Source organism: Atractosteus spatula, chromosome 4 (genome assembly GCF_055471065.1).
Source record: "Atractosteus spatula isolate fAtrSpa1 chromosome 4, fAtrSpa1.hap1, whole genome shotgun sequence".
In the NCBI taxonomy this organism is placed as follows: domain Eukaryota; kingdom Metazoa; phylum Chordata; class Actinopteri; order Semionotiformes; family Lepisosteidae; genus Atractosteus; species Atractosteus spatula.
The window spans coordinates 52,101,342-52,239,604 of record NC_142709.1 but is presented as its reverse complement, the minus strand read 5'-3'; the positions used below and the strand labels follow the sequence as shown (position 1 = coordinate 52,239,604).

General features: G+C 37.6%; 5 protein-coding genes and 1 pseudogene across 14 annotated transcripts; 3 read left to right on the top strand and 3 right to left on the bottom strand.

Moving 5' to 3' along the window:
* Window positions 1-18,018: 18,018 nt before the first annotated feature.
* On the top strand, window positions 18,019-38,948 carry LOC148836527 (glutathione hydrolase 5 proenzyme-like). Its single transcript, XM_088914443.1, has 12 exons — window positions 18,019-18,191; window positions 22,568-22,695; window positions 23,465-23,560; window positions 25,572-25,767; window positions 28,986-29,152; window positions 31,095-31,241; window positions 32,785-32,915; window positions 34,252-34,442; window positions 34,845-34,936; window positions 37,128-37,240; window positions 37,776-37,889; window positions 38,802-38,948. The coding sequence occupies exons 1-12, from the start codon at window positions 18,019-18,021 to the stop codon at window positions 38,946-38,948; spliced, it is 1,695 nt and encodes a 564-aa protein (XP_088770569.1).
* A 4,445-nt stretch (window positions 38,949-43,393) lies between these two features.
* Window positions 43,394-51,841, bottom strand: LOC148836526 (butyrophilin subfamily 1 member A1-like). 2 transcript variants are annotated; one of them, XM_088914453.1, is made up of 9 exons: window positions 51,772-51,841; window positions 51,007-51,081; window positions 50,157-50,504; window positions 49,242-49,523; window positions 48,065-48,172; window positions 46,825-46,851; window positions 46,599-46,628; window positions 45,538-45,564; window positions 43,394-44,243 (listed from the first exon to the last, which is right to left on the bottom strand). In XM_088914453.1, exons 2-9 carry the CDS (start codon window positions 51,077-51,079, stop codon window positions 43,696-43,698), a joined length of 1,443 nt encoding a protein of 480 aa, XP_088770579.1. In that variant the 5' UTR covers window positions 51,080-51,081; window positions 51,772-51,841; the 3' UTR covers window positions 43,394-43,695. The 2 variants fall into 2 exon arrangements, with proteins under 2 accessions (XP_088770579.1, XP_088770578.1); XM_088914452.1 differs by having other exon boundaries at window positions 51,757-51,798.
* A 3,215-nt stretch (window positions 51,842-55,056) lies between these two features.
* LOC148836525 (butyrophilin subfamily 1 member A1-like) lies at window positions 55,057-74,541 on the bottom strand (annotated as a pseudogene). The gene is made up of 11 exons (XR_016090988.1): window positions 74,458-74,541; window positions 69,398-69,504; window positions 66,994-67,148; window positions 65,645-65,719; window positions 62,755-63,102; window positions 61,567-61,848; window positions 60,858-60,965; window positions 58,666-58,692; window positions 58,274-58,303; window positions 57,391-57,417; window positions 55,057-55,833 (listed from the first exon to the last, which is right to left on the bottom strand). The product of XR_016090988.1 is annotated as a butyrophilin subfamily 1 member A1-like (transcript).
* Window positions 70,229-76,700, top strand: LOC148836524 (E3 ubiquitin-protein ligase TRIM39-like). Of its 4 annotated transcripts, none has more exons than XM_088914439.1 (7): window positions 70,229-70,277; window positions 70,939-71,516; window positions 72,934-73,029; window positions 74,152-74,385; window positions 74,501-74,648; window positions 75,545-75,571; window positions 75,885-76,700. In XM_088914439.1, exons 2-7 carry the CDS (start codon window positions 70,941-70,943, stop codon window positions 76,427-76,429), a joined length of 1,626 nt encoding a protein of 541 aa, XP_088770565.1. In that variant the 5' UTR covers window positions 70,229-70,277; window positions 70,939-70,940; the 3' UTR covers window positions 76,430-76,700. The 4 variants fall into 4 exon arrangements, with proteins under 4 accessions (XP_088770565.1, XP_088770567.1, XP_088770566.1 ...); XM_088914440.1 differs by lacking the exon at window positions 70,229-70,277 and adding an exon at window positions 70,331-70,533; XM_088914441.1 differs by lacking the exon at window positions 72,934-73,029 and having other exon boundaries at window positions 70,246-70,277.
* Window positions 76,701-81,631: 4,931 nt separating this feature from the next.
* Window positions 81,632-89,001, bottom strand: LOC148836523 (E3 ubiquitin-protein ligase TRIM39-like). 4 transcript variants are annotated; one of them, XM_088913709.1, is made up of 7 exons: window positions 88,908-89,001; window positions 86,089-86,745; window positions 85,429-85,524; window positions 84,990-85,223; window positions 84,214-84,361; window positions 83,449-83,475; window positions 81,632-83,332 (listed from the first exon to the last, which is right to left on the bottom strand). In XM_088913709.1, exons 2-7 carry the CDS (start codon window positions 86,662-86,664, stop codon window positions 82,761-82,763), a joined length of 1,653 nt encoding a protein of 550 aa, XP_088769835.1. In that variant the 5' UTR covers window positions 86,665-86,745; window positions 88,908-89,001; the 3' UTR covers window positions 81,632-82,760. The 4 variants fall into 4 exon arrangements, with proteins under 4 accessions (XP_088769835.1, XP_088769837.1, XP_088769836.1 ...); XM_088913711.1 differs by having other exon boundaries at window positions 86,089-86,666; window positions 88,908-88,971; XM_088913710.1 differs by having other exon boundaries at window positions 86,089-86,666; window positions 88,903-88,958.
* Window positions 89,002-93,677: 4,676 nt separating this feature from the next.
* On the top strand, window positions 93,678-115,588 carry LOC148836522 (MSL complex subunit 3-like). 2 transcript variants are annotated; one of them, XM_088914112.1, is made up of 13 exons: window positions 93,678-93,961; window positions 95,510-95,592; window positions 96,548-96,643; window positions 97,264-97,364; window positions 101,491-101,588; window positions 101,840-101,962; window positions 103,538-103,698; window positions 104,480-104,638; window positions 106,681-106,943; window positions 107,627-107,736; window positions 108,869-108,968; window positions 109,736-109,820; window positions 113,897-115,588. In XM_088914112.1, exons 1-13 carry the CDS (start codon window positions 93,863-93,865, stop codon window positions 113,994-113,996), a joined length of 1,578 nt encoding a protein of 525 aa, XP_088770238.1. In that variant the 5' UTR covers window positions 93,678-93,862; the 3' UTR covers window positions 113,997-115,588. The 2 variants fall into 2 exon arrangements, with proteins under 2 accessions (XP_088770238.1, XP_088770237.1); XM_088914111.1 differs by having other exon boundaries at window positions 93,682-93,961; window positions 106,678-106,943.
* Window positions 115,589-138,263: the final 22,675 nt, after the last annotated feature.

Genomic DNA, 138,263 nt, shown 5'->3' with positions numbered 1-138,263 from the left:
TATTTTTCCTGCCATTTTCACAGTCCTGGACAGTTTGGTTTTGCTTTTTAACCCCTGGTTTCCATAGCAAACTGTCATATTAAATGCTAGGATGCTCTCAACAAGGCCAATTCTAGGACATTTTGATGAACATTAAAGCTGTTTAATCTTTGAATTAAAAACAGCCTCTGATTTGCTTTATTAAAAATGTTGTCTATATTCTCAGTGTAACTCAGCCTCTGATCAATATGTGTTCCTAGATATTTAACTCTCCACAACCGCTACAGACTGAGTACTATTGTCTGCAAAGATTGCCCACCTTCGGTTTTAACATTGGACAGAAGCTCTAGTCTTGGTCACGTTTATTTCCAATGTGCTGGATTGGCAACAGTTTTCAAGGATACTGATGTATTCAAAGGAAGTTTGCTCACCTAGAGTCTAGTCCTTTAAACAGAGTCCCTTAAGAACCATGTCATCTTAGAATGGCTGTGCTACTCTGAATCTGCATCTCATTAGTATATATATTGAGAACAGAAGAAGTGACAATACACAACTCTGGGGAGCACCTGTATTTAAAACCAGTTCTACAGTCTGAGAATATACTGTAACGCATACGGCCTCCATTGCTTGTGAGCCGCTGGGCTGACGGGAGATTTCCCTTCGGCTCAAGAGGCTGGGTCCCTGTTGAGTGATGCCGGAGGCCTGGGTTTGAGTCCCCGACGGTGGGGGGTCGACCTGATGTGGCAGCGGTGAGGGTGCCCACGTGAACCCCGAAGTGTTACAATACTGTTCATGTGGACTCTCTGAGTTCCATCTGTAAGGAAGTCTTTGATGCAGCGTATAACATTCCCATTCACATTCAACTTAAAAAGATGTAAAAGAACATGAATTTGCATGGTGTTAAAAGCAGAGCTTTTGTTGCATCCTCTGTCCCCCTACATCCTCTGTAAGCAAATTGAAGTGGATGTAATAAGGTGGTTACTGCAACTCTTTCCATACATTTGGCTAAAAGAGTGGTTAGGGCCAGGTCTAAAATGTTTTAGTAATTTAGCCCCTGACTTTTTGGAAAAGGTACAGCTGTAGACTCCTTTCATGTGTCTGGCACAGTATGGACATTGAGAAACAACTGAAAAAGAATATCTTTAAGTTGGCTAACACAGACTTTTTGTCACGATTGTAATCCCTCCCTCTTAAGGGCGCTCCGGCTCTTTCACATTTTACCTGATCTCCTGCACCTGCCTCCTGTTCCAGTCTCCCCTTTAAAAGACAGATGCTTCCACTGTTCCAGGCTCAATATTGGAAGATGGACTCCACAAGACTTGCCTATTTTCCGGGTTGTCCGAAGGCAAGCCTTTAACCCAGCGTCCTGACCATCTGGGTCCGGGGCTCTTCACCAGATCTCGCTCTGGCTTTTAACTTCATTTGTCTTTGTCATGGATGGACCACCCGGCTCTGGACATTTGCCTCCCTACGGATTTCCCTACGAGCACTCTTTGGACTGTTTGCCTGGACCATGCCCCCCTCGAGCAACTTCGTCACGCCCCCCTTTCGTCTACCAGCCCACTTCCTCGTCTCTTCCCCATGTCTGTTCACTCCCTTCCGGATTGTGCTGTCTGTATAGGGTCCTGAAAGACGCTTCATGACACTTTTAGAACTTTACCCCTTAAACCATCAGGTCCCATTGCTTTGTTTGTTGTGATGTGTGCAAAACACGCAGCTACCTACTGTTTCAACAATTGTATGGATGGGTATATGGGAACTTTGTCACAGATCTCCTCACTTTTGCTTTTGGAATCTGTGGAGTCAAACTCTATAAAACTATTAAGTTCGTTGACAAAACTAGCAGTCTGCAATATATACATTTTGCCTTGTCCCCTCTCTCTCCATCATTATATTTAGTCCTTCCTGTGCCTGGTTTGCATTACCATATAAAGCGTATGCTCGACTTTTTAAAATCTGTCTTAGATTTTAAAGTCAAGCTGCTTCTCATTTAGACACATCTTAAATTCTTTGGATAATCATGGCTTATTGTTAGGAAAGATTCTGATAGTCTTCGTCTGTATCATTTTGTCTTCAAAAAAAGGGGATAAACAATATTCATGTGAGCCAATAAACACATGCCAGCCCATGGTGTCAAAGCAGTGTTTAAGTTCCTCCTCACTCTTCTCTGAAAACAGCTGTAAAGATTTTAAAACGGGTTTTCATGTTTAATCTTCTGTCGGTATTTCAGCAGAAGGTGAATAATATTGTAGTCAGATTTACAGAGGGGAGGTTTACACACTGCTTTATAAGCATGTGTATCCAGGATAAGTGTTAAGCGCATTGGACATGTGATGTACTGATGAAGAGTAAGAAGATGAGCAAGCAGATCGCAAGTATTAAAATCTCCGAGCACAAACACCGGCTGATTCATAGATTGGGCTAGCACATCGTTAAAGTACACCTTGATCTTGTCGGCTGCTTCATTGTAGTTTGGACTAGGCACATAATCAAGAATAACTGTGTTCTGTCCCACATAAACAAGAATATCCAAACTCAGAAGAATGTCCAAACTCATGGGGTCTGATTGAAACAGTGATAATCTTATAGTTACAAGTGCAGATCTTTTCGAGTATTTTATTCTGCATTGCCCAGAGTCTGACCTTTTGTTGTGGTCTGCTGTGATGACAGTATAGTTGTCACGCCCGACATCCCTCCCTAGAGGGCGCTCCACTGCTCTCATTATTGTCCGTGTGATTAAGCTGTCCAGGTGTACCCTTTTAGTGTTATTATTTAAAGACCAGCTCCTCCAGTCCTCGGGGCTCATCATTAGGGTAAGATGTCGCGAGGCCCGCCTAGCACCAGGAAACCCTACGTCCGTCTCCTGAGGGCATAGGCCTCATCCCCGACACCTCCCGCTTCCTGAGCCCGGGGTCTGGAGGATCTCGCCCCGTCACCCTTGGACCTCCATGTTTTGTTTGTCCGTGTGCTCCCCCCTCCCGGGGATTTTAACTTTGTCGCGTCCCAGGATGGATTTCTTGTTGATGGACTCTCGGACTGTGCTTTGACCTGCCCTTGGACCCGTTTGGATTTGGATGCCGTTTTGTCTTCCCTGTACACTGTCTCACGGATTGTCACTGTTATTTTGTGCACTATTAAACCCCTGTGTGTTCCCTTTTACCACGCCTCCTGTTTTCTCCAGCTCTTACCGCATCGAATAGGGTCTTCTATAAGATCTGACACGGATTTCAGTTCGTGTTCGTGACAATAGTCTTCCAGATCAACATTGCAGTAATCCTCAGTCAGCCGGGTTTCAGTTAAACATATGAGATTGCTATGCTTGAATAAATGCTCTGTTTTAGCTTTTAGTGTTAATTCATCAAGTCTATCATTCAGGGCTCGAACATTATTAACGGAAGTGGGTGGCAGGTACCACGTCTGCGCAGTCTGTTCTTAACACCACCTCTTGAACTCTGTGACTTTGTTTTGTTTGTCATCTGTATATTCACTTTCCCCTTCTCCTTACTTGTTGTGAGAGGGAATTGTGCATCCAAGGTAAAATGGCTTCCATGGTTCTATTACTGAGAGTAGAAAATCCCGGGAATATGTCCGCACAGGTAATTGCCAGAGCCTCCCAACTCCGCCGTCTCCAAGAGATATGAAATTCGCTCGAATGAATGGGATCAGGATGTCCAAGAGTGGTAAAGTATTCCATCTTTGCACTTGGTGCATCTAACAAAACTAAAAACCATGCATCTTGACTGACAAAAACAAAAACAAACGCAAACAGAGGGAGAAGCTCAGGGTCCGCAGCATGACTGAAACGATCAAAGGTGCTTGTCTCCTGGAATTTGTTGTAATATTTTGTAATTTATTGGAACTAAGATTACATCCCAACCATGAATTATATAATAAACCTACAACTCATGTTCTAGGCATTAAGACATTATACCTACTAATGCACATAGAGCCTGATGTATGCAACAATGAGTTTAGAGATCCATCAGTCCATTTTCTAACTGCTTTATCCAAGACAGGGTTACATGGGAGCCAGAGCCTATCCCATGAGGCAACAGGTGCAAGGCAGAATACACCTGGGTCCCAGTCAATTGCAGAGCACACACAGACACAAACACACTCACACCAGGCAAATTTTCCCAGAAGCCAAAACTGGCAGTATGTCCTTGATGTGTGAGAGAGAACTGGAGCATCCAGACACAGGAAGAACATAAAAACTCTACACCCCAGCAACTGAACTCAGGGCCCTTAGTGTAGTCTTTATTTGTTTTTTTTTTTACAGTATGTATTATTAATGGTAAAGAAAAAAAGGGCAGTTACAGGAAAAAAATGTATACAAATACATTTATACTGTAATTATAAAATACATATTATACAAAGTGGTTCTAAAAATTTATTTTTTCAAAGTAAATGTACATGGAAAAACCTCAATTTAGATTTTAAGGGCACCTTTGTATACCCTTACTCTCTGGTGGTCAAATGAACAGTATAACTCATGTCTCATATGGCAGTATTCACACATTTGCTATACTCTGGGATGAAATTGAACCTGAAAGATTTCATGCTCTCTGTTGTGAGTACAATATAAACAACGAAAGAGAAAAAAATGCTACAACCAAACCAATGGCCCCTCCCCTCCTTGCTAACTTAATCAAGCTTGGACAAAGCCACTCTGGAAAGCCATGGAAAAAGTGAATGAAGCATTAATCTCATTCTTTTTCCAGTAATCTATCATAAATCCACATGTTGCTGTTAGGCCTTGTTATTTGGCTAACAGTTAATTGCCAGAATTTAACAACGGGTTTTTCTTATTTAACTTATTATACAGTTGCTGAGTTAATTTCTCAGATATTAAACGTTGTGGGAGGGGGAACAGTGAGCTGTAGGACCCTGATATGCAGTCCTTAAACGTTTCCAAGTTAAAGCAGTTTTGCAAAGAAGAATGGACTAAAATTATTCAAAACTGATGCAGGAAATGAAAAAAAACAGCTAAGGAAATGTTTAGTTTAAGTCATTTATTTTACTGAGAATTAACAATGTGCTTAGTTTGTGCTGTAGAAAGTAGCATTTGTGCTGCTTTTGTTCCTGAGATAAAGCAGCTTTTTTTTCAGCTCCACTGTAGAAGCAGAGGAGAGCCAAACTCTGTTTTTTTACAGTACAGTTTGTGTTTATTTGCTTGTAAAGCAAGTCTAGTACAGCATGACTAGAAAACACTTTCCATGCTGGAAAGCACTAATGATTTAATATCCATTTATTTGTTATGAAGTTCAAGTACAGTAGGTAGCTGCATCAGCATGCGTAGGCTGCAAAGGAACAGGTAAATGTTTATTCCATGCTGAAAAAAAAAGAAGATAAGGAGAATAGAAGAGAATGGATGAAGAAAAGAAGACTGTGGTGCAGCACAATGTGTCTTTTTTCTTTTCCTTTCAGCACGGAAAAAAAACCTTTATTATTAATATAATATTTACTTATGCTAGGATTCATGGCACCACCTGCCAGTTTTACACAGAAGTGCAAACCTGCATCAAATTATTTGAAAAAATAAAAAAGTGTTGGGCGTCACCTTTCAGTGTACTGCGGCATGTTCTTTGTGGTACGGCGCATTACACCTCGAGCATTCTGAGTGGCTGCATCTGTTAACAATACTGCAAAACCAATAATAAAGCTCAAGCAGGAATGTTCTCTCAGTTCTGTTTTCATAGACTGAGAAAGGGTGCACACATGCAGATGACTCTGAGCAATTCATTATAGCAAAGACACAGTGGTTATTGTAGGCTCATAGTCTGGACAGACGTGGAGAAGCATGCAATGTTGAAGCAGGTCTCAGTAACACAAGTGTGTCTAATGTATGGTCCAAGGGCTTCATCCAGTCTGATAGGCTAATTTGTTTGACCCGTATGACAGTTGGATTCAGAGCCATCACTTGGGATTCAGTTTGCACCTAATTTGCATTACTGCCCTGTAGCCAGATTTCAGAAGCTAAGCAGGGCAGAGTCTGGTCAATGCCTGAATGAGAGACCACCATACAAATTAGGCTACTGCTCTAAGTGGTGCTGTTTAACCAGCAGGCAGTGCTCATCTCTTTGGGCTATTATTTTCAAACCAAATCCCCCGTATGATACCTGGGAGCAGGTGCTGGAGGAATTGCAGTTCTTCAGAAGAGTTGTTAAACCACTTTCCTGACTACTTGGTCACTAAAGATCCAAGGACATTGTTTGTGACTGTAAATGTGAGAACCATGGTGTCTTCGCTAAGTTCTTTTCTGGGAATGTACAGTCTAATCTCCCTAAACATCCCCCTTAATTCAACTGGTGAATTAATTTCTCATTCCACACGTTTATTTTCTCTATAGTGGGGCTGCTGATGCAGAATTGTTACCCTGTGTCACTCAGGTGGGGACTGTACATTAGGACAAATAGGTTAGAGTACCTTCTGTGTACAGTGACTCTCAAAAGTATTCACCCTCTTTTTCACATTTTATTGTGTTACAATATGCAATCATAAATGAATTTAATTGTGATTTTTTTTGTAATTGATCAACACAAAACACTCTATGATATCAAAGTGTAAATAAAATTTTACCCGTCTTTCTAAATTAATTATACATGCAGTATGAAATAGAAAATAACATTTCATTTTTCATTTCATTCCCCTGCAGTTATATTTGAGAGAGGCACTCTTGGCTGAAATTAAAGCCAGGATTCGTCCTGGCTTGCTCTCACAGCCTTATCACAGAGTGAGACTGTGAAAAGCACTTTACAGTTTTATTTTAGTTTTTCATTACCAGAACTGCAATTTTCAAATAACAGCCCATAAAAGATACTTCTATGTGAAGTTTTCAAATAACTACTTGTGAAAAACAAATATTCTATCAAATAGTATTTGAAGCTACTTTCAATTAATTCATTTAAACCTATTTCAAAGTATTTTATTTACCAGATACAATTCAAATAACCATAAATACTATGCCAAGATTTTGGCAAATAAGATCCACCTAAAATAGATTTATGCAATTCTGTATATATAAATATTTTACTGACATTGACTTTAAAAGTTACTATTTTTATTAAATTTATTACATTACATAACATAACATAACTTGAAGAATTTCAAGCCTTAATTTTTGATTGATTTTGATTAATTCATAAAATAACAGATATTTTAAAGGAAGAAAACATACATTCACCATCTTAAAAGATATCTATTTAAAATATACAGTTGCAGCCATCAAGAATGCATGTCAAAATTTGCATTAGAGGAAAGTGAGCTTGGGTATACCACAGTTCTGTTCAATATGCCAAATGCAGTTTACAGTAAATGAAAGAAATTTTGACTCATCAATGTTTTTTATGTCAGAGATGCAATTAGAGAGAGCAGAGACAGACGCTTCAGTGTCAGGTTTTAGTATGGACACAAATATGATGATAATTGCAGACCAAGTGTAAACATGTGAATCCTGAAAGGTTTCGAGCCCTGAGGAACACCAGACAAATTGAGTCCAAATTCAGAACTGTAATCTTCTAGAGAGACAAAATGACAGTGATCAGTGAGGCAGGACTTGAACCATTTAAAAGCAGCATCAGAAACTCCAAACACAGCCTCAAGACAAGAAAGTAAGATATTGTCTTAAAATAAGGTACAGTATCATCATGTATGATTTGGTTTATTATCAAAAAATATATTTTTAGAATTCATGTGTGAGATTAAAAATTATTATGTTTGATTGATCCCTAAAAGTCATTAAGTACTCTCTCACTATTTACCACACAATTTCTGATTGTTACAGCAAATTAAAACCCCACATCATCTATACCATCTATACCAATTATACCAGTCTGGATCCATTTCATTGAAGGCTCTCACACTAAATCCACTGTGTATGGTGAAGTATGGTAAGTACCATACTATAACATTCACATGCTGGAAGCCTGCTTCTTTAAATCCACTTAAAATGTAACTGTGTAACAAACTGGAAAATTTGGGTAAATTAAATTATTAAATTATAAATAAAATGTCCCCATCAATTACACTACTACATATTAAGTAGTGAAAGAACTAAAAATAAAAAATAGCCAAAATATAATAACTTTTCTGAATGATACAGTATGAATGATGTAATCAAATTCATTAACTCAGTCATCTTGACTGACATCACACCATTGTGCAGCAGCATAGCGGTAGGGAAATTTAAATCTTCACTGCACTACCTGACCGTGTTACGGAATAGTCCTGCATTTGACAACTGGGGAAAAACAAGAACAAAGTGCCGTACGTCACCTCTGTACACCAGAGTGACTACAGTGGTATGTCTATGGACACCTTGTGTATTCTAGATGGCTGCATCTGTAGCTGTGTAATTACTCGGGGCTGGAAAGTGGCTCTGCCCAGTTCAAGAGGCTGGGTGGTGTGTAATTTTGTGATGGCTCCAATCTCATTGGAGTAGAAGTGGAGCCACTGCTTAATGAGGTGAATGAGCTTCAGCTGTCCGCAATCTAGCAATCCAATAAGTCTGGCTTATACAGTAAGCTATCCGCTCAAGCTTATTTGTGTGGTGTGTTTGGAGTATACCTTTGTTTGTCTGAGAATCTGTCCTGGCTATTGATCCTTGCTGAATGCCCCTGTCTAAAACAGAGATCACTGAATTTTTGATTACTTGTTTATAAGCTTCTAATGTAATCATACCTTTAGATCCATGACCATAATACTGGAAAATTGTGACACCCCTAAGACCGACAATTTTACGTGATGATATAATGACAAAAGACAACTCAAAAGGACAAGGGACTTCAAAGCTCTTTGCAGGGACTGCAACTTTTCAATATAGTCTCTTACTAACATGCATGTCTATATGTATGTCTACACTGTACTGTGCATGAAGGTACAGTAAGTTCATCCATCCATTTTGTAACCACTTCATCCAATTCAGGGTTGTGAGGGAGACACAGCCCATACTAGAGAACTGCTCTGAAGGTAAGTCATGCAGGTGAGTTATTATTCAAAGTGAAACATTTTTAAGTGGGGGTTATTTGAAGAACCAGGTGTCACAGTGCACTGGCCTTCCTTTTTTCTGCTTTGTCTCTACTCTTTATCCAGGTGTTCCAGGACCATTTCACGCACAATCCAATGTCTCAGCTCCTACATTGGGATAATTGATGGATGTCTAGTCAGAAGGCTGGGGGACCTTGAAAAAAAATTGAAACAGATGCAAAGAGAATAAAGACACACCACACTTTTTTTCAAAAACTTTTACAACAAACCTATTTGATAAGAGAAAAAATAACTTGAAATTAGCAATGGCACAACTGCCAACAATAAGAAAGAGGTGAATAGCTGCAGTAAGTAACCTCACCTCTTTACTGAAATGACAGCTATCTAGAAACTAGAAGAGAAGAAATACTGTAACAAAAGAGATCATGTTGTGGTCAAGAGGACTGTGAGAACAAATTTAAAATAACATTTATGTGGTACATTTCCCAATGGATTAAACCTTTTCTGAGTGGGACAGTTCAGCGTTTGGCAGGAAAAAGATATTGTTCTCACAGGAAAACAAATGTGCAGGATACTTCAAATCAAAATTCCTTGTACAAGAAGGTTGGGTCTATCAGAAATAACACATTGAACAATTAACTCTGCTCTACGTAAAACCATAGACAAACATAATATATTATTAATTGAAATTAGTGCAACACTATCAGAAACAATTTGAGAGAACAAGACTGCTATGTTTTCTAATACGTATTTACTGTACAAAAACTGTAAATACAAGTTAAAATATAATTAACTTAAGTCATACAATTTGATTTATGAAGACATGAAGACTTGTGATGCACAATGGAACTGATAACAGTTTATAAACAAGTTGACAAAAATGTAACTGAGTTCAGTTAATACAAACAGAGTGGATAGTGTACACCAAATGCACTGGATTGACTGATTTGAACCATTTCTTAAGACAGACATGATGGAATACTGTATGTTATTTTATAAAACAATATTAATAAAATGAAGTAGTAAACAGCTGAATAACTACAAAGACTGGTGTTAGGCATTTGTTACAAATCAGCATTTGTTTTGTAATTTGTCAATGTGCAAATTACTGTATGTGCAAAAAAGTCACTGTCATTTTGGCTCTCATAAAGCATATTTGCATTAATTATTGATGTTAAACCTAACTAGCACCCTAGGGTGCTTAGGGAAAGAGTTTATTAGTGGGAAGATCAGAAGAAATGTTTATTTGTGTTACAAACAAATATGCAGACTGGATGAGAAGGCACCTTTAAAGGCGCTATATAAAATAAAGTTTATTATTATTATTTCCTAGAAATGATCACAACATTCAAATGTGAATGCTTTGGGACAGAAGTTTACAGTATTTTATATTTTATAGAAGCTAATGAGAATTAGGGGATAAATACATCAGGACGAATAAAATAAACACAATGACTGTTTATTTATGTGATTTTTTTACTAAGTATTTATAAACTGTCAAGGGTAAATTGAATTATAACAAATGTTATAATTCAGGAGGAAGGAGTAGAAATCACTCAATGATCAGGTTCTTGAAGTGAGCAGGAAAGCAGATATTTATTGTATGCATACAGGGGCACAGTACAGAAAACAGTTCTGAATGTAGCTCAAATAGAATACAGCAATGTTTCCCTTTTTATACAGTGAGAATCACACCAATTTAGTCACATAAGAGGAAGCCAAAACAAAAGCAGATAGTCCAGCAGAAAAACATCTACAAGATATTTTCTTAGGCAGTTTCAGTTGTTTGCGTACTAAGAGAACGTTTAGTTTCCCAACGGAATGTCTGCTAACTGAGAGAGTCATGATTGATTGCAGCTATCAGCCAGCTACTCACCAAGGCTAAGGATAGTTATGAGAACAGAGCCCGTTGTTCATTTCTCAGAGCACAAAATTCTTAACCCTTTTGGATTTCTTCAAAGGTAAGATCCAAATCTTACACACTTCTACGTGCTTGCATTTACAATTACTCTGTTGTACAAGCGCTTTGCATCTCACTCAACCACAGACAGACACGTCTCAGACAGCATTGCCCAGACTTTTATTATGGTAATGCATGACCGGAGTCACTCTTGTCACTTCTACTCTGGGGTGAAGTGCATTTTACCTCTTCAATAGCATCTGTTTGTGTTTGTGAAGTTATTGATAAAAGGTGTGATCGAAATGTTAACTTAAGCATATCAGGAAGATTACTGGGGAAAACAATACAGTTCACATCTACAGTAAATATCTATATTTTATGTTACATTTTTACAACATATTTATTTCTAAAATTGATCAATGAATAAAATAGGAGCATTGCATAGTTCCTTTATGTTAAGAACGTAGGGAGATAAAAGCAAGCACTCGCCTCTTGTTTGACTGTGACAGTGACATGTTCTTATTAGCTGACTGAAAAAGTGTGTGACATTCAACTTAATATATGAATATGCATTCTATTAGTGTTTAAAATATTCCTATACCACATATGCTGTTTTACATTCTGTGTGTTAACTTTTTATGTAGCAATTTGTAGGTCTCCCAGACAGCTTTGGCACCTTTTCTACTGGACACCACCCAGAGACTAGTTAAAACTAACATTATAGCCAGCAGAATCAGTTCAGCAATGGAACTGTGTGGCTACCTCAGTCCATTGCCCTAATGTAACTGGTGCTCTTTCACAGACAAGAAAAATCAAACATCAAATTAAACTGTCACTATCAAAAAGACAACTGACTCAAAGCTAATTGAGCTCGCTTCTTCTGTTTCCTCTGGTTTTGAACTCTATTGTTCATATTCTTTGTTTTTTATTTCAAATGTCAGTAAATAATTTGTTGGAGTGAAGCATATTAAGCTCCTTTCACTTCTGCAAATTTACATGAACTGATGTGACAACAAAGTGCCTACAATGTTTATTTTGTACAGCAGACAATATGCTGTTGCACCCACTTGATGCATTTACTTAACTTTGACTTTTTGTCAAAGTAGTCAATGGATTGTAAAACATGAACTTCCTACAGTAAATGTAAAGTGTGTTGAATTCAATACCACAAAAGCTTAAAATGTACAGCAGACAGAACAAGGTCCAGAATTTTGTGCATTACTAAAATTGATCATCTCACTTACTGTACAGTCCACAGTATCTGAAACAAAAATCAAATTAATTCAATACAATTTACAATGCAGTCTTGAAGAGATACAAATCCAGAGTCTGGGGTGGAAGGTCATGAGAGGAGCTGTATACTAGTCAGGTGCAGCTGTTTCCAGCCATCTTGTCCAACTGAAGGAATGCAAAGGAAAGGAAGAACAGGACATCGTGAGAGAGAATGGTGGGTGTACGGATCAAAGCAAGGGGGGTTAGCCCAAATGGTAGAGCAGTTGCTTTCCTTGTGAGAAGAAGTGGAATCAGTGCCTGCATCCTCCATATATAAGCTTTCAGCTTTATGTGCTTATTGGGCCTCTTGCATGTGACCTTTTTTTAGCATTATTAACACTGTATAGAGAATGTGAAGGCATTAATGACCACACATCTCTTCATTATCAAACTGTAGGAACGTGTTCCCATATTTAATGTCACAAATCCAGCGAAATTGGTGTTGAAATTAATATATATATATTTTTTTAAAGAAGTGCATTTCCTTTATTCCTGAGTATCATATTGCAAAATTAAGTTTACCATTGGAAAAACAGAAATGAAGATGATGATGGATAAATCAATTCAATTCAAGCTTAACAATTTAACAATAGGGGGACGCTCCAAAATGCTCTTGGCTTTATTTTAGAACGCTCTGTTTCTAGAGGGCATTAGGTTAATCTTGTTTTGCTTTAATGATTTTACTGCATATCTTAATTTTCAGTACTGATGTTGCCAAACCAGCATATAAAACATTTTTACTTGATGATTTTTTGTAAACAAATAATGTATATTTCTATGATTAAATCAATAGTGCTGATTCAATTTGTCCACAGGTAGAAACACTTCTCTTAGATTCCCGATGTGGTTGTTGAAAAAAAGTTGTCACTTTTTACCTCTTAGAAAACCCAAAGAAATTTTATGTAAATGTTTACACAGCTATGGAAATTCAACTTAAAAGCAAATCAATCGACTTTTTTCCATTTTAAAGAACAATCACATTCTACTTTTTGCTTAAAATTATCACAACTTGTTGTGACCATATCATATTACTCAGGACACACTTTGGGTTACCTATTTCAATTCAAAGAAAAACATAAACCTCCACACAATTTGCAAGGCAGACAGAATGCAAAGCAAGCTGTATTAATTATAATGACTGTGAGAAGGCAAGTTCCTGAAATAATGAAGCCAGTTAAACTAGAAAGAGGTGTGGCAGGAGAAATTAGAAAGAAGACCTTGGAACAGTATCAGCAGGTTAAGAAAAGCTTTGGTTAGGAAATAATTAATATCTTATAATAGTGCTGAATGCATGACAAGGTTGGTTGTGTGATAGTGTAAGCTCCAGTCCAATTCTCTTTTGCCTTGTGCACAGCATCTAGCTTTGTTGGGGTAGTAGTAGATAACGTATCAATCTCATGATTTGAAGGTTGTGGGTTTGATCCTCATACATTGAGCAAGGGGGCATTCCTTATTTGTGTCTGTTGATTGATGTCACAGTTGTTCGATCACTTGTGTGCTTACCTACTACACCAAGTATGCAATTTTCTAGTCCATATAAACATAGTTAGATCCCTGGTGGTAGACATGATTAGCTCCATGTCTACTTATTCATTTTAAAATAATGATATACTGTATGACAACAACACGTACCAAAGCCAAACTATGGCTTAATGGAGTTTTAACTTTCCAGCAAGCCTGCTTGTCTCAACAATTTACCTCACATTAAGCCATGGGTTGAGTAATCATTACACTAATTCCCTGTTTTACTTTAATAATTTCAATGCAGTAGCCATTTGTCTCTAGGTGCGGGGAGTGGGAGTGGGGTTTATATCTGCCTATGAACAGTGATCTCCTGGACCTTCCAGCTTCTCAGGTCCTGGAGGTCTGGTCAGAAAGAGCATAGACAGTATAAGCCAGTGAACCCTGGAGGTCAGGAAGAGAGGAAGGCAAAGGAAGGCACAGGTGATTTGTTGTGGAGAGTAGGGTAGGTAGGTCCCTTTTAGGGCCAGAAAGGTCCATGGGGAATGGGGGGCCAGGGCCACCAATTGTCTTTGACCATCCGACACTGGAGGTGGAGGTGATGTGGTCAGCATCACGCTCAGCAGGCCTATTATCCCCGGAAGGATTAACCCCCGGTACTCACTTGGAAAGCAGGCTGAGTGGACCTGGGAGCCGTCTGGAAGGAATTAGAGCAAGCTCCAGTACATCACTTGCCCCTACCTGGGATTAAACCCAGGACCTTCCGGTCAGGAGCTAGATGGAGAGTAGGGTAGGGGGAATGTATTGTTTGGGGCCTAAGAGCTAAGAGGATCTTACATGAATTTGAAAGACTGTGCAAAGTTCTGTTTATTTTTTCAGTGCAGTGATTTAAGAAAATGGTGCTAATAATAGTTTTTGGGACTTTTGGGGGTTTTACTTACTGTCTTAATTTATTTCTGTGTGTGTCTGCTGTGGATACATTTTACTTTATTGTTTGTGCATACCGTGATATCAATTTGTAGTAGAATAAAAATGGCATTTATATGATTTAAGATCTTGCACAGGTTTGTGGGTGTGCTGGGGGGGTCCAATGAACCTGTGCAAGGAGAAAGGTCCTATAATCCTTAAAACTATGTATTTGGCTACAGAACCTACATATTGGGATCACTACTGTGCCACCAGAATATAATAATGTGCTGAGTACCAATATGTTGACATTACAAAACCAGCTAACATCAGAAACTAATATGAACATAGTGCAATACTTGCTGAATTAATTCATTTTACATAGCTGAGATGCTATCAGACAAACAAAGTAAACTTAAAGTTAGTAACAGTGATGATGATGATGATGATGATGATGGTGAATAATTCAGAAAACTACACCAACGTAGTGCAACTTGTTTTTGTTTAATTTTTTAACAATTGATAACAAAACATATATCTTAATTAAGTTATGTGTAAATCACTGTGTCACGATTGTAGTCCCTCCCTACGCTCCGGCTCTTTCACTTCGGACTTGATTTTGTGCACCTGCCCCCTGTTTCAGCCTCCTCCCAGTCCACCTTAAAAGCCAGATGCCCACTCAGTTCGGGTCTCTGCATTGATTCCCACATCGTGCGAGCCCAGGACCTGGATGCACCTGGCTCCGTTAGGGTTTTATTTTCTGTTCCTGTTCCCTGCCGCTCCGATCCGGTTCCTGTTTTTAGCCTCTAGTTTAGTTTTTAGTTTCTAGTCTCAGATGGACTGCCCGGCTTTGGACTTTGCCCGTTTTGGATTCACCATTTGGACTACTTCTGAATTGGTTGCCCCGGACTCACCCCCCTGGACACCTTCGCACTTTGGACACGCCCCCCATTTTCATTCCTGACTCCTGCATGCCTTTTTTCCCTGAGTTTTCCTCATTCCACCCCGGATTGTGTCGTCTGCATAGGACCCTGAAAGAACTCATTCGTTACACATTGTCAGTGAGCAGTACAGAAGCACCCCACATAAGATTGCATTAGGATGAGGGAGAGGGAGGGAAGAAGAGAGAGAAGAGAGGAGAAAGGAGGTCATGCAACAAGAGAGGAGTCAGGAGGAGTTGGAACTTAAAGCTTGCGCCAGGTGAGAGCCTGTACTTCATGATCATCCAAAGAAAACCTGACTGGAGCTAGAACCTTGAACTTTGCTAGAGAGAGCTTGCTATTCTGTGTAATTAGGAAACTTGGGATTCCTGAGGAAAAGATACTTCAGTTAAAGATGGTCATTCCTGCTTGTGTGTGCATTTTTAGAATAGGGAGATAGGCTCCCATTTATTTTGTGGCATCCAGGTTTGCAGAGAGAGAGATTTAACTGCAGGTTGTATTTAATTTATTAAGGAGGTAGCTTATCCCTTATTTTAGCTGCTGCAGGCATTATTTAAGAGTTCAATATTTAGTAGCGGTTTGGGGTTTCTGGGTTGTTAGGGTGTTAGGCTTCTGAAATGCCTTGTCTGAATATACTGTGAATATAGTAACTTGTGTGTTGTATGTTTTGTTGTGTGTAGTGTTTGTGTTATCATTGTTAATAAACATTTGCTAATCCAAGAGTGCTTGAATTTTTGCTCTTTCACCTAAACTGTGCCAGAGAATAAAGAATTCATGTACTGTACCTCTAATTATACCAACAGCTTATGTATTTTCTGGAGAAATAATTTACAAGTAAAGGGTTATGAATAATTATTTTACTTATTGACTTAACTACTTGGTCAATTTCTGAAATTCAACATTTTCATAACCTTCCATTTGTAACAATATGAAGCAATAAATCTCAGCACTTTAACCTGGGATTCACATAACCACATCTCTATATCACTGAGAACCACAAGAAAGGAAGGGAAAGTATTTGTTTCAAGATCCTCATATTTGTCACTTACTATTCTTCTCTAATCTAGCACATTATACTTTAACCTATATGTTATTTAATAATTAATATCTCTCAATAACTGCTATTAAGTGCACTCTCCCTGGGCTGTGTAGCGTTCGACTTAATGGGTCTCATTATAAGTTTTTCCATATACAGTACAGTAAGGAGAGGTTACTGTAAATGTGTAAAGAGCAAGTGGTGCCAGCAGGTTATGCCCGTGCATGAATACTGCAGAGTGAGTAAAATATGTCACCAAATGGCTTTTTTTTCACTTCAATCTGGATTTTCTATTGCATGTGTTTTAACCTCTGCATATTATCATGTGCTTTTTTATTGACAATTTGTGCAGACCATAATAAAAACATGTCAGGAAAGTATGTAAGTGATATAATTATTTTTATTCTTAACTTATTATTTTATTTTATGTCTAATGTTACTGTCGTGCTGGGTAAGGAAATGCAGTTCTTTTATGTATTTGTTAAAAGTTAAAAATAAACTCTGGTGAGCATCTGTTCTGCTCTATTGCCCCTCCCTACTCACTCTCCAACACAACTGGGGATATAAAGGATCATTACAAAAATATGAATTTTTACCACACTGATATTAATAAGAAAAATGCATTCTTATTAGGTTATTTTAGCAGAACTTAGGTGCACACTGGCCCAAGAGGGTCTTCAATTAAGAACTATGTGTGAATTAAAAATAAAAAAATTGCACCTTGGCCACATTCATCATGCACCCTCATTTGTGTGAATGAGAAAAATAACTTTCTGAACTTGCATCAGAGTTTCACCCTGCATACCTTTTTTTTTTCATTGAACTCTTAAGTGAATGTACCGTAGCTAAGTCTTTATTCCATGAATGAATCCTGTCATCCTTAGAAAAAAATGTAAAAAACAACCATTTTATGTACAGTATCTAATACAACAATATGTGCAAAATATGTATAAAACAGTTATTTGACAACCCAATAACATTCAACATTGGACATAAAATGTCCTATGTCCCTCTGTCAGTAAATATTGATGTTCAACTGGGAAAATATTTTTAAATTATTTTTTCCTTTTTTGAGCTACTGCAGAAGCATTCCTACTATTGATGAGTGCTTCTTCATTTTTGCTCAACAAAATCAAGAATTCAGGCTTAAGAACATAAAAGCTTAAGTAGGGTTCAAAACGAGGCCATTTTGCCCACCTGGCTCATTGATAATACATTAGCTAATTGATTTTAAATTAAATCCCTTCTAATTCTACCTGTGCAGGACCAAGCCCTTTTAAACTTTCAGTATCTGTGACTGAATCAGGCCAATTGGAGAAAAGGGGTAGTACAGTCTAGAGCGGTTACTGACAACATGTAAACCAAGAGCTCAGTTACTGAAAACTGAATTTGACATTTCTTATGCTTCTACTTCATTAGATATTTCTTTGTCTGAAAGTCTTTAGAATATACTTCCACTACAACTTGCCGTCTAGGTTAGAGAGTGCTAAACTTCCAAAACACCTGAAGACAGCCTGCATGTTTGCATACCTTCAGCCATGGCTAATAAGATACAAGTAGCAATTAGCTGTGTTTCTGCTCTTAATTTATTGATCTTCATCATTTCAGCACTTTTTCAGAAGTTTGAAAAGGGCCCCACTATAAGCTCTACATGTGATTTTAGTCACGCTGCTGTGGCATGTGATACAGAGACGTGTTCTCTTGTTGGCAGGTAAGGATCAATGGTGTTTCCTAATAATTTATCATTTTGTCTGTAATAATCGTTTATCATTATTTTTTAAAATAATCATGCTCATTTGTTTTTGTTAGTAGTTTTTGAAAGTAGTTTTTTTTAACTCATTAGTGCTTTCCTGTGCTAATCAAACAAAAAACACTATTAATTTTTTTATTACATACAATATACAGGATTAATAGTAATTGTGTATAAATACTAATTAGAAAGCAAAAAAAATAGATAGCGATTGTTAAAATATTATACATGATGGGTTAAAACATACATTATTTATAAGAAAATAAAAATGCCTTGAGGTTGCATACTATACATTGCATTAGAGCTGATGCAAGTCTTTTTTTAGTGCTGTAGGGGTTTTGTGAATTTACTGTCACAATATTTAGTTGTAACAGTAAATTTTGCGACTTTACTTTGGCTATTAGGAATCATTTGTCAGAGAAACAAGAACTCTTCACAATGATTTACAACACATGGAATAATTTATTGATACATAAAAACAAAGTGTACACAAAGCATTCAAAATATCAAACTGATAACAGAAACGATACATAAGAAGGGATACTATGTTAGTATACTATTGATAACACTAATGCCCTCATCAGTCACATTAAAATGATGAACATTCAGGCACTCTTAAGTAACTACAGCTACTTAAATTAATTAAATTGATATTAATACTGTATGTGGTAATATAACAATTTTATTCTCGAGAGGGTTAATATTGAATTATAGTTATCTACGACCATGGATCTCCCAAACAAAAGAATGGGGAACATCTGATTGGGTTACTCACAGCACTGTCCAATCCGGGCTCTGCTGGTTCGGTGCCACTCATGTCCTAAGGCAGCTCAAGGTATCAGGGAGAGAGAGAAGCATCCTGCTGTAGCCTCAAACTGACAGTCAACTCAAATTAATTCTCTGGGTCAGTGCTGAGCTGAACTAGGGACAAAGGTCTGTGCACAAGGTGGTTGTTGCTTAGTCTGTCACGATCGCTACTCCTCCTCTTAAGGGCGCTCCAGCCCTTCCTTGTTCTGCCCCATTACCCGCACCTGTTCCTTATTCCAGCCCCTCTTCAGTTCCCCCTTAAAATCCAGACGCAGACGTCATTCGAGGCTCTTCATTGAATTCCGTTTCATGAGAGCCCGGGTCCTGCTGCGTCTGGCTCTGTTATGGTTTTAACTTTCTGTTCCTGATCCCCTCCCCCCACCGGTTCCAACCCGGTTCACGTTTTTTATCCCCCGGATGGATCGGCTGGCCATGGACTTATGCTTCTGTTTTGGTTTCCCGTTTGGACTTCGTCTTGGATTGTTCGCCCCGGACTCACTTCCCCTGGACACCTGCACACCTAGGACACGCCCCCCTGTCTCCATACCCGTCTCCTGCATGACTTTTTCCCCAGTGTTTCCTCACTAATCCGGATTGTGTCGTCTGCATAGGGCCCAGAAAGAACTGTTCGTGACATAGTCAGAGCAAGTCACACAAAAAGGGGAGAAACTCGGTTTGCTCCCGGAATAGTGGCTGCTGTTGAATAATGCTCTATTCGGGCATGTTGATTAAAAGTCCAATCATATTGCTCTGGTGATCAAGCACAGTGTACGAGCATGGTGGTACTGTAGCTAGCTGGTGGTAAGGTGATTGCCACAATCGTCTTCCCTCCTCTTAAGGGCGCTCCGACCCTTTCGTATTTTAGTTCATTACGTGCACCTGCCCCCTATTTAGTCTGCCATTATTTAAGCCTGGCGCTCTCGCTATTCCTGGCGCAGCACTGGGAGATGGAGGCCCGGAAGCCTGCTTACCAGTGGCTCCAGGAGAGACCTGACAGCATAGGCTTCACCACGGTGTCCTTACCATCTGAGTCTGGGGCTCGGAGCGCCTGGCCTCATTACACTGGTTTTACTCCCTTTACCTGTTCTGGATCCCGTTCCGGATTTTAACCTTGTTTGTCTCTCCTCGGTTGGATCTCCTGGTTCCTGGACCCTGGACTGTGCCCCATATTCCCCCTTGGACTGCTTGGACTTGTTTGCCTTAGCCACACCCCCCGAGCACCGGATCACCGCCATCATGCCCCCCTGTCTATCAACCTGTCCTGATCCTCTACGTCTCTTCCCTGTTGTCCTTCTCCACTTACTTCCAGATTATACCATCTGTATAAGGTCCTGAACTACGCTTCATGGGAGCCTGGACCTGCTCCCGTTACAGTGATAAGGCTAGACCTTGGGCAGAATTCTGTCTTTACTTACGGGCTCACCCTCTGACTTAGTGCTTTGGGAAAATTTTAAGTCCCAAAGTTCAGAAAACAAGTGCAGCAGGTCAGCCAAGAGAGGAGGATGGCCAAGTTAGTGGTGACGCATTGCTTTTTAACTGGGGAAAATATGTTGGTAATTGGTCAAGAAGCTACCAAGTAGAGTGGGTACCAATACCCTGGTACCTGGAGGTCTGTGATTGATTGGTCATCTTGTTGGATGATTCACCACGCCCTTTTGCTTTTAGGATAATCTCCAGATGTGTCAACTGTATGTCCCTCCACGCCTCAACAGTGGACATCCATCTTAAAGGAGTATTGATAATGGATCTGAACTGTTCTGGGAAAGATCATTATCCAAAAGATAGACTCATCTCCCTCACTTGCTCACACACAAAGACCACTAGGTCACCCGTAGCTAACCACAGAGAGGGGCCTCTTTCGCTACATTCCTGTGACAGGCTGTCTGGACCAGGAACACAAAGATTTTCAGAAATACTTCATATCACTTGAAATGGAAATCTAATAAGTAAATTGATTCTTAAAATGTAGAGAGCTTTAGGAAAATATATAACAAGAATGTAACTGCTGTGCTACGTGCAGATTTGTAGAAGACAGTGTATCAAAACAGTATGTACTGTCTGGGTCATTAGATTAGCCGAAGATAACTGATAAGCTTTGCAAAAAATCTATTGGTGCTTCTTTTTTTCGTTTTTATGATGTAATCTGTTTTTGTCCTAAGGAAAGGGGAAGTATTAGAAACGACAAAATGCTGAACTTTCCCTTACACTGCAACATCTTATAAAAATCCTGTACTGCTTGTAACGAGTTGAGTCTCTGATGCACTTTGCAGAGTGGCAACAGGGCTCCCAATATTGCAATATTGAAATAAAGACCTTACTTAGGTGAGAACTCTCTCTTGTGGCTTCCTTGATAGTTATATTTCCATGACACACTTTAGTCCAAGTGAAATAATAGACCACATCCATACAGTGTGTTTCTCAGTAATTTTGTGTAGGTTTTCATTCAACGGTTTTGTTATTCTTATCATTGTATTTAGAAACAGTTCTGGTTCATTTGGTTTCATGTCCTCTGCAAGCAATTACTGTATAACATCAGTAGATCTGATTATTTGTTTATATTTAGTATATTATAATGTTTCATTGCAGTGTAATGGAAAATTAAAAGATTAAATCAGACTGATACATTGATGGTTTAGTGATAGAATTCTTGCCTGCCGTGTGGAATGCCTGGGTTTGATTACCAGCCGATGCGCAAGTTGTACTTTTAACAAATTGCCCCTTGAGGTTAATGAAGACTCTTTCCCTAATCATATGTAATATGTAAACAAGATATGCCAAATTATGCTATTGATATATTAAAATGTGTATTAGAAATGTATATTCAACTGTATATTATAAAACCAAATGATTGAATCTTACATTTCACTGTCTACCACTCATAACGTTACGAAGTCTTTATCATGTAAATCAACCCAGAAACCATTATTCTACTGACCCACTGGGTCACACTGAAGCACCTGTCGGCAGTGCTATAGCTAAGATTTTATATATGGAGTGACAGGGACACTAGCGTAAAACAAACAGTGATCTCAATGTTGTTGCAGAAAAAAAAAGAAATTTCAGGAAAGTTATTTAACAGAGAAACCTGAGTGCAGCATTTTGGTATTACAATTATATCATATAATCATATAACATATTTAGTACATTTAGCTGTTCGTGAGGTACAGTATGTGCTCATAATTGTTTGTGAATGGGATTTGATAATTGAGAATGCAGATGTTCCAGTAAGCAAATAAACTGAGATGAATGAGGACAGCAGATCATTCCCAGTGTTATTGGTTTTACCTAGAACCCTAGATAAACAACTTAAAAACAAAGTCTTTGTGTCAGTCCTGCTGGCTGTCTCATTTGACGTTAACACCACAAGGCCACCTCCACGGGGCATAATTCACTGCAATACAAATATCTTAGTTCATGATATCATTACATGTGTTTTTAGAACATTTTGTTAGTTCAAAGATTAAACTTCTAAAAATAGAAGGTTTACATGAAAAGCATACAGCAAAAGTCTCATTATCATCTCCCTGCAGGGACATTCTGAAGGATGGGGGCTCAGCAGTGGATGCCGCCATTGCTACATTGTTGTGTATTGGAGTCGTCCACCCACAAAGTACAGGGCTTGGCGGAGGAGCAATTTTCACCATTTATGAAAATCCTGGTGAGGACAACCTTCATGTCTGAAGAAGATGTACTGTACAGAGAAAGCTGTAGTCAACTGTATAATATCCAGAGAAAATAATTAAGGTTTTATTACTAATATCTGGTCCCCGAGAGAACACACACATGGTAGTAAACAAGTGTATTGTTATGGGAGCAGGTCCTGACTCCCATGTAGTGCGTAGTTTAGGACCCCGTGCAGACGGTATAATCCGGAATTGACTGGAAAAGGGCTACGGGAAAAATACAGTTAGGAAAGGAAGGGATGGTGAACAGGGGGCAGTGCCGACAGTGGTACAAGGGGGAGCGCAGGCAAACAAGTCCAGGGAAGTCCAAAACGGGAAATCCTGGCGCAAGTTAAAAGCCGATGCGGGATCTGTAACAGGTACAAGAGGTTAAAAACAGAATGACGAGGCCAGGCGCTCCGAGCCCCAGACTCAGCTAGGTCAGGACAGCGATCGGAAGCCTAAGCCCTCAAGCTGCGGACGTGGGGCGACTTGATGCTAGGTGGGCCTCTAGGCGTTCATCTTCCAATGCAGAGCCCAGAGCTTAGGAGGCACATTACTTATATGAAACCTTTGAAAGAGTATGGATATTAAATAAAATTAAATACAGTTATTAAATAAAATGCTTTTTAGTTGCATTACGCAATGACAAGATCAAATAAATTGTATGGAAGGCACTTCTCCTTCCTCACCAGAGCCATATTCTGAAATTGTCTGGTAAGGTCTCTCCACATTTTGATTCATTTCTTTTCTCGTCATTTCAAGGCACAGTTAAAGTGATTAACGCACGTGAATCTGTTCCCAAGATGTACAGACGTGACCTGCTGAAGGAGTGCACCAATGAGTACAGTTCTCTGAAAGGTAGAGTAGTTGCCATTTTCAATATTTTGCTCAAATCTTAATTGTAACATACTGTAATACTGTTACAAATAGGGCAAAGAAAATAGAATATGGAGAGAGAAAATCAATAATTAAAGTAAATAATTATAACCTCCATATTCTCAAAGATATACCAAAAATATGCATTAACTATAGTATTGTGGTCATTACATTACAACCATTAATGATGGTTCATTAAAATTATTTTCACTGTTATGAAAACAAAGTTATTGGTTGGATTTAGAGGATAGAAGATATTGAAGATCACTTGCATGTGGAATACTTTATGGAGAGGTATCCCCAGTCATCCAGGAGCCATTTCTGTTTGGAATAGATGTGCTCTTAACCAATGTGCAATATATTTGAATGCCCGGTTGAGAGATTGAATTCAAGGAAGCCCCTTGTGCCTGATGTCTGAAATATCACTTTTTATATATTTCATACTCAGCACACAGTGAAAAAAGAAATATCCGGAAAAAAAAACCCAAAAACACTCTTCTAAAGTCACATGAAAAGTTTTTTTTTTCACTTCTCCTCAATATGTCAAATACTTTGAATAAAAAGTTGATAATTGAAACTATTAGAACAAAGACAAAAAATGGTCTTGACATGTTTATCTTCGAAAATAATATAATACAATTATGATAAAATTATAAAAAAAGAAGAAATGTTCCATTAGTTCTATTATAATTGAGTTTTAGGCAATGCTTGAGTGGTTAGTATATAGTGTTCATGTTTTCTAGCTTGTATGAAGCAAAGTGGTAACAATGAAATACATACTGTAATAAGATAGGTTTGTTCAATTTTTTGATTCGCAGGCAGAGACAAAACGTTTTTCCCTGGGCGTTTTCTTTAAACATCTATGAACTTCCACTATGTCTTTGAATGGTCAGAACTCTCTGAATGACAGCTTGTTTTGCCTACCAGGGCAGTCAAATTCACAGTCTAAAATTCTACCTAATACCCCTTGTCTGTTTAATGAGGATCTGCTTTGATTATATTTTTCTGGTTGTTATTTGTTGAGAATGCAGTGTTAAGGTAAGACATTGGTCTTTACATATTTGGTCAAGGCTTTGTTTTTGTGATGTTATTTTTACTGAAATGAAATTAGTAAAATGAAAATGGAGAGGGCAGGTGAGAGTGACGACCCTTGTAAGGTAATATCTCATGTTTGATATGCTGAAGGCCAAAAAAACTTTGCTGTTATACAGGATGATGCTTTTGTTAAAGTTTTGTTTTCAGTGTAAAAGAGGCAAACTTTTACTTTAGGTTGTTAGTTCACTGGTGACTTTGCAAAGTAGAACAAGACTAAAAATATATTGTTACCCTTCCAGTGACACCACTGCACACTATTATTGGTGTTTCACGAGGAATGACAGCAGCCGAAAGCTTGGGAGAAATTAGAATCGCTTATTGGGATGTGGAGATTTGGCGTAACTCGCTTGGCTGACGGCCAACCTCCCGGCCGTTGGACGGGGAGGATAGGACCCCCATGCGACCAATGGGGTAGCTGCAGAGGTGGAGAGGGGGTGGAGGAGGGATGCAGAAAACGAACGAGGAAGAGGAGAGGGTGATGTTTGATATACAGTATGTGGAGACCGGTTGCTTACGTCAGGATTAGTGAGAATTGCAGCAGCTGTGTCGAATGAGCACGGCTGCCTTCATTCCTCCCGAACTTTAATTAAAAACTCCATTTAAATGTTTATTCTTACTGTGATTAACTAAAGTAATTCTTTGTAAAAAGCAAATTAAAGTTAAACACTGGTTTCTACCCGTTGTTTCTACTTGTTGCTTTAAAGCTGCCACAAAAGATTTAACGCCAACAGTAATAATGAGGAGTGCATTTAAAACACTTCATGCATGTTTTTCAGAAGTGTAAAATGTTATTCTGTTAAATCCTATAAATCATGAGGTGCAATGTGACAAGAATATCATTAAGTAAACAGATGAAATATTTACAAATATTTACTGTGTTTTTTTAACCTTTATAAAGGGCCCCAGTGGATTGGCGTGCCTGGTCTGATCCGAGGCATGGAGAAAGCACACAGTTTGTATGGCAGGCTTCCCTGGGAGAAACTGTTTGAACCTGCAATCAAACTGGCCAAAGAGGGGGTTAATGTCTCTGAAATACTGAGTTGGTATCTTAACAATCCAAATCTAAAAAATGCTGTGGAAACATCACAACTGTGGTAAGACCTTCAGACACTTTAACCATTTCTTTTTTTAAAGAATTATGAATGCACTTGTACAGGGAAAGTCAGAGGCATTCAAGCCTAATTTTTCATTTGTTTTATAAATAGACATTAAATGTAATATAATAACACTTACAGATGCAGCCATTCAAAACGAGCTGGGTACACTGCGGTAAAACGCGGTGGGCATGTCACATTACAACTAGTCATAACGCATAATATCGCGTCATTATGTATAACACCAATGTTATGACAATAGTATCCGGAATCACCGCCAGGTGGAGCTAATAAAGCTTAACCTCTCATGTACAGCATTTGAGCTGTCGCCAGAAAAAACCTGGTTTCGAATCCCGATCACTGCTGAGGGACAATCTTTATTCAATTAAGAATTTAAGTTGTATACTCTTTAGACTTTTAATAATTTTAAACTGTGTATTACAGCATGTTAATCATTAAACATTAAAAAGTCGGTATATTTTATAAAAGCAAGATTGCTCAGTTGAACAAAAGTACACAACCTACCACCTTTCTCATAAATATTTTAATTATGCAGAAATATTTTATGCATCAAAGTCTTTATGGAAGATATTACTAATAGTATTAATAATGAATGACCTTGGACAGGCTGTAAGCTCAAAGTATTACTATGGTCTACTTTCTTTGTAACCGTCTTTGTAAACGAAAATATTTTATTTTTTCATTGACAAAAAGTAACACCACGATACACCACCATAAACGATATTAATTTAGGAACATAAACATATTATGTAAACTCTATATGGCTGGTATTGGTAGTTTAAAGAAAAAATACACACCAGTATTCCATTTTCTTTCTAAACATTTTAAGCATCAAAGTCTTACATGTGGTTATTTCGGAAACATTTTTAGGTGCTCCTTCTGACCATATTAAGTTTATATACTTTGTGAAAAGTCATAATGTTTTAACCTTTTCTGCGAATATGCTCGTTATCGGAGTAAACAAAAGCATACTTTTAGAATTTTAATTAATAGGGAATATAATATGGAATCGTGTATCTAAAAAAATTAATAACGATATAATTATATTCATGTACTGTAGGTCAAATAGTAGTATAATATAATTTCTATTCGTAATTGGTCCTGGTAAGTGTGTGTGAGTCTGTGTTTGTGTCCGTTTGCTCCAGTCTGGCATCCTATACAGACTGGCATCCTATACTGTACATACAGTGGTGTGAAAAAGTGTTTGCCCCCTTCCTGATTTCTTATTTTTTTGCATGTTTGTCACACTGAAATGTTTCAGATCATCAAACAAATTGAAATATTAGACAAAGATAACACAAGTAAACACAAAATGCAGTTTTTAAATGAAGGTTTTTCTTATTAAGGGAAAAAAAAATCCAAACCTACATGGCCCTGTGTGAAAAAGTGATTGCCCCCTAAACCTAATAACTGGTTGGGCCACCCTTAGCAGCAACAACTGCAATCAAGCGTTTGCAATAACTGGCAATGAGTCTTTTACAGCGCTGTGGAGGAATTTTGGCCCACTCATCTTTGCAGAATTGTTGTAATTCAGCCACATTGGAGGGTTTTCGAGCCTTAACCGCTTTTTTAAGGTCATGTCACAACATCTCAATCGGATTCAGGTCAGGACTTTGACTAGGCCACTCCAAAGTCTTCATTTTGTTTTTCTTAAGCCATTCAGAGGTGGACTTGCTGGTATGTTTTGGATCATTGTCCTGCTGCAGAACCCAAGTGCGCTTCAGCTTGAGGTCACGAACAGATGGCGGGACATTCTCCTTCAGGATTTTTTGGTAGTCAGCAGAATTTATGGTTCCATTTACCACAGCAAGTCTTCCAGGTCCTGAAGCAGCAAAACAGCCCCAGACCATCACACTACCACCACCATATTTTACTGTTGGTATGATGTTCCTTTTCTGAAATGCTGTGTTACTTTTACGCCAGATGTAATGGGACACACACCTTCCAAAAAGTTCAACTTTTGTCTCGTCAGTCCACAGAGTATTTTCCCAAAAGTCTTGGGGATCATCAAGATGTTTTCTGGCAAAACTGAGACGAGCCTTTATGTTCTTTTTGCTCAGCAGTGGTTTTCGTCTTGGAACTCTGCCATGCAGGCCATTTTTGCCCAGTCTCTTTCTTATGGTGGAGTCATGAACACTGACCTTAACTGAGGCAAGTGAAGCCTGCAGTTCTTTGGATGTTGTTGTGGGGTTTTTTGTGACCTCTTGGATGAGTCGTCGCTGCGCTCTTGGGGTAATTTTGGTCTGCCGGCCACTCCTGGGAAGGTTCACCACTGTTCCATGTTTTCGCCATTTGTGGATAATGGCTCTCACTGTGGTTCGCTGGAGTCCCAAAGCTTTAGAAATGGCTTTATAACCTTTTCCAGACTGATAAATCTCAATTACTCTGTTTCTCATTTGTTCCTGAATTTCTTTGGATCGCAGCATGATGTCTAGCTTTTGAGGATCTTTTGGTCTACTTCACTTTGTCAGGCAGGTCCTATTTAAGTGATTTCTTGATTGAGAACAGGTGTGGCAGTAATCAGGCCTGGGTGTGGCTAGAGAAATTGAACTCAGCTTTCCAAAGATGTGATAAACCACAGTTGATTTATGTTTTAACAGGGGGGGGCAATCACTTTTTCACACAGGGCCATGTAGGTTTGGATTTTTTTTTCCCTTAATAAGAAAAACCTTCATTTAAAAACTGCATTTTGTGTTTACTTGTGTTATCTTTGTCTAATATTTCAATTTGTTTGATGATCTGAAACATTTCAGTGTGACAAACATGCAAAAAAATAAGAAATCAGGAAGGGGGCAAACACTTTTTCACACCACTGTATCTCTGTGCCTGATTGCTTACTAGGTTATGCTCCAGGTCCACTGATAGAAAATGGATGTATAGAGTATACTTCCTTTAAGTCAATATATTTAAACAAACTCTCATGCACAAACTGATGAAGATAAATATCAGCAGAAATGACAAATACTCTATATAAATATGAAATAATGTAAGGCTGTACTCACTGTTGTTGCTATTGCCAACCTGTTGAGGTGCACAAAACTACAAATTTACTTTGACACGTCAGGTTTCACAATTGATTTCTTTCATGCTCAGATTCATAGGCACTGCCTGGCAGGCAAATTTAGTGAAGGGTTTCACCTCACCAACCAGAATTCATTCTTGGTCGAGATATTTAAACACTTGATTTATTTTTGCAGCCATTCAGGTGTTCTGTGTGATGAGAATGAGACAGTGCTGAAAACAGGGGACAAGATGCGTGCGACAGCTCTGGCCCAAACGATGCAGATCATTGCTGAGAAGGGGGCCAGTGCTTTTTATAATGGGAGTCTGACCAAGACCTTTATACAGGACATACAGCAAAATGGTATCGTATTGACTTGCTATCAAATATATTAAGCACAAATACATTTGACTATATACAGCCTTACTCTAAATATTAAAGATACAGTAAATCACAATCAGTAAGGAGAAGCAGCTTGTGATGTGAAATTCTTACTATTTAATTATTTTTAACTTCTAATTAAAGTAACTGTTTTGGGAGTAGTGATATGAGGGTTTTAATTTACTGTAACAATCAGAAATTTTCAATCGGAAAAAAACTTGACAACTTTTAAGAAGCAATCATACATAATAATTTGCAGTATCACACACGGCTTCCAAAAATACAGTATAAAAGTTATGGGTATAAAACCAAAAACATGATTAACAAATAAAAAGCAGACTGTATCTGTGAAACGATCTGCTGTGATACGAAAGGTTGATCATTCACTCAGGAATTACAAGATGAGATGAGTTAATAAAAAATCCATAATTTTTACTATCGCTGGCCTACATGCAATTCTAGAGAAGATATATATGGTGTTTAAGCTGTGAACAAGTTTCCTTGCTAGCCTTCTGGTGTTCTGGTGTGCACAGATGATAACAGTCTGTGTAATCTTCACTTGATCGACAGACACCACAGTGCATTTAATAACTTGTTGAATATGTTATTTTCCTTTCGTTTCTGTTCTTTCTTCCTTTGTTCCCCCCTTCTTTGGTTATGTCTTTCCTTCACTAACTGTGTCCTTCCTTTGTCATTTCCTTTCTTCCTTCTTGGAGAACCACTCAGGACACATGTAAACCCCCCTTAAGTCTCTGAATAGTCAGACTTTACGGTGTGGCAGCTATTTTTACCTATCAGATCAGCTTTTCCATTGTTTGAAAACAGGCATAGGACCCCTAGGTTATCATCAGCTACAGTATGCTCAAGTCCATCAGGTCATTTTTGCGGGTTCATCTGTTGTGTATGGATGGAATTTACATGATTGCTGTACATGGTAGGGACATTTAGTTTTACTGTATATGTTTGGTGAGTTTTTGCTTTTCTGATTGTATTTGTATCGTAAAAATGGCAAATTATCAGTGGTCTTTGGAACACCTCTGAACTGTTTCACCAGATAAGTGGTCTTAAATATTGTGTTACTGTATCTGGGTTAGAAATACACTATTGTGAAGGTTGTCTTGTTTCTCATGATAGAAAGTTTGTGGTGATGTGTTTCAAATTTTGCTGGTATAAACTAATCATGTTCAGCTATGTTCAGTATGTGTATTTAGTATTGCGGTCAGCACTATCTCATTAATTCATTGGTTTATCAGAAAATAGTTTCACTGCTGTGAAAACAAACTTATAGGTTGGATTTAGATGATATTGGAAATCACTTGCATGTGCAATACTTTGTGAAATGATTGAAAAAATGATTTATGTTGTAATGCAACATAAAATGCAATTCAATATGCAGATTTCTAAGGCTGCAAGTGTATGAAAGTTAATGTGTTAACATATCCTAATGGACCCTTCTGATTATTGTTAACGTATTGCCATGCAGTAGACTGTTGACTGTTCAAGAGCCTGCTCAGTCTGAGGTGCTTCTGTACCTTTCTCTAAATCACTTTTACTCCATATCTTCTTCTTGTTGCTTCTTGTTATGTGAGTCCACTGAAAATAAGAAAAAATCCATCCTTATATCAAAACCTAAAAAACAACTTGATCAGAAGACACATTTTTTTTAAATCTTACATATAAACATTAATTTTGTGAGAATACTGCATTTAATCCAATGGTTGCTTAATTTTTAATTAACATTTTTTCAGACATTTTAATGATTTGGCATTTCTGATTGACCAATGCTATCAGAATCCTTAATTGTATGGGCCTAGCCAATTACTGCTGTCAGTAAGTGCAGTGCTGTGTAAAACTATATTTTCACACTTGACATAATTGGTCGTTTTTACACAGGTCTCTGTTTCTTTTCTTTGGTGCGTTTCAGGTGGGGAGATAACAGCTGATGATTTGGAGTCTTACAGGGTTCAAGTTACAGGTGTCATGAAAGCGCAAGTGGGTGAATACACAATGTACATGCCTCCACCACCAGCAGGGGCTGCTCTTGTCAGCTTTGTGCTCAATGTCATGAAAGGTCAGTGTCGTGCCAGTGTCTTCACAGATGCAGTGCAGAAAGTAGTATTGTTATAAATAAGGTTTATAAAAACTGAAAATGACCAGAAATAGGCTGAGCTTTTTAATCAATAAGTAAAAAAATGATCGTGCAATCAGCCTAATTGCATTTAACACCTAGAGGTACTGAAAAATAACAAAATGTGCATTCCACGTCATTCTGAATTTAAGCTGTAAAATCTCTCAAACAGCTTTTGTATATTCTTGAAATGTTTTCATAGCTTAGCTTAGACACAAAGGACTGATAGAATGAGTTTTAATGGTATTTTTGTTTCTTATTATATAGAATGTTTATTAAAATAACATATCAAATTAAATTATATTATTAAATCAGAATGTATTTTAAGGATTTTTAATTGAAGTTAAAAAGTTGTGCTGTTCATGCGATTTTATAACAATATTTGGTAACTGGCAAAACTAATACTTTTTTCTAATAGCTACACTACCATGTTGGTGCTTCATTCTTAGGGTTAGCTCTTCTGAGTTATTATTTTATGTTGATTACATATTAAAAACTAAAAAAGAATGATTTTCAATAACCTTTAAATGAGACAAAATGAATCATATATCCATTATATATTTTCATCTAAATGTGATAATCACAAATTGGATATACGTCAAAAATAGATTCGTTCAGTTGCTACCGTGATGCTGCTCCATTTTGGGGGTGAGGTCTTCAAAATTTGATTTTATCTTGATGAAGGTTGCACAGCACAATTCGTGCTAAGGATTCAGGCAGTCTCTGACTTTAGTCTGCTTTATACGTATATTGTCGGAAAAAGGAAGAAGAGACTTTTCAGCTTCCTTAATCAAAATGGACTTATCCTTGAGTTCGGACCAAAATTTCAAATCCAGGAGTCTTTCATGTATTATTCAAAATATATACTGTCATAATTTAGAAATATATATTATTTTTAATATATATTATTTCATATGTTATCAAAAATAGGTATTCAGTATATTGTACTTAGCTTTCCTGAAGCTCTATTAATTCTTCTTGCAATCCTGTGATCATTCTCTTCAATTTCATTGCTGTTCATGCTGAACACATTCCTGACTCAGCTATTTTATTGGAGGTCAGTGTTTTGTGGGAAATACCTGTCCATTTTTTCCATGAAGTTTTTTTCTGTTGACCGTTTACTTAGCATCGAGCGTCAGGCTCCTCGGAAGGAAATTTGGCATGTTACACAGGTATTGTACATGACTGACTTGAATGTGTATTACGTGTATAATGACGATTAAATGATAATCCTATCTACTGTCCTTCACTTTTTTGTCATTATTACCATAACTCCTTATCATGCCTCTGTTTCCTGATGTAATTGTCATGGTAATATTTCATAATTTTTCCAAAAATATATACTTTCCCAAGACCTCCCCGCGACCCTTTAAAACATCCTTGCCACTGTCATTTGGGTTGCAACCTGGTATTTCGGAACAACTGATCCAAGTAATATAAAGAAAGGGTACCAGAGATCTTATTGTAATTATTTTGTCTTTTCTAGGGTATAATACAAATTTTGAATCTGTGCAAGGAGATAAAAAATTATTAACCTATCACCGGTATATTGAAGCTCTGAAGTTTGCAAATGGACAAAAGAAACAAATTCGAGACCCAGAGTTCAACGGTTGGAATGTAAGTGACAATATGTGATGCTCCCACTGGGCCAAATATGAGTCTTGACACAACAGAGTGTTATAGATTCACTTGTGCATACTTCTTAGTTTTTTTCGGGGTTTTTTTTTTTCATTTTTCATATTGTTATTACCTTGCTCATTTTTCTCCGTTTTGGCATAGGAGACTTGTCTCTTTTCCAGTATTTTCTATATGTTTCCTCTTGTCTTGCTCTTTGTATTGTGGGTTCCACTTGTCCTTTTACCCTTATGCCTTTTTATTCATCAAGGTTTCACTCTTTATTTTTTTTGAGGAGTGGATGGGTTTAGGAAAGCTGTCACATTTCAGGAGAGCTGGCTTACGATAGATACCAATATTAGATTTGTAAACTAATGCCTAGATTGCTGTTGGTGTTGTACAGACTCGTATTTTTGCTAAATTTGTTATGTGGCTGTATAATGAACTTTACAGTGTTTTGAAGGATATTCAATAAGTTGAACATTTTCTTATACCCTTCCCCTCATTGTTGCTTTTCAATATGCCTATCCTGAATTTACTTTTGTAGTGTTCTTTTGTCTCCATGATGTAGTTTTCATTATTAGGAGCTCTACTAATGAACAGTAAGATCTTCCAGAGATAGGTGCATTTAACTCAAACTATTATTTAACACCTTAATTACACACAGGTGGACTCTATTCAATTAAATATGAGACTTCTAAAGATAATCTGTTGGCACCAGAGCCTGCTTAGGTCCAGTCTTTTTTCAAGGTACTGTATTTACCCACTGTAACACAAATGTTTTGTACTAAGAACATTACAAATAATAAGAAAAAACATAACAGTGAGCTACAGAGAATATAATAATTTCCCACTGAAGCTTCATAGTTATTAAACACTCTCAAACTCCCATCTAGTCTCTATATACCTGATTGCTCATATATGACCATCCTTATAAAGCATTTGACTAATTACTCTCTTAACAAGCAATCTGTTTCAGTATATACAAATTATTTACTTTGAACTCCAACTCACAGTAGAATAATTAGACATCAACACCTTAGCCAACAACTCAGCCAAGTGTACAGCCAGACAATTAGATTTTCTCAATATATATGTAGCAATGTGTATATGTTCACCATAATATTTTCTAACAATTTTACAACGTTTTTACTATATTTGAGCCTGATATTTGTGGATTCTCATGGGTTCTATATTATATGTACAGTATGGACTTTCTACACTGTGTGCTGGCAATTACAGTCACAGTAAATGTTCCTTAGACACTGTTATCAAAGTGATATTTAATTTTGAAGAAATTGTTTTTTTATATTTACCTTTATTCATGTTTTCTGTGAAGGATATCATTAGATTGATCAGTGATGAATTTGCCGATTTTGTCAGAGAGATGATCAGCCCCAGTGAGACACATCCTCTCCCGTATTATAACATCACCCCGGGACCCTCCTCAGACAGGCCTGGCACCACTCATGTGGCAGTTGTAGCTGAAGACGGTAGTGTTGTATCGGTCACCAGCACCATCAATGACATGTAAGAGCTGTACATGACATAACTAGTATGGACATGCGAAAGTGTTGTAGATGTACCATTAAATGTCTTGTCACTGAAAACTGTGGAAAACTGTCAAAATAGATGTTCTGTTGATTGCCCATTTCTACTAGTGGATTCACTTAACCACATGGGCCGATTCCATCAATGAAGGAGTCACAGGACTATTACTATTACTATACTATTTTCCCATCATGATGTTCCTGCTCTGTTGTGGCTGACTAAGCAGAAGAGTACAACAATCGAAATCTAATTTGATAATACATTAATTTAATGGAAAATATTTTGTAGAAGCTAAAAACTTGTATTAAGACTGTTTGTATTTCTTTACTTATGTGCACATTTACAAAGCATATAGCAGTAACAGCCCTTTTTATCCTTCAGCTTTGGTTCAATGGTGTTCTCGGAAAGCACTGGTGTGATTCTCAATAATCAACTTACAGATTTTTGTGGAAGAGCAGAAAGCATCAATGCAGGTACTTTAATTAACGTATAACTTTTTTTTCCTCTTTTAAAATTAAATGAAATCATCTCAGTTTCATTAATTATAATTAAAAATAAACAGTTTGGAAGATTCCACTGTTGTTGGAGCATGAATACTGTATTTAAATAGTTGTTGAAGAGTTTTACTGTAAATTCATTCTCATTTCCTTAACACACTGTTACAGATAAGCAAGCAATATATTTTGCTTAATAACTGAGTGAAAACACTTATTATAGATAAAGAACTTTATGACTGTAAAATCACATTTTAGACATCCATACAAATAACCAACAACTCAACTGTGTAATGACACGCCTAGATAGATAGAGTACAGCCATGCAGGTGGTGATTTGTCAGAACCCAAGCACGAGAGATCGGAGAGTGAAAAGTTAAAGGTGAAAATAAAATAATTGATTACTGGCTGCCAGGGAAGGAACGACGTCTCGTGTATGGAAGAAACAGAATAGAGACACCCCCTTAGAAAAATAGCCCACGGGACTGCCAGGGGTGCAGGTGGTCAACCTCGAGGGTCAACGCGGTCACCAGTGAAAAGAATAAGTGTGGACTACAATCTGAGGCAGCTGCGTCAGGCAATTCAGGGAGCAGGCTAGGAGCTAAGGCTGGTGCACCGGGCAATGCTGGAACTGAGGCTGCTGCACCGGGCAACGCTGAGGGCTGAAGCTACCGTGCAGAGTGAAAAGCTGTCTTGAAGCAGAATTTGCTGCCAAGCACAGTCTGACTGATGGAAACAGGAAGTCTTGGGTAGGGATTAAACCACATGGTGAGCCTCCTGAGAAGGGAGGTGGGTGGATTTAAAGTGCTGGCTTGAGGCTGCAGAGACTGCCAAACACAGTCCGCTGGCTGTGAAATGGGGAGCCTTGGGTATGCATTAATCATAGAGATTGGATAAAGAAATCTGACTGGAATTTGACTGTGACTCAGAAATGTGCTACCTAGACAAACTATATTTCACATACAGTACAGTAACCCTACTGGACTATGTCCTGTATTGCTTTTACCCTGAAAACTATGTGTCAGATGTAACATCACTCAAGGCGTGCTCCACATCTGGTGGTGTCAATTGTGGTGAGCTAGCATGATGGCAAGACGTTGAGACATTATCCCACATATGACTTCTGATTTATTTCTGTAAATAAAAACATAATATGATTTCCTCTTACACAGGACACAAGTACACTAATGTGTTCTAGTGGGAACCAATGTAAATATGCCAGACTAATACATCATTGTAAAACCAACCTTACAGTGGAATCTTCCAGATAGGGTGGCAACTGACTTAACACACCTACATCTCTGCCACTTTTTTGTCACCTGGTTACTTTCTTGTCACTTGGTTACACAGCATCCACTACTGTCACAGTTCCTGTGCTCACAGATGGAGAATAGCCTTGAAAAAATAGGATGCCGATGCAGCTATTTAAAATGCACAAGTTGTCAGGCAGAATACTTCAACAAAGGCCACCAGCGACGAAAAAAGTCTTGCCGTTTTTTTTTCAAATAATCTGATGCAGGACTGCATTATTCTTTAAAACTGCCAGGTGGCACAGTGAATTCTTAAAATACTGAAACTGCGTATGGTTGTCAGACATATCTTATTTTAATAATAAAAAATCAAATGTTTATTAAACATATTTATTATACATTTTATAATGAAGTGTGGTGTTCTAAGCTACAGGTGCTACAGCGGTTTCAAGTGAACTCTGCAGTTTAACGGTGGAATTGAACAGAGAGCAGCCAGTGTGTGATGTAGAAAATACCAACTACAGGTTCACGAGAGACAACAACATCCAAGAATTCGATGCTTTGTGAATGTTTAAATTAATTTGATTAGACAAGTTTGGCTTAACTTACTTTGTTAATTAGCAGCCACCCGGCCATTAGTCAAGGAAGCCAGATGCTCATTCAGAGAGAGAGACGTTAACCAAGGTGGAAATAGGGTAGAGCCGAGATGCCTGAGATGAATGCACAATGACAACAAAAAAAATCCTTGCCATCTTTTTCGTTATGAGCCAGATAAACTCATATGAAACTCTATGCTGTGTTTCTGAGAGGAACCCAAGGCTAAGCTGAAGAGTTGCAAAACAATGGAGACTGATATTGTGCACATTGTATACCCGCTGTACAGCATACTAATAGCCTGGTTTGTGGTGTCTGTTATGCAGGAGAGAAACCTCCTTCCTCGACTTCTCCAGTAGTGCTGTTTTCCCAATCACAAAATGAAATCCTGGTTATTGGAGGAGCTGGAGGAACCACGATCACAACATCTGTTGTGTCTGTAAGGACACCTTATTTAAATGTGCCAAACTCAATCACACACGTTCTCATACAATCCCTAAAACACACACTAATGCAGGTTTCCCCATTCTTTGGCGAGTGACAATTGAGAGAGCTTCTCAGTGGCTGAGCTGAGTTACTAAGAACCAAACAGTGCCAGTCTGGGTCATAATGAGACCAGTGGCACACAACAGGCAGCACTACTGAGGGAATGGCAATTTGGTTGGGAAGGCTATCTCAGCTACAGGTGCTACTGTAACCTCTGTGACTCTTTGTGCACCTGAGGGTTCTCCAGTTAGCTCTGAAATTCCTCTACAAGGGCACTGTATGTAGTCTCTGTTGATCAAATAGAGTGGATCACTGATGGCCATGTTACCATTCCTTACTTTCTCGGTGTGTGTTTGCAACATTCATAGATGTGAGTTTATACATAAAAGTATATACAGTAGTTGGTAACACCAAATAAAGTGGAGATATAATAAAATAATTTTGAAAAAAAATCTAAATCTGTAGTCACATTTTGCTCTATTTTGCAGGCTATCATGAACTATTTATGGTGGGGAAAAAACCTAACCAGTGCAGTAGGCACTCCTTTGGTGTATGTGGACTCCAAAAACAGACTACATGTTGAAGAAAATGACTTCTTTAAGGTAAAACTGTAAAAAAGTGTGTTTTTTCTCAAATGACTCAAACGATTGACAATAAAGCAAAGAGTGTCCCAAAACTAATTTTAATGAGAAAAAATAGTAGCTACAGTAGCGTCTAAGACATTTTATCTACTTCCAGGTGGAGTTACAGTACAGTAGTATCTCTTGCAGCAATGCACTACCTTACCACTCTGTCCAGTTATTGTTTTGTTTTAAGTAAAAAAGGATACAAAGGCAGAATATAAAGAAAGTGGGATAACCACAATATTAGTATATTTTTGCCTTTTAATGTCCATTATGGGTTATCAATAAAATTAAAATGTTTTTACCCCTACTTTAGTCAACAATATGTTTCATAATATTGGAGGTGCTTCAGTGCACATAGCTCCCACGGAGTTGGTGGCTATACAGTATGTATATCTCTTTTCTTATGAGGAAAATATTGCTGAGAGTATCTTTCAGCAATGGTAAAAAACATATATTTGTAAAATTGATATATTTCAAATTCCATTTTTAAAATTGAAAAATAATTGGTAAATGTTTTGTTTACAAATCACCAAGTGAACTGCTGTATTTCCAATGTCACTCGCAGAGAGAAGAGAAAAACACCTTTCTCTGAATCTTAACACCATGGAAACATATATATTTGGTAAAAATTATAGTTACTTAAGAAAAAAGTTACTTAAGTTTTTTTTAATTGTTTGCATATTATGCAGTATTTACATCCGCCTACTACTGTGTATATAAAGAATATACTGTATACTGCCTCATAGGTTTGGTTATTTGGAAGTTACTACTAAATCAAACTCAGTCATAAACAACAGTTTCCCAAGCAGTTATGGATAAACATTGTGTGAAAGTGTTTCCTCTTTTACATGACTTCAGTTAAAAATAAAGATATTTCTTTGTTTTTAGAGTATAAAGGAAAATCTGAAGAAGTTTGGACATAAATTCATGGACACATTACTTTTTGAGAATGCGGTTAATGCAATATCTAAAAAAGGTAACTGTATCAATGCTGTGTCGGATCCCAGAGGGAAGGAGAAACCAGCTGGATATTAAGAATCAACACAAAGACGATTTTCCTTTCTGTACACTGTAATGCTGATTGTTACAGGGTTATCTGTACTGTGTTTTAATTTATTTGATTTATTTATTAGGGTATCTTTCTCTTCCTTTATGGATGACTGTGGTGAAGGCATTATTTTTTATTCTGAGTAAATCTCAGTTTGAACTTGATTTTAATTTCCTCTGTAAATTATCTTAATCTGAGACTGAAACAAAAACTAAGACAAAATTTCTCAATATTATGCTCCTGTGAGACAAACATGTACTGTAAGTACTTCACATACAACAATAGTCATAGTCCACCAATAATGGTTTTTAGATCACTAATAGCTGAGCTGATCATTAGATTATATAGCGAGCTGTTCACTATACATTTATTGATACAGATAATGTGCATATTGTGATGCTGGGACATGATCATCATATGGGTCCTAGCACACAGACACCCCAACACTGGCTATAAGATCCAATTGTCCTCTTATTTACAGTGTGAGTATACCAACCACCATGTAACAAAACAAACTAAAACAAAAGTTCTTCTTTGACCTCCTGAATAAATTTATGTAGTTTCCTTAACAACCGGTTCCAAGCAGCTACACAGCACACCTACACTTGTAATAGAAATAATGGTGTTCTTCAATGACAATGGTTACTCATGCAGATTCTTTAGCCAGGATTACACACCAGAGGCTTCTCTCTCACATGCTCTCACAGTGGCCTCACTCACAGCGATTCCAGGCATCAGCTTCCAGTACAGCAGTGGTTTCCTTAGCACCTACAGCGGGGCGCAGCGGTGGCACTGTGGCTGGAAGATTGCTGGTTCAAATCCCGTGGCTTGCAGAGGAATCCTACTCTGTTGGGCCCCTGAGTAAGGCCCTTAACCCCAACTGCTCCAGGGACACTGTATAAATGGCTGATCCAGCACTCTTCTCTCTCCCCGTCTGTGTGCCTGTGAACTAGCAACTGCTAGCTCAAAAGGAAGATGCTAGTGATTTCCTTTGCCACTGTCGTACCATCTCTCTCTCTCTCTCTCTCTCTCTCTCTCTCAGCAGCTTCACTCAAAGCAATATTTCAACTAGCAGCAGCCAGCGCTTTCCCTGTCAGCTCTGGATGTTCCTTGCACTGGACCCAGACAGTACATTGGTGATTCTATATGACTCTCTACACTTTATGACTGTCTTACTGGTTCAATTGCCGGCTTATATAGACTGAGAGAGAGTAAACAGCTATTCTCCAGCCTAGTGATAACCCACAGGCTCTCTTACAATGCTTACAACTTTTTATATGAAAAAGTCAACCATTTATAAAGTCAAATATAACAAAGTAGGGAGGTAATTTTAGGGGGGCGTGCCATCCTTTGTGGACCCTGCCCCTGGCAGCATCACAATATAAAACCAATAATAGGTAACAGTTGAAACAATCTGTCTGTATACAAGATGGCTGACCATTGACCTGAGGAGTTGATCAAGATACAGCAACATCCGGATTAGGAAGGAAGAGAAAATATAAGGATTAAGATAACATTAATGATAACATTGTTTTTGCTGGATAAGAAATGGGAGAGGGAGAGTATGTGGTAGAATCTGACACTGGTCCAGGCTAGTGAGCTGATAGAGATAACCTCAGCATAGCTGCTACTGCTGAATATTAGTATATTTAGGAGTGTTAACAAAAATCCAAGAATCCAACAAGCATTTCCGTTTCAACCTTCTGTTCAGGACACATCCTTTGAAATGCAAAATGCATCACAGGGAGACAATAAAATCAGTAGTGCTGAGAACTTTTCATCTTCCATTCCCTGAAATTCAGTTGGACTATTTCAGCTGCTTATATTTAAAAGTGATGAATGCTATTTGTTTAAGGCTGCTGAAATGTATTATGATATACATGTGATACACCTCTTAAGATCAGCGATGCATAATCAGGAATATATTAAACGTCAAATGGGGAGGTCTGATGTGGATAACCCAAGCCTCGTTCCGGGAAGAAACTGTACTTTGGTTAGAATATCAGGAAGGTGAGAGAGGAAACAGCTTTGAGATGTGACAAGGCCTTTTACAATAAGAAAGAATCATGTAAAGATTCTTCTTGGGTTCTAGAGAAGTTCCAGTCAGATCAACTTTATGTATTTATTTGACCTGTGTAGCAGCAGCACTTAATAGGCAGCCACAGAATCAAGTATTGCTTCAGATTCCTCCTTGAGGCCCCTCTCTGTGGTCCCAGCCACAGAACAGCTAACAATCTTTGTGTGCTGGAATGTAGGGAGATGATCTTGTTCTTGATAAGTAGAATCTCCAAGGCCAGGGACACTAACCAGTACCAGTGCTTCCAATGTTGAATGTCTGATCCTGGCACCTGGATGTCTGGCATAGTTTTATATATATGATGGTCTTAAAGTCACAGGTTGTGATCAATCATCCAAAAAATTAGCCAGTTATGTTGATGAGGAGGGGTGTGCACGGTGCAATCTGCTGCATTTCCCAGAATGCATTCTGAATGGCTGGATCTGTACATTCAACCTTGTTAATGTCTATAGGAAAACATGTCAGGTCAAATTATAATATTTTCTTCTTTAAATCTCTAAATATTCAAGTTAGTCGAACTTAATTGTAAAGCATGTCCTCGCCATTGTTCTCCTGTGTGACTGAAAAAGAAGAGTTCTTCAATGACGGCAATCTCTGTCAGTCCTCGTCAGTCTCCAAGTTTTCACTGGGTTCAGTTTTTGGATTCCTCAGTCTGTCAGCCATTCTTCACTGGCTTGTTTTGCATAATGTTTGCCAGTTGTAATTGCTGAAACTTACGAAGTAACTGAGGAAGCATTTTTTTAAATCAGCTTTTCAGTAATTTCAAGTGCTGAAATGGAAAAAAAAATCTCATACATGCTTCACTATACATCTTCCAGTAAATGTGTAAGCAAATTCTGAAAAAATATCATCACAAAAGCAAAACCTTGCCAAAATACAAAAACTATTTTCTCACCATTTCTTCATTTTCTTTCATGATTATTGAGACAATATGCAGTTCCTGTGGTACCAAGAAGGAAGTAAGACACAGACTAACTTGCTGTTAAGTTGGTTGCCTTGTTAGGCAGAACAAGCTGTCATTCAGTGAATTCAGACTATTCAGAAACTTAGAAAAGGTTTACACATTGTTATGGTTACTGTTAGGCTGTAAAAAAATGGTTTTATTTGTCTATGCCTGTCAATTGAGTGAAAAGTAAGCAATTACCTCTTGATCTCCTACAAGATAGAATGATTGTTTTTATACCCTAACCCATCTTTAAATAATCCTGTGGCTCTACCTGAAGCTTAATAATAATAGGACCAAGGAAACTTTTATTCTTATTTTTATAATTTTATCATCATTTTATTTTGGAACATAAGCAGTCAGGGCCTGACTTTACCAAACTTCATGCAGATTTATTGTCTTTGCGCAAATCTCAGTTTCAGATTTTTATCTAAAGCATTAGACATATTGAAGAAGAACTGGAAAAAATGTGCCTTTTTATGTACAGTACTAGTTCAGGACATAAAATTTAGGACAGAAAATAAAAAAGTGTTTGTTGTTTTTTTCTGCTTTTGTTTTGGATATTTTTTCTAGTGTGTGTACTGAATTAGATATAAAAAAATCTAATATTTCAAACCCAGATCCCCAAGGGGTTAGCTGCAATTTAAGGCTTGAAAAAGGCCTTTATTGTCTGTACTTACAAAGGTATTACAAAATGTTTAAGGGAACATCATTCCAGTTGGAATATTGCCTCTGGAGGCTTATGACACAAGGGAGTACTAAAAGGGCTCCCTCAGATTGAGTTTTTAGAGGGGCTATTACCATAACCATAGTGTGAGGTATGGGTGTTAGTCATTTAGTCATGACCCGGGTCATCTGTATCTATTACTGAGGACCTAGGTTTGTTTTCTCTTATGTGTTACTATTCAGTGATTGTGGTTGTGTAGGAATCAGATATTTTGTTAGCTCCAGTTGTGAATCCATTTTTTTAAAAATGTGATCCTTGGATCTATAGCTCAACAGTGTGGAATACATTAATATGTATAACACCTGAGATGTTAGGGCATTTACACTTCTTACTTTGTTTTTTAGGGGGAAAAAACTTTATTCAGGAGAATTAATACTGTTTAGACTAGAGTGTCTCCCCCTGCCAGGAAATCGCTCAAGGGTGTGCCACGAAGCCTTTCTTGGCATCTTCTGACCATATGTCTTTGTCAAAATGTAAGCATAGATTCTTCCATTTTTTCTAAAGATTTAAATTATTTATTTACTATTTGTTTACTGAAAAGGGTTTAATCATTTGTACTTAAGTCTGTGCATACAGGCAAATACATCTATTTTTATATATTTACATTTCTATTGTATTTTCTAGAAAATCATTAACACTACAAATGTACAGGTATTTCTTTTTTTTCCCTTTCCTTGCCAATATGTTCTCCCTGAGAAGAATGCAAATATTTTATACTATACTGTATGTCAATATACAGAGTAGAGTACTGTATATTGACAGGACATCTTAATCAGGTATTTTCAAAACATTTGTCACGTAAAAACATGTTTAAAGAGGAAGATCTCGGTCAATTTATATTTTTATTTTTATAGTAATTGTCTTTAAATATCTTAACACTCATGTAGTCTTGAATCTCTCACAGACACTCTTTCTATCCTAAAACACACCTTACTTTTTACAAGGTGTGGTCAAGACTTCACTGTACACCCCAGATCATGCCATAAATTAAAATTGTTGATGTTTGTAATCTCCACAGCAGACAGGAGGCAGCAGCACAAGGTCTTTACAACGATCATGAGTCCTGAAGACTGGATAGATCTTCTCCCCCTGATTAAAGTCCATATCATTGAAAGTGTAGATATGACCTCTGGACTCTACAGTGTAAAAGGAGACCTGCCTTTCTTCTATATCCACACACACTCCCACCTTCCCGTGTAGGCCACTTCGTTGCAGGCGTGTTACAGGGTCAGTGAGAGCACAGAAACCAGAATAGCCAGAGCACAGACCCCAGTAGCCCCCCCGGGGAGTGAAGTTGATCCCCCCTTTCCTCGTGGCAGACTCTCTGGTCACCCCTATTATCCAGTCATCATTCACTTCCACCTCCCAGTAGTGCCTTCCTAAGGTGAAGCCCTCCCTGCTTAGGACACAGGACCAGTAATCAAATCGCTGTGGATTGCCAGGGAGATCCTGTTTTTCTCCCTTTCTCAGTCTCTTCCTATCTGCAGACAGGATGAGTGCAGGATTTGCTGTGTCAGGGTCCAGAATCACATCAGCTGTTCAAAAAAAAAAGTACAAGTTTTGTGGAAGTTTTATTTTACAAGGTGAGTTAACACTCCCTCTTCTCTGTGAGTACCTGGATATACTGAAATAGAAAAAATGCATAAATTTCATACTATATATGCACTATATGTCACGATTGTAGTCCCTCCTCCTTAAGGGCGCTCCGGCTCTTTCACTTCGGACCTAATTTTGTGCACCTGCCCCTTGTTCCAGCCTCCTTCCCGTCCTCCTTAAAAGCCAGACACCCACTCAGTTCGGGCTCTGCACTGATTCCCATATCGTGCGAGCCTGGGACCTGTAATCGCCTGGTTCCGTTATGTTTTTAAGTTTCCGTTCCTGTTCCCCTTGCCGGTTCCGAACCGGTTCCTGTTTTTAACCTGTCTGTTCTCAGATGGACCTTTGGACTTTGCCCGTTCTTTGGATTCCCCGTCTGGATTACTACTGGATTGTTTGCCTTGGCCACACCTCCCCCGAACACCAGCGCACTTTGGACACGCCCCCCCCGTATTCATTCCCCATTCCTGCATGACTTTTTCCTAGTGTTTCCTCACTCCACTCCGGATTGTGTCGTCCACATAGGGTCTGGAAAGAACTGTTCCGTTACACTATAATGTGTACAGTGTAACATAGGATGTGCTATGTGGTATGTAATGTTTATAGTACAAATTAAGGTCCCTATTTGTATGATAACTAATTATAGAAGTTTTTAGAAGCAAACCAATGTTCATCATTTAGTAATTATCAATAATGTATACTCCAATTTTATGATAAAATGTGTTTTTGATATGTTCTATGCTCAATGAAAATTAGACTTAAAGTATAAAGTAGTAAAGAAATTGGATTAAGTGGTTAGAACCTGGAAGAATGGATAGTTGATGGTAAAAGTGCACCTCTAATGGACAAAAAGGGAAACTGTCAAGGCACTTCGTACATTATTTTTTTCCTCTGTGTACAGTTACAGTGTGCCTTTCATTGTCTTATTCTATGGGAGACAATTCCTGAAGCCTTGAATGATCTTTAAGGACTTCCATGTGGATTCCATAAGGAATTTTCCATAAACATGGAACTGCAGTACAGTTACTACTGTTTATAGACCAGTAATGATGATCTTTGATTTCAGTCACAGACTAATTAGGGACATTCTGGTACTGTCCCCAATAACCTCAGATACTGTACCAGGTATTTGAAACAGATCCACTTTGTTCCACCCACTACCATTCTGGATCACAATATTTCAGACACAGCCAACACTGTTTCAGATGTGCTTTAAATACAGAGTGTCCTTACCTTGATTAGGAATGGGCCGCCCTACTCCTGTAAGGTGGAGAAAACAAAAGAATTGTTACTGAAGGTGTGGTGAAAAGTAATTGATGTAGAGTGGTCTTCATGCTGTGAGCTCTACTTCTCATGAGGCTTGTCTGAATAACTAAACACCCTGAGGCAATGACTGAATGCTCTTTCATCTTCCTGAAGAGAATGGGTTTATAGCGCAGAGGCGCAGTTAATACTCTTCGTGTGAGGTCTCTTTCCTCTGCCTGAGAGGGACAGTCAGATTCCAGCCTCTTTAGAAATCAGAGGACATACATCAGAGGCATCAGAGGCTCCAGGGTGGAGTGGTGCCTCTGTCACTAACTGTAACTGGAAGGTTGCCAGTTCCCATGGCTGGCAGAGGAATCATACACCATTGGGCCCCTGAGCAAGGCCCTTAACCCCAGCTGCTCCAGGGGTGCTGTATAAATGGCTGACCCTGCACTCTGACCCCAAAAACCTTGTGTTTATTATTTCTGACCTATATATAATGGCCCTCTTCACTTTCTTTATAAATGCACACCTTTCTCAAATGTACACTTACAGTTTGTAGTGTTATATTTGTAAATGAGTCCTGTCTGTTTCCATTAGTATCCATCAATACTAATCTTTCACTTGTGAATAAATAGTGTCATAGTTTATAAAACTGAAATTGGTACAAAGGTTCTGCTATAATTACAGAATCACAGTTTTAATTCACATGATAAGTAAAGAATAATTTGTTGTTTGGTAATATTGTCAAACTCTTGTCTCAGACATTAGAAAATAATGAATATAACAAATACCAGTGACTGATGAGTGTAAAAGTGTAGTTCAACTCAATACTGCATAGTGAAGCGTAGTAAACTACTGGACAGAAAAGTAAAGCAAACTACAGTATGATACATGAGTAGAACTCAAGGAAAACTCAGTAGTGTACAGTAAACTAAAAACAGTTCAGTACAGGAAACTACAGCATGGTTCACTACAAGGAACAACAGAAAAATATGATTGATTAAATTCCAATTCATTACAAGCTGCACTTACTGTAAACAACTTACCTAGTTCTTTAAGAAGTACTAATGTATCTCCTGCAAATAAAGAAAGATGTACAGTAAATGACAAGTCTATGCCATCACAAAGATATTAATAATCATACAGTACATAATTTCTCAAGTACTACTAGATTTAGCACTGATGTACAACCCTATTTACAGCAGTTTAATGCTGTATGTAATGTTACAGCAGAGCAGCTAGAAAGAATATTTCCAAATGTTGTTCACTTACGTTTGGATTCCCAGAGCATCTGTTCCCCTGTGAGAAAGAAACAGTGGAGTCAGTAATACCAATATAGACTCCTGCACTCATGCTGGCTTTTAAAGTTCCTCATCCCATGGCTACCATAGAGATATTTACTTTTGCTAACATTGGTTGTTGAGTACTCTATTCTCTCCTTAGTTAACTATGGAAATTTCCAAAACAATTTCCTGTACTCCTATTAAAAAAGCAGGGTGTTATGGGCCCTTGAATTCTTATGCAAGCACAAAACTTTACTTTTTAGCAGGTTATACTGACATCCCACCTCTTTTTTATACAGTATACATGCTTGGTTTCGTCATTTCAGTATTGAATACAAAAAAGTTCATTTTAAAAGTTCTTATGTGAACTAATAATAACAACAACAGCAACAACAATAATAATGTTAATGTTGTTATTATTGTATAACATAATCTTATTGTTTTATGTGATATTACATAATAATATAATATTCATATTATGATTGTTATATAATTCCCTACGCTTATATAGTGCTTTTCTGGACACTTAAAGTGCTTTGCAGGTAATACAAAGAGTTACCAATACCACCCACGTTCTGCACCCACCTGGACGATATAACAGCAGCCATAGTGCACCAGTACGCTCATGACACATCAGCAATCAGTGGGGAGGAGAACAGAGTGATGAACCCAATTCATAGATGGAGATTATTAGGAGGCCAGGATTGGTAAAGGCCAATGGGAAATTTGGCCAGGACACCGGCATAACACCCCTACTCTTTTCGAGTAACGCTGGATTTTAAATGACCACAGAGAATCAGACCTTGGTTTTACGTCTCATCTGAAGGATGGCACCTTTTTACAGTATAGTGTCCCTGTCACTATACTGGGGCATTAACACCCACACTGACCGCAGGGTGAGCGCCCCCTTCCACCCCCTCTAATCCCTCTTCTAGTAGCACCCTCAGTTTTTCCCAGGAGGTCTCCCATCCAGGGACTGACCAGGCTCACACCTGCTGAGATTCAGTGGGCTGCCACATGTGAGTTGCAGGGTGGAGGATCAAAACTCTGGACTCTTAAATGAAATGGCTAAATTAAATTTGATTAATTCAGGTGCTAAACAATCAAGCTAGTAAAAAAGGTTTAAGTTAAATGAATTGCTCTCATTTTCAACCTTTATGTTCAGAAGCATTTGTTTTGTAAATAGCAAATAGTCCTGAACATTAAACAGTGTTTTAATTTCTACATACTTTCCATTCTTCTCCACTGGATCACCAGAAATGCTGATGCTGCTACAGTAACAGCTATTGTTAAGAAAAGAGTCACCATCCATCCAGAGGGTCCATGGAAAATGTCTCCTGGAAACAGCATAGAAATATTAACCCAGACAAACAGCTCACCTAGTAACCAGGATTCCACAGAATAAATTCAGGGAAAAAACTACAGAAAAGCAGACATCCCAAAACTTTCCATTAAGGTATGGGATAGTGGGGAATCCAGTGCTTTGATGCTGCTTCTTTTATTCTAAAAAATACTGTAAGACAACTGGAGGGAGTGTCACGATTATAGTCCCCCCTCCTTAAGGGTGCTCCAGCCCTTTCACTAAGACTTTATTCTCTGCACCTGTTCCCTATTCCCAGCCCACCTTAAAAGCCAGGCGCTGACGCTCATCCGGGCTCTGCATCTGATTTCCATATCATGCGAGTCCGGGACCAGGAAGCGCCTGGTCCCGTTAAGGTTTTAACCTCTGTTCCCGTTCCTGTTCCGACCCGGCCTTCGTGGTTTTTATCTTGTTCTGATGGATCTCCTGGTTTTGGACTTACCCTTGTGTTTTGGATTATCCCTAAGGACTACTCTCTCGGATTGTTCGCCTCGGCCACACCTTCCCCGTGCACCAGCGCACCTTGGACACGCCCCCCTGTCTTCAGCCCCGTATTCCTGCATGACGTTTCCCTAGTGTTCCCCCCACTCCGTCGGACTGTGTCGTCCGCATAGGGTCCGGAAAGAACTGTTCGTTACAGGAGTGGTTGCAGAGTTTATTCTATAGTACATTACTGACAGAAATGACTATCTTATCTCAGTAGCTTTATTCATGTTTTGGTTTCAATTTTTGCAGAAACGGGAAGCAGATTAAAAATGAAATAATCTTGAGCTTTCAGTGATTATAGCTTATTACCTGTTTGTCAAAAAAAACTCTTATGGAAGATTTCTTAATAAGAGCAATTTGAAAGAATGTAACAAACATGGCCACTTCCTGTGAAGGATGCAATAGTCATCCTGAAAATATGAGACGTAAGGAACAGCATAGCAATTGCATTCTGATCACAATTTATTCATTTGGATTGTGTTCAAGTGTACATTATATAGTGAGCATAAATTAATTCATTACCTTACAGTTAAGGTCTACTGTTCCTGTATAGTACTTACCAGATATGTGGAGCTGTGATCCACAGTCTGGTTCAGGTAGAACACTTCTAATCAGACAGGAGAAAGTGTTGGATTCCTGTGTGACAGGAATGTAGCTCCTGACATTAAGTAGCCCCAGACTGTCCCTCTCCACTGTGGTGTTGGACAATGATGTCACATCGTTTCCATCCCTGTCTGTCCAGATCACTGCAGGTTCAGGGAACCACCCCTCTGATCTACATAGCAGCTGAGTCTGATCTCCTCCAGGGGAGTGAAGAGACACTGAGGGCTGGGAGCCCAGAGCTGTGGATTCATCATAAAAATGTTTTAATAAACTGAGTTAGATGTTCTGTGATTAATTTAATTTGAATGCTAAAATAAGTTTAAGATATTAAAATAAGAAAAAAGGCATAAGTATATGTAAAGTATATTTTAGTGCTGTATATACAGTGGTGTGAAAAAGTAAGTACACCCCATGAAAAGGTTTGTCTTTTTTTACATTTTTGGACAAAGGGATATTTTTTGCATGCAGACTCTTAGGAGCACTTTGGTGGGGTCTGCAACAACACCATAAATTGTATATTATGGGGCACCAACATTATTACATCCAGGGGCAGGCATCCATATACAGTAAATGTACATACAGTATATATACAGTATATACTGTATACTGTACATGATATACAAATCAACATCCTCTGTGCCAAATCTTTCTCTTTCATTTTCTTTGGTGACCCTCTGCACTGTTGTGCTTTTGCAGTTTTCTGTGGAGAGTTGCCATGTTCACTGTATCCCGTCTATCAAAAATGACACATATAAATCACATTAAGTGTAGATTATTTAGATTAAATTCCAAATAATTATGCTGCACATACAGTAAATATAATGAATTCCAAAGATGTGTAACAATCCTTAAAAGCTTGATTAATTACTCACCTCTAATGGACAGATCAATAAGAGCATCTTCATAATGTTCTGCAGACTCCACCACACATTTATACTTTCCATGGTCAGAGCGCCTCACATCCTTCAGTTTTAGAGACACGTTTCCTTTGGGGAGCTCCTCTGGGAAAAGCTCAGCTCTTCCACTGTAAGAAGGGTTCTGTTTTTCAAAGTTATAGCTCCCATATTGGTATAAACACACAGCTGTTCTGTAATCTTCTCGAAACCACTTGATCTCTAGGTCCCCAGTGCTGATGTCTGGTGAGAGGTAACAGGGCAGGACAGCATCTTCACCAGGGAAAACAACAACAGGATCAGCTGGGCCAAGAACCTGAAACATCTCTGGAAGAGAAATAACATGCCTGGCCTGAGTCTCCCTTTTGTATAAACTCACTGAGACAGGCTGCAGACACTCAATAGTCATGGAGTGTTTTCTGTGTTAATAATGAATTATTTTTCTGTTTGCAAAGAAAAATCCTCACTGATCAAAAGGACCTGCAAGGTCAGGAGAACTAAATGTCATAGGTCTGACAGCCGATTGGAGTAGCAGAATCCTGGATGTCATCAGACATGCTCCAAGTTATTATTCAAAGCCTGTGAAGGTCTCACTAAGGCTAGTCAGTCAATAGCTTCACTCAGTCTGCTTTCATTAACATTGTTCATTGACTGCATATTTCTGTTACATCATTTTCTTCTTTCCCATTCCCATTCATGAAAACAAAGCAAGGGTGTAATAAAGAAAGGATGGGCATAGAGGGTGTGCAGACAGTTGCCCCAAAGGCATGGCTGTGCTAGAGATTCACCCAATACAGTTGTTGGGTAAATAAGTCTTTCTTCATGGTACCTGATCTTGAGACAAACATCTGGTGGAGGAGCTGGAGAACTGCAAAGAGACACTCCCATTGGTCACACTTCATTTCTGGAAGGAAATTCAGATTGATCAGTATCCTTTTTCAAAATAAGCACTGAAATCAGTCTATAATCCCCCTATGAAACTGACATAATGATTCATTATGGCAAGCTGACATTCAGCCTTCAACACTGAAATATAAATACATACAGTAGTAACAGCCCATGTGTCTCAACACAAACAACAAAGACATTTACAGTATGCATACAGCACAGAGAGGAGGAATATGGTTATTGAAAATGGAGTAAATTAGAAAATGCCTCAGTGTCTGTGCAGATCATGGTGCTAATAATCAATAATAATTATTAAACCTTTACCTCTCTTGTGATGGAAGACTAAAACATTTTTTTAATATTCATGTGGATTTGTATTCTAAGGCTCAGCCTGAGATTACGTAATCTCACTGATTCTGATCTCCATTTGACTAAGAAGACCTGTTATTATCCCTGGTAATTGAAAATTTACATACTTTAAACCTTCATTTTAGAATACCAGAATATTTTATAATGGTATATGACATGCCCATCTCCAATACTAAGCTCATTTATGATTTATAGGAATCTGCAGCAAAAATATTAAGTGATTAGTTATTATACATTGATCTGAATCCAAGCAACAGTGTTAAAAACAGTGTTTACGAGTTTCAGAATTACACTACATAATAAGACATTTCCACGAATATACCTTTTCCGTACTAACCATCTTCAGATTGTAATCATTGTTCAGACTGCAGAAAGATTTCTTTCCGATGTTCAGAGACAATGTCTTCCCAAACAGAACTGAAGATCAGGAAAAGAGATTACTGTGGTTTACAGGAAACACAGACAGGAAGTAACCCCTTAAAGAGGAGCTGTGATATTAGTTTTTTTTTGCTTACTGGATATAGAGATAATAAGGTAAGATAGTATTAAATAGCTGTGGACATAATAATATTATTTATTACTGTGTTTAATAGATGTGGATGTTGACTTTGCTTTTTAGACTAATGTTATGTGAATATTTTTTGTCTGACTCCATCAGGACAACGCTTAAACCTGCAAGAAGGTGGGCTGTTAACTGCTCTTAAAATTGACAGGATGCTTACAGACTGGTTAACCTGGTGATGATATTCTATTGTTCCAGAAGATATATAGTATTGCTATTTGAACAGCATTTGTTCAATTTTAATTCAGTGACTTCATCCTGATACCTTGTCAGTTTATTAGAGTAATGGGCTAATCTCGGCTAGTTTATGTAACGCAGGATGCAGGAAGAGATTTAATGGGAGATCAGTAATGGCAGGATGTGATCTTGTGATTGTGTGATTCAAGATCAGCTTTCGAACAGAAAATGCTCCAAGACAGTTTGTGTGCCAAAACTGGGAACACTATAACCACAACATTACGGTCTTAAAAACACTTCCTCATAGAGTTTCTCACTGGGTCTATTCATCTTGTTTGCTCAGCAAAGCACCCCTTGTCACTTTCTGTCCTTCAAATTACTGATACTGTCCATAACACCCTCACTGCGCTGTGTTAACATGTAGGAGTTATCTCTTATAACAGTGAACATGAACATTCTTTCCATCATAATAATCTCAGTTATTAAGAGTATAACACTCCCCTGTGGGACTGTCCTTATTCTCTGACCTGGAAAGCTTGTCCTTCTTATGTCTATCAGTTCTTCACATTTTTTTCCTCTTCTTCCCAGTGACAGACACCCATGTATACAAAACCCTGTTAATTAACACGTCAATATAATTATACTGTACAAACCAGAAGATTAATCACAATGGCTTGGGGTGATGCATCCTCTAGTGGTAGCTACTTTGTTATTGCAACCTGAGCTAGCAGCCTGCGAAACCCTTCCTTGTGGAGCAAAGATCAGGCCCCTTCACAATCTTTTCTGTATTTCCTTCACAGATCATCCAGATCCAAACCCTAGGCAACCCCTGTCTCAATTTGATTTAAGACACAGACGTGCAAAAGTTAAGAACTGCTATTCCGCTCCACTCAAATATTGCTCTATTCTTTGATCATTGGTTCTTTGATCTATGGCAATTACAATTGTGATTCTACTGTTAATTGACAAATATTGCAAGTCATACATGTGTTGTACGAATGATGTGGTTGGTTGTACAGTATTACCGAACAGAATAATTCTTAGCATTTTCACAATGAAAAATATATGCATCTACTCTGTTGAGATAAGTTGTGTTTCAACACCTTTGTTTCCATGTAAACCCATGAAAAATATTTATTTGTGTAAAATAAATAAAAATATATTTAATATTATTTAATCATATAAATAATATATATTTATTTAATATTTATTTAGCCTGAAAGATCTTGATTCCAAATATTTCTAAAGACATAAGACATGATGATAACGACATCTCTGACAACATTTTGAGTGGCGCTCATAATAATTTCAGTGACAAAAGGCTTCTGGAATATCTGCTTGAGATTTATTTTGGCAAGATCTGTATTTTGATTCATATTATAAACTTTTTACATCATACTGTATGTTTTGTTTTAGAATGCCACAGTGGCTGGGTTTCTTCCAGGGGTTCTGGTTTCCTGCATTCCAAAGACAAATTGGAAGGTTAATTGGCATTTGTGAAAATGGACCCAAGTATGAATGTGTGTGTTTGTGTCTCCATGTGTCCTGCAATGGACTGGTGTTCTATTCACAAAATACTACTGTATATCCTGCCTTGAGTTTGTCACTTGCCAGGTTGCCAGCTTGCCAAAATTGGAGCCAGCTGTTCCACAACCCTGTATTGGATAAAGTGGGTCAGAAATGGATGGATACACAGATGTTTGGTTTAACATTCATGTCTGTGCCAAAAAATATGAAAGTTTTATTCATTTCTTTTAATTCTGATGTCAAAATTCCTGTGGAGGCCTTTAGAGAAAGTTATGGTGGATTTCTCCACATTCGATTTTCCACATTTGGCCTGGGTTTCTTTCAGGTGCTCTGATTTCCAAAAACATATTGGAAATTTAATTGGCATTTGTGAAAATTGACCCAGGTATGAGTATGTGTGTTTATGTCTCTGTGTGTCCTGCAATGGACTGGCATTCCATCCATAGAACGGTATATCTTGCCTTGAGACTTGAGTTGCCAGATTGCACAGTGGCTGGCTTTCCTCCTCCAGCACTCTCCACCACTTATCTTCACTAATCCAATCTCGTAGTAGTTGTCTGTTTTACTTACTGTACCTTCTCCCTCTTTCTAAGTTCCTCTCTTTCACTTGTCATGGTACTTACTGCCTCCACCCTCCCACTTCTTTCCATTCTGCTGACAAAGCCTTCCATTCTCACTCTTTCCTCCTCTTCTTCAACTGTTACAGTACTTTCTCTTTGTGACTCACTTTGCCTGTTCCCTGTTGTTCTAGATGAAGAAATACTATCTGAACAACACATATGTTATATAAGGAACAAGTAATAGGTTTATTCCATGCTGAAAAGAGAAGAGAGAAAACACAATGTTTCGGCTGTGAAGCCTTCCATTTTGTTTTTAATCAATGACTTCACCAATGACACTCTGCCAGTCTGTTAGAGTAATGGGCTACGTTCAAATAGTTTATGTAACATAGAAGGCAGGAAGGGATTTTGTAGCCACAGGATGTGATCATGAAATCATATGACTCAAGCTCAGCTTTCAAACAGAAAATGCTCTAAGACAGATGTGTGAGAAAACTAGGAGCACTATAACTACAACATTACAGTCTTAAAAACACTTCCTCATGGAACCTCTCAATTTCCTTTTCAGTCTTACTGGTAGCTGCTGGAGCCTGAAGCTTCCCTGGAGTTTCCACTATTTGCTATTTCAGCCAGACTGAACTGTTTTGTTATACAGTATGTTCTCAGTTTTTCTTGTTCCTCTATCTTGTTCGCACATTTACTCACTGCTGCACTTGGGCAGACAGCTCCTTTACCCCTGTCTTCCTCCTTTTCTAGCAGCAAAGATTGAACAGATATCTAATTACAGACTTGTCAATGCTCATTAAACTCCTCTTGTTTTATTGCCTCTGTTCATAACCAACAACATTATTTTGTTGTAATTACAAGTATTATTTTTATTATGATTTGAAATTATTTATTCTAGTCATATTGTGCAAAATACTCAGTGAATACTTTGAGAATATATACTTCCTGATACTGATGTATTCTAATATACTATATATCTAGAACATTTCTTGAGAGCTATGATAGAGGTCAGTCTGTCTTCATAACTCAGTGATGTGTTTAATCTCCACATCTGACAGGAGGCAGCAGCACAAGGTCTTGACAACGATCACGAGTCCTGAAGACTGGATAGATCTTCTCCCCCTGATTGAATACCATGTCTGTGAAAGTGTAGATATGAGACCTGGAGTCCATTGTGTAAAAGGAGACCTTCCTCTCCTCGATATCCATACATACCCCACCTTCCTGGGCCTCAGACTGGAGAGCAGAGGTGTTACAGGGTCAGAGAGGGCAGAGAAACCAGAGTAGCCACTGTACAGACCCCAGTAGCCACCCTGGGGAACAAAGCTAAACCCTGCTTTCCTCTCTGCAGACTCTCTGGTCACTCCTATTGTCCAGTCATCATTCCCCTCCACTTCCCAGTAGTGTCTTCCTGAGGTGAAGCCTTCCCTGCTCAGGACACAGGACCAGTAATCAAATCTCTGTGGATTGTCAGGGAGATCCTTTTCTTCTCCTCTTCTCACTCTCTTCCCATCTTTAGACACAATGAGAGCAATGTGAGCTGTATGAGGGTCCAAGGTCAAATACTCTGCTGGGACAAAACAGGACAGATTGGTACAAGAGAGGTTACACTAGAAATTAAGCTATGCTTTACAAAGCATCACCCATTTCACCACTTTTCTCTATAGCTTCTCATTCTCAGCCAGCTTCATCTTTTGATCTGTTTTTTCACCATTGTACATTTCGCTAAATATCCAAATCTGCTCCTGCTGTTCCTCTGCTTATAGAATCTTTACCTTCACTCACCATCTCTGTTTCATCTTCAAACCCTGGCACCAAACTACAGTAAGCCATCTGCTTTAGCACTCCAATATCATCATTCCCCCTACATCTCCAATTTAAATATTTAAATATTCAAAGACTGGACTCTCCATAAACATCTTTCCTCCAAAAGGAATGTCCCACAGAATGTTTTTTCCCCTTATCTCTTTTCCTAACTCATATGAGGCTGCTTCTCAGATCTTCCATTCGGCCTTGTCCTTCTTTTTTATTTCTTCTCTTAACATCCTATCTTCTGAATCCGCTTTTCTACTCATTTGTCTACTTTCTTTTTATTGTTCTTGTACTGTCCTTATTCGTTCCTGTTTCTCTCAACCCCCTGCTCATTCTACCATTTCCTCTGTTCTTTATTCTGCCTCTATCTCTGGTGTCAAACATGCACCAAACTCAATATCTTTGGTGCCTTCAGCCCTGGTTTCAATCTTTGTTGCTCCCGATGTCACCAACTTGACCCAAGTTCTGTCCAGCATCTTATCCTGAGCTCAAACAGCAAGCCCTGATATTTGCCTAATGCCACTAAACATGACCTGTTAATTACCTCCAATTACCCATTTCATTCACAATGTATTTTTCTGTTCACAACACTGAAACTCTGTTAAAATCCCAACCCAAAGAAATGCAAGCCCCATGTCTTTCAGACTTTTCTCCTTCAATTCACAGTCAGCCATATCCTGCAACTCTCTTCCAGCAGACAATCTACAGTACTGTACCTCTCTTGTCGAACCCAGTTTCATCCCTTTTAAACCCTGCTGTTCCTGATTCCACCTTCTCAGCCCCAGGTCTTGCATTATATCTTCTATTCAGTCACCAGGTGTCCTACAGCATTCTCATTCCCTCTTTCCCATTCCTTTTCTAGTTTCACAAAACATTCCTTTATTTAATTAATCAATCCCTTCATTCTGACTCCCTTTTAGCTCACATCTCCACTCTTATCATTAAAAATTCCAACTGTACCGCTATTCCAGTCTCTGCACCTACCGATGTATTGATGTTCACTGCACCTCTTATCCCCATGTAATAGCAAATTTCACAATTTGTGGACTTTAACCTCACCCATCTTCTTATTCACTCTACTAGCCCTTCTCAAACTAGAACCATCGATTGTAGTTCTCTTTCTGGAGCAAATCTATAGACCTTTGTTCTTCATCCTTCCTTACCATGACAAATAAGGATTGATGGTAAAATGTATCGCACACTGGAAGAGAAACATTCCTTTGAGTCTTATTGGTTTCTAAGAACACTTTCAGAAAAACAGTTTCCTACTATATTCTTGTTCTCATTCACACCAAAAATGTACAGTACCTACCTTGATGAGGAATGGACCCCTCTGCTCCTGTAAAGAGCAATGAAGAAGATCATTACTGGAAGTGCAGAGAGAAGGTGTTAGAACAGAGTAGGACCTGATGCAATTGAGAGCTGCGCTGCTCAGAAGGCATGTCTCGGTGAGTGAACAGTGTGGGACTGTGGCCACAGAGCCTGTGCTCATTGGTGACACATCTGTCTGCCTGACAGGTACCTCAAGCCTTTTTAGAAATCCCAAGTTCTAAGAAACAACACAATATTGAAAACATACTGTTTTTAGTTTGGATTTGAAAGACACCTAGTTTATTTTCTCTGACGTATACAGTCTTGTGTGTTCAAATGTACTCTCTATTTGCACTGTAAAATATATACAAATTGAGTTGTATCTATTTCCATAAGGCCCACCAACCTTCACCTTCTATGCAATATGTGAGCCAGCAGAGTTACTAAACTTAAATTATTACAGAGATACTTTTCTAATCAGTTTTAAGTCACATAATTGATGAAACAATTTATTGTTTGATGATGTGATTAGTTATTTTTTGCATACCATTTTTGCATTTTAGAATGACATACTGTCATATTTTCCAAAATAACTAATATCAACGTCATCAAGTGATGTGTCTAACAATTCAGTTCACCTCCACTGCATTGTTAACAAAGTGTAGTGGAGTATGGTAAACTACATTGTAGCACACTATAACAGAAAATCCCAAACTACAGGATAACATTCTATACTACCGTATAGTAATTTATAGCAGTGTTTTATATGAGAAAACTGTAAACTACAGCATGGTTTAGTACAAGAAACTACAGTGGATTCATTAAATTCTACTTCATTTCAGGCTGAACTTTTCATCTTACAGGACATACAATGGACTACTTACCGAGTTCTTTAAGAAGTACTAATGTATTTCCTGCAAATAATGAAAAATGTAAATCGTAAGTCAGTGCCATAAACATGATTCTGATAATTATACTATGCTAATAGTATAAGAAACCCAATTCTATAAACAATAATAAAATAATACATGCAATTACATGAGTAATACTTTATATGCTTAAAGCTAAATTTAAAAGGCATGAAACAGTTAACCAAACTAGAACTCAGAATTATTTTTTATGGTATTTTAAGCACTATCAAGAGTAAAAACTACAAGAATCAAAATATCTAGAAACTAGTTACTTTAGAATTTGTATACAATCCTGCACTGTGCAATACTGCATGTAATGTTACTGCAGAGACGTTTCCTAACACCAGCTCTATTGATTCACTTACGTTTAGATTCCCACAGCCTCTCCTCCTCTGTAAAAAACATAGACAGTCACTATCACTGATAAGGCTCCTGCACTGACAGCAGGTGTTTTTTAAAATATTTTCAGTTTGTAAATTAAGAACAAACTTCAAAAAGTCTAAAGTCACTGACATTTAAACACTGCTAAATCATTTTCTCTTACTATCTAGAATTCAGACAATATTCTCTGGTTGAGTTATAAAGCCAAATTCAGTAAATTTGACTTAAAGGCTAATCCATTTTACAAAACTGGTAATTGCAATTTATTGAACATCTTTAGATCATATATATTTTCACTTTAGAAATACAATGTAACTAAAAGCAAAGTATGTACTGTATGATTTCCTCCTTATACAGTATGTGCTGGAATGGCCAAGTACAGTAGGTAGACATCTCAAATACAGAGCATTAACTAATATGTTGTTTTTTGTTTTTGCTAAATCCCCTTGTTGTGCTTTTACATAACAATGAGTCTAGATGTTTCACAAGTACTGTAGGTACACAAATGAAGCAATACATTGAGTGTAAAGTTTTTTAATGGTTCCTTAATATAGTAGTTTAGAATAGTTGTATATGTACTGTAATAATAAATGATTATTCTTTAATCACATATTTGATAAAGTTGTGCATTTCCCATGTCAAGTCAGGACATTAAATACAAAATCTGTTAGTAAAAATGTTCTTCTGTTTGTTAAGCAAACCTCCTGTAAAAGCTGCTTAACTGAATCCTGCTATTTCACTGGTACCAACTGTCAGGTGATTTAGCTACTATTGACTATTAGCTACTATGACTACTATTTAGTCAGCTATTATAGTTATCCTGTAACATACAGAGTGGAGAAGATCCTGTAGTGACTCTAGTCAAGAGTGATGTGCTCAGTAGAGTGTGTGGAAACTGTTTTAACTGCTACCAAACACTGACACACACTAAGAGCTCATTAGAGTTGATCAGTACAACACAGGGCACTGAGGAGAATGAGGCTCATTACCAGCCTGCTCTCATCAGCTCTCACTCTGTGGTACAAGGTGAGAGAGAGTCAGTGTAGATCTTCCGAAATGTCTGTACTGAGACTGGGAAAGCCACAGCACAATGATACAATGATTCCCAGTGATCGGCACTACTAGTGTCTCTGATAAGAATGAGAATGAGGGCTGTTCTTGAGATACGTGTACTTGCAGATTTAAAAAAATATTATCAAAACTTGAGCAAGAACATAATACATTGTAATTTGTAGCTATGTCACACTGGGTGAAGAGCATGTATCACGTCCTCTTTTTTAAGTGGAGCGTTCATGACACAAGAACTGCAAGACCTGTAAAATCTGGTAAATATGGAATCTCCAGTACTGTATTATTTTAATACCTGAAACAAAACAAATAAACAATCTGGCTTTTTCTAGCATTGACTTCATCTTCCTCTCGTTTGCTACCTGCTGATAGTTGATAACCAGCATGGAAAGACTTCTGAAAATAAGATGATAAAAGTTTTACCAAAAAATTATTTTTTTGTCATCAGGGTACAAATCCAGGGAAGATTATCTTTCCAAAAATCAAGTCATGTTTCCAAAAGACTAAAATTACTGTACTTCCTTCAAGCAAATTCATGCAAATGAATCTGACCACAGCTTCCATGCAGACCAAACAAATGTCCATAAATCTTTGTTCTTTGTTGTTTTCTTTTCCCTAGGGGTCTCTTTTGATTCTAATTTAAATGTGTTTGCAATTATCTGTGTTTCTTTGTGCCTAGATGCCTGGTGCTCAGCTAAATGTGTTTAGTTTAGACAAAAGGGAAACAGGAGAACGTTTCTTAACTATGTCCTAAAGGGTACTGTATGTCTAAGGTCAACCCAGGGGACTGCTTCACACTTACCCATCAAGCAAACATACAACGATAAAACTAGAAACCAAATAGGATTTTATTTGAGATGGAAAATAGAAAGTGTTTTATTAAAAAAAATTGTCAATACCGTTATCTTTATCAGGCTTTACAGCCCAGTGCTCAAACTCTTAATTTGTATACGAAATCCTGGATGAAATTTAAGCAACTAAACTTCCACATGAGCAAGACATATTCAACGGCTTTCTGTTGTGTGCAACAACCTTATGTTCTTAAGCAGTCACTGTGAATCATATGAAAAAGCCCTATCCATTCCAAAGTGCTTTATTTACTACATACTGTCCATTCTTCTCCAGTGGATCACCAAAAGTGCTGATGCTGTCATAGTAACAGCTGCTGTTAAGAAGAGACACACCATCCATCCAGAAGGTCCAGGGAAAACATCTTCTAGAAAACAAAATAAAGCTAATTAAAAGATTATTGCTGCAGGTTTAACTCTGAAGCATAAGACAACTGGAAAGTCCAAGTTCTTTTTTTTTCAGCTCAGATCCTGTGTGGCAATAAATGAGTCACGAGAACAAAGAAAAAAAGAAGAACCATGATGACTCAAATTAAAAAAATATATATTTTTTTTAAATTTGAATCATTTCTGAGTCCTTTATTTTACAGCACAGTACTGAATGAGATTATAGTATGTAACTTTATTTAGTTTATATATCCAATTTTGCAGAAAAAGTTCCAATCAGAAGCAGATTTAAATGAAATAAATTTTAAACATTTGGTGTTTTTAGCTTGTCACCCATTACATTTTTATTAGTCATAAAACATCTTATGGGATGTCTCTTAAGTGAGACTTCAAGGAATGTAATATTCCCCTTTCCTATCATGGATTCAATAGTAATCCTGAAAATCAGAGAGTTAAATAACTGGTTTCTGGTAATTATTTCCTGATTTGGGTTGTGTTTAAGTATACAGTATGTTATACAATGGTTATATTATACTTCAAATAATTTATATTTAGACTCCAATGTTCATGTTTAGTACTCACTGGATATGTCAAGCTGTGATCCACAGTCTGGTTCAGGTAGAGCACTTCTTAACAGACAGGAGAAAATGTTGGACTCCTGTTTGGCTGAGATGTAGCTCCTGACATTAAGTAGCCCCAGACTGTCCCTCTCCACTGTGGTGTTGGACAGTGATGTCACATCGTTTCCATCCCTGTCTGTCCAGATCACTGCAGGTTCAGGGAACCATCCCTCTGATCTACATAGCAGCTGAGTCTGATCTCCTCCAGAGGAGTGGAGAGACACTGAGGGCTGGGAGCCCAGGGCTGTGGATTCATCATAAAAAATTGATAAGAATCCTGAGATGGGCTTGTTGTGATTCATTAAAACGTCTTGTAAACTAAGAAAATTATTGTAAGATTTTAAAATAGGAATGATGAGATGTGCATACTCCAATTTAAGTGCAGTGATTTACAGTCAGCTCTTCGAAATTTTCTTAAATAAAATATTTACTTAATAAAATATCCTTAATCTTACATTATTACATATTTCATTTGAAGGCAAATTGTATTTTTTTTAAATGTTCCTGTTATTTGTATATTTATAGTAACAGATCTTAACAACCATTAAATGCTAGCCCTCGTTTTGCTCATCATCATCATTGGACATTCTACAGAAGCACCATTGAGAGCACCTTGACCAGCTGTATCACTGTTTGGTTTGGGAACTGCAAGACCCTGCAACGAATTGTGGAAACAGCTGAAAACATAATTGGAGCCTCCCTCCCTTCCATTTCTGTCATCTATCACAGACGCTCCCCCCCACCCCTCCCATAAACTCTTTGCCCTTCTACCATCTGGAAAAAGATATTGCCTTAGTAATTTGCTCTATCTGCACTGACAAGCATCCATCATCCATATAAATTATTACAAGTCAGCATCCTTTGTGACACTTTTCTCTCCCTAATTTTCCATGGTGTTACTGTGGACTGCTGTTCTTAAGTTTGAATTTCCTCTGTTTAAGTGGGGAACTTTTAAAATAAAGAATTTGAGTTTTAAATTTTGAACTGAGGGGTTATTGCCAGGCTCACTGTATCTCATCAATCAAATATAACAGATATACATCAAATTAAATGTAGTCCTTTCATCTGAATATCTGACTGAATATACTGAACATAAACATTGAATTCCAAAGATTCATGATGATCTTTAAAAGCCTGATTAATCACTCACCTCTAATGGACAGATCAATAAGAGCATCTTCATAATGTTCTGCAGACTCCACCACACATTTATACTTTCCATGGTCAGAGCGCCTCACATCCTTCAGTTTTAGAGACACGTTTCCTTTGGGGAGCTCCTCTGGGAAAAGCTCAGCTCTTCCACTGTAAGTAGGGTTCTGTTTTTCAAAGTTATAGCTCCCATATTGGTATAAACACACAGCTGTTCTGTAATCTTCTCGAAACCACTTGATCTCTAGGTCCACAGTGCTGATGTCTGGTGAGAGGTAACAGGGCAGGACAGCATCTTCACCAGGGAAAACAACAACAGGATCAGCTGGGCCAAGAACCTGAAACATCTCTGGAAGAGAAATAACATGCCTCCATCTTGTATACAAACTCACTGAAACAGGCTGCAGACACTTTGCAGTCATGCATTGTTTTATGTGTTCCTTATTTAACCCTGCCCAAATGGAATCCAAGGTCAATATCCTCCTGGAATGGATGTACTGTACTCTTTAATAATCTTGAATTATTTTGGAAACTATACAGTACACACCTGGTTAGGGTTTTGAGTTCAAGGGAACCCCTTGGTCATCTAGTTTGAACCTTCAGGTTTTTTTGTCTTATTCAATACACACATTAGAAAGAAATTTCTAGAACAAAACCAGAAAAAAACAACATATTTTTTTCCTTTCTTCAAAAGGCAACACCTAGGATGCCCTAATTTTCTTTCCAGGTCTTCTCTAATATATTTACTGGCTTGGATCACAAAACTAAAATAATTGAAGAATATAAAAAAGATTCTGCATGTTTTTTTATAAAGACAGGACTTGGAATGGTGCTTTAAAAAAATTTTAAAAAATAATAAAAAGAAAAAAATACATTACTATAACAATTGCATTAACTAATGGCATTGCTAGATAGGTTATCGTTGTGCTTAGAATGTAAAAAAGTGTGTAACACTTCTGGTTTATATTTATGAAAAAAAGGGACAGGAGTCTTTGGGACATTCACTTAATTGAATTTGCAAAAATACAAAAGTAAAATGCAAAGACCACTTAAGAACCTCCCCTAACAGAATGTGCTGAATGACAGCTGTTTCAACTTATTAGATCAGATATGGATCTTTTGCCATGTTTATGTCTGATCAGATATTGCATATCTAATCTAATCTGATCTAATCGGTCAGTTAAACACATTAGAACTCCTTTGGTCTCCATTTCCAGACAAAGCTTTAAATGTCTCATGTGTAAGGGTATTCAAATGCAATTGAACATGAAATTGTTGCTGAAGTTAGGGAAACTGGGTGCTAGGTATTTTGGCAAATATTTGCTTTTACTGGAGAATTGATAAATTGTTGACCGACTTTGGAGTTTCTCTGGACTACCACACCAGATAAATAGTCGTATTAAAAATATTTAGTTGCTATATCTGGTTTTACTTGGTTGCTAAATACACTGTTGTGAAGCTTAGGTTGTTTTGTATCTTGTGATATATAAAGTCTGTGGTGTTGTGTTTTGATTTTGCTGGTACAAATTGATTAAATTCACTGGTTGTGCTGTTTGTGTGTGAAGTATTCCAGTCATTGCTAGCCCATTAATTTGTTGGTTTATGAGAAAATAGTTTCACTGCTATGAAAACAAACTTAATGACTGTATTTCAAGGATTTTCAAGACCACTTGCATTGGCAATACTTTCAGAAAGGATTGAAAATTATGTTGTTTATAGTAATACCATAAATAGTATAACATTAATAGAAGTAACAGGTAATAGGTTTATTCCATGCTGAAAAAAAGAAGAAAGAGAACACAATGTTTTGGCCGTGGAGCCTTCTTCAGACCTGAACCTCAGACCTGACACCTGAAGAAGGCTCCACGGCCGAAACGTTGTGTTCTCTTTCTTCTTTTTTTCAGCATGGAATAAACCTATTACTTGTTCCTTTGCAGCCTACGCATCCTTTGCAGCCTACGCATGCTGACGCAGCTACCCACCTGAATTAATAGAAGTATACCATTAAATAGAGATTTATGTGTTGGGTTGTATAGGACCATAGTAATAGCATATGGTTATGATTAGTCACTTTTAGTTTTACTTTTACTAGATTGGTATTACAGACACTGAGAGTGATAATCCTACCTCAGTGATGAAGTCCCACTCAGAGAATCCTGCCTGTTGTCAATTCCACATTCCAGAGTGTCTCCAAAACCCTGTTAAGCTCATTGATCTCACAGATCAATTGCTTAACTGCTTCAATAGTAGTTTGAGCTGCTCTAACACGAGAGCATATTTCTGTTAACCCACAATATTATTTTAGATATTAGCACAAATTACTGTTCTGTGATTTTAGATTTTAACGGAGTCTCTGTTGGGACTGGAGGATGAAAAGGAGCTGCCTTTCAAGCTATTTTGGGAACCTCAGCTTTGGACTGAACTAACTACACACTAACTACAAACTACACACCTTCACAACTACAAATACATACAACACCTGCAACCTAATGAATTTACAGCTCAGTATACAAGCATATAAAATAACAAATCAGTCTATTGGACAAAACCTGACACTGGGCTTCCTTCTTGAGCTCTGTCCTCTCTGTTAGGTCAAAGTCATAATCAGGGTCTTGAACCTGGGATTCCCTCAGGCCATAATTGTATGGCTGTGATTTGACTCTTGATCAGATTTAAAAGCAGTGTGAGTTAGAGATGAAATGAAGTACCACCTCCCTGGAGCTTCTAGATTGACTTACAGTACCACCATCATTCTCAGTTGTTTGTCAATTAGCTGAACAAGAAAGACAAAACAGACCATAGACTGTGGAATCCATTATGCATGTCTCAGTCACAAAGATAAATTGAAGGTAAATGAAATGTACTGTAAATGAAAAAAATTCTCACTGTACCTGATCTGGCAACCAAGGTTTTGTGGAAGAACAGTTGAAAGGTAAGAAGACACTCCCAGTGGTGCCACTTCATTTCTGAGATAAAAGATAGCATTTGTCAGTATCCTTCTCACATCATGAGCAAACACTCTTACTAGTCACATTCAGAGTGACAGTCCTAGCTGCAGGGAGGTGTGTAATCACAGTTTTGTAGACACTCAGAATCACAGTCTCACTGAAGACTACTGACAGTTCCGATGCAGTAAGGTGTGTCTCTCTGTGCTGTAACTACAGCACTACAGACATCCAGAGTGAAATAGTAATCAAGTACAACTTGTTAAAATGTATGTTAAAGGGTTATATGGTCTTGAAAATGTATTTTGTATTATGTAAGATACATCTTTATAAATCTTTTGATTTTCTTTAGAAACCAGTCAGCCATGAGCTAATGTAATATGCCATGTGTGGCTGCCACTGTAACTCCATCATTCATCCTTGCTAATATGATAGCTATAGAATTAATTCTGAAGTATACAGGAGCATTTTCCTGTTTGTGTAGAAGAAAGTGCAACTGTAATTATAAATTCTCTTCACTATATTAGAATTAGGTTAAACAATAATCCAAAATATACAGCCAAATCAACCAAGACATTCTTCAGGAGAAAACAGAGAACATCTTACACTGACCTTGTCAATTACCAGATCTAAATCCAATTAAGTAGTATTTTACATGCTAAAGAAAAATAGACTCAATAAGAAATCAAAGTGGGTACAGCAAAGTTACATAAGCTGAGCCACAAATCTCAAATGATTGCACAATCTGGTTAATTTAATGGTTTGGAGACATCTAGCTATTATTGCTGCAAAGTGACAGACAACCAAAGACTAATTTTCACACCATAAATGTCATTTAAATTTAGTGTGTTCCAATACTCATGATCACTTGAAATCACTGGCTTTAAAACAAACTCTATTTATCTGCTCTATTATGCATGGAATTATCACAAAATAGAATATATTTCAGTTTTAATTCACAGTATATTAATGTAATCTTCAAATATACAAATAGCGTTGTTGCTTTAATATTTTTGATGGGGATGCATATAAAAAAGTCTCTGCTTACTTATAAAATTATTCCTTCCGCATCTCCAAGACAATGTGACCCCCTCACAGACATGTTCACATACGGCTTAGCTTAGTACAGTATATGATACCTGACAAGTTGATTTCTACATTAGATTTCAGAGAAAGGATACAGGAAACAGATTAACAGATTTTCCGGCACACACATACTGCAAGTTGTAACATCCCACAAACACACAAACTTTTCCCAGTCTCTTGAATTCTATCACTAGAGTTTAGGAACTTACCGTTAATTTTAATTCAAAACGCAGGTTATTTCAAATCCAACAACGCTAGAAAAGTTGTTTCTGGGGTTTTGTAAGATCCTGCATTTCCCCATTCATCCAGCTTCTGTTTTCTGTTTCATTTTCACCCTCACTCTTCACTCAATGTGCAGAGGAACCTATATCACAGTGGGAGGATGTGCAGCTTAGGCACAAACAGAGAGAAAGGAGTTTTGGCGTATAGTACAAGTACATTGGGATTCAGATTCGCCCTGTTCTCTCGGGATGTGCACAGTGCAATAGACAAGTAATGAAAAAAAAAAACAGTATGAACAGTAAATAATAAATACAGTACAAAAAACACTGATGAATTGCCAAGTGCCTTTGAACCTCTGGCCAGCTGCTGGTTCTGTGACAATCGTAATCCCTCCTCTTAAGGGCGCTCTGGATCTTTCACATATCAGTTGATTATGTGCCACTGCCTCCTATCCTGCCCCTCCTTATTTAAGCCAGCCGCTCTTAATATTCTGGGCTCAGCATTGGAAGATGGACGCCCGGAAGCCCGCCTACCAGCAGGTCCTGGAGTGACCTGACGGCATAGGCTTCATCACGGCGTCCTGACCATCTGGGTCCAGCCCCCCCAAACTGTTGTCATGCCCCCTTGTTTGTCAACCTGCCCAGGTCCTTGTCGTCTCCTCCCCGAGTGTCCGTTTCCACTTACTTCCACATACCGTCTGCATAGGGTCCTGACCAATCCATTGCTACAGGTTCCTTGTGTTTATCTATCTTCAGGTCTGCCTACCTGGCAAGGGAGCATAAATCCCTTCTTACCCCTCTCAGAGCCTGTTCAGATCAGCACTGACTGCCTTCGAGGAAAGAACCAGATAGAACTTGGGCCCTGGTGCAACAGTGTGAGCTAGACCCCTCATGCTATCCTGAACTTTAAAAGTAACGTTGGGTAAAACCTATTGATAATGATATTATTGATAATTCTAATGCAGGCAATTTAACACACATCATGGGAGTTACAGACGCACTGAGAAAAAAATTAACCTGCAATACAAACTTTTTGTTCGAAAAGAATAATATTAGAATACAAACAGAAAAATCAGTATACAGTACAGGTATCTATACTTAGTGGCTAAGTTGTCATATAAGTAAAATGAATAACAGCATTTGCTGTAAATAATCACATCACATCATGAGGTAAGATCATGTACTGCTGCCCTTGAAACAAGGAAATTACATAATTGGGTAGATATTTATGATCTTGGACAGTGGACAGTGGTTCACACACTGTTACGCCTCGCCCCCGGAGGACTCATCATTCCATATTGCTGCTTCACACTCTCCCCTGTGCTCAGTATTAGGGTTTTTCCTGGCTAGAGCTACTTCGATTTTTTTTATAACTTACTACTTGGTTTTTGGCTTCCTGACCCTGGTTTGTTCTCAGAATACGTCTGCTGGTTTGGTTTTGGTACTTTGGTTCTCGTTCTGGTTTCGACTCTCGGCTTACTCATGGCTTATGGCTCTGCTTCTGGTTTTTGTACTTTTGCACCAGCTTGTTTTCCTTCGGCTTTCGGACCTCGGATTGTTGTATCGACTACGCCTCTGGAGATCGCCCTGGTTTTCTAAAGAGGGTCCTCACTACTATTTCCTAACACACACTGCCTTTACAGTTTCAGCATAATCAGTCCAGTGAGTCTCTGAAAAAGAGTTCAGTGTGCACATTTTATTGAGCTTCTAATATTTACTGGACCTGAAAATACCTTACAATATGTTGTGATATTTCTTAGAGGAATAAAGACTTATTTTGCTTCTGTGGATGTTTTGGCTGCTTGGTCCATGCTACAATTCCAGTTCTGAGGGAAATTAGGCACATACAGTACATTGCATGTTCATTGACCTTTTGTTTTCTGGCCTAAACACCTTTAGGATGACCATATTATTGTAGAAGTCATTAGAATGATTGCTGAGATCTGTGAACTTAGGCCATCTCAAAATAAAGCAAACAAAGGTGACTTGTACCAACAGCTGCAACAAAAAATGCCTTGCTGCAAGTGTTAAAGGAGGAAAATAAACAGGAGGAATCCATAAACAAAGAAAACACTGAAAGTGTCAAGTCAACTCCTGTCATGTTAAATTGTAAAGTACTGTAGTAACTTTTGTCTCTCAGTCCGTACTGCATATAAGAGCTGGGAAACCCTTGCAGTTTGTCTTTTCTGCGTGGCAGATCCAGCGCATGTTGCTGTCCTTATTGAGCTCAATAAAACTGAATCTGCACAAGACTGTGTCCTGCTCCTCTGGTGAAGAATTTCCCACTTCCCACACATTGACATGTCTGTCCATTTTCACTCCACAGGCACAAACGCTCACTGCATACATTTTCAATGCATTCTTTAGCTTGCCAGTTCACCAGTGACTGTACCTTTCAGCCTCTGCTGATCCTAGGCATGTTTTTTACTGTCTACCAGAGTCCCAGTGGACAATGTGGAGAGTTCAAGTACTGTAGGTAGCTGTGTCAGCATGCGTAGCCTGCAAAGGAACAAGTAAAGGTTTAATCTATGCTGAGAAGAGAAGAAAGGAAACACAACGTTTCGCCTGTGGAGTCACAAGTGTCACAAGTGTTCATTTTGTTTCTTTTCTTCTGTTTTCAATGTGGACACTATTCCACATGCATTTTTACACCTCCATGGCACCTTAAGCTGACAGCTTCTTTGACTCTCTGCCACTTCATCTCCTTAGCAACTTTGGTTACACCGCATGCACAAACTCTAACATGCTCTTTCCTCGCTGCTTTTCTGGCAATACACCCAACAGTTACCACAGTTTGTCTTAAACTTCTGTGATATCTGCAGCTGGCAACTCTTGCCCCATCAGCTTCCTGCAGAATCAGAGGTATTTTCACACATGAATTCAGTTCTTTGTCCCTCCCCTAACTGGTTAACAACTGAAAACTCACAGGCCTGATGCTTAAAGTGTCAAGCTACGAGCCTGAGATTGGAGAACAGAAAAAGAAAGCAAGAATAAGGATCACACTAAATGGTTAGAGTGCATATAAATGTATCAATTTTGGATATTATTATATTTAAATATTACATTTAATTAATCAACACTTAAGTAGGGCTATGATTAACATTAAAAAAGTATCAATATCACACAATTCCATAAAAAACAAGTACAAAAGCTAACTCTTGACACGCCCCTTCTGAAAGGTTGTTGATCCCTGCAGTAGAGGGTGGAGTTCCACTGAGTCACTGTACAGAAGCGAAACAGAAACTGAACTGCTGATCTAGACGCCATCACTGGTAAGAGCTGCTGAACTCTTTCATTTTCACTAAATGCAGTGCTACACTGACATTCTTCTGTGAATAATTAATGATCTGTGGTTTGTCTCGTTATCAGTGGAGTGAAAGAAGAGTGTTAATAAAGAGCTCAGGAAGCTAAAGTTTACCTGGAACTGGGACTCTCTCATGCAGCTTGAAACTATACAGAGTTTAGCACTGAAACTATACAGACTATATAGGCATGTGGGCTGGGCTGAACTGAAAAAAGTGTTTTGAGGTGAGAACTGCAAGTATCATTAACAATAATATAGAGTTTGAAAATCTGCTGAAGACTGTTTAAGGTTGTTAACAACATGACAAACTAAATATTTAGGGATAGGAATAATATTTAGAGCACAGTTGTGAATATTGGTATTACAAGGTGTTACAATAGGAAAGACACTAGAGAAGGTATGTTTAGTTTCATTAGTGATTTAAGCCTCAGTTCCAAGAGTGCTGTTTTCCCCAGTTAAAATTCTCCCTGTCAGCCCAGTCTAGACTTTCTTATTTTGCTGTGTTCTCATAAGCTACTATAATGGTCTTATAATTTAGTGTAAATAAATATATTCTGTCTATTACCATGTGGATGTTTTTGTGTATGTCTGAAATACCTAATTCTCTTTTACTGCTTCTCTGTTGTCAGGAATGGCTTCATCCTGTCATTTCCTGCCTGAAGAGCAGTTCCAGTGCTCTATATGTCTGGATATATTTACCGACCCAGTGTCCACTGCATGTGGACACAATTTCTGCATGAACTGTATTGGAAAATATTGGGACAAAAGTGATGTGTGTCAGTGTCCACTGTGTAAGGAGACATTTTACAGAAGACCTGTCCTCCGTGTTAACAAAAGCTTTGCAGAAGTCATTGAACATTTCAGAGAGACAAAAGTTAGCAATTATGAAGAACTCTCTGCTAATCCTGGAGAAGTTCCCTGTGATTTCTGCACTGGAAGAAAACTGAAGGCTGTAAAATCATGCCTGGTGTGTCTCACATCATATTGTTCAGTTCACATCAAGCCACACTACAATGTTGTTAAATTAACAAAGCACAGGTTAATTGACCCAGTTAGCAACCTTGAGGACAGGCTATGTGAGAATCATGAGCGACTCCTGGAGCTGTTCTGCAAGACTGACCAGACCTGCATTTGCCATTTCTGCACTGAGTTAGACCATAAAACACACGATGCTGTTCCTTTAGAGAAGGAATGCAGAGAGAAAAAGGTGAGTTTTAGAACCGTTTACTTACTAATACAAAAGTAATATTAAAAACTGTTGTGAAATACAAAATGTGATGAAACGTATTGTCAATCAGTTATAATAATAATAATAACAATTGCTTACACTTATATAGAGCTTTTCTGGACACTCCACTCAAAGTGCTTTACAGGTAATGGGGACTCCCCTCCACCACCACCACTGTGCAGCCCCACCTGGATGATGCGACAGCACCCATAGTGCGCCAGAACGCTCACCACACATCAGCTATCAGTGGGGAGGAGAGCAGAGTAGTGAAGCCAATTTATAGATGGGGATTATTAGGAGGCCATGATTGGTAAGGGCCAATGGGAAATTTGGCCAGGACACTGGGGTCACACCCCTACTCTTTTCGAGAAACGCCCTGGGATTTTAAATGACCACAGAGAGTCAGGACCTCGGTTTTACGTCTCATCCGAAGGATGGTGCCCGTTTACAGTATAGTGTGTCCGTCACTGTACTGGGGCATAGGACCCACATGGACCGCAGGGTGAGCGCCCCCTGCTGGCCCCACTAACACCTCTTCCAGCAGCAACCTTAGTTTTTCCCAGGAGGTCTCCCATCCAGGTACTGAGCAGGCTCACACCTGCTTAGCTTCAGTGTGTTGCCTGTTGTGAGTTGCAGGGTGATATGGCTGCTGGCAGTTGTAGCTCTTACAAGCTTATCAAAGGCACCAGCTTCAGTATAGTCTCCTCCTACAGGATCACACTCAGTACAGTGATTTGGACAGAACTGCACGAATCTGGGGTACTGACTATTTGGAATGGCTGGTTTTGCAGTCTCATTGGCAGTAACTGTAGAACTATTACAAAATCCTTCTCTTCAGGAAAGGGAACAATAAGAAGACACAAGTAGTTCAGTCCATTGATAAATTGGGTAGACATGAACAGCAATGTTGTGCTTCAACGCTAAGTGTCTTTTGTTAAAAAGACAACACTGTGAGATTTGTGGTATGAATTTTACTGAGGCATGTCCTTGAACTCACTGTAAGCTTATTTGGTTTTGCTTATTTTGTTTTGGTTTAGTGAAGCTGTTCTAGTTCATTTATTACATTGAAAACAGGAAGCTTGGAAGACAAATCATTTTTTTCATTATAGGAAAATGAAAAATTATAATATAACATCAAGAATATAATTTCCCAATATGATAAAAATTGTTGAATGCAAAACTGTCTCTGAATACCCTGTTTTAATTACCAAAGCTATATACTATAAATAATTGTTAGTTTCAGAGTCTGGGTTTTACCTGGGTGTCTTGTAGTGAAAGAAGGTCAGTGTAAGTTTCTGTTTACCAGCCCAGTGTCTGTGTGAATGTCTATTAAGCAGCCCATTTGTACTCCAACCGCAGTTACAGAAATGCTTCTAATCCTATTGTTTGTCCGCAGGTTGAGCTGGGAAGGATTGAGGCAGAAGTACAACAGATGATCCAGGACAGACTGATGAAGGTGGAGTATATCAAACAAGAATTGGACCTCAGCAAAGTGAGTCATGTCAAGAGTCATGTGGGGTATTGCAGGCCTTAGATAGTTGTTCTCTCCCAGACACACAAAGGAATTCATGAAGTCTGAGAAGGATTATAATATCATTCTCCAGTTAAAGGACAATGCATTTTTTCATTTTATAGTTAGGATAAATTAATCTATTCTCACTAACAGAAAATAAAAACACAATTTGTATTTTTATGAAGACAACATGAATGTGCATATGGCAAACTCATTGAGAGCATATCTGGTGCCAATGTCGTCTACTAACGGGAGTGACTAACCTGTATCCTGACTTGATCACTGAAGTCTTCTGGACACTGACCAATGTGTGTGAGACCTCTGAATAAGAGCAGGTTGCTATTGTGATAGTGTTGATGGAGTGGTAGTAAGCAAGCATCCTTCCCAGATAGAATGAACATGTCCCAATATTGTGGTATACTGTACCGTCAGAGATATGTTACACTGATCCCATGGCACTCTCAATAATGTTAATAGTACTGATAAACACTAAGCCGTGACCAAATTACATACTGGGGTTGTACAATTTGGCCATCACGAAGCTCATCCTTATTTCAATCGGTAAAGCAATTTCTAATTCTTCCACCTGAACTGCTGTGTAGTGGGACTGCTGTTGCAGAATAACTGTGTGTAACCAAGGTAGTGCACTTCAGTAGTGAATGAAGTGTGTCTCCTTTTATGTGTAAAGCACTTTGTAATCATTTAGTATGATGTTAGACCCCAAAGGAAAAGCAGGTATCACTATCATGTACTCTTCTTGAAAGAGCATTTCCTCCTATATCACAATTTCCATACCACTACCCAACTGCAGTGACTAGAGACATTAATACAAGCCCATGGCACTGTTCATTAAAGTATAGGTGTTAAAACTAATGTCCTGGATACATTCCACTCAGGGTTTGTACAGCCTGGTCTCCCTAAGGTTTTTTTTGTATTTCAACTGGTGAAAGTATTTCCATCTGATCTCCTATGTAATGGTGCTGAATGACTGCTGTGTCTCACCCAGGTCAGGTCTGGGTTATTTGAGGTAAAAGATCTACATTCTCTTTAAATTTGGTAATTTTTGTTACCTCATGATATACAGGTTTTATTCCCTCTCAGAGCTGTGCACAGAAAGAGATTGAGGATAGTGTGTGGATCTTCACTGCACTTGTGAGCTGCATTGAGAGAAGCCAGGCTGAGCTCATTAAGCTGATTGAGGACAAGCAGAGAGCAGCCGAGAGGAGGGCTGAAGAGACCATTACAGAGCTGGAGCAGGAAATCACTGAGCTAAAGAAGAGAAGCACTAAGCTGAAGCAGCTCTCCCACAGTGAGGACCACCTCCACTTTCTACAGGTCAGCACACCACAGAGAGAAGAGATAAATAACCATGTTAACATTAAGACAATAATTTAAAAGCAGACTTACAAGTGTAATAATTTCCTTAGTAATTTAATCTCTCCTGTTGTAGAGTTTTCCATCCCTTTGCTCCCCTCCACACCTCAAGGACTGGTCTGACATCATTATTCCCTCTGACCTCTGTCTGGGGGCTGTGAGGAGAGCCATGTGTCAGCTGGAGGAAACAGTCAGAGCTGAAGTGAATAAGCTGTCAGAAAGGGGTTTGTATTATTTCTGTTTTTTAATTAATAACAAAGAACAGTATTTAACTTTCATTAAGAGAATAATTAAGAGGCTTTTTGTACAGTGGGCACTAATAGTGACAAACATCAACTGTCTTTCAGTTTTTACAGAGACAACTGTATGATAGTTAAGTTTCAGACGTCTCCCTACTTGTACAGTATCTATTCATAAAGTCTTCAGTACTGTAGTATTTGTTATTTAGAAACTCACTTAAATCAATGTGTCATAAATGGTGTTCTTGAAGTCTGAAGTACCAAGCATATTTCTCCTCTACTGCTGTCTGTGATGAGAACAGGCAATGTGAACAGGTTTGTTCCTCCTTAACTGCTATTTGTGTTGGGAAAAGGCAGTGTGAAAAGGTGTGTCTTCATTGCTGTCTGTGTCAAAAACAAGCTGTATGAACAGGTGTTTTCCTCCTTCACTGTTATCTGTATTGAGAACAGTTCACGTGAATTGCTATCTGTGTTGTGAATAGATCATGTGAATAGGTGTGTTGCAGGAAGACTGTGTGTCAGAATATGTGTCTGTGTCCAGTCTAAAATGTGATTATTCTCCACCAGCTGTTGAATTTCACCTGCTTTTTGTCACTGAGTCTCAGCTCCATAACAAATGGATAGCTCAGACATCATGTGAAGAGGGCTGTTGGTTACTCAATGTCTTTAGCTTGGTACTGATGGCAGGGGGGTGGTGTAGGGCTGACTGTGTGATAATCTGTCTGTTGTAGTTTAAAGATCAACAGCTAAACTGGTCAGACAATACAATACTATATATTACTGTACCACCTCAGGAAACTACAGTAAAATATACAAAACCCAAAATAATGTTAAAAAGGAGTGTTCTTTCTGTTCTCTAACATCTTTCTTTCTGTTTCCAGAGTTTGAGAGAGTGTGCAAATATGCAGGTGAGTCTATCTTATTTGAGTGGAATTTGTAACAGCACAGTAGAAGTGGTCAATAAAATCTCATTTTCTAGTAAATGGATGTATTAAAATGTGTTTGTGAGAGAAAAACCGTGTGAGTACTGTATCAGTTTGTATTTCATTCTATAGGTTTCTGAAATTTATGAGATCACTAAAAAAATTATTTCCTTTCAGTTTAAAACATAGCTATTTTTAAATAACATCTGAATATTAGTCATTCCTTCATATACTTTTATTTGACAGATCTGTGAGATACAGATTATGTTATCCTTCCTGTCTCCTGTCTCTTTCACAGTTGATGTGACTCTAGATCCCAATACAGCTCATCCCTGGCTCACCCTGTCCGAGGATGGGAAACGTGTGAGAGATGGAGACACACGACAGAATCTTCCTGACAATCCAGAGAGATTTAGTTCCTGTGTCTGTGTCCTGGGAAAGGATGGTTTCACTTCAGGGAGACATTACTGGGAGGTGGAGGTGGGGGAGAAGACTAAGTGGGATTTAGGAGTTGCTAGAGAGACTATCAAAAGAAAGGGTCAGATCACACTCAACCCTCAGAATGGTTATTGGACTCTGCGTCTGAGGAATGGTAATGAATATGAAGCTCTTGCTGGTCCCTCTGTACTCCTCCCCCTAAGGAAGAAGCCCCAGAAGGTGGGAGTATATGTGGATTATGAAGAGGGTGTGTTATCCTTTTACAATGTGGAGGCCAAGGCTCATATCTACACTTTCACTGACACTTTCATTGAAAAACTCTATCCATACTTCAGTCCAGGTCTCCGTCAAGGAGGTACAAACACAGTCCCCCTGATCATCTCTCCTCCCAGTCGCACACCCTGAATGAAGCAAATGATCTTTAGGAGGAGCAGCAAAAATAATTCCCAGTACCAGTACCATAAATGATGATTTATGATTTTGAAATCATTTAAACCACAGGGAATTAATAAAGGTTTTTGGACTTCCGAGCCACAGGGAGTGATATGTGGTTTAAACGGTTTCTAAAAACATAAAAACTAGAACACATTAAAACTTTTTTTTTCCTGGTTTGTAAAGTAGATTATAATTCTGTATAAAATTCAATGCAATAAAATGCAAAAACATGGAGTGAAAATATTCTGCTTCAAATGTTTCTCTTCAGACATAATGGGAGACAACGTGTTATTTTGGTTACAATATTCTGGGAGAAATCCTTAAATTAAAAAAAGACCATGACCTACCTGATTTCTGTCAGTAGAGACCCCCACCTTTAACTCTGTGTTGTGGGTTTCTTTTGGCTGGTTGGTAAGAGTAGTTTTTTTAAGGATTGTGAAACTATGCTATTCTAACTGAAAAAAAAAAATCAGCACTTCCATTTTCATTCTTGTGTGTTTTTTTGCCTCTGCTACAATATACTACAATAGCTCAGAGCAAGTCATAGCACATTACAGTACAATACAGTCCAGAGCCCAGGAGAATGTGTATCTCTGTCTTGACCAGTCCCTGGTGGGTCACACTGAACACTTGTTGAAAAAGATAGACTTCAAGAAAATCTTTTTTTACCCAGTTTTAAAAATGAGAACATAAGGGGTCCAAGATTGAGGCTTAGGTAATGGTTGATCCTGTAGAGCTTCACACCATTAAATTGACATTTTCATAAATATCTACCAAAAATGTACCCTGTGTGATTTTTAATGTGAGATATGTTAATATGAGCCTAGAAGAATATTTTATGAGAAACTGACAGTATGCCACAAAGAAACAAATCAAAATTTCAAAACAAACATTCTCCAGAAAGCTTGCTCAGCCAGCCTGCTGTTCAACTAAGAACTTCCAGCAATGCTGATAGCACCACTCTGCTCTGTGCTTTGCCAAGCAATTTGAGAGATTACCAAGGTTATATTGATATTACCAAAGTAATTGAGGAAAAACTCAGTCTAATAATGCAAGCACCCCTGTGGACAACTTGAAAGCTATGAAAAGCAGGCTTCTGAAGTCAAGCAAAAGACTTCACAACTGTGGAAGAAGCCGCTGACTTGTTTGAAGATCAGCCACAAGCACTGGAAAAAGAGGTGCAGGAAATGGATGATCATACTGATGATTTGAAAACTAGGGGGAAAAGAAAGAATATACTGATCTTCAACCTTTCTGAGAACTCAGAGAGATCCCATTCAAATTCTTCAAGACCTGGCTGGCTAGGTTCCAGAAAATTGAAACCAAATCAGGTCGAATTAAGATCCAGAGGTCTTGCCACACACTAGCCTCCATACCGTATGGTATATGGTTTGGCAAATGACATGACTTGACTTGACAACTTCGATCAACCACAATAATTTACAGTCTCAGACATGGATTCTCAAATACACTAAATATATAACCAAAAGATGCCTAACAAACAACCACATCAATCACAGAATCTCTCTCCTTTCTCTCCTTACTCTCTATCTCCTTCAGTTTACTGCATTTCTCCGTGTTCATATCACAGTTGTATTTGTGTTTACTCTCTCCTTTTCAGACCTGTTTACTGTCTACATCACTCACAGAGCTCACACCCGAAGAAGGCTCCACAGCTGAAATGTTGTTTCCTTTCTTCTCTTTTCAGCATGGAATAAACCTTTAACTTGTTCCTTTGCAGCCTAGGCATGCTGATGCAGCTACCTACTTGAACTGCTTCAGTGTAGGAATTAATTCCTTTAATTAATTCTTAGAGCACAGGACTGTTGACTTTTCATTGGACTGATTCCAGAGTAGAGGAATGTGGTCTTACTGGTATATTTTTAACATAACATCCAATCATTTAAATTCTGTGTTATAAACAATAGATCTAAAGTTTTGTTGTCTTTTTTACTGTTTCTGCTCATTTTCTGGAACTGGAGGTTTAAGAGTTAAGAGTTAAGATTCACACATTGGTTTTCTATTTGCTACCAAACAAGCAATATGAACCAAATGGTCTCCTACTACAGTATAAACCTTGTTTTGATGTTTGTATATACTGAGAGCAAATATAGTGTAGACCTACAGAAATTCAATTATTAACACATGGTTTAGAGCTTTCTATTATTCTGTATTTATTAAAAAAATAAAACTTCAGATGATTCACAAATAATGCAAAAATGCTGAATGCATGAGAAGCATCAGTTTTGTAAGGGGTTAATATTATTCATTTTTCACAAACGTTTCAGATCCTAGCTATAGTTCTTACACAAGTTTGAAATTTATAATTCATACATAAAACTCAGTAAAAACAAATGTATTAGTTCAATTATTCCAGCACACAGTAGCTCCAATTCTGACCTGACTGTTTACTCACACACTGCAGTATCTGACCTGTTCTCACAGTTACTCTAGCACAAATCAGCTTCAGTCACGTCCTCTGACTCTTCTTCAGCACTGAGTTTATGTACAGTATTTTAGCACATGGTCTTTGCATGTAAACATCAAAGTTGCTCTAAAAAGATGAATATGGACTGCATGATGAAGACTGCTATTCTGCTTAATCCTCCACCTTAACTGGCGATAGTGTTGGATACTAGAGACATGGCACACCTTACTTCTTTCATTGTATCTAAACTGACCTGTTCAGTCTGAAGAACTACATTCTCATCCCTTCTGATGACACCTATCTGGAGTCAGTGACAGTGAGCTGTTCCCACCTGCTCTCCAAGGGTTGGAGAGCAGGTGGGAACAGGCAGATCTGTCATTCATGTTTGAACTAGGTTGATATACTGTAAGATTATCAGGTTCAGTAGAGATTACATTAAAGTTTAAGTGGCATTAATGTTAATAGAATCTTATAAGTGTATCCAATATTTCTGCCTGTATAAAATAAATAACTGAATAGGAACAAAGCCTTTTATTGACATGATATTCTTTAAGTCCTTACCTGGATATTCTATGACATTCTAATAAATTAATTTTAGGGAACAGCAGCATCTTTTTCTGGGAATTGTATAGAATATTTCGAATAATTGTAATTACCACGTTATTTGAAATCTACCAGATAATCATTCTGGTACTATTCATGGGAATATATGATTAAAAATGATAGAAATTCCATTCATTTTCACTCCTGGTGAGGGTCGTGGTTGCAGCAAGCCGAGTAGATCAGCCCAGACTTCCCTGTCCCCAGCAACAGATTCCAGCTCCTCCTGGGAGATCCCCAGGCGCTCCCAGGCCAGCCGAGAGATATAATCCCTCCAGCGTGTCCTGGGTCTGCCACGGGGTCTCCGCCCAGTGGGACATGACCGGAACAGCGCCACCAGAAGCTGACCGGGGGGCATCCTTACGAGATGCCCAAACCACCTCCACTGGCTCCTTTCGATCTGGAGGAGCAGCGACTCTACTCTGAGGCTCTCCCGGATCGCCAAGCTCCTCCTCACCCTGTCACAGAGAGTCTGCCGCTTGTATCCGCGATCTCATTCTTTCGGTCATTACCCACAGCTCATGCATGACTATAGATGAGGACAGGGACGTATTTCGACCGGTAAACTGAGAGCTTTGTCTTCAAACTCAGCTCCCGCTTCAACACCACAGCCCGGTACAGTGCCCGCAAAGCAGCTGACACTGCCCCGATCCGCTTGTATTTATATTATATATGTTATAATATATTATATTTATATTTTTCTTGTATTTTAAAGGTCTTTTCATCCCAGAACATTTAAATTCAGGAGTGGACCCATTTCACAGCCACTGAAGTACAGCATCTACCTTAGTAGACAGGGTGAGGAGGAGCTTGGCAATCCGGGAGAGCCTCAGAGTAGAATCGCTGCTCCTCCAGATCGAAAGGAGCCAGTTGAGGTGGTTTGGGCATCTCGTCAGGATTGCCCCCCGGTCAGCTTCCGCAGAAGCTGTTCCGGACACGTCCCACTGGGCGGAGACCTCGTGGCAGACCCATTAATATACAATTGTTCTCTTGATCTCATCTAGCTGTGTCTTGAAGGAAAACAAAGCCATTAAGTAAACAATAGTGTCATAAACAAGTTGTCCAAACATAAACAAACTCTGCTGGAACTTTTATCAAAATGTTCTCCTTAGATGTACAAAGGCAGCTAAGGTACTTACTGGCACCAAAACAAAACAAATCTTTTCCCCAAAACTCACAAGGTCAATTCCAATGTACTTGAAGATTTACTACCTTAGTCAGCTGTTTAGAGAAGCCCATGATTGTTGAGAGTAAGCACAATGTCCTGAGAGGTTAGAAGGGTCGGAATATTTATTCAACTCTTGAATTGTCTTTACCTGGATTAATTTAAGGCCTAACAAGTCAATCGACTTTTGAGGCCTTACAAAACTATTAATGAATCAAAACTTTTGCACATGCCACATTCAAAGTTTAATTTTTTCAATCTGTTAAATTCAGCAAATCATAATTGTGCTGTAAAATGCCCAGAAATATGTCATATTTAAGTTTGTAAGCCACTCTCTTAGTTTAAATACACAGGGGGCAAGGCAAGCAGTGAAACTGTCTTCTTTCAATATTCTTCAGATCTACAACAATCCAGTGAAAATAATACCTACAGGGCTATGAATAAATGTAACTCTTTTTTCTGGATATTATTTATGGACTTTGCTTTTTCTGATGCTATTGAGATTACAGTATTACAGTTTTAGATTTTGTGAGGCAAGGTGCATTACCAAGTTTTATGTTTTTTTTATATTTCAGAAAAGGCATTAATAAATGTGCAGTATACAGTGCCATAGAATAGAGGGTATTCTCATTGTACACAGCAGTGAACAGCTGTTCAACATGCAGAAAACTTAGAAAAGGTTCAATTTAAATGTGAGAGATATAGTATTTTATTAATCAGTTTGGATTCCTTACAAAACCTTTCATTTTCATTTCATTCAAACCTTTCAACAATTTCATTTTCCTGTTTCAGTGAACACAAAACAGCAATGACAATTTACTGAACTTTGAGGGTGGTGTTGTAAATAATTAAATGGGATTTTCTTTCTTGTATGCTTTACTCTATGCATTATATATGAATCAGGGTCTTGACGAATTAGTAGAAGTTATAAGAGTTATAAAGTATGACATAACAGAAGTCAACAGTAGACAGACAGGTGTAAAACAATATTGCAATTTATTCAAAATGTTTAACTGATTATACCCACAGCCTTTTAGACTTTTAAACTTTTTTAGACATTTGTATTTGGAACCCTGGGCAATGTGGTAGCAGGTATACATCAACAGCCCTAATACACAGAATCAGAAGAAGAGACTTTATAAATGTCTTCATTGCTGAGTCAGGAGAAACAGTCATGCAGACCAGATTTGCAAGCAAGAGTGGAAGAGTAGAAGACAGCTGGGTTCAAATTTCTACTTGTACTGTGTCAGAGATAATGCCCTAGCAGTCAGACAGCACCAACTATAGCTCAGCAGCGCAAATTTATTTTGAATATTGTCACCCAGGTAAAAGAGTATTACCCCCGTTTCACCAACACCACTTAAATGTTAGTTAATCTGATGTTAATTAGAAATACACTAAAGCTACAAACTGTAATGTGCATTGCAACCAGAACAGGCCAGGCCCTGAAGTACACCTAGGAAGTACATAAGAACTTAAGAAGGGTAGAAAACAGTGGAGGCCTTTCAGCCTATCTAGTCCATTTGGTAGCAGGTAGCTACACAAGGATCAAGATCTCATCCATCTGTTCCTTTTAAATAAGACAGGTAATCAGATTCAATATGGCTGGGAAATACGTTCAATCTTTCTACAGCCCTTTGGGGTAAAGAAGTAAATGCAGTTTCCCATCTCCCACTTTATCTGGCTCAGATACGTCACTTTATAATGCTAGTATTTACCTCTCAGGACAAGTCTGAAATTCCTTCTACTTGATTTCATATCATCTACGTTTCTGTGCTACTTTCCTTGCTCTTCATCAATTCAGCAACACACTTACCATGCTAAACCCCCCACTGTCCTGCTCTCTTTATGGTGAAACACTTCCAAATCTAGACACATTAAGGAAACGGTGACATCTGAATATTTCAGAAAATACAGTTTGCATATACCTAGAAATATATGGTAGCCTCAAACAAATTTCAGTTATAAAGAATCTTTTCTAGAAATAAACCATCTGTTTTACAATTTCAATATCCTTTGTGGCATGCTGCTGAGAGCTGATTTAGAGTATATTAAATAATATACTGTAATTTTTATCTGTTTATTTTATTTGTATTATGCCTCACTGGTTAGGATTCTTGCATTCCATTCCACTGATAATCTGCCTGACTGATGGGGGAGATAATCAGTGGGGCTGTGTTTCTACCTCCCTCATGTGCACCAGGGCTGAAGTGAGGATAAATTTTCTCCTTGAAGGTATCAGTGAAAGTATAGATATGTGTCCTGGCCTCTGCATCATAAAATGAAACCTGTCCCTTTTCATAATCTACATATACCCCGATCTTCCTGGGCTTTGTGCTCAGGCAAAGGACAGAAGAAGGACGAGAGAAAGCCTTGTACTCGTGAGCATTCCTCAATCCCACAGTCCAGTAACCTTTCTTAGGACTCAGTGTAATCTTCCCCTTCCTCTCAATTGTCTCACTGGCGACTCCTAAAGTCCATTCAGTCTTCTCGTCCACCTGCACCTCCCAATAGTGTTTCCCTGAGGTGAAACCATCCTTTCCCAAGACATTGACACAAGCATCAAATCTCTCCGGATTGTCATGGAAAACCTGCCGTATGTCTCCATGTCTCGCTTGCTTCCCATCAGTAGACAGTATGAGACTGGGATGGGCCGTATTGGGGTCCAGAACCACGTCAACTGTGGAGTAAATGCACAACAATCATGCCAACAGTATTTTCATATCAATTTTTTTGATAAAATCAACAGTAATGCAGAATGAACACGAACAGGAAAAGAGAAATTAATTTACAAACCTGCATTTTGCCGCATCTTCCTCATCTCTGTACAAAAACAGTGAAATAAAGACCAATATAAGATCATGTGAATGAACGGAACCCAACAAAACAATTTTGTGTAAATGTGAACTGACAGAGCGCTATAGCAATACTATCTGCTTGATTAAGAGCCCAAGAGAGAGTTCAATGTCTTTGCCTAGCCTTGTTCTAAAGATGGCTGGCCTTAAATGACAAAAGAATGATATGCTTGAAATACCCCAAGTTGTATGCACAACACTGTCTGAAGCGGGAGAAGATGGAATGCAGTGACTTAAGTGATAGCAGACACGATGGACATTCAAGATATGAAGCGACTTGGGTGTCTAAACACCATGGCACAGAATGCTTGTCACAATTAAGCATGAAAAGGGAAGGCAAACATGAAAACGGCACTGCCGAAAACATAACGACTACATTTCTTTTGAGGAAATGAGGGTCATAATGACAATAGACAAATTCAGCACACCCAATGGGTATGAACATTAACTACAGGACTCTACAACATGGTAAACAAATGGCATACAGTATAAATATTAAGAAAGGAAGCTGTTTCTTATTTTATAAAATAGTGCTGAGGAGCTCTTTCATATTCACCAAAAATCATTAATCTTAAAAGGTAACTTTTTTCAGCAGCCTAAACTAACAAAAGAAAATGTAAACATTTTAGACATTTTTTTCCCAAAGCTAAGAAATGTTTCATAGCATTGTTATTATTTGTAGGGTAAATTCTTATTCCATTCTTACTGATTTCAGGCAGTTTTTCTATTTCCTCGCTAAGTCTGTCCTCCAGCTGACACACAGCTCTCCTCAAATCTGCCAAGCACAGGTCAGTGTGAACAGTGATTTCTGACCAGTCCTTAGTGTGTGGAAGGGAGCACAGAGATGGTAATTTCTACAACATAGAAAGAAAATATTCAAAACGTGTTAGCCTTCTGATTAAATAAATTATTTTTCAAGCACAGCTTCAAATACCAAGTCATATGCAATAAGTTCCGAGATGTCCATTTACTAAAATGCTTCTGTTTCTCACAGTGAATGTGAGAAATTATGCAGTGCAACACACTGCATTTCAACAGAAAATACATAAGAATTTACAACTGTATGCCACATACAACTCTGTGATGTGACAAGCAGGCACTCAGGGTTTATATATAGGAGTCTATTTCCACTATTTTGTCACATCTCAGCAAAAGAAATGAGGGCCAAAAACAACTTCCATTGTGTGATTCTACAGCAACAGAATTATTCGAAATCCAGAGGTTTACACAATAATTTGCCCTGAATATCCCGCAGCCTAGCTATAATCTAGTTTTATGAAAATGTCTTCCAAGAGCATGATAATCAAAATAAGTAGTAGTAAACCACCTCAATTTTTTTAAACAATGCAATTAGGTGCAGTCTCCCCTGCTGCAGTAAAACCATTATTTTATCACCCGACAGTTACAGCTTGAGTAGACATCAAAACTCTCTTGGCAGGTCACAGGTTTTGTGACTTTTCTACATAAATAGAATCTGCTGACCTGCAGAAAGTCAATGTAGTCCTCAGTGTGTGAGAGCTGCTCCAGCTCAGCATGTCTCCTCTGTATTTCAGTGATTTCATCCTCCAGCTCCTTAATGAGACTTTCAGCCAGCCTCTCTGTGGCTTTCTGCTTCTCCTCACTCAGTTCAAGGAGCTCAGCCTGGCTTCTCTCAATGGAGCGAATTAAGTCACTGAAGACCTGAAAACTGTTCTCAACCTCTCTGCATGCACGGCTCTAACGGGACAGGAAGGCAACAGAGGTAAACACAATCAAACATACAACAGAGAAAGGTACAACTTTGATTTACCCAAGGAAAGTCACAAAAAATAAGTTAACTTATCCAGGGAGATAATTTATGTGTGTGAAAGACAGCAATACCCCTAACACAGCACTTAGTGGCATACCCACCCAGTTTGATAAAACCCATAATGAGACTTACTTTGCTGTGCTCCATGGATATTTTGATCTCTTCCATCTTTTTTCGTCTGTACTGGATCATGTGCTGTATTTTTATTTCAGTTTCTCCCAGCTGAGCCTGTTGAGAAACATGGGAACAAAGATACTTCACATCATTGCAGAAGTGTGCTGCTAACTGAATCTGGCAAACGTTTTCGAGGTTATTCAATGAAAACCGATGCCAATATAAGGATATACTATTATCATCTTCCCGTAAAAGTATCTAATTTAATCTACAGGTAGGGGATAAAATGGATAAACCTCTGTGAAATCATTTTAAAGAGCATCACGCCACCACATACAATCAAACCATCCTGTAGGCAATGTGGCATAGAGTCAACCAGTGTCAGGAATTCTGCAGGAGGGAGGCGGCAACATAATTCCACACAAAAAAAGTCCATCAACTCAAGCATGGTTCATGGAGGTGGAAAACTGCCTCAGGCATCATTCCAGAATATCTCATAAATACAAGATGGAGTGAAGATGTGGGAACTGAGAAGCCATGACAGATAATTCTCTGAATATGATTATTCATATGATTCTGTGAATTTAATTTCTACACATAGTTGAAATTTTAAAAGAAAGTCAATAAAATCTACAGTTTAAGACAAAGTAAGACATTGTTAAGAACTGTGCATTTCACCTTTTTCTCTGACCATTCAGCCTCCGCTGAGACAGTATTGTGAGTCCTGTGGTCCGTCTCTGTACATAACTGACAAATACACATCTGGTCAGTCCTGCAGAACAGCTCCAGGCATCGCTCATGTTTCTTGCAGATCCGATTCTCCAGGTTGTTCACAGGGTCAATCAGTCTGTGTCTCCTGAAAGCTGTTCCTTGATAATGAGGTTTGATATGCTCATCGCAGTAAGAGGCCAGACACACCAAGCAGGATTTCACTGCATTAAGTCTTTCTGTGGTGCAGAAATCACAGAGCACTTCTCCTGGGTTAACAGAGAATTCCTCGGAGCTGCTAGGTCTTGTTCTCTTGAACTGTTCAGTTATTTCTGCAAAGCTTCTGTTCACACGGAGATCAGGTCTCTTATTGAATATCTCCTTACACAAAGGACATTGGCACAGAACACGGTTTTCCCAGGATCTTTCTATACACACCATGCAGAAGTTGTGGCCACAGGGAATGGTTACAGGTTTATCAAATATATCCAAACATACAGAGCAGCGTAATTGCTCTTCAGACAGGATATTACTGGATAACGCCATTCCTGAGAAAGACAACAGATAAAGGATGATTGTAGGAGAGGGTCAGCATTTGATCTTGCTGGACAGAAGGGTCTGAACTTTCTGGAAAGATAGAAAGAAATTTTAAAATATTTTTATTTACAGATTTGACAACTTCATAAACTGCAGTACTAACTATAGCATAAGGACAATAAAAGTTTTTTTTAAAAATGAATGTCAATATGTATCCAAGTGATATTTTTAGCTGCCAAATGTTTTTAGTTACATGATTCTATATTAATATTATATATAATATCAAGTGGTATTCAGTCAGTATTACAACAATAACAGCAAGTGTTCTTATTACATACTCTTATAAAAGGATAAAACATTATAGCTTTTTATGAAGTATATATACGTCAAACCTTTTCCAAAATAAGCATCGTAAGTTACCAAGTTAAAGATGGATTTGATGCATAAAATGTTTATGAAGATGGTGGAATACTGTTGTGTACTTTGTTTTTTTTTATATATTTAGCTACCACTAAATACAAAAACATCTCCTGTATATCTACTGTATGTACATTAGGTATATATTATGTATGAGACTGTATGGCTTTAAAGCAACTACAGAACAGTACGTGTTAAATATATTTCTCTAAATCGAAATTTAAATTGTTTCCTGACTACTTGTTGCTGAAATTTGCATTACATTAGGTATATTACATTACACTACATACATTAGGTATATTATATATATATTGTTTTTATTTTCAGCTACCAAAACGTCCTTTAAGTTATAAACTTCAAAATTAATATTCCATATTAAGCAGATTTAAACATGCACAGCAGAGAAACAAATTAAATAAAGCAATCGTTTCACTAACATCTAACGGAGCACAAGCGCCATCTTTACCCAGTGAATTACATAACGCAACGCGCCGCGTTACTTTTGAGCGTTGGAACAAATACCACGTGTTCTGAGTGGCTGCACCTGTATGAATTAACATCCCCTGGTAATGGTACTGTAGCACCAATATTGCAGGTTGTTCTCCCATTTTTATGCTTCGTCTAAGCTATTATACTGTGCAGAATATTATATATAATAATATTATTATTGATATCATAATATTTATAATAATAATAATAATTGCTTACACTTATATAGCGCTTTTCTGGACACTCCACTCAAAGCGCTTTACAGGTAATGGGGACTCCCCTCCACCATCACCAATGTGCAACATCCACCTGGATGATGCGAAGGCAGCCATAGTGCGCCAGAAAGCTCACCACACACCAGCTATCAGCGGGGAGGAGAGCAGAGTAATGAAGCCAATTCATAGATGGGGATTATGAGGAGGCCATAATTGGTAAGGGCCAATGGGAAATTTGGCCAGGACGCCGGGGTTACACCCCTACTCTTTTTGAGAAACGCCCTGGGATTTTTAATGACCACAGTGAGTCAGGACCTCGGTTTTACATCTCATCCGAAGGACGGTTTTATGGTGTAAAAAAAAAAGTTCCTTGTAGACAGTCACGTGACTACCCGAAAAATAAGGCGCTAATATATCTCGGAAACAGCAGCAGTTTGGAAGCTACTTTCAATGCCACAACCAACACTAACTGTGCAATAACGAATGCAGTGGGTTTCTTTTGCTTGTGCTATGTATAGGGGAGTCAACTGCTCATAGTTCTCAATTCGATAAATAACGTTCAGATAACAGGCACTAGGACCAAGAAGACGTACCTTTAGAATCCCCACAATAAAGCCTTTATTAAAGAAGACAGAGAAGACGACCAGCTGAGACCACCGCTGTTAAAAATTCTGTAGAATTCAAATTATTTGTAAATCCTTCACATTATGTTCTAGCAAAGTATTTTCGGCACTGTTTCATGCTCTACTCAAATGGCTCCACCACTGCATATCTACTGCCTTCTTCTAAAACACACTACGAATAAAATTGCAAGACCAATTCCCTAATCAACCTTTTCTGAAACGTCTTTTTAAGGCCAAAGTAGAAACGCGCTTCAGAATCTATACTGTAACTAATAAAGCTCACAGACTTCATATCTCCGAGGCCCAGGTTGCAGCTCAGGCCAAAGACCTGTAGAGATAACTTTCAGTGCTGAAGCTGCAGACACCCCTGAACCACCTATACCTCCTGTCCACTGAAAGTCAGCCCCACCACCACGGTCAACATTCATTCCCACAGGCCCAGGATATCGGTACAGAAGTGTCCCGATACTATAATAAAGACGACAAAACTCAAAAGGCCTTACCTTACCAGTGTGTAACTCTCACTTTGCTTACACTTCCGCATTGAGCGACGAGTTTAGCTTCTACGCAACTGTGTACAGTAGCTGCAGCCTCTGCTCTTAAAGAAACAGCGATCAACTTTTGTCCTGTAAACTAAGCAGATAAAGCTTACATGAATAAAACGGCTGTCAGGCCTGCTGTTGTAAACTCAACACCTTTAATCAATAATATTTATCTTACAGAAATACACTGCCTTATAGTATTTTTGTTTTAAAGTTAAAACAAATAAATAGTGACCTACTGTAAATCAAAAGTTGATCACTAATGATTTGAAGTAAAAATGAATAATTTAAGAAAATGTAATGTTCTCATCTTTTTTGTATTATTTTGTGTGCCAGTTATTATTATACGTCTCTGCAAATAATCTGTTATTTAAAGGTCAGGCAACTGATTAAATTAAATTTTCAATGAAGAGAAGAGTGGTCCTTGTGGACTAAATTTGTGTTCCAAATGATATATACATTTCTCAATTGAACAATTTTATAACAATTAAACCACCTATTTAATTTATCAAACAAACTTGTTTTCAAGCCTTTAGAATTTGATTACTTAAAGGCTTCCCATAAAATGATACTGGATTGGCTCTTTCCAGATGAGACCTTGTAAGAAGAGGTATATTTTCAAAGGAGATGTGACAGTGCTCTGGGACTTCTGTTTTTGGGACAAAAGACAGAGTCACAACTGTGTCCAATTTTCATGGTCAGATTTGCAGTGTAAAACAAGCCTTGTATTTGATTCTGAAAGCCTGAATGTTTTCATTGTGTTGAGTAACATCTCTTTGTCTTAGATATGCTTTGAGAAGTTCTAAAGTGATGCATACTTTTTGCTAAAAATGGTAAAAATATTTGAATTCAGAATTAATCTTATCACTGATATTACTGTTTAGTAACTGTGCTAATTAAGAAAATAGACTTATGAAGCCGTCAAGCCAATTAAAACCATTCATAGCCAATACTAATACTTTGGAAATTGTTGGAGAAATAAACATTTTCATTAGTTTTCCAGTTCCAAATGCTTTGGAAAGGAAAAAGGACTAGGAAAAGGAGGACACACCCTGCCAACATAATATAATATTGGAATGGTCTTCCTTGAAGCGACAGATGTATATATTTGCGCAAAGATAGTGGCGTGATAAAATTATTCAAAATTAGTCAGTGGACAACACACTCGAAATAACAACTGTGCATTTCATCCTCTATGTTGTGTGAGTGTGGTTTGTTGCACATCAAGTGTTCCCAAATGTTCTAAAATGTGTCCCAAAAAATCCTAATGTGTTAAAATGTGCCCAAATATTCCCAGATATTCCTAAGCCTTAAGTTCCCAAATGCTGTTCCCAGTGCACCCAAATTTTAAAAAATATTCCCAAATTTTTCTGGTTTTCTCAAATGTCCCCATATGTTCCCAGTACTCCCAGATGTTCTCAAATATTTTCAAATGTTTTTAAATGTTCCCCCTGCTCTCAAATGTTCCCAAATGTTCCTAGTGTTACCATGAATTACATAGGTTAGTAGTGTGTAAACTATACTTACTGAATTACTGTAAGGAGCATTGATTGGAGGTTAATTTATCATCTACAAAACATACTGTGAATTATCAGACCTACATTACAAGGTCACATTTTGCGAAATTACAACCATGCGGTAACACAAGCCTATGAATCTATTTCCAATTTTTTTTTTTCAAGTTCAGTCCACTGATTGGCCAACAGAGAGGACACTTCAGGTGTCTTATAGAAATAAATATCAAAATCTCAGGACATTCTAGATACACATCTTTCAGAATTCAACGTCATCTAATTGTGATTCGAGCACCCAATTTTCTAAAATTGTCTGTTTAATCAATATAAGATCCAGAGACTTAAAACAAAATGTTTAGAATGGAAAAAATAGTATAAACATTGTGGATTTTAAAGCAGAAAAAAGTGAGAGCCTTGTTTAATTCTGCTTTTTATGAGAATTATTTTGTGTGATTGTGACTGGTGGCAAGAGAAACGATTCTAAACTACAACACAAAGTTGTATAACATAGACGTGTTATACATGTAATCACTTGCATGATGAATCAGATTGCCAAGAAGAGGGGTAATTGATTTAAAAATAGTCTTATTTCACTTTATTATTTGTTTAGAAGACATCAACATGACACTTGCATACAAATATTAAAACGATATTGGAAATTAATGGGGAGAGGTGTACACAAATCCAACCTGAGCTAAAATATTGTACATGTAATAGAAAGAGCAAAAAGGAACCGAGTAACTTGCTTACCTGTGATTGTTTAGAATGTATGTTGAAAAGAAAATTTTCCCCAGTAGCATCACATTTCAAAACTTGGGGTTCATCAGTTCAGCAGTGATGGAAAGGCTGAGGTGAACTTCTGTTAGTTACAGATTTGAAAACTAATAGATAAGGCAAGTGTGTAGGAACAGTAAGGTGTGCATGAGAATACTTATTATACTTGTGAATCATTATTATATGACAGATTGTAAAGAAAGAATGGAATTTGGACTGGACACAGGGATACCATTCATCTTGTGAAAAGTGTCGTGGGGTGTTTAATGGGTTCTTTAAAAGTAGCTAGAACCCTGAACGCCTGAACAATGCTTGTAAATTCGCAAGAGGGTCCACTAACACCACTGCCTGTAGCAGCTTGTTAAATGACTAAAATATTGTGACTGGACATTAATTATGCAGTTTAAGGCCCAGAGGGGCTGCTGGGAAAGGACAAAAAGTTGCTGTGTTGTCTTTGTGTGGTCGTTTCTTCCTTGTAGTTGATCTCTCTAGTCAGATTCTGTGTTGGTGTTTGTAACCCTATCAGCAACAGCACCGCCAGTCCCCCTGTACACTGGACTCCGTTGTCTCTGTGTGGTCTGGTCGTGCTCTTGTTGAGAACCGTGTTTTATTCTAGATAATTGGAGAACCCCAAAAAGTAAAGGTAACTACCCCATCTTGTGGTCAAACTGAGTGATGACATTCCTATGGAACTAAAATTCCAACACCGATAAACCCGCAGCACTTCTAAGTACAACAATACGTTCTCTTTTGCAGACGTCAGGGACTGTATGCGGTAGAACACCTGAAGAGTTGAAATTCAGGCTGCGCAGATTAAATAATTTCAGGACTGGACAAACACCCGACAGTTGACTTTCAATGTTGAAAAGTTCTGCTTTTCAATTTTCTGCTATAGACAACAGCAGCATGTGCATAGCAAAAACAAATTATAAATACAACATAGAAAACATCAGGCTGGAAGGGGCTATTTATGAAAAAGACTTCAGTTTTAATATTGACATGTCATTTACATCTAAGGAAAAGCAATAAAAAAGCAAACAAAATGTTAGGATATATATATTTAAAAGCACAGAAATAAAATATTTGGCATCTCTGGAATCTGTCCACAGAAGAGATACTGTACATTCCAGGCCTTTAGGGAAAGTCCTACACTGACAGGATGCAGGAACAGAACCTAGTTAGTCTTGAACAAAGAACAGTCTTGAACAAGACCTGATATGAACATTGAAACATTTTCTTAAAGATACTGACAGTGTCAACCAAGCCGATTTCTTTAGAATGAACAGTGAAACACGAATTTGATGGAAGAAGAGGAAACTACGTACACTAAATGTAGGTAGATTTATATAAATAAGGGACATTTAAACCTGAGAAAAAGAGGCACTTCTTTACCTAAAAGGTTGTGGGAGTGTGGAACAAGCTGCCCAGCCATGTTGTTGAAACCGATACCCTGGTTTCCTTCAAGAAATGACAGGATGGCATCTTTGGATCAATGAACTACTATCAAATGGGATAGAAAGCACTTTGCACCACTGCATGTGGCCCGTTGATCATACAGAGTGTGACAGAAGATGGGGCAATCTGAAAAATAGTGAGGCAGTGAAGAATTGCTTGGGTACAGATATGCCTTCTTCAGACTCCATTTGGCTGGAAACTGCTTAGAGTGAAGTGTGCAGGCTCTCCAGGCAGTATTGGTTCAGCATCTCCGTCAATTTGTACACCACAACTGCTGTACAGAGCACAATGTCTGGCTGGAGCTTTTGTTTTGAGCTAAAAAGAGAGACACACATTTGACTGCAAATAAATATCTGACTTATGAAGTCTTAGTCATGTGTTGTTTTTCTTATTTACTCTCTTTATCGCTTAAGTGGTAAGATATAATGATGTACAGTACCTAACATAGGGGCAATTTATTTTTACAAGTTTTGCTTTAGTTATAATCGACAGCAGAGTGGTATCATGGTTAGCTCTAACAAAATGAGTTAAACGTTACAGAAAAAGTGGATGTGGAAACAGTCTGACAAGTACAACTTTCTGTTCCTGATACTGTAAGAACTTTTTGCAACTGTAAAGCAATTCAATGACACAAAGTATCCCAGGGATAATGGCGTTAGAATGTTTGTGTTCAATTTTCATGTATGTTGTAGAACTACATTTTTGTATAAAAGGATACCCTGCTTGTACCATTAGTACTTTAATTTAGTAGTCTACAAGATACTTACTTTAAATAAAGATTAAATGTTTAAAACTATTTACAAGACCATAGGACATTTATTAATGTCAGTGAATAATTTCAGTCCTGCAAAATGGGCATTTGAAACACAATGCTAATATACAAATCCATTGTTGAAAACAACATTGCCCAGCATGCCTCGATAACAAAACAAGACCCCGTACTCCCGATTTCCGTTTACAGGGTTGCCTTGAGCGAGTGCCTGAGTAGAACACTTGCTGCGCTACGGTGGCCTGGTAGGATCAGTCCTTCTATCTTGTAGCGCGTTTCCAATTGCTTAGCCGTATCCTGACTGTATTTCCCGCTTTCGGGAGCAGGATTCATTTGATAAAGCGCGGCGCGGAACGGGTTAAGGAGCGGGGGTCCAGATTCCTCCTCTCCTGCTCGCCATGATGAACAAATGAACTCTCGGGGAATGAAATTTAAATTTCACAAAGGAGAGAAAGTCCTCTGTTTCGAACCAGACCCCACAAAGGCCAAGGTGCTTTATGATGCAAAGGTAAAGAGCCTTGTATTGCTTTACCGAGCAGGACTTGGGAATAAGTCCGTTTATGCTGGTCCAACCGCCAGTTTATGCACTCTGGATTTTTTAATTTATTCTTTTTATTATTGTTTAAGTCGATTTATTGGGATTTGTTCCGATGTCCTCGAGTTGGCGAGTTACTGCAATGCATGTTTCCAGGAAACGGATTACTTTGTAGCGTCTACGTTTCCTAATTTATTTTTAACTAAGTGTTAGGACATATTTATTTTATTGATGAAGAGGAGGTGTGTAATATATTTTAAAAATACTGTTAGCATTCCGGCTGAGGCCTGCCTGTATGTAGGAGGCCGTAACCGAACATGTTATATGAACGTGTAGGTTGGCCGGCTCAATAAAAAGCTGTAGCCATTGCATGGTTTGAGATAAGAACCGGAGAGGGGTCGCACATGACCGGGAGACATCCGGCCCATCTTGATCGCTTGGTTACTTTTGTTACAGCTGAGACTCAGACCCTCGTGTGTCAGGGTCCTCAATTCCAGTTTCGGCAGATAGTCCTGTTTCCAAGATGTTCACCTGCATTTTATGCAAAGACATATTTGAGTTGCTGAAGAACGGGTTTTAGTCATGTTTCTCCTTTCCTCATGAGTAGCTGTCTGCATTTCATCTTCTTTAAATACCGACATATGTACTGTCTCGGGAATAAAGTGCCTACATTGTAGTTCCCCGCCCTATTTTCAAACGGCATATTTTACACAGCTGAGTTGTTGTCTATTTTGTATTTAAGAAAAAAAAACATTAGACCGTTTTTGGTTTTGAAAGATTGTCCAGCTAGCTAGGACGTAGTACTTGCGTATATATTGAAAGTACGTTTATGTTCAATCCGCTTGCTTTTTGTAGTGTAATTTTGGAGGTTATCATTGTTACATTGATTTATCGTAAAAAAAAAAAAACGTACTGGATCAAACTGCAAAAACCGTTTTTGATGTGATTTTTCTTAAGAAATTGCTCAATAAGATCCTTGGATCTGTTAGCTGCCAACACCCGTACAAGTAGTGGGATCATTAATGCAAATTAATTGCATTTGTGTAGTGCGTTTAATCCCAATTGATTCTAGAGAGCAATTTACATATATACGTCACCCATAACAGAAGTGCAGCAGCCACAGCATTGTACATCCTGTGCGGGTGGATACCCTTTCTCCTTTGTGTTCTTTGATGTTTAATACAATTTAAGAAAAAAATCACAATACATCTGGTGGGAAAGGGAGATCATTTGTATTAAGGAGGGCCTTAGAAGAGGTTGCAGAATTCAGCTGGTATACATGGGGCTGACGTCCCTACTTTTTCCAACAGTGCCACTGGATCTAAGTTTTATGTTTCATCCAAAACACTGCACCTCCTACCTGCAGTATAGGTACCTGTTCCTGGTCACCAAACTGCCAATTCAGGATCACCAGAAAAAACATCCCTTATTGATCACTATACCATAAAGTACTATTTAAGTTTCTTTCTTGTGATTTAAATCAATATTTAGTATGCTATTTCAAGTGAATCTCTGTTTTAGGTTGTTGATGTTGTTGTTGGGAAAGATGAAAGAGGAAGAAAGGTCCCAGAGTATCTGATTCATTTTAATGGTTGGAACCGAAGGTAAGTGCATTTTATTTCAAAGCAGAATCCTGTGCAGCTGGTATCTCCCAACTATTACTTACTGATATAAATAATTTGTATTTGTACATTTGGCTGTGTACTCCAAGAAATCTATATGTAAGCAGGTTAATACATTTAATTTTGAAATGATAAAATTGTCACATCTATTTAAATCTCAAAATGTATGCTACTTATTTGTGAAAACTTCTGTTCCTGCATGTTTCATTGTTGCAGTACCCCGTTTTGAAATTTCTGAAAGTTGTGTATAGCTCTGATTTATTTGCAGCAAGGGTAGTTAGGATACCGAAATAAACAACTTCAGATGAATCGACAGACATAATATTTGACTTTGTTATTGTAAAAAAAAGAGCCAAATTTAAAGAATGGCCTCCTCTTTCTTGTAACTCTTATGTTTTTAACCATTTAGAAATATCATGCAAGTTTATCAAGAACATTCTTTGTTCTTATAATCTTTCATCATTTGTACTATTATTTAGTGCTGCTATTGTTATCAGTTTATTCGATAAACAGCTCTTCGTCTAATTGAATCGCTTATAAATTCTAATGCAATGAACAGATCGTGAAAACTGAATGATTTCTGCCCACATTTCTGTGGTTTGGCTGTCTCATCAGTACCGGAAAATAAATGAAACTGTGTGTTTTCTCGGGTTACTTGACACCATGCAAATCTGCCCACTAACCCTTTAATTTATGGAAAATGGAAGCTGCATCCTTTAGTCAGAATTGGGGATAAATCATTTCTTGTCCGGCATTTTGTGCAAATGTCAGGTGTCTTTCTTTGCTGTAATGTGGTATGAGAGAAAACATTTTGCGTGCGGTTCATAGTGTATTTATGGCGAAGGCTTCAGTCTAAGCACACATGGTAATTCTACTGAAAAGGACACCTCAGACAGATAATTCCCAGTAGTAATGAATCGTGCTCTTTCACTTCCAGCTGGGATAGATGGGCAGCAGAGGACCATGTTCTGCGTGACACGGATGAAAACCGCCGATTACAGCGTAAACTGGCACGAAAAGCTGTGGCTCGCATGTAAGAAAACCCTGTAATAAAATAGACTGTGCTTGCTATGAAATGCTAACCTAGAAAATGTAATTATATTAATGTTTGTACAATGTTTAAATGGATGTCATTCTGTTTTGAGGTTTCCATAAAATTGTGTAGTGATGTATACAGTTTTATTCAGTGATACTTCTGTTTAGCTGTAGAGATTGACCCCAGTGTAGTAAGTCCTCAGATGTCAGATGGAATCTGATAGTGTGTTTGTACGAGGCGCAAAGACACAGCAAGGTCACTTCACCAATGGAAGTCACTGTCTTCTCTGTGTGCTGTGCTTGCAATAATTAGTTTCAGGTAACCAGATACAGGGTCTGTTCACACTCATGTGTATTTGTTTTCTACTAAAATGTATGTTTATAATAAGAGTGTAATAAAGGGAAGTAACTAATCTTGTCAATGTGATGTTCACTTTCCCCGTTGTGTAAGACATTGAGTATTGCAACAAATCATTCTGCTCATTCTTAGTTTTAGTAATGTATCAGGATCAGCCTAGTCCATGTACAGCCTGAAGGATAGCTCTGTGAATAGCCTGTGCCCTGAGGTGGGTACTGTAGCGTTCAGGTAGGTTACTTAAAGCTGTTTGTCTCTTTTAGGAGGAGAAAGGGATGGAAGAAGCGACGCTGTCGTCTTCCAGGTGTTGACTCGGTGTTAAAAACCCTTCCTGAAGACGAAAAAGAAGAAAATGACGATAATTGTAAGTCTTCTAAAGGCTTGGCGTTCATGGTTTGACTGATCATGTAATGGTCTTGAAGGTGTAATCCGTTTACAGACAGCCTGCAGGGGAGTCATTTAACTGGGAGATGTTTGCAGCGTTTGCCTTTCTACGCTAAAGGCTTTGGAATAACTTGCTGTTCACACATCCAGTAAACACATGCTGGTCAAGCTCTCCTGTCCGCAGATTTAAGATTTTTTTATTTAAGACATTTTTGGTTATCTTTTCATTTTTACTTGCTTTAAAGATACCATTATATGTGATATTGTACTAAAACAAAATGTGAGAAAAATGATGTAGGTAATTTTGTTGATAAATGGAACAGCAGCTTGGACAGGCAGCAAAAAAGGGAGTATTCTATCACAGAGCCGCAAGCTTAGAGGACAGCTGAGACAGTTGTAGGTTTTGAGAGGAGGTCAGTCTGTTTGCCCATAAAGAATATGCAAAAAAGTATAATGATACTATGCTAACCTCACAATGATGATTTATTTTCTGATTTTGTCCTTTTGAAAGTAATTTTGGTAACAGCAGCAGAAACTTAAACCCATTTTTAAACAACAGAAGAATAATTTGTCTAAAATGAAAGATAACTGTGCAGTGTTTTTACCTGTGTGACAGAAACCTACTGACTTGAAATTTTCGTCTTGAGAAACATTTTTAGTGATGGTCTGGGAGAGTACAGTTCTGCTGCAGGGAAGTAATTTACTGAGCTTTGAACCCGTGACCTTCCAGTCCCAGGTCCTAATGACTGCTTCCCACTGTTGGTCATTTTATTGGCCAGGGGTTCTGGAAGGTGTTTTGTCATGATAGATATTTAGAGTGAAGTCTTACATTTGTTAAAAATGCATTTCCTTTGATAATCGGCAAAAGTAGGTGCCTGGTAGGAATATTAGTAAAGGAATATCAGCATCTGAAACATCTTCATGGTTTTATATTAGAAGTACTTAGCTGATTGGCGTGTTGTATTTAAAGTCTGCTTTTTATCCTAATAAATAGTGTTGTTTCTTCTTTATTGATTGTTAAATTCAGAATTTTATGGTGGCATTGTCAGAGCATTACAATTCTATGCACTTTACATATAGAAGAGAAAACATATATCGCTTAGAACTGCAACAGGTTGACTTGTTCTTATCAAGAAAATGTCTTGGATTATTTTATATAGTAGGTTTTGTTATTAGCAAATGAAAGTCACAAGACAATAGAAATATGCAAGCTGTATATCTGTGACAGGCGTAGTGTTATAGGTTGTCTCATGAGCTTCTTTTCCATTCCTCTTGTGCAGACTAGACAAGCATGTGCCAGTTCTCCTGTCTATGAGCCCTAAATGGTTTGTCATCCCAGCACACGTGTTCAGTGGTGCTCAAATGAGGAGGATAGAGCAGCTATAACATATGTCTCCCATAAGTTTCTGGGAGAAATTTGAAAACACCATTTTTACACAAGCAGCATGCATGATCCTGCTGAACTGCTGTCATGTAAGGCTGAACGCACAAGAAGGGCAGCGAGGGAGTCCCAGGTCTAGATCAGTCTAGCTCCACGCAGCCAGGTTGTTGTGACGCATTACAATTGGAGTTCTCCAGGAACTAGACTTTCCTCCCACACTATCCCTCTTGGACCTATTCTTTGGTCTCGTCGAGGTGTTGTAACTTGAGGACTCCCAGATAGTTGTCCACCATTAACAGACTTCACATCTTGCCAGGTTAGAAATTGCTGGCAGTTGGCGAGCAACAGGGTGCTAACAGGCCAGCTTCCAACATGCCAATAGAAGAAGCCTGTGATGTCTTGCTGACAAATGAGGCATATCAGTATCTTTCTGTTTTTCTTTCTTTTCATTCAACAAGTTAATCCAACTCATCACTTGAGCACATTCGATTTTCATTAACCAGATGATTTAATGCTTATACAACGGTCAAAGTCACTGAAGAGTATCCATCAGCTGTGAATAATCAATTAATGAAAATGACACAACAAATATTTAATCGGTAACATGATCCATAGACTTAATAAAAAGCACTATATAAATATATAAAAACTCAGTATATGCTTGAGAGAATTAATATTTAATTGCATGTGAATGTAGGAAGATGGATTTTATGTTTGAAATAAGTGATGTCTGAGAAATTAACTTTGTTTTTGAAAGAGGTGTATTGTTTATATTCCTGACAGCCCTCTCTTAGTTAAGGTAAATTGGTCATGCATAACACTGCAATACAAAACGCATAAATGTGCAGGGTGACAGGAAAGCTGGAGCTCATCACAATCAAGCAATGAATGCAAAGCAGAATACAGCCTGGACGGGACACCAGTCCATCACAGAACACACACAGACATAGACACTCACACATTCACATCATGGCTAATTTTCCCAGAAGCACAGTAACCTGCCAGTAAGTCTTGGAACTGTGTGAGGAAACCGGAGCACCTGGCAAAAACCCATGCAAACACAGGGAGAACATAGAAACTCCATGCAGATAGCAATGCTAACCACTGTACCACCCACATGCCATACTTAATGTAGCCTGGTCAGTACTTGGATGGGAGACCTCCTGGGAAAAACCGAGGTTGCTGCTGGAAGAAGTGTTAGTGGGGCCAGCAGGGGGGTCTCACCCTGCGGTCCATGTGGGTCCTAATGTCCCAGTGTAGTGACGGGGACACTATACTTTAAACAGGCACCGTCCTTCGGATGAGACGTAAAACCGACGTCCTCACTCTCTGTGGTCATTAAAAATCTCACGGCGTTTCTCGAAAAGAGTAGGGGTTTAACCCCGGCATCCTGGCCAGATTTCCCATTGGCCCTTACCAATCATGGCCTCCTAATAATCCCCATCTATGAATTGGCTTCATCACTCTGCTCTCCTCCCCACTGAAAGCTGATGTATGGTGAGCGTTGTGGCACACTATAGCTGCTGTTGCATCATCCAGGTGTGGCTGCACATTGGTGGTGGTGGAGGGGAGTCCCCATTACCTGTAAAGCGCTTTGAGTGGAGTGTCCAGAAAAGCGCTATATAAGTGTAAACAATTATTATACTTAATGTCTTAAACTAATGCTGTACTTCAAAGACTACCCTGCGTAAACGCGTTGTCAGTTGTGCCAAGTTATCTTTTGAACAGAGTGCTACCAGTCACTCAGAAGCTTCTTATTTAGATCAGTCGCAGAATAAATGTTAAATTTGTTTTAATTTTTAATAAGCAGTTTATTCAGAGAACAAATTTTAAACTTGGGACAGGATGCAAACCTTTGTACAGAAAGGTTTGTAGGAGTCTGGAGCAGGCGGATACCTTCAGTTTTATAAAGAAACTGCTAGATGAGATCCTCGGATTATTTAGCTACTGTACTAACAAACAGGCTCCAGTATGTGGTGCGAATGGCATCCTCTAATTTATAACCTTTCATAGGGTCTTCTGTTTGCTCAGATGCACACTTCTTTTAGTAGAAGAGACAGGGACAGATGTTTGAATTACCATATAAATTATAATCCAAAATACACAGTTCGTGGTAATGTGCTACTATTTTTACAAGATAAAAGAAACCATATTTTCTAGGGAGACATTATATGCATTACTTAATTTGTGCAGGATAATATTCTAGCAGCCCAAGCAGTCTTTATAAGTTGAATTTGCTTTCCTACACATGCGTCACAATATGTTGCATAACGGATGTGTCCTTTTATCTGTTATGTTTTTATAATAGGTCTGTGGATTTCTTACACATTTGGTTTCAGCATATTCGATTTTTGTACACATTAACAGTTTTACTCATCATTATAGTGATTTTAATGAATGTCATTCCTTCCTATTGATGGATTTTACTGTCAGTACAAAGATAAAAGGATCTTATCTGTCAATTTTATTGGCAGTGTGAAGGTGAGCATTGCAACTGTGACTTTCTGCTGTGTCCCACGTCTGAAAAGGGGTATACAGAGCATATGATAACTAGATTTTGTTTTTAAGTTGTCAACACACCTGAGAATTGGTGAGACACTATGCCAGAGTTCGGTCTTTGTGAGGTGCCATATTGCTGCAACCCAGTCCCTCACATTGCAAAATATTTGTTTTTCCTTCCAAACCATTGCAAATTTATACAAAATGTTTTTTGTGTTTTATTTAGCTTTAACGTCCTCTTCAGAAGACAGTGACGAGGACGATTCAGAGGACGTAGAATCATTGAAAAGTGAGGAGTCTGATATTGAAGAAACTGCAGAAATGGTAAAATTATTTCCTACATTAAGTGGTTAGTCACTTAATTTTAGTTCATTTTATGGAATATTAAGATGCCAGTGAGAGAAAAGGTGCCGAGTGAAAAACCTGCTAAAATGTGAATCATGAACATCAAAATGCACATATAGCTGGATGTTATGGAAATATGAGCATCTTAAATACAATAAAATGTATTTCCAGAAATGTTAAATCTCTTCACAGAATTGCCAGCTTTGCTAGCTTTGCTTCTTTTACCTCAGAAAGAAGAACAAGAAACTCATCCAAAGAAGGAAACTGAGGACAAGGCAATAAACATTGAAATCCCTGAGGTTTTGAAGAAGAAACTGGAAGATGACTGCTACTACATTAACAAAAGGAAGAAGGTACGGAACAGAATGTCTGACATTTGGCGGTCTTTGAAGAGGCAAGCTGAAGTCTGTGGTACAAAAATAACCTCCTCTTCTGATTGTTGTTTTGGGATTAGCAGCATTTAGAGAGCTCATGACATTCCATTTTCATGCTGGGGAAAAAGAAATTGGATAATAGTGCATGTCCCTGCCTGCCTGTGTAGTTTGATGATCTCATAGGTTTCACGGCTTTGTTGTAGCAGTAATTCTTGATAATTTAATTTCACCCCCATTAAACTCACCTTTAATCTCCAGTGCGATAAGGCAATAATTGCACTTTTGTATTAAAATGTTGCCGCTTCGTGCACCAAGCTTAGATGATTGGAGTTTATTATACGGTACCATAAGGTCCTTCATAGAAAAGCAACCATTATGCAGACATTATGAATAATTCTTTTTGCTGTCTAATTGTATTTTGCATCCTTAGGTTTATTTTATTTGCACATCAGGAATTCACATTAACGATGTCATACTACAGCAGAAGATCTTCTCTTTCTACAGAGAAATTAGAGTTTTAATTTCCCGAATTTATCCATATGTGTTGCACAAAAAAGATAACATCACAGTAATTGTGCAAGACTTTTTATTTTCTCTTATTGGCATTTAGAGATTGTTTTGATGCTGCTTTGTTTTGATGTATTTAAAATGCTGCTCTATCTTATTTGGTGAAACGTTACTAGTATATTTTGCAGAGTACTATCACTGCAATACTAATTTGTTTAAGGGGTTACCATAAGTATTTCTTTATTTTATTGCCATTTATTAAGGTGATGTGCAAAGTGGTGTTCATTGACCCATTTATGTAAGGTAATGTGCAAGTGTTATGTAAAAAATGACCAAACTAGAGTAAGTCGTGTTTCACTTTCACTGCAATGGGATGGATGTAGGAGAGAAATTATTGAAAGTTTCATTTCATGCACTAAGAATCCTATGCTTTGCTCCCTGTTGGCACCCATGAACCTAAAATTACTAGAGAGCTTAGATGCTGTGGTTCATAGTGTTCTTCTTGGGAGGTGCATTTCTCACCCAAAAGACAAGATTTGTGGTGTCCTGGCCAAATCATGTCTGGAGTCCCTTATCAGTTGTTATTGTGACATTCAAGATGTAATTAATGTATAAGGGAAAGCAAAATCACCAGCAAGAATCAGTCTTTGATTTGCGAAGCGTGTGAAATGTGGATTCTTGTGGACAGTACTATGGTGACGTACTGACTGAAGTGAAATGAAGACTGCCGTCCTCATTTCTATTCGTGTCTTTGCCTTTGTACTGCATGATGTGAGAGTACACATAATGAGCATACCTAATCATTCTAGCCTGTGGTGTGTGTCTCTCCTACCACTGGCAGGACTGCTGGACTACTTAGGAGTTTTATGATGTTTTCATTACATGCCATCTGGCTCCTGTGTGCTAAACAGTTTTACAAATCCTCGTATAAAACTGTTTGGAGATTTTTTGTACTGACATTTATGGTATTTAGCCTCATCTGTTTGCTCAGTTTCTTTTGGTATTTTGTTCTATTTAATTCTTTTTTTTTGTTTTTAAACTTAATAGTTGGTCAAACTTCCTTGCCAGATGAACATTGTAAGCATCCTGGAGTCCTATGTAAAGCATTTTACAATAAATGCAGCTTTTTCAGCCAACGAAAGATCTCGCCACCATCAGACAGCTACTCAGATGAACCTCAACCCTCATTATGTCCCACCGGAGAAGAAGTAAGTTAACTTGGTGCAGCAGATTGGATGCAGGAATATTTAATTATTTGATTCAGTAATTAAGTGTATGTTCTTCACATGTGCTTTAATGTATAGTTGTTTGTATGTATGATTTTCAGTGTCACCGAAAATGTAATTTGAGAAGTAATCTTTTTAGGTTTTAGAAAAAGATGACTTGTCAAATCTAAATCTAAAGACTAAAATTAAGAGAAGTTGGTAAAATAGAAAAACATGACTTCTATTTAGGTTTATACTGTAGTGCTGTGTGACCCAAGCGACAAAATAAGACAAATTGTAAGAGACCATGTCATAATTTATCTCTGTGAATATTGAGTATTCAGGAGTCCAGTGGATAATGCTTGATAAACATTGACTTTGCTTTTCAGTCATGCTTTAAACCAGCTATATATCTTTTATAGCTTTAAAACACACTGATGGTTGAATTTAAATTGATGGTATAGATTTGAAGTTATTTTCACAGTACCTTTATAATGAACATTACCTGGAGTTCTTTTTGTCAGATTTATTTTTTGGGGCAGTTTTTTGTCCAAAATGGTCTTTTTTTTTTTTTTACTTTGAAAAACATACGCAATGCTTATTTAATTGTAATTTGGAGCTCATCAGTAAGAACTCCTCTTACTGCAAGAGGTTACTTATAAAGCCACACTCGGGCACCTCTATTGAACAAATAAATGTTTAACGCGTAGTAAGCTGAACCTGACTTTGCCATTTGCATGTGTGTATAGTCTAAATTCTTAATGTTTTTTTTTTTCTCTTTAAGTGAAGAGCTTTGTAAAGAAATGGTGGACGGCTTGCGGATAACATTCGATTTTACGCTCCCAATGATTCTGCTTTATCCATATGAGCATGCACAGTTCAAGAAGGTCAGCTCCTCCAAGCTTTTTCTACCAATAAAGGAGAGCTCAGCCACTACCAGCAGGTACAAAATCTGTGTGACAGTGATGAGGTGCATTTAAAATCGGACTTTTTAAGATAAAGAGGAATAAATAATTATTACAAACGGGTGAAAGGCTGCAAATGAAAGGAGGCCATTTGGCCCATTTTGTCGTTATTGGACGCGATGGTGTCATCCAGCTGTTTTGAAAATGTTGACGTTTTCTTTTGGTTAAATTTAAAGTCCGCATGCAGTGTTTATTCCGGATGTTTCTAAATCCAGTTTCCAGTGTGAATATAGTGTTTTTAAATTAACCGAAGACATTTTTATTTAGATGTCTATCAAGAGAAATCAAGTCATTGCAATGACTGTACAAAAGTTAGTTTTCAGCTGAAAAGTGAATTGGAGTCAGTCCAGACCCCTTCAGGGATCAGATTGCTGCGTTTTCTAGAGTGAATAAAAAGATAGTTCTGTTCTTTTTGATTGTGTATTGTATAAGCCTGTTTATTAAGATTGTAAAACTGGGCTGTCCCGACAGGTTTCAGGCAATATCCTGCACATTACAGTGAAAATTCTATTTTTAATACAGATTTTAATAGGTATGTGAAATAGTTTGTATTATTAAGCACAAAGCTAAGTTAAGTGCTTGAAGATGCAAGCATAGGGAACTTAGGCCAAAACTTGTTTCAAAGGTGAAGTGTATTTTGTCACTCTTCAAATAATTGTTAGTAAACTTTACTAAATATAACTGTGTGGCAGTTTTTTATGTCTTTTTTACAGTTAAGGGTTGAGTAAGACTGTGACCGGGGTTCAGTAAATATTCTGTATCTGCAAAGACATCAAACTGAGAATTGTTATACAAGGTAGAACCTGCCCTTACCTTGTGAGGGAGATGAGGAATTATTCACCCACGTTTCACGTTTTATTTTTTAGCTCTCATTTGCATTTTTAATTAAAACAAGCTTTTCATATTGTTGAATTATTGGAATCAAATGAGAATATATACACAGTTTATGCATTAATTTCCCTCTCCTGTCAGTCATTTTTAATAACTTTTTTATGAGCACAAACTTTAGAATTTTCATACTTTAATACACAGAGAAGAAGTATTGTATAGACCACATATGCATTACCAAATGCAAACATGAGATACTCAGTTTGACCCTTAATTATTTTAAAGTTCATACTGATACCCGCTTTATAAAATGTTATGTCATTTCATAAACTGTATATGTTATTATTTTGACATGTATTTGTAAGTGTCAGTGGTTTGACAAATGTCAAACATAAAATAATAGCTTTTACTATTAATTTTTCATGTTCTCCTTGGTTTATTGTGAAGTGTTAGTGTCTGCTACAGAATGGTTTTTGTTTGCTTACAAAACTGTTGGGAACATGTCCTTTCCCTAACCACTGGTGAGATATTGACAAAGACCTCGTGAGATATTGACTCCACAAATCATCCGTTTCTCGGGAGGGTCAGTTTCTATCTGCTGGGATCAGTTTGATTAATTGCTTAAATAAGTGTGAAGATTCCTGTGAATATAAAGAGCTGCACGTATTTGTTTGGCTGCAATGAAAAAAGCAGAGAGAAAGCTCATGTTGACCAACACTACGATGAATACAAATCTGTGGCTGTATAATTTATGGAGGTGTCCATTTATTATTTTCACTCCCATCTTATCAACCTGAAGGAGTTCAGCCACATTGTGATGGATGACAGTGAAGACACCCACTGTATACTAACATAATTGCACCATTTATACGTGTTACTATATACATGTTATATTTTGGGATGCTTACTCACAAGAGGAGACTAGAATTCTGTCTATAATGTTATTTGGTAATTCTTAGTTCAAAGCTTTTCTTGTAACAACAATAAAATGTGTTATTCTTAATGTGTGGCTTTGTTTATGGAGATGTTTCTTCTCCTTTACAGAGGTACTTGTCTTGTATATTTATACTTTGCTGCCCTTTCTGTAGACTCCCTCAGGGGTACCCACACATTGTGCTGTTACTTCTGGTCCAGATGTGCCTACGGTGCTGTCTTTACCTGGGATTAGCTGACCTGTTGTGTCTCCCAGCAGGACACTGGAAGAGCGCTCCCCCAGCCCTCCTGCCTTGAACCCCTCCACGCCGCAGTCCACAGACAGCCAGCTGCCAGCTGGCGAGGTCTCCACACCCAAACGCAAGAAAGCTGAGCCCGAGGCTCTGCACTCCCTGCGCAGGTCCACGCGCCACACCTCCGGGGGTGACCGGCTGTCGGAGAGCAGTGCCTCCCCGCAGCCTAAGCGCCGCCACACAGACACGCCTGCACCGCTGCCCAAGTTCTTCCTGAACATAGAGAAGAGTAAGTGTCCCTTAACTGCGAGTCCGTCCCAAAGCATTGTGTCATGGGTGTGCTGAGAAAGAAACATACAGCCAAAATTTACCGTTCACGTTTACGTGATCAGTGTAGAGTTTTGTCATTATCAATTATCTTTCAACATTAAGGAGTATTCAGATATTCATATGTATCCATGCAGTATATAGAGGCCTGCTACACGTGTATATAAAGTGTCAGCAAAAACGGCAAGGCACTGATCCTTAGTTTTTAATTTGAACTTTTAAGTCTTCAGTTTGAGGTGTACTTAAAAATATTTACTTTAAAAAAAATGTGTTTTCATTTCTTATTCAACTAAATGGGGTGTAATTGAATGATTTGAAATTGAAAGGGGGCAAAAATGTTTTGCAAGGTACAGTCAGTATGTAAATGTGTGTGAATATGAAAATACACTGTACATAAATGCATATAAGGGCTGTCAGTTAATTGCAGTTAACTTTTGAGATTGAGCACTAAAATTCTTTTATTTTTGAATACATATTAATTTAGACTCTGTCTGCACTTTATCGGACCATAACTAGTTTCTTGCTGTCATATTTGAATACATAATAAATGATTTCTTAAGAAAGAAAACAAAGTAAAATAAATGTGCAATGTATTTTAATGACCTGCAATAACGCAGTGTTTACCAGATGACATTCCTCCCTCAGAAACTCCTGTTCACAGCGGCTCCTCATCTCCTCTCACTCTCACGCCCAGCAAGGAAGGAAGTTCAATGCTGTCTGGTCTGGAAAGCAGAAGAAACAACGAACTGAATGAGGTTAGTGATTTACTCTTGCTAGTGCAATCAGACACATTTGTTTATCTTTAAATTAAAGCTTTAATGATTATTTTAGAAACTGACAGAACATCTATGTATACCATCTAGAAATTATGTACTTATGTGGCTACATAAAATTGATGCTACACAAAAAAATATGGTTTATCAAGATAAACTGAGAGTTGATGTGGTACAGTAACTGGTGATCGGAGAGCGATACTTCTAATTCTTGACAGCTACAAGTTGTAGTTCAGTATGAGACTGTGATTTAAGTGGTCTACTACATCCAGGTATTTAGACCAGGGGTATTTAAAGAAGTGCATTTAAAATCTACAGGGCTTTGACTCTTCTTGAGTCTTCTTTGTGGAGTGAATATCACCATTACAGAAGAGAATTAGCTAAATAAAGTATAAAATTATGTTGAGTGCAGTCTTGAGAAGATTTTTTTTCTATCCCTCTGACAGATATCTAAAACTAAGCAAACGTTTCTCAGCTGGTCAAGAAGTGTTCATCAGTTAGGCTATGGTTTAGACGCACTTAAGATTTGTAAGAAGCTATAATTTTTAGTACACAATTCATCGTGTTGGTTATAACAGAGATAAACTCTGGACTACAATTATTAATTCTGTTTGCTTCCTACCTAGTGCCTGATGTGCAAACATCTTAAAACTTTTATTTTCAGAAAGTCTTCAATCCCTTTCATTGAGTATACTATATTCACCTATTCATTCCAGCAATTCAAGACAAAATCAGATCTGCCTACAAAGAGGCCCTTCTTGATAATTGTATATTATTCTGCTCCTGTTATTATTGGCATTACTATTCCTGGATAGCATTTCAGATCAGTTTTGGCCTGTTTTTCCCAGATGACCGCGGTAGATGGTATTTTGCACTGCATAATACAACAAGTGAAAGACACAATCAGTACAAATAATATAAGGCAGAAAAGCTGTCTCTCAGTATCCTGGAGCTCTAGCATTGTCACTTTCGTTCATGTCGTCACTGTGCTGTAAGCATTTCTATTTTAAAGCAGCTTGAGAAACAGCAGGTTACCACAGCAGGCGAGGTGGGTAAGTGCATCCCTTAAGGCAGCATTGTATGGAGAAATGCCATGTCTCTCTGTTGTACTCAGGTGCTAAGCTGGAAGCTGACTCCTGACAACTATCCACAGAGTGACCAGCCACCTCCTCCATCCTACGTGTATGGATCGCAGCACCTGCTGCGTCTGTTTGGTGTGTGTTTTTCTCTACATTTCAGAACAAAGACAATAATGTTGTATAGTCTTTTTGAGGTGCTGCTTAGCTTTTATTGTACAACTTGAGGTGAACATCTGTTTCTTGCTTAACGTAAAGGAACGGAAGGTGGGGGGGAAAACAACTAAGATATTTGGCACAACATTCCCCCAGACAAATCAACACTGGTATTTTCACTAGAAAAATGGGGAAGCATGCTCCTGCATATAGAAATGCGAATATCGAATGAAGGTGTTCGGTATCAAATCCAGCAGATGAAAGGCTCGGCGAAGGCTTGGAAAGCTGTCGATGAGTGAGCGACCATCGCTTAGGAGACAGAGCTTGATGAACCAGTTGGCAAACCTGAGAGTGAAAAACCCATAGTTCATAAAAGCCTCATGAATCTGAATTGCAAGAGAGGGCTCAAACAATAGAGAAGGAGGGTCACAGAGACTCCATGCACACTCTAATGACACTCAGCTAGACAGCTTGTCAAAAAACAACTGGCTTTCTTGCAAAATTTAATATGCATGTTTGTCATAAACATCCATTTACAGAGGGATTGAGAAGGAAAAGAAACCTGTTTTCTCTTTTTAGAGAAACCTGTCATATCATGCGCTGCGTTGAACCTGCCTTCATAACGTGCGCATGAATGGTAATTTCATTGGTGCACTCTGGTCTTCGAAATCCCTTTTATCTCATTTTATTACAGTGGTCCTTATGGTACAGTAGTCTAAACCATTAATGTCTGTTTATGTTTGGTTCAGTGAAACTTCCAGAGATCCTGGGGAAGATGCACATTCCTGAAAAGAACCTAAGGGCCTTAGTGAAGCATCTGGAGCTTTTCCTAAGGTAAACTCTGACTTCACCTAGGACAGTTGTACTCTCCACTTTGTATAAATAGAAGATTTGCCCTGATTTATAGCTGGCTTGCTTACTTTGACATTTATATTAATCTGCTGTGTACAAAACCCATTAATCAAACATTCACCTGTAAACTTGTTAGTTTTTTTTGTTCACTCCTGCCGATTGTGACTCCTGCCAGTTATTTTCTTAGTCTGACAGAGATGCATCTCTGTAGCCTGTTGATAGATTTATAAAGACATCGGGGGTGTTTAATCAAATGCTCACTTTATTAATCTCTTTCTGCAATTTGGAATGCATTGCAGCTGGTTTACTTTTAGTTGAAGAACAATCAGATTATGCGCTCATGTCTTGGAGTGTTACCAAGTTGGCAATAAGAAATTTACCGAACATCTTTAGCCTAAAAGGACATTTTAGAATGGTATTCTCTACACAACAAAAACAAATGTTAAAACCATGGAAGCCCATCTGTATTTTAACCTGTGAAATAGTGTTTTTGAACAGGTGTGCTTGTGAAATCATTAATAAACTGTGATATAAAGGGAGTGCTACATCACAAAATTGTTTTGTGCAAATGTATTCTTGAATATTTGGGGGAAAAAAGACAATTCCTGTATTTTCATACGAGATCAGTACCTTGGATTTTATGCCAAGAGAGCCCGTGGTGCTTTGACGGCACATGGTACTCTCTTTGGGATTTGAACCTGTTCCTAGCTAAGAGTATCCTGGAGGTTTGAGTCCTGGATGGAGCACAGTCATGAACTGTAGCATTGGGTGGTCCTTGTCGGATAATTGTGTAGTATTGGGCTGGAGTCAGAAGCACTGCTACCTCCTGCTAAGTGTATAGAGGGTAGTTCTCTATAAAAGTGAATGGAGAATAACATTATGAAAGGAGTTCTCTCTAAATAAGTACTTAAAGGTCCTTACTCATTAATATTCCATCTTAAACATTTTTCCTGCCAAGTTTGTTCATTGTCAAGTTTCATCAGGGCTCCCAAGATTATATTTAATTTATTAGAGTGCTTGAAATACTTGTAACAGTGAAGCACAATTAAACTACAGAGTGAACCACTGAATTCTGAAATGCTTTTCCCTCACCTCAGCTGATGTACTGCAACTGAGCCTTGTCACGTGGATATTGCTGTTGCGCTGAGATTTGGGATGAATGTAGAAATATTAAAGTGAAAATTCAGAATAGTGCAGGAGACTGTAAAACAGTGCAGACATGTCATACATCACCACTATGCTTGACTGTGGGAAAGGTGTAGACTGGGAGATGTGTGGTTTGGCACAGACCCAATGTATAATGCTTGTAATCCATACCAAAAAGTTCCACTTGGTCTCATGTGGCCACAACACCATTTGTTACGTTTTTCAGGACCGCTCGTTTGCGTTGGTACAAACTCCATGAGCAATAAGAGATAGGTTGTCCACTTTGCTTTTATAGGGCAGCTTTGTGAAGTGCTCAATGTCAGGGAAATCACTGACCAATTCAAATATTTTCACATCTCAGCAGTTTATCTCTTGAGCTCTTTCATGAGTTGGCCTTACAGTGGCATCCTTTACCAGTTTCCTCCTTGCCTGGTCGCTCAGTTTGCAGAGATGGCCTTATCTAGGTGGTATGTGAGTGGCATGGTGCATCTTTCATTTCTTGATCGAGTAGACCGTACCGACAGGGATATTGTTTGTACACTTCTCCTGATCTGTGCTTTTCAGCTACTTTTATCCGACAATTGTGGTCACCACAGAACATACAGCTTGCCTAGAACCAGTCCAGAGAAGAGCAGTTGGATGTATTTGCCATTTGAAAGGAATGTCCAGCTCTAACATTCTTACATTTTTCTGCAGCCCAAAATGTCAGGAAAATATAGTTAATTATGGGAAATATAAAACAGAATATGCTTAAGACATGTATATTGTCTCATTTTAATGGAACACCTTTATTAGATAAAAACTAACCGAAATGTACAAGTTATTCTTAGAATGCATTACAATAAAATGTGTTCCTTTTTTGTCAGTCTAAAAACAGAGCATAAGTGATTCATAAAAGAGGAGGTACATAAACAAGAAAATCTTATGATTATTGACTAATATATTTTGATGTTTTGGATAACCGTTAAGAAGTAGTAAAGGTTACGGGTCAGTTACAGACTGATTTTTGTCATGGCAGGGTATTATACTTCTGCTGAGACATTGAACAGAGGAAGATTTTTGTGGTTGTATAATGCATTTAGTGACATGACAACTAATCTTTAAATCCAGCTGAACAATCTTCTGTAGGATGTAGCGGATTTTTTAAACGACTGCATTGCAGCTTTCTTCAACCACTAGTCTGTGCTATAGCATAATGTAGTTAAGGAACATTTGTTAAATTGTTACAGACAGTTAGGATATGGACTTGCAATATAGAGTGTTTTCTGGAGTGTATTGGATTTCGTTTATTGCTTCTTTTGTAGAAATGAACATTTAGTCTGTTTAAAGGTCTTTAAAAATAAATCATTATGTATAAGTGAATTCTAATCAGTTAACATACTGTATGTCCTGGCATATGTAGGCATAAGTATGCTGGATTGTTTTTGAAATGGTTATATGGTTATATAAATACCTTTTTAGTGCTGGAAGTCTTGTACTAGGATTTGTATTGACTGAAGCTAGGAGAATGTTTTGAAAAACTGAGGGTCCTCTGCTATTTCATTTCCACAACCTTTTTATCCTGCCATCACTAGACTTTTTTTGATTCAATATTGATTTACAACAGTTTACGTTTTAGTAGTACTTTCGATTGAATATTTCATCTAAATTTAAGTGTTGGATACGTGATGTATAAATATGCCATTTTAGTGTCAGACAACCTAAGTGTGAACAGAGTGGTGTATTTCTTGGATTATGAGGATAATTGCGGGCATAAGATTAAGAGTCAAGAAGCTAAGATGAGATGGCAAGATTTAAAGGATTTGTCAGAACAGCCAAAACTAAGAACATGTAGGATTATTTTTGATTAGACTGGAGATTTTCTTCCAACTTTGGAATTGGGTTATTTCAGGAGAATGTGTCCCATTAGAGGTAGCTTTTAGGCTGTAATCTAAACATCTAAATTGTTTCCGGGAAGAATCTTTGCAGTCAATAGCAATTTTCCTGTTTTTGTAAGTAAGACTAACATCTTTTTTCACTTTTAGGTTCATTTAAGAGGGAGACTGAAACATTTAATGGCATTAAGCATTTATTTATTGGGCAATAAAATATTTTTGTTTGTCTGTGTAATATTTATGTTCTGATTTTCAGATAATTTAAGTACTCTGACACTTTAAGTGCAGAAAGGCAAGATTTCTGTGTTTCAGGTTTTTGGTTGTTTGAATTTTATGCCTTTGATGTTCCTGAGCAACCATGGAAACCAAATTATATCGGCAGCAAAGTTTTAAAAAGCTGTGAAAAATATCTTTCGTCTTTTAAAGCTTTTTGATTAGCTTGATTTGATTAAGTTTTAGGCCATGTTCAGTTAAAGCAAATTATTTTAATGGATCTGGCCTACATAAAAAGCTGATGCAAAGTTACATTGTAGCCTTTCCAAAGCCCTGAAATTGATTTTTTTTCTTCTAATATCAATCTCATGTATATAGCAATGTTAAGCGGAGCAGAATCAAGATATTTTATATATATAGTTATATGGGGATAAATATGAAAAAAACATTTCATAAAAACATTGCTTTTCTTCTTGGATTTACTCCATGTTTGTTCTGAATCTGTTGTGTGAATAAGCAGCAGTAATTGTGTGTAGTGCCTACTTACTGACCTACACTTATTGCCCTGTTAGGGCAGACTTTAGGTCTTGTATACAGCAACTGATTTTTGATTTTCTTTTAATTGAAGATGTAATGAGAGAGTGGTGGTTTGAAAAATTGTTTATTGTTAATCTATTCATGCTTTTTTAGTTTAACACTTACTTTTCTTTCCATAATCAAGCATGCAGTGCCAAAAGACTAACATGATGTAATCATGATATCACCAACACATTGAAATGTAGTTGTTTTTATTTTAAGGAAAGGATCTTTTATTTTTCGATGCAGGTTTTTGGCTGATTATCATGAGGATTTCTTCCCGGAATCTGCCTATGTATCTGCATCAGAGGCTCACTACAGCATGAAACATCCGCGGGCAATCTACTGACGCACATGTTGAAAAAGGAAACCAATCAAACCATTTCGTGAAGCGATCATTACTTTGCAGATTTTCATGCCCTGTAGCTAGAGCCAAAGCTTTAGAGGACTATGAATGACCTTCATTTACCAGAAAGCGGACAAGTTGCATCATTTAAAATTGCTGAAATGGAATTGCTTCCTCCTGTTCGGTGGTGTTGAAGAATGAACCCGTATATAGTTTTTAAACTTTACTCAATCTTCAGACTGGGAAGCAAGCGTTTCTTGTTTGCCTGAGAGCCTTACATTGACTTTGGATGCAAAATGACTGTATCCTCTTCATACTGAAGCATTTCTGGTTCTGGTATTTTTGTCTGAGGAGTAGTCAAGTGCTGCATGTAAATAGGAATTACTTTGTCATGTCTGAAATATCTCTAATATTTTGTGCTTTTCATGTTCTGCTTGCAGTCACGTTGAAATGTTATTCTTGTTTTGTTTATATCAGTTCATAGCTTGTTTAAAGGTGCGAAATAATGTTTTTGTTGTAAATTGGATGTTCATTTCTTTTAGGTAATTGCTTTATTTATTGTATTTCTGTAAATGACAGTTACTGTAATCTTACGTTTTCCAAATTTATAAATATCACTGATCCTGTTTATATGTAACTTAGGATATAAAAACACCAATTTAATTGCAGTCTTTTTCTTTGTCAAAATGTATTGCATTTACACAAAGTAAAAGCAGTTTTTTGTACATTAGTTTTGTACATTACCCTTAATATACACAATGGTGTAAACATGGGAAATTGCCAACTCTTTAAATCAGGTTTGATTCATTTTCTCAAATTTAACTAGTTTGATACATAACGTAAATGTTAAAAATTCGGTTAATGCCTAAAGTATGCTTACAACCATAGGAACCAAAATGTGATTTGTATTTTCTGTTATCTTGCCATGTTCTCTTAGATTTGGTTAACATGTTTTCTTTTTTTAATGTTTAAAGCTAGATCAATAAATACAAGCAAGGTTTATTGGATTTGTATTGTGCACGACTTGAAGAGTTCCTTTTTCACGCAGGAGCAATTCTGTGATCTACCAAGATCGTAGTCATTTTTTTAATCTGCCAATCCTGATACATCTATATTTTAAAATGCAAAATGTAGTCTTTTAGCTTTATAAATGTTTAAAAAACAAATTGTTAATGTTGAGAAATTCCTGCCAATGAGTCAAATGGATTTGAGTTGTTAATGTAGTGGGTTAGCTTACTGGTGTAGTTTACCCTTCAGTCGTTCTATTCAAGGTTTGGAAGATTCAATGTAATTTAACTTATAGGAACTCCAGCTGGAAGAAACAATAAAAGGAAAAGCCAAGCTGATGAACCTGACCAAATGAAGCTTTTGGAAACCAGTGTCACTGGGAGTCATGACTGTGAATGTGGCATACTTGTTCTGACATCAGCAGTTTTCAGAGTGGCTGGAGGGCTTAACTCTTGATTCTGTCTACACTGTTTCATTACAGCTAACCATTAACATTGATGTAAAGCATGTTTGCTAGATAATACAGGAATGTACAGGAATGTCAAAAGCATCCTGTTCCTCATTTGCAATAAAACAATTTTAACAAACCCATCTGTTTTTGAAGATACTTGTTCATACATTTGGCTTGTTAAGTGATATTTAATCAAAATGGTTTCAGGAGGAGAATGTTTAAAACATTTCATGGAGTTCAAATTTACATTTGTCCTGTGTAAAATGACCATGATAGAACAGGATATAGTTGTGGAGGTGAAGGTATGTTTCCACAATACAGGATTTTCTCACTAGAAAATTAGAAAATCACAAGATTTTTATTTTTATTGCATTGTGATGCATATAAAACGTTGGCATTAAGGTGATGTATAGTGAATGGTTGCCAACTTTAAACTGTGATCATAGAAAAGGTTGATCATAATACAAGGCAGAAAGGTCAGCAGACATCTCTAAATGTTAAGAAATGTGACATGGAGGTCATAAAGTAATAAATCACTAACTGTGAATGCGTTGGTTCGCTATATCTTAAGTGAAGATGTAGGGGTTGTCAAGTAAGGAAAAATTAAGAATCCAAGTTTGTCCAAGGACTTGGTATTTTAGTATGTCTTCTTATATTAGTTTTCTGTATCTGTGACATTTCCTCAGAATTCAAAAGGATTTTGCATTAAATTTCAGAAGTGCATTAATGTGGTTTTATATTAATACTGCCTGTAGATTATGAATGCAGTTAAAAAGTAAAATCAGATATGGTACTAGTGGGTGCTGTTTTGGATGAATATGATTGTAAATATATTGTTAAGGAAAATATTTCAAAAGTGTGATTTGCTTCTATACATTAACATTTCCATATGATTTTAAAGATTTGAGAAACAATCAAAATCAAAGATTGTGGACTAACTCTGGAGAAAGGTGCTTAACATTTTGAGATGTCGGCAATTTTTTTTTCCATTTTTTATGTTCCTATGTTAATGAGTGAAGACTTTCAGTTGTTTTCTCCACTCTTTCATCAGATCAGCCAGTTAGTCGTTGTACAATGAAACTTACACAAATCCATGCATTTTAAAATGTGAAGTGAAAATTAAAATCCTAAATATATTTATTGTTCTCGGTAGTTTTGATCTTATTATGAAGTAAGATCATCTCAGAACTAATCATTATCATAAATGTAAGTGTAATATCATAAACCACAGAGGTAGTTAGTCAATTAAACCTTATGGTTCATTAAATTGCAAGTCTTTAAGAATTTGATTAACACAAATTTATTATATAATTAAGCACCAGGTTTTATCTAAGACCTGAATGTACAGAAATTCTGTTATGTAAAACCCTGGTTGGGATGGTATTTGACTGGCAGTAGAAAATGCCAAACTGTTTTTTTAACCATGGTGAAACAAGTGTTCTGTTTTCTTAATTTCCAAAATTGGATGAATGTTCTACATAGTTTAACAAGACCTCATGCACCTACTGCCCTACCAAATATGTTGGATTGTCTGAAGATGAATTCTAGTGCCAAGAGAAATGGCCTCAAGTATTTTGTACATTTGTACGTACTGTAGTTACCCTGTGTTCACTAACTGGCTAAAAATTGAATTGTATTGTGTTCCTGGGATTGGTGGATACAGTATATGCTTGATTGGGAGTAGTAGAGAGTCTAGACTTGAAAGATGGTGGAAACGGCTGCCTTCTCCTCTTGGTTTGTGTTGTGGTACAGTGCCTCTTTTGAAGAAGTTCTTTGTTTATTGCATAAAGCCTTAAAGCTAAGATCTGCTCTGGGTGCTCTCCCTTTGCCGATGTCTTGGAGTGGGACTCTTCCACAGATATGTTCAAGAGAGGTTGCCCATTCTGTCCAAGCAGTGGGAATGGCCCAGCCATTGCAGCATCCCATGACCTCTATATATGTAGTTAAAGCAGACCAAGCATTTTCCTCAGTGGTCTTTTATAGAAATAGAAAATGATATTAATGATAGCTGTAGTTTGCACTTGTGGGTGGACCAGCCTGTTACCTAGAGGCACGCTGTAATATTTTGGTATGGAAAAGCTTAATTTTTACTAGATTAGTTCATGATCCTGAAATAATACATCCAGTGTTTGATTTAGATTTATTTAAAAGTTTTGTATGTATTTCTTTGCAGCACTGTACGAGATGTTTATCAGAATTGGACTACAGTCTTGCTGCATGAAGAAACAGACAAAGCTCTGAGGGCTTTTCTTTTCCTGTACTGCTTAGGGTCCACGCATTGTATTTAGACAACACTATTGGTGCATAAATATTTTTTCACCTAAGTGCTATAAATCTATTTATCTGTATCCAGTTTTGCCAACGCATTCCTCATGTGGTCAAATATAAGAAATTACTGTAATTCAAGATCTGCACCGGATGGCATAAGTAATTTTGCAGCACGACAGTGTTGAGTACGGCTGTTTTCAGCTTTGTTTGCAGAAGCGAGACATTCTGCACCTGTTACTGTTTTACGGCCCCGCCTGAAGCAGATGCCAAATGCCCTCCTTTTATAACAATAGTTGTCATCACTTCCCCGACATGCGGACATGAGTTGACAGTTGGGTTCTTTATGTGCCGAGTTCTAGATTGCTAGATTGTTCTTTGCTCGGGCGCAGTAAGGATGTTGGGACCTCGGTCATGACTTCTAAGTGTAGGTGGATAAACGTCTATGGAATCGACCAGTATCCTGTTATCATGAGAGCATCAATATCCCTGTGAAGTGGTGTTACAGGCATATGGATGCACAAAGGGAGGAGGCCATGCTGAAAAACGTCTTTCCCCACATTGATCATTTCACTTTGCTTATTGACACATCCTCATAGCAATGTGTTGAGGTTTGCTGTGGCTAGCAAGCAGAGACTGGAAAAAAAAGGTGAAGGCCGTTGGGCTAGTCAGAGTCACCATTTAGGCAAGCAATAAAGAATTAGCAAGACAATCCATTGACCAATGTCCTTTTCTGTCACGAGAAAGAAAAATCTCACAAAAATCAGACTAAATCTAGTCTAAAACACATCATTCACTTTTTTCTGCTAACATTAAGTGGTTGTTACAGTAGTATAGGATTACAGGGGTTATATGTGATTACAACAGCAGTCACATAAGCAGGGGACAGTGAAGTGATTTAGCCTGTTTTAATAGCATTTGCACAAATAGCAGCCCCCCTGCCTAGGAAAAAAAAAATGCTTCTTGTGGGTGTCTTGTTAGATAAAATGTAATTGGTAATTACTGGTGTGGGCTGGAAGCTGAATTGTTTTTTTGCTGGGAAGTTACTACCTTGCTGCCAGCCCAGCAGTTTCTCGTGTTCTTGTGGAGCGTCACAACAGGCTCTGTGACCATGAGTAATTTCACCTGGTAAATGTGCCAGCCATTCCAAGTGGACTCCTGCATCTCAAGTGTGCATAAAAACAGCACAGGCTTGAATAATTTATCACTGCTCCCTTTTCAATATTTCACACCTATTATGATTCCTGCAATGATTAGACTGTTTAACCACTTAATTTAGTGTGGAGCTTTTTTATTGGTAAATTACTTTGTGTTTAATGCAATTATAATATTATGCAGTAGTGGTGTGACAGAAAAAGTGGTCCAGGGGTGCCGTATAAATGGTTGACCCTCCGCTCTGAGCCCAAGCTTCTCTCCCTGTCTGTGTGTCTCGTGGAGAGCAAGTTGGGGTATGTGAAAATAATAATAATAATAAACTTTATTGTATATAGCGCCTTTAAAGGTGGCTTCTCAAAGCGCTTTACAGGATGACAATAACAATAAATAAGAAGAGTATAACAATAAATAAGGAGAATACACAAGATAAGACACAATTACAATATATAGGGGAGACCGTGGATGGTGGTACTAAGAAGAGCAGAGGGGTGAAGAATGGAACCAGTTAAGTAAAAGCCTTTCTGAAGAAGAGGGTTTTGAGGCTGGATTTGAAGGAGTTTAGAGAAGGTGACTCTCTGATATCCTTGGGCAAAGAGTTCCAGAGCTCAAGAGCTTCAAGAGTTCCAGAGCTTGTCTGAAAAGACAAATTCCTAATACAAGAAATTGTATATGGCCAATAAAGTGATCTTATCTCTCTTATCTCTATAAAAAGCAGAATGTTTTGTTCAGTTTTCTCTCTGCTACTTGTCAGGATGAAGACTACTATTACTACCTATTACACTTGAATACCAAAACTTTAATAGGAAACGTAATGGATGATGTCATTTGCAATTTTACACTAGCATTTTCTGGTAGAATTATGAGCTTCCACCTGAAGATTTTGAGTTTAAATGTTAGTGCTGCATTTTATAATGTACTGTATATGTGTGTCCAATTGTTCAGCATCACTAAGTATATGATTGATCTCATGTTGGTAAAATAACAATAAACCTCTTGTAATATTTTAAGTGTTTTACAACCCTAGAAATTTAACTTTGTATTGAATATGCCTTATTAGGCTGCAGTCTAGAACCTGCAAATTACACTGTATAAATGTTTTTAAAATAAGCTATTAAAACTTAAATGTACGCTTACATATGAGAATAGTCTGACTATTGTTAATAACAAATCAATGATTCATTAAAGAACATCACTACCAGGCTACTGATGCTATGTTTTAGCACCGATGTAGCCTGCTCCCTCTTATCACTCTATTGCATCTGAGAAGCCCTTTAGCCAGAACACAGTGCACGTACTGTATCCTGCTTTATTGTGGGACTGAGATTTCTGATAGTTTTAGCTGATTAATGCTCATTGTCTTACTAATATGCTTTGAAGTCTACAGAAATATGATTAATCATACACTTATTGCATGTGATGAAAAAAACTAAATAATTCTGGCCGTGAAACATGATGATAAATGGAGAGGACACAGGTGTTATATGCTCCATAACTTTGCTACCACTCATCTCTATATCAGTTGCTAATCTGATTTTTTAGCTGTTTAGAAATAATATTTAATATACATAAACATTTCCAAAAAATATAATTCAAGAATGATTTTACTCTGTACACAGTTTTCTGCTTAAGTAGAATGGATTTAAATCAGTTTTTAATAACTCTGTATATGGTATAATCAGTAATACTGTGAATCTCGAAACAATAGTCTAAACCCAAAGAGCGTGGGATGAAACTTTTCTGAACCCATGAATCAGTCTCATATGGTGTGTATAAAGGAGTTAAAGATTCTTCAGGTAAAAAGGAAAGAATTCTGTCTTGAATTTTTTACAATAGCTAAAAATAAGAAGGAACTGTGATCCTTCTCATAGAGTAGAGGTCAAACATTTAATGCTTTGCTGAAAAGAGAAGAAAGAAAACAAAATGTTTCGGCTGTGGAGCCTTCTTCGGGTGTAAGGCTCCACAGCTGAAATGTTGCGTTTTCTTTCTTCTCTTTTCAGCATGTAATAAACCTATTACTTGTTCCTTTGCAGCCTACACATGCTGATGCAGCTACAGTACCCACCTGAACTATTTAATGCTTTGGTTGCATTGTAAAGGTAAAGATCTGCAGACTAAAAAGCCTGTAAACGGTTCAAAGTCACCATTTCATTAAAGCAATCACTGGAGCTGTCCAGTAATCCTTTCTGTTTCAGGATTATGCCTTTTGATAGAGTATTGATGAAGAATTAAAAAAGAGAATAATGTTCTGTTTCTGACACTGAACTCTTACAGGAACAATTACTAATAAATTATTTTACGTATGTTCCTACAAAGAAATTTAAGGAAGAAGTTTAGACCTTTTTTATGTTACGTTTTTGTCAACACTTCTGTTAAGCTTTCCTTCATTAACCCATGGATTTGTTTACAGTGATAGGGAAAAACAAACTCATTTATGGAAATTCAGTTAATTTAAGGTTAAATTTAAGGTAAAAAAAAGATTAAGTAATTTTGTTAATGATCAAGTTAACTTGAATTTGACAAGAATTCATAAGCAATGCCCCTGCAAAGAAGAGGTTCACTTTCCATAACATGTTTTACTTATACTATTTTATGTCTTTCAGTTTTGAGTTCTTGAATATCTTGCCTGCCATTTATTCTTAGTAGTACATTTTTCCCCGCAGAAAAGAAAACTAAACTTGTTCTCAACTTTGATGTGGCACTGCCCTGTTAAATAGAAAGGAAGTGCATGTGTTGTGGAAGACCATGTTTTTTAGTTTTACAGTATGTCATAATAATTAGAACATTGATATATAAGGAGTGTCACTATATCTATAAGTGGTAACTATTTAATTTCGTAATCAATTAAAACATGTCAAGACAAATGTGATTCTGAATACAGGTTTGGGACATTTATTCACCATATTAAATGATGTCCTAAAAAGCACTGAAATTCAAAGAAGCAGGACACAAAACAAATTATACTCTGTGGGTTTGGAAAAATCCACAATCATTTCTATAAACACTTGTGGCCCATGAAGTTAGATATATAATAATTAATGAAGATGGAATCTATTGTCAAGGAAAACAAAAACTAGACTTGTGAAAAACAAAAACAAGAGAACTTGTGTGGCAGTTTTCTAAATGAAGTCATGAAACCCAAGTTTCTTTGGTAGTCCCATTTGCTATACACTATGGCTCAATTCCTGTTCTTTGATGTAGGCAAAGGTTGGCAGATATAGAATAACACATCCAGTTCCAGCTGTTAAATGCTTCAGCTGGTTAAATCACATGTAACATCCATTGTGCTTCATTTGTTCATTCATGTTTAATTTTAATAAGACATGCTAATTGAGGTGGTTATAGCTACAGGAAAACTTTGAATTACCTGTTTGTTCACAGCTGTGTCAAAGGAATACAATAAACTTTTGATGCATTTCTGTAGTTTTATCTTCTTGGAGTCTGTTCTGGATATCTGTTCAAACTGTTCTGAACAATGAATCCATTATTTTATATCTAAATAAATAGGCTTAAAATCTGATGCAGGTTCTTGCATTTCCAGATTAATAATTGGTAGTTGGGTAGAGATACAAAGAAAGTGTCCTGTAAACATGTTGACAAATGGAAAGCATTGCGAAAGGCAGTTGTTTCATGAAATCCTCACTTCATTGCTGCATTCAACCTTGTTTAGGATTTAGCTTGACTCATCTCACTAGCATATCAACTGTGGAGCAGATACCCTGTGAGGCACAGATCCATCAAAACCTCAAGACCCTTTTCCAATGACTGAACAGGAAAAAGAGGATATTTTGGGGCATTGTCTCTAAAGAGTACTTACTGTCTTCAATTATCTTTACGCATGTGAGCAGTAGCGGAGAATCGAGGATAACACTGGGCGTACTATAACTGACGTTTTAGACTAAAAAAATCTACTTTTATACTACATGCTGCTTCCCTGTCAAGGATGATTGATTCAGGGTGTTGACCAAAGCAGTCTACACTGAATAATCTTTCTGGAGGTAGTCACAACCAGTTATTAATTATTCATGGATCATTTGCAACATTATCATGTTTATTAGATATTAAGTATCAGGGAGACATCAGAAAAGTAACTCCGTCAACACATGAATGCTAGGATTGTTGTGTATTCCATCTCCAGTTTGACAAATGTGCCATGATTTACAGAACTGATATTAAATAAGCAAGGAACCTCAAACTCTTAAGTTTAGAAAGCATAGTTTGCTTAACTGAGAGCATAATAATTTTAAAGTGCCTGCATTGATAATTAAAGTAAAATATATTTTTGTACTACAGACATTTACGTAACTGCCCCTGAAGACACTGACGGCTGTAGATTTTACCTAATTATTTTACCTTTCAATTATTCCTGACAATAGGGTTGAAATATTTGCCTCCTGAGTGCCAAGAAAATCATAAAAATACTTTTGCCCATCTTTTTCCAGTCACCCTCTAATACATTGTATGTAAAATCCCAACTAAGTGTATAAAGAAACAGTTGAGTTTGGGATTTCCTGTTAAAATGGCATAATATGATTTTGTCTTGCTTGTGTATCCCAAATGAAATTAAATTCTGTGGTTCTTGTAATAAGATATTACAAGATATTATTATCTTTTTGTTATGTCTTAAATGAATCTGAAATAGTTTACAATGTGTGCGCACAATGAGCATTTGATTGCTCTTTTTATGAAAGCTATCTATGTACAGTAAAGGTTAACAGCTGTGGACAAGTAATATTCCCCTCGCATCTGAGATGTATTCAGTTCACATGGGGTCCATACTGTAGTTTGGTTATTTTTCTTTCTACTGTTCAGGAATGCCAAAGACCACAGAATGAAAATTCAGGGAAAACTTCAGCGGGTTAATTTAGAAGAGTATTAGCTTTGTGTGTTATGTAGAATGCTTGCGTAACTTTGAAGGCAGATTTCTTCAGTGTTAAAGGAAGACATACTGTATATAATAAATAGAAAACTATAGGCTTGTCATTTGCAAATTGCAGAGGGTCAGAATCTGACATGTAAAACAGACCAATTCATGTATATTCACTTGTCAGTTTTCTTCAAAAGGAAAGCCTAATGTATACTTTACATAAAAGTATAATAAAGTATAATACGTGTAGCAACTAAAAGGTTTCTCAGCACTTTAACACAGATGTATGCCTTTGTATTCAGAGTCAAAGGATAGCAATCCTGTCATTAGTACATGACTTGCAAACTATAGATTAATTGATTCATTATTGCCAATAAAAAGAGAAGAAACACTGTTAGCATTGTCAGCATTATAGTTGTAGCCTTTTCAAAGATTCAAGTAAGATTTAATCTAAAGATTGCACCTACTGGAATGAAGTTAGAAGCTTTTCCTCAGCAGACTCCGATTTGAATTGTAAGATCTCTTTCTTGACGTTTATGTAATATCTTAGTTAACAAGTCATTGATCTATAGTGTAAGATCTATTTACAGCTGGAGAATCAAGAAACAAACCTCACTCCCCTGTAAGTCATCACACCTTTAAATACTAAATAATAAGATTATTCTTTTCAAAGGAACTTTGTCTTATGAAAATGAAGCATTGAGAATGTTGATTACAAGAACCCAAAGGCCTCTAGCTGCTATAAATAATTATAACAATCAGTATGATAAAACCTTCAAGTGAAGATAATTATGCTTTGCTAAAGTATGTTAGTTACACAAATATTGGTATTTGTTCTCCTGAGAGCTTTTAAAGTTGTCACCTTGTCCAGTTGCTTTCAATTGTTTTGGTTCACTTTTTCAAATACTATTTATTCAAATAAGTCCTAGGACCTCAGGGATACCACAGCAACTAAAACATCAAGTAGAATTGTTCATTTATGCACATCAGCCAAATTGTTATTAATTATTTAATTATCTTAAGTGTAATAAAATCCAAATGCTGTTTGATTACTCAAGTACTTAAAGTTTTAACCCAATATTAATATTTTAGCAAAAATAGTACATGGTTACTGCACGACTCACTTACAGTATTTCTGGTTAATAAGAAATACATGGTGAGCAGTCTGAGCCAATACATTCTCTTCCTCTAAAATCTTAGCTCAGCCAATTCATTGCATACAGCACTTACACATAGAATGTGTGTAATGCCACACCAGCAGCTCCTGATGAAGATTGCTCTCTGCCTGCTCTGTTACAGATGTACATTGAGCGGCCAAATACCCACCTATACCTGATTTTACAGTGTCCTGTGAAAAGAGTTTTATGTGTGTGACTGGGGGGAGCGGTGGTTCTGTGGCTAAGGATCTGTGCCTGTGACCGGAAGGTATGGTTCAAATCCCGCAGCTGGCAGAGGCATCCTACTCCGTTGGGCCCCTGAGCAAGGCCCTTAACCCCAGCTGCTCCAGGGGCGCTGTACAATGGCTGACCCTGCGCTCTGACCCCAGGCTCTTTCCCTGTCTGTGTGTCTGTGTCTCATGGAGAGCAAGCTGGGGTATGCGAAAAGACAAATTCCTAATGCAAGAAATTATATAGGGCTAATAAAGCAACATTGTTATTATTATGATATCCTTTCAGATGTGACTGTAAGACCTGACTCAATTTACTATTAATCTTCAGGTATGATTTGTTTTACTAGTGGGTCTGATACCCTTAGATTAACCTTGTTAGTATTTATTAAAAGAACACGTTGTTATGGAGAAAAATATGGTTAGATGAAAAGCAAATTGACAGAACTTTTCTCATGTACTGGTTATACATGAATGACTTTTCACATAAAGTGAGGTCAGTGCTCTGGCCAAGTGGTATAATGAGAATAATTTGGCGTTTAACATTGGTAAGATCAAAGAGCTGGTGGTGCACTTTCATAGGGAAGAAGGTGATCTGCCACCACTTGTCATTAATTGCCAATCTATGGAGAGAGTGGACACCTTCAAGTTTCTTCCCATGACCATCTGCCACTCACTGAAGTGGGAAGTTAGTATCAGCCTCATCATGAAAACAGCCTGTCAGAAGCTGTTCTCTCTTTATGATGGTTGCAGAGTTAATCAGGAAGGAATAACACACTTCTCAAGAAAGAGATGTTACAAACTTTTATTGAGAGCGTGGTCACCTTCTCGATTACTGTGTGGTACGGAAATATAACTGCCATAGAGAGGAACCAGCTGGAAAGAGTCGTATGCTGTTGTCTCTAGTTTTGACAGCTGTATCAGATAGAAAGCTATGAGGATGTCCACAGATCTCTTCCACCCTGCTAGCTCCTTTTTTTAGACTTCCCCTTTTGGGGAGGTTTCAAAATATCAAATGTAGTACTGCTCGGTTTCCCAAATAGCGCCTATATAGGGGCCATTAGGCACCTCAGTATGTAAATCTTGGAAGTTGCAAGCACCATATTGGAGTTAATATAAATATAAGGGGAATAGACCTTTTGACTGTTAATTTTAAATTTTGAGCCTAAATTTTGAGATTGAATAATATGTAGTGTGTATGTGTAAGCGTAATATGTTGTATTTGTTGTTTTTATTTGGGCTACACTGGGGCAAATTCTAATCAGCTTTGTTGACATGTGTGTGTGTCTGTGTGTTAAACCAGAATGCTAAATTTAGTGGGGAAACCCAACTAGCAGTTACTTTAAATGTAAATATATTATTTTTTAACTCTTTAAAATCTAATAAAAAATCAGACCATATTTATACTTAATACTTCAGAATTCATTTAATTCCCGGAATGTTCACTGGAATGACTCTCGCAGTAAAACCAGAAGATATTGGGTGCTGGTAGGGATGGCTCTGACGCTGAATGAAATTCCCTGCTGAAGACTTTTCCCATCTAGTTTCAGATTGCTCTCTAATGTTTTAAATGATATTCTTTCAGGAAATGTTCATTATTTTGTGTATAATAGCCCTTGTGTAGTCAGTGTTGATGAGGAATGAGAAGCAACTACAGCAGAGGATGATACTCCTGAAAACCTTGGTATTCAACCCCTTTTGCAACTTCTACCGAAGAGAAACTGGCAACAACAAGCGTATAACAATATAAGCACAGAACTGAAATCAAGGGATATTATTCTGAAATATGCAAAGCACTAGTAAGACCTCATTTAGAATAATGCGTACAATTATGGTCACATACTGCTATATAATCAGTCCAGAGTAATCAGTCCAGAGTAGAACAGCCAGACATTATCCTGAGGTTAAGGGAATATCCTACATATCTGACAAAACTGAACTTATTTTCGTGTTGGACAGAGAAAATTGTGAGGGTACATACGATTTTAAAAAAAAGGCATTGACAAAGTCACATTTTCAGAATGAAGTAGTTCAGGTGGGTAGCTGCGTCAGCATGCAGAGGCTGCAAAGGAACAAGTAATAGGTTTGTTCTATGCTGAAAAGAGAAGAAAGAAAACACAACGTTTCGGCCGTGGAGCCGGAGAAGGCTAAAGAAGGCTCAGTGGCCCAAACGTTGTGTTTTCTTTCTTCTCTTTTCAGTATGGTATAAACCTATTACTTGTTCCTTTTCAGAATGAATACTAAACACAGGGTGCAAATGGACAAGTTACCCAGTGAATTGTTACTTAGCTATCTGTTGTTGAAGTCAATGCCCGGTTTCTCTCAAGAAATGTCTGGATGAATGAATTACCAATTTTAAACTGTTCTTAACAGAACAAAAACATTTCTTGCTTTTAAACGTGAAGCCTAACTTCCATTTAAATTACCCATTCAGGTTAAATCTAAAGTATTTAACTCTAAATCAACTTTGCATGCATAATATCAGAAGGGACAGTGTCATCCTATTTTATGTGTTTTAAGACTCGGAACACAAGAGTTTTTTTATGATAGTCTTCCTGAAATATTCTGTAGAATACATCTATATAAAAATAATGAATTTCAATCTCCAAGACTTGATTCAACAGTAAGTACAGCCTGGTTTACACTTTATTTGCTTGCATTCTTAGATTTGTACAGCTGTGTAAAACAGTTTTCATCACCATTATCCAAGATCTTTTTTCCCTATAAGCAGAAAAGTTTTAACTTCATTGGCAATAAATAATCCAGTTTAACAGCTTTTAAGAACAGTAATTATTGTATTTTTGAATATTAAAATAGTAAACCTCAAGCTGTAAAGACAGAAGATAGCATTTTGACCTAATCCTTAAATAAATAACCCCTGCTTTATTAGATTGATTTCATCATCTAGCTGAACTAGTGTATTCTAATCATGGGGTTCTTGGTGATAAACCTATAGATCACTACATTGAATGGTGAACTTTTAGAATAATAGGCTAAGGCATCCTGCCATGATCATTCTCATTGATTGTAGAGCAGCTTGTTTCACTGGTTCTATTGCTACATTAATTACCAGAAAAAGATGGCTCTCCCCTACTACAATTAATTAAGAAACATGCTTTCCTCCTTCTGGTGAATTTAATGAATATGATCTGCTCTTTGAGGTATATCTACATCTCGGGAAAACAGAAACAGTAAGGGCTAGGATGATTTTAAAATTATGAGTAAGTAAATTGCACAGAATGGGATTCCTAAATTGCTTTTTCAGATTGAGCTTCTGTGGGCAAGTACATTAAAATTAGAGGCACTATTCTTGTCCAGCTACATTACATAAGTCATTTTCTTGTTTAAGATAGTTTTTTTATTTGAAGGTTTTCAAGGTTTTTTCATTGTTTTTAATGTAACAAGAAGGTATCATGTTTTGATAACCTATTTTTAAATAACTATAACTGATGGTTATTAGAATCATCACTTTCATATGGATAAAAATATACTGTGTATTTGGTTATATTGATAATTCTATAAATCTAGAATGATCTACATCTGCATTGACTGAAAGCAATAATTGACAGCATTGGGAAAAACATATCCATACAATGAATAGAAAATATTCCTCTGTTTTAGAAATGTGTGGCCCATCTGTTCCTAGTCTTCCCAGTTGTAACAACATTTCATAGCCATACCATTTTGAAAAAGTAGAATTAAAAAAAATCTGCAATTAAAGGTATCTGTTATACAGTTTACCAGTATAAAGCCATTATAATGAGGAACCAATATCTGAGAAACTTAACGGATTGTATTAATTTGCCTCTTTGTTTCTTTTTCTAGTTTTATTTATTTTTTGATGGTAAATTAAACGAGTATTTGAGAGGCCTACAGTGAAATATAAACGGTCTTGTTATTAGTGGGTTACTGTTGATTTTAGGGTTTCGATTCCAGAAGGAACAGATGGGGATATTTGGAATATTTCCCAAAGCAGTCATTGAATGTACAAGACTACTGAACTGGTTAGGTCCTGTTAGAAATGCCTCTTAAATTATTAATAAACTTTTATTGATATGCCATTACCCCAGTAGTATTGGTGATGAATTTGATTTAATTAGCCACGTTAAATTAAACAGTAGTTCCTGTGGAAGAATCTGTAGAAAAGAACATTAATTTTATTATGAATTATGTACTTAAGTAGATTTATTTACTTCATGATTATAGTCAGTTAATTTACAGAATGGAATCCTATACAGTATCAATACACTGCAGGTTGTAATCATTTCTCTGGGATAGTTAAGTCAACCCCGGTATGTTAGCAGTAGTATGCTTTTGCTCACATTTGTTTTAGGTGTTACATCTGGTTCATCAAGTTCAAGTTCAAGTTTATTGTCATTATACTCATATACAGGTATATGGTATAACAAAATGCTATTTAGATAGCTATTTAGATAGCTCTCAGATGGTAAGCAGTACAAAAAAAACAACAATACAATTGTATAAGAAAAGAAAGACAGAGACAGACAATGTGCAAAATAACAACAGGTAACCAGTAATGTGCAAATGGGTAACACACTGGATTCTTATGGGATAGGAGGAGTCTTCACAAAATACATTGAGCCTCTTGAAGCTTTCAATCATGGATGCTCTTTATTGAGACCACAGTATTTTTGATAATCCTGGTGCCTAGCTTTACACTCTGTCTCAACAATTTAAGCCTAACCTTAGCAGACATAGACAGTAGAGAAATCTGATTGGTAGACACACGGAGAATTCCAAATTCACAACAGAAAATGTTAAAAGAATCCAAGCAAAAAAATCAATCAAAATGGATCAGACATGTTTTATTCAAATCCTTTTTGTAAGTGATTTATTATCGTCATTGACATAATACTTAATATTTTAAACATTTGAACTTTTCTCCTAAAATTTGTTGTCATTACTGTCGGGCCAAGACTGCCAATAACCCTCAACTTAAACCAAGATCTAAACCAAGCTACATCTTAATTTAATCTAACTGTAGGTTAATCCAAATCCACAAACCTAACTCATTCTTAAGAATGAGCAGCTAGACAAGTTCTGAAAACTGTTTCTCCATCTGTTAAAAAGTTTGATTTCTAGACAGTTCTGTGGACTTTGGAATTGTTTTAAGATGTAGACTTTATATTACATATGGCAGGCTGCTCATGATCTTGAGGAACTGGGACTGGTAGTCAAAGCTAATGTAATTTTAATGTCAGAGAAGACCTTAATCGAGCACTTAGAAACAGCCCTTGCTGGAAAGCAATACTTTACGGTATCAGATTTGTAGTAGGCAGAACTCTGAAATGCAGCTGGCCTCAATGTATTGATTTTGTTTGTCTTTATATCCATTTACCGTCGTTAACTTCAGAAGAAAGTCTTCTCTAGAATCCTAATTTCACCTTAGAAAGACAGACAGTCGGTCCGCTTTCTGCAGGGCTGAAGTGAAAAGCTGAACTCCTCAGTTTAATTTTGTTTATATCATGGAGTGGAATCAACGACAAGATGAAGACTTGGAATTAGACGGTAATCATCAAGCTCTGCAGGCAGCCTGGGATTTCAAGGTCATGGATGAGCTGTTTATAGACCAGCTGGAGTGAGTTTCTTTACATACTAAACACAATGCATATAAATCTATTGCTCTGATAAATGTGCTTTATACTGCATTTAAACAATTGGATGCTATTAATTTTTTCAGTTAGAAAAGTAATGGGGATTTCATATCTTTGTGTATTCCACTATGTGAAAGAAACAGATATTTAGATACTTGGCTGTTTTCATTGAAGGGGTATTTTCATAAATAAGATAGTATGTATTTTCCTTCCGTTTTTACATCCACTATTTTGTATATTGATGTTATGTAACTGTGTATCGACTAGATAAACCAAAGAGAACACACTATAAAGCACAAAGAATAACAATATATTTAAGTGTTACAGTATGTTCATTTTTGACTTCTCATTCTAACATTCTAACATTTAGTTAACTGTGTCAAGGATATGTTTATTTTGAAACTTTGATGTTTACTGAATATTGTATGTTTCATTTTTATTTGTATTTCATTTGGGGCTACAAAGAAAATGAATGTTATCATATATGTGAATATAATTGTTCACATATCTTTTCAAAAGGGTGATCTCTAATATAGTTTCTAGTATACATTATAAATTATTTCTTTCATTTATATATTTTACATATTAATCCTATTTTCTGGTTTGGCATTATTGGAAATAAACAACACCTAAGGAGGTAATTTTGATCTATTTTATGAAAAGGTATCAGCAGCTCCATTCCAGTAAAAATCTGAATTTACTGAAATTCATTTAAATATACTCCAGGTTTGTCTAGCTTTTTTTCTTGGTGCATAAAAATTCCTAAATTACAAATTTAACATGTGCCTATGATTTTCAAAATTCATTTACTCACCCTCAGTCACTGTAATGCACATTTCAAGAAGAATACAAATGCTTATATAGCACATACATTTTAAACTCAAGTTTTAAAATGTCCTAAAAATGAATAATGCATGTTATACATTAGAGATAACCCTCACTGAAGGACAAGGCAAATGCATTTTCACTTGAATAAGACACTAAATTTTAAAATGGTACATGATTTTCATTTACATATCTCAGTTTATAGAGAAATGTAACAAATTTTCTGAACTTTATAAAGCAAATGTGATGAAAAAAAAAAGTTAAACATCAGACAGTCTGTCCTGCATTTTTAAGTGACAGAGATTGCATTTCGGCCTACAGACATACCATCAGAATATAGATTTTTTCCTGTGTTACAGATAATTGATGATTACAGCAAATTCAATCCTCCCTATGCTGCAGTGTATAGGGAGGCAATACATAGGAGTTAAGATATCGGGTGTCTAACATGAGGTACAGGGAAACCGTATCTTTTCCAAATTAGTGCTGCAATCTATTGTACGTATCAGACACTGCAGAGCCCAGTGAAATGTTTATTCTACAATGTCCTAGCAAAAGCTGGTATATTTCTCTAAAAATTACTTAGTACTGATGCTACTAGAATTAAAAGATTGGAGTTACTATTTTTTCATTTCAATTGCATAAATACATAATACAAAAAATACATAAAAATGTATAACCCTGAGACTAAAATCCAAGACTACATCTACCATTGCCACTCAGCATTATTTGCTTTTAAAAGTGAAAGACCTTAAAATAAAATGATCTTGGAAAGAACAGTATTAATCATTCAGCTTTAGAAAACGTTATGCCCTTAACCAAGAGTAATAAGTGAACCTAAGGCACAAAAGGGAAATGCCTTCATTTACTGTAGGTAATTAAGTACTCATTCATTGACTTACCTGTAATTGAAGATTTTATTTACTAATAAGATTAAACAACAGAATTCCCAATCAAATAGGGCTGTTACAGTATATATTTCTGTTATATGCTGTTATATTCCCAGTATGTGAGAACATTTTCATTGAAAAAATCTTTTGATTTGACAGACTAAATGTACAGTGTATGACACACAGTATGTAAAGGGTGACCCAAACCCTTTTCTACCTCCATAACCTTTTTTCAGTCTAGAATTATAAACGACTGTTCAAACAGCTTTGCAAAGTCATCACAATAGATCACACTACCTCTCATACTTACAGAATTCCATTTCTCATTCCCAAGTGGATCATCTTAACTTTTTGTGTATATACAGTACTTGTCTCACCTGTAAAGTAATGCATTCTCCGTTATCTGGCTTTAAAGTATACTACCTTAATCCTAAGTGGTTTCTCCTAGTACTTTGATCTCTGCTCCACATTACAATGCAGGTCATGTTGCATTGTTCCTTAGGGCATTTTATATAAATCGTGACATGCTGTTCTGCTCCATGCTGACTTGGAGAAATTTCTCCTCAGACTGTATCTCAGTGCATAGGATTTGTGGAATGCATTAGAAATGGTGCTTGAAATAATAGTCATTTTACTGGTGTTTTTAAAAAAACTGCATGAAACTCAGTTTAGATACCATTTTCCTTGATCACTAGAAATGCTCCTGTTTTACTGTACATCTCCTACACTTTATATTATTCTATTTTTATTCAACACTTCTTACTGGATGTTTTATATGGATGCAACATCATATAAATGCATGAGACTACATGATATTCAAGATATTAAAAATGATAGACAGAAAAATTGGTTAAAAACTGAATTATGTAAGGTGACTTTTAATTGTGTAATATTCATTAACATCATCGATGATCATTTGTATGCTCTTCACTGATGTTTGTTTGAATCAGAATATTTTTAGCCTCAGTCATACAAGTTTGTTCTTACTGTCAAAGGGCATTCATTTCTTCCTCAATAGTGTTATATTTAGATGTTTGCTTCTGGTTATATTTTAAATTTTGTTTGGTGTTGAATTTAACTATAGCACAATAGCAGCATGTAGAAGATTAGTTGACACTGCTTTTCCAACTCATGTTTTCTAAGGATCCATTTGTGGTTACCTGTACCTTCAGTACTATTCAGTAGAACTTAGAATACATCTTAGTATTTTAGTGTGTTAGATACAGCATATTGCAGGTTTCTGAAGTATTTAAAAGAAAGAAAAGTGAGATAAAATACCATAATTGTTATTGCACAATTCAAGTTCCAATCATTAAATGAACATTTTCTTACGGGATCTGCTGAAAGTTAATGCTTTTTGGATCATTTGTTCCAACTGTTTTACAGAGCAAACTGGGTAAACAATGTTCTTAGTTGCATAGCTTTTGTGATAGGTGGTATAATACATAATGAATTATCTATATTCCAAAGACAGAATATCTATGTATTATTTATGCTAATTCTTACATAATATAATCTTATAAATGTGTAGTGTTAATCTTAAAGGTACAGTATCCCATGTGAGAGCACAGCACTGAAAATCTCCTATTATATATCCAACATCCCCAAATGTTTGAATTATATCATTAAGCAAGCACAAAGCAAAAAGAGTGATATAATGCAACATAGTAGAAGAGGGGAGCACCAGGCATAATGAAATTAGGATTCTGAAACAAATACGTAAATGTGAAGGTGTCTTACCATATTATCCTGGACTTCTTACTGTGTGCTGGGAAGTCAAGGGAGCAGCACATTTGAGAAGTTCCCAGAAAAAAAAACATTAAAGGTGAATATGTGACATGCATGCCTTAAAAGAAATGGGTGCAGATGAAATGTAATTCTCCACTGTTCTTCCCTGCGCTGCCTAAAATGTCTCATTTCAGTTTTAAACTTACACGTCAGCATAATGGTTTGATCTTACGCTCTTTGATCCCTAATATTATCAGATCTTTTTAAACCCAAAGATCCACCCATTTCCAATAATTATCCAAACCTGAAAGATAATGGGTACAAGGCAGTTCACGCCCTGGACAGGAAAGCAGTGTATTACAGGGTACAGCTCAGACACAACAGTGAATGTACTGTAGGCATCATGTCTCTGGACTGTGAGGCAACTAGAGAGCCCAGAAAAACCCACATGGCCATGGCTGCCTCACCACGGTCCCACTCGAGCTCAGGGATCCTTATCTGTAAGTGTGGCTGAGATGCAGCATTCGGCGTCCTCAGTGCTCTCCCTGCAGACTGCAGAAACTGCTAGACTGCACTAGAAAGGTGACCTGTTATAATCTTATTTGTTCCCTTCCTTCCCACATTTTGGACTGTGATTGTATTGCCCTACATGCGTTGGTGCAAGTGCTTGAAGAACATGAAACAAGAAACAAGCATTTGACAGTCACATGAGTAATTAAACACTATGGTTCAGATTATTTTAGGATGCATCTCTCATACAGATGTTTGACAAAAGGAAGGGGCAAATGATAAAATAGTTCCTTAAACATTTTTTCCATTTTTTTTATTTTACAACTATTGAGAAGCTACCAAGCCTAGTCCCTGATTTGAACAGTGCTTTGTCTGTTGGACATTTTTCTGTCTTACTTGCTCATAAAGCAATAACAGAGATCTAACAGTGAGCTTTTTCACTTGACCTATTGCTGAAATTTTGTTTTTGAATATCATACAGCTTCGAAATGAGAGTGTGTAAGCGTACCAAATGCTCATCTGGTCTAAATGTGGGTAGACTAGAATGTTCAGGTGCTTTTTTATTACTGATCAAGAAACTGCATTACTGGAGGGATGCCCAGAAACAACTTCCATAACAGAGTGAGAGCACTTTCTGTATTGTCTTCCCAAGGAAGATATTTCTGCCTATACTGTAAGCTTTTAAGCCCACTTTACCAGACTGTAAGGACCAATTCAGAAGCTCCACTACTCAAACTCTGTACAGAAAATGCATCCCTTGAGGTGGAACAACTTGCCCATTACCTATAGAGCTGGATAGATTGATATAATTGTTCCTTACAAGCAAAACAGGGATATTTGCCTGATTTTGTATCAGTCTGTGAATATCTAGTATTCTCCAAAGCACAATCAGGAAAACATTTTTTCCCCTCAGCGCTGGCCTTTGCGTGTCATATTAGATAGTCTAAGATAATGCTAATTCCTTACAAGAATCAGTAGCTTAAGAGATAATCATTAGACCTGTAAAAGGTTCAAATCAGGACTTTCAAAGGGCCTCAGGAGCACTAGTGATCTTGACTTTGAATCAGATCTGCTGTTAGAAGGGGTTAATTATTGCCAACTGGTACTAAAGTTCCAGAATTTTCTGGAAGTAACATAAGTACTGCGATGAAATTATAAAATGATATATACTGTACATGAAATATGTTTTTGCTCTTTGCTCATTGGTGGAATGAATAAATATGGAGGCCACTGTACTGTACATTAAGGGTGAAAGTCAATGTCCTGGAGGATGTAGTTTCACCCAGGCCAACCTAGATTCACTGAAGGCCCCTCATTCTAGCCCCTCTGAATTTTAGCACAGAATATAAAATACAAAGCAGTTAGAGGAATGAATCACAATCTTCTTTTGTTATTTAAACTTTTTTTATCTATAAGGCTTTTGCATCATGACGTAACCCCATTTTTTAGATTTATTGCTGTTAAAATAACAGCTGTGTTGATGTTACTGAGAGGGAGAATACATGGTCGAAAAATGTCCCCATGGAAAATATTCTTCTTAAGTGGCTGTTGCTGCAAATGAGCATTTATTGTATCTATATTTTATGTGGGTTACTGCTGTGGGATGGTTCTGGGAAATAATGGATGTAAAAATATCTAAAGGGGTTATCATCAAATATCATGTGGTATAGATTTTGGACAATCAACTCCTCACACCCCACTTCACTGCACCGGCTGTTCTTGGATTATTCAATTAATTGATACATGACCAATGACAATAAACTTATATTTTGATGCTGTATTTAAATAGAAATGACCATTTTCATTGGCACTTAAAAATACAGGAAGCCATCATTTAGAAAACAGCTAGCAACCCTAGAACCTCTTCCATTATTTCTGCTTAGACATTTCTTTCGCCGTTTAATTCTTTGTGCTATCTCAAAGCATATGTTTTGTCATTATTGTGAGTATTCTACAAACATTTTAATGAAACAATCTATCAGAATTAGATCAGGTACACACAGAAATAAATTAATGTAGGAAGTAAGGTAGATGTAGGATAACCTAAAACAACTGTGTAAGACAAATACTCATCTGAATTATTTTAAATCGTATAAATACAGTAAGTAAAAGTGGCGCGTGTCTAATATACTGGTGTATATGATGTTAGTGAATGAGACTGGAGCTTGAAAGGGTCAATGTGTCTTTTCTAAGTCCCTGTATTTCTGTACAATAATACATTATCAAGATTTTGTAAAAGTCAGATCTGTATGATAGGCCTGCCTCTCAGGAGGTGGCTCTCCAGGTCTGAGCACATGGAAAATCACAATAGACCACTAAGATACCACTAAGATATGCAAGAAGACATCATTTTAAGAAAGCTCTTCACTATGTACACACAAACTACAGTACAAGTCTAAATTAATGTGAAAGTGTGGCTCTCATGTCTTAACCAATTGATTAATCAATTAATGCACCACAAACAATAGAGGCCCTAAGAACCTCTAGTGGCTGGTCAGTTGAAACCATTATCCTCACTACTGCTTGCTGCCACAATCTGCTCTTCACAGACTTTGACTGAAATTGTGGAAAACAGGCCTTTATCAGAGTTGAACAGGATTCGATTTGTAATAGGGTAAAATCTCTCTTAGCAAGTTTCTATACATAACTGTATTACCAAGAAAAAAGTTATTGGAAATAAAAAAATACACTCAGGGACTCCAATATGGCCAGCAGCCATTTCTCCCTGCAACTCACAACTGGCAACCCACTGAAGCTAAGCAGGTGTGAGCCTGGTCGGTACCTGGATGGGATACCTCCTGGGAAAAACTAAGGTTGCTGCTGGAAGAGCTGTTAGTGAGGACTGCAGGGGGCGCTCACCCTGGGGTTCATGTGGGTCCTAATGCCCTAGTAAAGTGACGGGGACACTATACTGTAAACAGGTGCCATCCTTCGGATGAGACGTAAAACCGGGGTCCTGACTCTCTGTGGTCATTAAAAATCCCAGAGCGTTTCTCGAAAAGAGTAGGGGTGTAACCCTGGCGTCCTGGCCAAATTTCCATTGGCCCTTACCAATCATGGCCTCCTAATAATCCCCATCTATTAATTGGTTTCATTACTCTGTCTCCTCCCCACTGATAGCTGATGTGTGGTGAGTGTACTGGTGCACTATGGCTGCCTTCGCATCATCCAGGTGGATGCTGCACATTAGTGGTGGTGGAGGTTTACCTGTAAAGAGCTTTGAGTGGAGTGTCCAGAAAAGCGCTACAGTATATACTGTAAGAGTAGGCAATTATTATTATTATTATTATTATTATTAATATAGGTGCTCACTCAGAGCTCAGGTAAAGCCCTGTGGCCAAACTTTACTGGGTAGAGTGTAGACAATCACTAGCTGACTGTGACCAGACTGTTACAGTTGGCACTGGAATAAGATGAGCGTTAGTTGGACTAGGTCCTGTCAGGCACTGGTAAAAACACTCAGCATTGTGACTTTCTGGGTGCCAGTAGTGCACAATAAGAGATGTGCAGCTCTCACAAATCTTGTGAACGTGTAAAGCATCGTGGAGCTTAAGGTACATCAACAGACAGCT

Bases quoted from the DNA above. Each gene is read 5' to 3' on its own strand.
- LOC148836527 (XM_088914443.1), top strand. From the start codon at position 18,019: ATGGCTAATAAGATACAAGTAGCAATTAGCTGTGTTTCTGCTCTTAAT. The intron at 22,696-23,464 runs GTGAGGACAACC...CGTCATTTCAAG, and splicing joins CACCATTTATGAAAATCCTG to GCACAGTTAAAGTGATTAAC. The intron at 31,242-32,784 runs GTCAGTGTCGTG...TGTCTTTTCTAG, and splicing joins TGTGCTCAATGTCATGAAAG to GGTATAATACAAATTTTGAA.
- LOC148836524 (XM_088914439.1), top strand. From the start codon at position 70,941: ATGGCTTCATCCTGTCATTTCCTGCCTGAAGAGCAGTTCCAGTGCTCT. The intron at 71,517-72,933 runs GTGAGTTTTAGA...GTTTGTCCGCAG, and splicing joins AGGAATGCAGAGAGAAAAAG to GTTGAGCTGGGAAGGATTGA. The intron at 75,572-75,884 runs GTGAGTCTATCT...TCTCTTTCACAG, and splicing joins GAGAGTGTGCAAATATGCAG to TTGATGTGACTCTAGATCCC.
- LOC148836523 (XM_088913709.1), bottom strand. From the start codon at position 86,664: ATGGCGTTATCCAGTAATATCCTGTCTGAAGAGCAATTACGCTGCTCT. The intron at 84,362-84,989 runs GTCAGCAGATTC...TCTATGTTGTAG, and splicing joins ACTACATTGACTTTCTGCAG to AAATTACCATCTCTGTGCTC. The intron at 83,476-84,213 runs GTAAGAATGGAA...GTTTTTGTACAG, and splicing joins AGAAAAACTGCCTGAAATCA to AGATGAGGAAGATGCGGCAA.
- LOC148836526 (XM_088914453.1), bottom strand. From the start codon at position 51,079: ATGAAGTGTGACCAATGGGAGTGTCTCTTTGCAGTTCTCCAGCTCCTC. The intron at 50,505-51,006 runs GTACCATGAAGA...TTTCTCTTCCAG, and splicing joins GATGTTTGTCTCAAGATCAG to AGATGTTTCAGGTTCTTGGC. The intron at 46,629-46,824 runs GTAAGTGAACAA...CTTTATTTGCAG, and splicing joins GATGCTCTGGGAATCCAAAC to GAGATACATTAGTACTTCTT.
- LOC148836522 (XM_088914111.1), top strand. From the start codon at position 93,863: ATGAACTCTCGGGGAATGAAATTTAAATTTCACAAAGGAGAGAAAGTC. The intron at 93,962-95,509 runs GTAAAGAGCCTT...TCTCTGTTTTAG, and splicing joins AGGTGCTTTATGATGCAAAG to GTTGTTGATGTTGTTGTTGG. The intron at 107,737-108,868 runs GTTAGTGATTTA...TGTTGTACTCAG, and splicing joins GAAACAACGAACTGAATGAG to GTGCTAAGCTGGAAGCTGAC.